General features: G+C 41.8%; 2 protein-coding genes across 3 annotated transcripts in view; one reads left to right on the top strand and one right to left on the bottom strand.

The window, feature by feature from the left end:
- The window catches only part of LOC149429963 (putative tubulin polyglutamylase TTLL2), a 2,820-nt gene extending 2,237 nt beyond the window's left edge, over nucleotides 1-583 (bottom strand). Inside the window, exon 1 of the mRNA XM_089666307.1 lies at nucleotides 1-583. This exon is cut by the window's left edge and continues 2,237 nt beyond it. Coding sequence (XP_089522433.1) covers nucleotides 1-568 — 568 coding nt within the window. The 5' untranslated portion in view covers nucleotides 569-583.
- A 56,256-nt stretch (nucleotides 584-56,839) lies between these two features.
- Nucleotides 56,840-134,214, top strand: LOC149429962 (spastin-like). Of its 2 annotated transcripts, XM_089666309.1 has the most exons (17): nucleotides 56,840-57,351; nucleotides 67,854-67,937; nucleotides 76,688-76,771; nucleotides 95,201-95,296; nucleotides 102,866-103,038; nucleotides 103,160-103,293; nucleotides 103,427-103,520; nucleotides 112,393-112,467; nucleotides 112,546-112,617; nucleotides 119,804-119,879; nucleotides 121,898-121,989; nucleotides 123,914-123,993; nucleotides 125,229-125,271; nucleotides 128,188-128,267; nucleotides 130,097-130,167; nucleotides 130,674-130,714; nucleotides 132,276-134,214. In XM_089666309.1, the coding sequence occupies exons 1-17, from the start codon at nucleotides 56,964-56,966 to the stop codon at nucleotides 132,396-132,398; spliced, it is 1,806 nt and encodes a 601-aa protein (XP_089522435.1). In that variant the 5' UTR covers nucleotides 56,840-56,963; the 3' UTR covers nucleotides 132,399-134,214. The 2 variants fall into 2 exon arrangements, with proteins under 2 accessions (XP_089522435.1, XP_089522436.1); XM_089666310.1 differs by lacking the exon at nucleotides 95,201-95,296.
- Nucleotides 134,215-144,179: the final 9,965 nt, after the last annotated feature.

Here is a 144,179-nt window from a genome sequence, read left to right as displayed (position 1 = left end):
AACAGGTCACACAAACATAAATCCTTAGGTCGAATTTGTAGCCAGAGATTAGCAGAGGGTTTGTGATATATTTCTGTACAATTACAGTACAGTCATATGCTAAGTCCTTGATGTCTTGAAAAACAAATATCCCTCTCCCCCTAGACATGTCAGTAGGTTTGCAGATCCAATAGCTTGCCTTTTTACTATGCCTTTCTTTTGAATATTCAGCTAAGAACTTTGTATAGTCATTGGGTAAAATAAAGGCCATAGGACTGAACTGATAATAGGAAGACCCATAGATTCCTTTCATGCGTTTTAAATGTCTTGCCAAACAATCCTTCTTTATCATTTGTGCTGTCCCTGGATGATGGTTAAGCCGTTGCCATGGTTTTATGTTGTTATGATCAGAAGTACGGAATGCTGAGGTTCTCCAGTGTAAGTTCCACTCTGCTTCACCTTGCTGCTCTTCATCAAATTCATCCCAACCACGTTCTAGCAACACTTCACGTACAACTTTGGGAGTACTCTCATGGAGACGAAATATCAGAGTTTCCGATATGTTGCTATCATCATCTTCACTTGCCATAGTACTGAAGAAGGATACATAACCTACATAACGTTTGTTAACTGCAAAAGAATACAGACATATTTTAAATTATGTCAAGTACCAAGTTAAAAAAAATCATCGACAATTAATATTAGGTATAAAAAAGTTTCATAGCCTCTCCAATTTGTCTTTGTGATGCTATAGGCAGTGAAATGGTAAAGATAATGAATACTCATATCTGCTTTCACTACCACTAAGCATCTATATATATATATTGTACAGGACTCCAGGTTTGGGTCCTCTTTGGCAGGTATATTTTTCCCACTATTTGGGTTGTGGTGCCTTTAAGGGGGACAATTTGAAGGCAATATTGCTGTTTTCTCCAGACTTTTCAAAAGAATTTGTTGTCCAAAGAGATGCATTGTTAGGACCTGGTTCACCTGTTGGTGGCACTGTGCTTCCCAGAGTGTGAGTTTTCAGTTTCAGTGTCCACCAGTAGATGTCTCCTAAAATTCAGCAGTCTCAAGTAATGAGTCTCCACCTAGTGCTGGTCTGTCTTGGAAACAATAAAGACTACTTTCTTTTACTCTATATTATTTTTTTTATATTAATAATTGAATTGAACAAATAATGGCAATCAGAAAAGCAAATCAGAATGTGAAAATTGGATCGGTCCCTTATATTGCCTTTCAATGTAGTACCTCCAGTTTAACTGATGGTTAATTTAGTGTCACCGTTACATTGGCAATCAGTGTAGTGCCCCTGAGATGCACCCTGCTGCTGCCTTCACAGATGTTCAAAAATTTCCAAAACTCCGATCTCTCCCAAGTGGTTATTACATAATTGCACAGATTATTGCACCCTTAACTATGCACCTATACCCATAGACGGGAGATGACAGCCACTCTAGCCATTTTTTTATCCTGAGGTAAGGTGGTCCAGGAAGGTGTTGTTCTTCCCTGTTAGAGCAAAGAGTAACATGCTTTATAGAAGTTTTTTTTGCCTTCCTGTGGATCAACTGTGGGCATAGGTTTCTGCATGTGGAGGTTTTCAATGTATTTATTTTACCTTATGTTGGTTGAACTTGGTGGACTGGTGTCTTACATAGGTAACTACCTATGTAGTTATTTACTTGTTTACTCCTCTCTATTCCAAAGCGCAGAGTATTGTTTTTTTTGGGCAGCTAGCCAAAAGACAAGCCTCATTGCAGTCAGACTGTGTCTACATATTGAAACTTGGGTATGAAACTCAGAGGTGCGCACCTTACATCAACTTTATCCCAAAGGCAGAGGGGCATAGAATGACTGCAATGGATAGCACAGTTGGTATCAAATTGGAGATAAGATGTGGGTCATCAGCGCACTGAAATGCTTGTCCAAAGCAGTTTTAATAATCATATACAGTATATCCATAATAAATAAATAAATAAATATCCAGAGTATACAAAACAGAAAGGGGTAACACCCCATATGCACATAGGTCATCTTGCAAAGATACAGCCCGAAGCATAGACAGTAGGATACTACAAAGAAAAACTTTCAAAAGACTCTACATTAGCCCTTAGGTCGTATAATGAGTGTACCTCAGAGTCTAAACTGACTGCAGTGATGAGTGCCCGGGTTTGTCCGTTTTAACAGAGCGTATATGGGAGAGGGAGAAGAGTAGGGTGAACTCAGATAGAGCAAGCTGAAAAAGAAAGGAGAAGAAAAAAAAAGGAGGGGGGGGGGACCAGAGGAGGGAGGGATGTCCCATTCAAAAAGGAGGTAAGGTGAGTCAATCATGGGAGGTGGATACAAAGAGGATTTCCCCCTCCTCTGAAAATGTAAAGATATTCTAGAGAAGCCAGGTTTTCGAGTAGGTTTCACGTCTGTTTTACGCTGTTAGTATTAGGTCCTCCATCTTGTTAACCTCCTCTACCCTCGATAGCCAGAGTGAGATGGAAGGGGGTCGTGTATTCCTCCTCCGTAGGGCGATACAAGATCTGGCAGAATTAAACAAGTGACATAGATGCGATTTGCCATACATTTTGTTCAGGTATATCCGAGACATGTAAGAGGAATAGGGCTGGGTCCTCAGGGAGGACATGATCAGTGAACTTCTGGGAGATACGATGTACCTCTTTCCAGAATGGTTCCAATTTTGGGCACGTCCAAAAAATGTGTAATAAAGAGCCCTCACCATCTTGGCATCTCCAACATTGGCTTGAGAGCGTGGGGCAGTATTTATACAGTATCGACAGTGTACGGGACCATCTGGTAAGGATTTTGAAGTTCATTTCCTGTATTTGTGTACAGATGGATGATTTGATAGCAAAACGGATAATCCGTCATTGTTTGGCTGAAGAGAAGGATCTATTTAACTCCAGTTCCCATTTCCACATAAAGGGGGGAGAGTAGTCCTCTGGTAGAGTAATTAATTGAGCGTACATTTGAGAAAGGGAATGAGGCAGAGGGCCATCTCCCGTACAACGGCGTTTAAAGGGGTTCAACTGACGTTGAAACCTTTCCGGAGGAGGGAGTGCCATCAAAATATGTCATAACTGCAAGGCACTCCAAAAGTTCAGACGATAGCAACCCGTCACGGAGGTAAGCATTGAAATTGACGGTCACTGTGTGGAGTTCAAAAAATGGGATGCTTGGTAGCATTGGGAGCCCAATAGGGTATAAAGCAAGCCCCCTGGCAATCCAGGAGAAAAGCATGGGTTCCCTATAATTGGGAAGAGGGGATAGTAAGCAGACAATAGAGGGGTGGCATGGCACAACTGAGCACAAATAGTTAATGTAGGCCCCAGAGTCAGATGCCTCTTGAGAGTGAATGGGAGGTCCCTAAAACACCATACCTCCCGGCGTAAGGGGATATTACATTGAGAGTGTTCTATCTGTGGCCACACTTTTTAATGTCAATATGTCTATACCAGTCTACACATCTGGAAGAGGTTAGACACATGTATCAAGTTGAGGACCTTAGTGGTATTGTCGCGAGCTTCCCGTGTTGGTATAAAGCCCACTTGGTCAAGATGAATCAGGTCAGACAAGTGTCATTGAATGTGGGTTGCCAAGATTTTCATGAAGGGTTTCAGGTCCACATTTAATAGAGAAATGGGATGGTAGCTACCACAGCATGAAGGGTCTTTCCCTTCTTTGGGGATGACAGAAATGTGAACTCTTAGCGAATCGGTAGGAAAGGCTGCTTTATGCCCCAAGGTATTGAACAGTTGTACCATGTGTGGTCCTAAGAGGGGGAGGAAAAGTTGGTAGTATCTGAGCGTGTAGCCACCTGGGCCCTGTGCTTTTCCTGATTTCATAGTGACAATAGCCACTTGCAGTTCTTCCAGGGTATCGGTGCGGATAATTTGGGGAGACCTGAGGAGGAAACATATTCCTCATTGGTACCCGGGGGGACCGATTTATTGGACAGATTATATAAGTTGTGGTAAAACTCACAAAAAGGGGCTGCAATCCGAGGGGGTAGGTATACTTTCCTACCGTCACGGCCTACAAGATGTGGAATATAGGATTGAGCGCGTTGGTCCTGTAGAGCCCTAGCTAACAGGCGACTGCATTTATCTCCTGACTCGTAATAGCATTTCCTGTAGGATTGCAACGCCGCTTTGGCCTTATATTGGAGAAGAGATGTGATTTGTCGGTGTAGACTTAGAAGATCCTTTTCCACAGATGCAGTAGGTAGTAGTTTATGTTGAACCTCTAACGAGTGTATATCCATAAGCAATCTAGAAAGTTCAGCTTTGTGATTGCGTTTAAGTCTCGAGCAATGCTTGATAAGAATCCCCCTAATCACCATTTTATGAGCCTCCCAGACTATTCCGGGGTCACTCTCCGAAGTGGAATTCATTTGAAAATAGAATTGGATCTCTTTGGTTATATCCTCCACTACTGATTTGTCTTGAAGAAGACCCTCATTGAGTCTCCAATGCTCCATATGGGGGGGAGCGTGTTTTGCCACAGATTTTCTCAATGTGGTCCGACCACATAATATGCCCGATTTCTATTGCTACAACCTCTGACAGCAAACGATGGGGAACCAAAAAAAGATCATTACGGGAATACGCCTTAAGCGGAAACAAATAAAAGGTGTAGTCTCTTTCATCAGGATGAAACAACTGCCAAGCATCTGTAAGCTGAAATTGATGAAGAGTCTGCAAATCACATTTGCGACCGCTAGAGACAATAGAAGAGCCCCCCATCAAAGTTTCCACTTTTGGGTCCAAGGGCAGGTTAAAGTCTCCTCCAAGGAGGAGAGTGCTCTCAGTGAAAGTCATGAGCGCATCGATAGTAGTGCAGAGAAACTGGTCTTGTCGGCTGTTAGGAGCATAGACCATGGCCAAAGTCATCTAAATTCTGCCAGTTGTGCCTTTGAGGAAAAAAATGATCAGCCCTTCACATCCGCTCTGGACTCGAGAAGTAACCAAGGCAGTCTTTTAGAGATAAAGATGGAGACACCCCTGGATTTAGACATCTGATTGAAAGCATGATAAACGGATGGATAAAATCTTTTTCTGAGAGTCGGGCTTTCCTCTCCTTGAAATGGGTTTCCTGAATAAATGCAATGTCTGTATGAGAGCATTTTAGATCTCGAAGCAGCATCCTATGCTTCTCAGGGACTTTGAGTCCTCTTGCGTTCAGGGTGGTAATACTGACCACATCCATCCCGCCATCTGGGGGAAAAAAGAGGAAGAGACAAAAAAAAAGGGGGGTAAGGTAGTTGTAAGAAAAGAAAAGGTCAAGAAAGTAAAGGTAAAATATGAAAAACTTAGAGAATATGAAAGGAAATAAGAAGGAGCAAATTAAAAAGAAGAAAAGACCTCTCTCAGATGTTAGTGGTTGGGGAAGTTGGAGGACCTCCACTACCCCGCCTAAACAAAGAAAAGTAGTACAAGAAGGAACTCAGGTATACAACTTACCACCTAAGTGAGCGCAGGCCTAAGTGGGGAAGTGGCTCAGTGGGGTCAGCAAGGGATTGCACCCCTCCCTCCAGCAATACATACAGTCACTAATATGGAAAGATTTGTGCAGACAGAGCCCGTTTATGAATAAGTAATGTTTACCAAATAACCAGGCATAGTCAGATAAAGGTTAGCAGGGAGTCTCCAAAATACAAAAAAAAATGCAAAAATGTAAACCATAAGTACGTACTAGATTCATCTACTTCCAGAACCATACGGGTTTCCCACCCTTCTCCATCAGACTAAACGCAGGCCCCCAGTAAACCGGGCTTCCGCCATTCAACTCTGATGGTGGCAGGATCCCCCGGGCCTTCGCCAGAAGACAAAAGTGTCCCCCCCCCCAGGTGACAAGGCATCAGCCCACAGCCTGGGAGAGTCCACCACTCCCGATCAGACATGCCTCCATAACCTCAACACTAGAGTTAAGTAACCATAATACAGTGCTCTAATAAAGTAGATAACGTTATCCTAAATGAAGTGAAAGAACATACTGATATGAAAAGCACTCGAGGCAAAGCCCATGAGGCAGCCTCTCCTCTAGGTTTACCTGACCAGATCACCAGTACAACTGACATTTCACTACAACACCTCATTTAGCCTGAGGAAAAATAATGAGGCCATAAGACCTCCGAAAATGTGAGTTATCATTAAACTGATGCATAGTGCAATACCGTAAAGGCACGGTCTCTGAAAAATTAAGGCTCAGAATCTTCCTGTAGGCACAGTAAGGTAGCATAGTCTCCTGGAACATAGGAGGTGAGAGGTCCAAACTCACCAGAGTCTCAAGGTGTAGATGGTGTCTACCATGATATAGATTGCCCTTGTCTGGAGTGGAATCCAAGGAAGGATGATCCACCCACATATTCACTACAAAGGTGTGTGAGGAAGAAATTATATCCAGTGAATAGTAGGCTCTGGAGATCAGGGTATAGTCTACCAGAAAAATTGAGGGTTCTAGTCCTCTAATAAAAAAAAATATAAAAGGTGGTTCATAGGGCCATCAACCCCTCAAGCTGGAGCATACTCTTTGCATATTAGTTGCAGTTAGTGATATACCTGTGGTCAACTACACTGTGTGGAAGAGCAGATCAGGATTCGCTTGTGGGATAAGGTTGCTGGAGCTGTGATCACAGTCTAGGCCTAGCCGGTCGGGAAGGTAGGCCCAGGGATGTGGTGGGAAGATCAGCTCTCTGGGTGCAGGATGGTAATGGATGGCCAGTCTGGTATCAAAATGGGAGGGATCTCCAAAAAAGCAAACAGATCCAGACAATCTGCTGGTCAATGTAAAATGAAAGAAGAATCACCTTTCCTGAATGCCAGAGAGAAGGGGAACCCCCAACGGTATGAATGATTCAGGTGTTGCAATGCTCTGCATTGCAGGGTTGTTTTTAAGACAGGTCTGGATATATCTGGACGGTTGCTCCATCAAAGTCGACTGTCCCCATGATCCAAGCTTTCCGCAATATTGATTCTTTATGTGCGAACTGATTTAAGCGCCAAATGATGTCCCGTGGTCTGTTGGGGTGCGCCGACTTGGTGCCCAGAGCTCTATGCACCCTGTCAAGCTCAAGCTGTTCTGTTGGGGCTGCATCAAGCACTCGGTGAAATATGGTGTTGACTGTATCTCGCAGATCCTCCAGTCCAGTGGCCTCAGGAAGGCCACAGAGCCATAAGTTATTATGTCGGCTCCAGTCCTCCAGGTCCTCCAATCGCAGCTGTAGGGTCACTGCATAGTCCACTTGGTGGACCTGTTCCCGCTCCACCGCAGTGATTCCGTACTCCATAGCCCCCCTTGAGACTTCCTCCTGGGAAAGATGAGCAAATAGTTGCTGCACATCAGTGCGGATTACCTGGAGATCTCGTTTATGTGTTTCAGTCATGCAGAGGAGTAGGGCTTCGATATCGGCCCTGGTAGGGAGGGCCCGTAGGAGTGCTTTAATATTCGCATCTTCTTGCAGGTAAGTGGGCTCCGTTGAGGGGAGAGCGGGGTCAGGAGGATGAAAGGCCAGGACCTCAGGGAGCTCCGAGAAAGAGTAAACAGATGGAGCAGCGGACATCGCCGACTCCAGCGGGATGCCATTTTCGGCCACGCCACTACGAGGGTCCCCCATGGTAGGTCTGGGACTGGCAGTTGAAGTTCCCAGGAAGAGATGTTGAATGACCGACCGAGCCGAAGTCCCACAAGAATTCTTAGTCTTTTTGCATTTTGTGGAGCTTATATTGAGGCTGAAAAGCTGCAAAATGTGGGTGTAGGGCTGGAGGGAGACGGGAGCTCTAGAGAAGTACGTCCTTACGCTGCCATATCTAATCCACACCTCCCTCTATTGCCAATTTTATTCAAGTTAAATTTCATGTAGTGAAGCCCTAAATCCATGGGCCTTATACAAAGGTTTTTTTTCTACTTTTATTTTGTAAGCTCACTTTCTAGGTTAGTAGTACACAGAGGAGCCAAAACAAGTGAAGGAAATATGAAAATGTCAAGAAAAGATTGGGGAATAACTGCTCTCATAGGTCATAGGCAACACCTACCATAACAACAGCCTGTCTGTGACAGCCCCTTCCTTTGTACCCTGCCGTGTCCAAGCATTGCTCGTGCCATATTGCACTGGAGGGAGAGAAAACTTTGGTTGTGGGTATAAAGGTTGGTGCTTGCTGGACAATAGAGAGCTTAAAATGAACCTGTTCCCAAGTATTAGCATATTCTGAACAAGCATTAAAAGCATCTTCACACAAGCCTGGAAGAGGTTACTGAGTAGTGACCCATGATGGCTAGAGTTGGTAAGCTAGTTCTCCAGCCCTGGAGTCCACGTACAGCTTTGCAGGCCCAAAAGTCCACCTACTCTACCGATTCCACACATTAGATATGGATTTTTAGTAAAAGTGGGGTATAAAAAAAATCCAAATATTTGGTTTCAGTTCTAAAATTGTAGAAAACAAACTTACATAACTATCCATCAGTTAGGTGTCCATGTGTTGTATAGCAAGCAGTGACACATTCGCTTTCTAGTAGGCCTAATGGTTCCCCCCAATGAGATCATTTAAAGGGCATCATCTTTTGTATAAGGTAACTGATTCCCTCCACATTCCAAAGGAGAGCCCACATGGGACCTACTCAAAGCTACATGATCCACAAGCTGCTGCCACTTCTAGATTTAATGCAGGATGATCATGATATCACGGCTATGTCAAAATAGCTGCCCAAATTTCACAGGATTTCAATGCCAATAACAGACGCTGGCCTGGCCAAAATGACAGTGGACAGTCTTTAATAAGCCTTTAAAAATATGGTAGCTGGGAGCTCAGTGCAGAGGGACAGGTCTGTTCTCTGCAGGGGTCCCCTAGTGTACAGAGCAGTCACATGACCATTCTATCACTCTGTAACATGGGCAACTGCATGGAGAAGAAGTCTTGCTCCGCATTGCATGGCAGCACAGCCCAGGGAGGCGGGCAGAAGAAAAGAACTGGCTCCTGCCATATACAAGCCCATATTAATTACTGCTGCTACAGGAAGAGAATTTAATCTTGTACTTTCTATAAAGATCATAGGCTTGGCAGGCTGCCAGTGATCCAATGTTAAAAAAATACCAGGTGTTTCTAAACAGTTAGAAATTGACTGAAACCCTAAGTCAGTCTCTGTTTTGATTTTTGATGATGAATTACTTCACAGTACATCCAGCTAGAGAGGTCAGTAATGGCTTGTTTCGAAGCTCTAGATTTTTTTGTTAAGAATATGTAAAATATTTAAAGCCTCATAGGTGGGGCATAAGTGTACTTTACTAATATGGAGGCATTCCCCTAAAGATATCAAGAGATGGAGCGAGGTAGTATCCACTGTCAACTCCATGAATGGTCTATCGATTCCCAGAGACCCTCTTATCTTCATACTGGGTATGACTGATAATATGGCACACTCCCGCTATGTTAAGCTGTTTATATTCTATTTGGAATTTGATACTAGCAGACATTGGTAAAATGGAAAGTCAGCCACCCATTGTGGCAGAATGGAAGTTGGCCATTAATGCAGTTATCCCAATATATAAGTTAACGTATACTAGCAGCTAGTATACGTTATTATGTTATCTGGTTTAATTGGATAGATGCTGAAGAAATTACTGTCTGATGCCAGATCACTTACCTGAATATTTTTAGTGTTTCTAGGGCCACAGTCCAAAATGGGGCAAGTCTCCATATGTTGACTTGTGTGCATAACTGGCTACTGCTTTGTTTTCTCCCCCCATCCCTCTTTTCTTCTGCTACCTCCAAGCTCCCTCCCCTTCTCTTCTTTCCCTTCCCTTTCCCCTACTCCCGACCCCTCTTGAATGAGATACATGTAATATGATTAAAAATGCAACTCATACTACAGTATTATATCTAATGTACTGGATATGTGGACTGTTTTTACCGCACTACCTGTCAAAGTTTACTCAATGTATTCTGTGCTGCTTGGCCTGTTTTCTGTGCATGACCCCAATAAAGATTTTTACTGACAAAGCTATCCAGAAATAGTCAAATAGTGAGGGCATAAACTAATTTAATATTGTACTGTATGTCTAGAAAACAAATGTTTACACAGATTTATTTAGTAAATAGGTTACATGCATACATAGTGTTCTGTCCTTTGTTCCATTGAACTTTGTGCTTTTTATTGTTGTTGAGTTTCCATAAGCAAATAATATACTCCTAGCAATGAATTGCATTTCTCTACAATAAGTGCTGTATGTTTACTTTCCTAAATAAATTATGCTGTGTAAATAGTTATCACTAAGAACAAGACTAATTATAAATGTTGGTAAGAAACTTTCTTTGCTACATACTAGTACCATGACAGCTGCTGTCGCAAATAAACATATAAATGTAATTTAAAAAGCAGCATCTTACCTAGTCATGCTAAACTACGTCAGAGTACAGTTATCTTCATTGTTTCCTAAACAGGAAAGGTGAGTGCATTCCTGAAAACCCAGGTTATCAAGGTGAAGCTACAAACAGAGAAAGCAAACAGTATCAGACATAATAACTCCACTAAATAACATTTCAAAATAGATAGCTTTTTAAAGAAACATTTTCAATAAAAAATATAGATCACAATACAAAATATACAAAGTTATTTCAAGTTTTAATTGAAATCTTTCTCTATTAAGAATTTGTAAAAGAAGGGTGCAACCTACAATATCATAGAGAGGTTATCCATGTACATAGTGAAAGTATGTAAAGATACAGCAACCTACCTGCAGGAGGCTAAAAGTAGAATAATCTGATTAAGTTCTAATTAGGAAGGTAACAACATGGAAGGATCAACAAAGACCAAAAAGGTAAATCATGCCAACCTCTTTACATGGAGGAAAAGGAGTGGATAAGGTTTGGGGGGGGGGGGGGGGTATACAGTATATCAAGTTTTAAAAAGAAAGTATTCTGTATTTTTAATGAATGAAGGGCCCAGACATTTTTTTTCACAAGCCCAGTGCTATTAATCTAATGCCTCATACACACAATGAGAATATTTCATGAAAAAAAACACTTTGGGAGGGATTAAATCGAGAGAGCAGGACCATGCATGCTTGGAAACGAAAGAATACAATACACAACCTCACTTCCGAAGTGATATTCTGTCGTACTAAAATTTTCTTAACTTAAGCAACCTATTCATTTTTTCTATGAGACCAGGTTGCAAAAAAAAAAATGGATGACCATTGGTCCGATATACTCATCATGTGTACCAGGCATTAGGGAGTAATGTATATACTGACAGTTGATTAATTCACTAGGTTCATAAGGTAGCCGGTTAAAGAATCTCTCAGAAGCATAAATGCATAAGGGAGCCCTAAATAACCATAGTGGGGGTCAGAAGCAGGGGCAGACTGACCATTCGAGCACTCGGGCACTGCCTGAGGGCCCGGGGTCAGTAAGGGGCCCCATGAAATGCCCCTGGTACCTTTTTTATAGGCTTTTTTGAGTGTGGGCAAGGACACAGGGGCCCCATGATCCCTATTGCCCGGGGGCCCCATGAGTTGTCAGTCCGCCCCTGGTCAGAAGAGCATACCCTGCTGTCGGAAAGAGCACCTAAGGTATGTATTGACCGCTTTGATTTTATACCCTAGGAAAAGTCCGGCCTAGAATTGGGCTAAGGATAACTGTACCTATTTTCAATTAACATTTAATTGACTCCCCTTCCAAGTCCACATCTGTCCATTAACCTGGCAGATCCCTGGAAACTCTCTCTGCCAATCTCAAAGGCTTTTGCACATGTGGAAAAAATGCCTTTCATTCTTATGACCAAACCATATACTGTCTCTCTATGGAAATTAAGGGGATTTGTCCATGCATAAGCAAAAGATTTATGGACCAGCCAGGAGAGTTTCAAGCCATGGCTGTGCATTTCTTGTGAGACACAGAAACAGCATCTACTAACTGTTCCATATCTACCATCCCTCTCTGCCATCTCTCTCTGCCAATCCCTCCACTGGCTTCCTATTGCCCAGTGAATAAAATCCAAAACATTAACAATAACATATAAAGCCATTTCTAACTCTGCCCCAAATTACATCACCACTCTTGTCTCCAAATATCACCCAAACCATCCTCTCCACTCCTCCCACAACCTGCTGCTCTCTAGCTCCCTTGTCTCTTTCTCCCATGCTCGTCTCCAGGACTTCTCCAGAGTTTCCCTCATCCCCTGGAACTCGCTACCCCAATCTATCCAGCTATCTCCTACTCTGCCCACTTTTAGGTGATCTCTGAAAACCTATCTCTTCAGGGAAGCCTTTCCTGCCTTCAGGTAATAACAGAATATTCTATTCCTCCTATCAATTCATCCCCCACAGTTATTACCTTTTGTACCACCAGCCCCTCCCTCTTAGATTGTAAGCTCCAAGGAGCAGGGCCCTCCTAACCCTCTTGTATTGAACTGTATCATTGCTGTATTGTCTCCCTTTATATTGTAAAGCGCTGTGCATACATAAATCCTGTATAATAATAATCATAGACATGTGAATAAAAGACCTTGTTGGTGTGGTTTGGGAATTTAAAAGTATAACTGTTTATATAACATTATAATATATTTCCATATGCTATATGGTTCCTTATACTTGTTGAAATTTGTATAAGTTTTAGTGTATAATCAGCTATACTGTAGCTATGTTTTTTTGTCTCGGCTACACTCATCCTCCTTATTTAACATCTGTTAATACAATGAATTGAGTGACTCAGACTTTGAGAAGAGCAGTAAAGCAGAACCGCCATGTACAATTTCAAAGCAAGAAGCAGATTCTGGGTATGGAATTTACTTTAAAAATTATTCAACTTGTAAAAATCCGAATAGCAGAGCAACATTGAGCTTCTACAGGCAAAACACAAAACTGTAAAAGTGTTTTTTAAGCCTAGTGTGCATGGACCCAAAAAGACTTTGGCCTCATGCACACAGGACTTTTAAAAACGCTCCTCTTGGAAGCAGTGTTTTGGCAGAAAAAAAAGCCTGCCACTTATCAAAGTGTCTAATGCTTTAATAATTTGTTCTGGCCATTGAAATGAATTGACACTCAAACGCTAAATGCGCCTAAAAGAGAACATAATGGTGCAATACGTTTTTTTCATTTATCTCTTTAATAAAAAAGGTATAAGGAAACTCACAAACAAGGTGTCCAACAGACACCAGCTTCAATCGCAAAAAAAGGTGAGATACAATTACCGCTCACCGCGGATCTCTCCCATACAGCACAGAACAGCAAGGCTCTCTAACGTCCACAACAAGTGGGCGTGGCCTACTACTTGGACACTAATTTATGTTTGGACACTATAATTATTTATTTAAAACACTAAATGTTTTTTTGGATGATGATATACACCTTTGTATAAGTTTGTTATTAGCGCATACCTTTTAATTAGGATAAATATGTTTATGACCAAGATATGCTGTAAGTTTTTAGATATCAAACTGTTTTAATGAAATATGCATTCATAAATGAGCAGCTTTAGCACCTTTATGTAGTTCAGAAAAGACCTACAGTATAGTACTGTTTCCTGCAATGCACAGATGTATTGCAGACTGGACTACCATACCCCCCCCCCCCCCCATCACCACCACCACCAATGGGGGCACAGACAAACCGACATATTTAACAAAAGTAATACGTTCTACCCATTTCACTATAAGCATAGTAAGAAAAGAAAAGGTAGGAAATATTCTATCAAGCAGTTTTACAAAGTGGATTATTGGGTTATGTTTGGCAATTGGTACCACCTGCTGAATGCAATGGCAGGGATAATTTTTGGGCTGTTCAAGATGTCCATCACTGGGTTCTCACTGGAGTCTTCACAACCCAATGCCAGGCACAGCTCTTTTTTTATTGTTAATCTTTATATTAACACTATTTAGTTTACTTCTTCAGAAGCACTCCAAGCTCTGCTTAACTATCCTGATATATGCACCAGGGAGCCACACTTCTGGCTCTCCACTTCATCATAACAGTGTCCATGAGCGACACCATTTCTAGTGTTGTGTTTTTGCCTCCCTCACATTGCTGCACCTTTCTCGAAGCACACCACATTGATGATCTGTTCTTGCAATCATTCCTTTGGACTTTACTCTCTGGTGGGGTATGTATGAATGAATGCATGCAGAATGCATGTTTGGGAGTTATGTCATCAGTAGGCACTCAGTGGCCAAAGAAACAGAGCACAGGTTCCAGCAGAAGTCCAGAAGCAGATTTGGTTCAGCTTTAATGCAAAAACTACTGTAATTTAAGTACCTAAATTTGACTTAATTTCCGCCATATTTTCTTTGAGTTCAGTATCTCTCAAACTGGGAGAAGGGGGGTCAGTACTAGGTGCCAGTCAGATGTGCAGATTGCAAATGTGCTGACCAGTCACAACAGAGAAGAAAGCATAGTGAGCAGAAGGATGGACTTATTGGTCTGCTGCTCCTCATTTACTAGACAATTATCAGGCTGGTGGTAAAGAAATGACACCACTATATTCCTAAAGTGAAACAGAAGAAGTGGTGTCATCTTCCATGTGAGATGGGGCTGTGTATATTCAAAGACTAAGTAGACAAAAATGCAAACTATTTGGCAGGTTAAAATTTCATTATATGTATTTCAAATGTGTATTAGATGTTCGCCTTGGGTTCATTTTTAAATTGCCTTGAGCAGTACTGGGACAGGCTGGTTCAGCACCCAGGCCAAGGATGAGGAACTGCGCCCCTACCCCACTCCTAATGCATGCTGTAGAGTGGGGTGTACCAACCTGTGCCAATTTTGACCCTTTGCTCCAGCTGGAGTGTGCACTGCACATGCATGGCCAAAGGATTGCTTTCTAGCAACTAGAAGATATTTGCAAATGCATAGTGTTTTTTTTCCATTGTGGGCAGAGTGAGCACATTGGAGCACAGTATGACAGCAGGAGCTGTCAGAGCAGCCTGGTGGTTACTAGCCAGTGATCTGGAGCCGTGGGCAACTTCCCCACCTGCCCACCCTTTGTCCCGGCTCTGGCCTTGAATGTGCTCTAGAGCTCATGCAGTCAAGTCTGTAAATTTAACTGAACTGTACCATGTCACTAACTGCTCACTTGCAAGTTAATAGCTTGCAAATATGTGTTCTTTAAAAGTGATTGCTTGACAGAGCAGCATTGCACAGGTAAAACTCGAAAAATTTGAATATCGTGCAAAAGTTCATTTATTTCATTAATGCAACTTAAAAGGTGAATCTAATATATGAGATAGACTCATTACATGCAAAGCAAGATAGTTCAAGCCGTGATTTGTCATAATTGTGATGATTATGGCTTACAGCTCAAGAAAACCCCAAATCCACAATTTCAGAAAATTAGAATATTACATGCAATCAATAAAACAAGGATTGTACATAGAACAATATTGGACCTCTGAAAAGTATAAGCATGCATATGTACTCAGTACTTGGTTTGGGCCCCTTTTGCAGCATTTACTGCCTCAATGCGGTGTGGCATGGAAGCTATCAGCCTGTGGCACTTCTGAGGTGTTATGGAAGACCAGGATGCTTCAATAGCGGCCTTCAGCTCTTCTGCATTCTTCGGTCTCATGTCTCTCATCTTTCTCTTCGCAATGCCCCATAGATTCTCTATGGGGTTCAGGTCAGGCAAGTTTGCTGGCCAATCAAGCACAGTAATCCCACGGTCATTGAACCAGGTTTTGGTGCTTTTGGCAGTGTTGGCAGGTGCCAAGTCCTGCTGGAAAATGAAGTCAGCATCCCCATAAAGCTCGTCTGTGGAAGGAAGCATGAAGTGCTCCAAAATATCCTGGTAGACGGCTGCGTTGACCCTGGACTTAATGAAGCACAGTGGACCAACACCAGCAGATGACATCTCCCCAGAGCAACACAGAGTGTGGAAGCTTCACACTGGACTTCAAGCATCTTGCAGTTTGTGCCTCTCCATTCTTCCTCCATACTCTGGGTCCTTGGTTTCCAAATGAGATGCAAAAGTTGCTCTCATCAGAAAAGAGGACTTTGGACCACTGAGCAACAGACCAGGTCTGTTTTTCTTTAGCCCAGGTAAGATGCTTCTGACGTTGTTTGTTGTTCAAGAGTGGCTTGACAAGAGGAATATGACATTTGAAGCCCATGTCCAAGATCCGTCTGTGTGTGGTGGCTCTTGATGCACTGACTCCAGCCTCAGTCCACTCCTTGTGAAAGTCCCCAACACTTTTGAATGGCCTTTTCCTGACAATCCTCTCCAGGCTGCAGTCATCTCTGCTGCTTGTGCACCTTTTTCTTCTACACTTTAACCTTCCACATAACTTTCTATTAATGTGCTTTGATACAACACTTTGGGAACATCAAACTTCTTTTGCAATTACCTTTTGAGGCTTTCCCTCCTTATGGAGGGCGTCAATGATGGTTTTCTGCACAACTGTCAGGTCAGCAGTTTTTCCCATGATTGTGATTCCTACTGAACCAGACTGAGAGACCATTTAAAGGCTCAGGAACCCTTTGCAGGTGTTATTGCTTAATTAGCTGATTAGAGTGGGACACTTTGAGCCTAGAATATTGCACCTTTTCACAATATTCTAATTTTCTGAGATTGTGGATTTGGGGTTTTCATGAGCTGTAAGCCATAATCATCACAATAATGACAAATCACGGCTTGAACTATCTTGCTTTGCATGTAATGAGTCTATCTCATATATTAGTTTCACCTTTTAAGTTGCATTACTGAAATAAATGAATTTTTGCATGATATTCTAATTTTTCGAGTTTCACCTGTAGTACAAAAGTGCCCAAACTCTATTCATTCAACTTTTATCTGGTCTGGAAGGTGTTAAACTAGAATGGGTAATTTAAGCTGGGTGCTTGTAGAGAACCTTTCCCAAGCATGTGACAAATGCTGAAAGTGTTCTTCCGGGCCCATTTAAGATAAAGCTTTGCAAACAATGAATTAAAGGATCAGTCCACTCAAAAGTAATATCATAGCTGCAAGTTGAGCTCAGTGGGCTGTGCCAGCCTTTGGCTTCTCATATATCCAGCATCTCTAAACTATTATTGGTGCTTCCCAATGCACTCGTTATAGAATTAAATACCAGGAAGAATGAGAACTCCTCATAATGGGCCCAGACCAGGAAAACAAACACATATCTCATCAACATAGTCCACAAGAGTTAAGCTTGATTTTTAGAACAAATGTTTGTATAAATATTCAAATTCATTGTATGTTCGATGACTGGATGAATGTCACTTTAAACTACTTCAGAATTTAATTTTTTTAGTATTAGATTTTGGAATTAATGTAATTTTCCGAACAAAAACCATATACACTGTTAGAAAATCATTAATTTGGGAACATTTTCTATCCTGTTCCTTCTCATCACGGTGGATATAAACGAACTTCAATTTTACCCCACTAATGATCATAAAATTGAACAAACATTCTAAAAATATTTTTTTTTTTTATCAAAGAGGTTGTCAGGTAGTTTAATTCTGCTACATCTACCAAAAAATTAAATATAGTTGACACTTTTAATTCCAGGCATCATTCCTAATCTTAAATGTCTGCTTTTTCAATTTATTTTACATTAAAGCGGAGTTGCACCCAAAAGGGGAAGTTCCGCTTTAAAGATTGGTCCCCCGCTCCCCATTAAGGATTGGCAACTTTGGGGAGCGGGTACCCGAATATGACAGGTACCCGCTCCTACTTCTGCTGCGATCCCCTAGGTAATCAGAAGCAGAAGTTCTCCTACCCTCCCTCCCCGAAGTCTTGTGGGACACGTGACAGGTCCCAGAAGAGGACGGGGCCATTCAGGAAACGTAGAACTACTCACGCATGCGCAATGGGCACCTGGCTGTGAAGCCACAAGCTGTCACAGCTGGGTGCCCACACTGAAGGTGCCGGTGCCTACAATACAGGATGGCCCGGTGAAATGGGCCGGGGGCAACGCAGGATCGTGGGACAGGTGAGTGGCTGTTTTTAAAAGTCAGCAGGTACAGTTTTTGTAGTTGCTGACTTTTATTATTTTACAGAGTGAGTGGAACTCCTCTTTAACCACTTAACGCCAGGCGACGTACTGGTATGCCATCCGACTTTTCAGTGGTTATAGCGGGATGATGCCAGCAGCTGCTTTTTTGCTTTCTTTTAAAAGCAATACTAGTGGCTAAATAGACATTGGATTGCTTTTACAAGCAGTGGGAGGAGGAGTATTTAGTCACTTCTGGTTTTACCGGCTGTAAACAAAGCATTATTGGTTTGTAAAAAGCATCATCATCTTGGTATGATCGTAAGCTTTTAAAGGCAGGGGAGACATCAGGAGACCCAGAGGAGACCCCAGATATCTCAGTAAAGAGGAATGTCACTGCCTATTGCTATCGTAAGGATGTTTACATTCCTTATGATAACAATAAAAGTGATTAAAAAAAAGGTACAATGTAAAAAAAAAAAAGAAAAAAGAAGTCAGATCAAAAGCAATAATTCTAGCACCAGTACAAAAAACGGCCACTGCCCTGGTCTATAACTGGCTTTTACAGCAAGGAACACATGGACGGGCAACGCATGTCAAAAAGAAAAGAACCAGACCTCCTGTGTAAATCTAAAGTAGTATCTTGCAAAGGCTTTTAAAGAATCATCTATATATAATATCATTTACGTAGTTTGTTGCCATTCCAGGGGTGTGTACAATTTTAAAGTGTGACATATTTGGTGTCTATTTACTTGGCATAACATCATCTTTTATACAATACCAAACAAGTGGGTATTTAATTGTGTTTTTGTGCATTAAAATTCATCAAAGGTTATTTTTTTCCAACAAAATTGCATTTGAAAAACCACTGTGCAAATACCGTGTGCAATAATAATTGCAGCATTCACCATTTTATTCTCTAGGGTCTCTGCTTTACAAAACTATATAATTTTTAGGGGGTTCTAAGTAATTTTCTAGCAATTTTATATGTAGGATTGAAGTGTCAGAATAGGCCTGGTCTTCAAGTGATTAATTATAAATAGAATTCAAGTGTAAGTCTGGTTAAAAAAAAACAAAACATATTAAAGCAGACCCCTACTTACTACTATGCATGACATTTGTACAACTGTATGCATGTTTTCAGGAAAAAATTCACCAAAATTAATTTCAGTATACACGAAACAAAATATAATTCCAGTTTTTTTTGTAAAATATAAGATGAAGTTGCATGGAGTATAGATTCCAAGCATGTCAAGTCTTAAATTTGTGTGTGCCTGTGAAATGATGAAAAACTACGGTTCCTAAAATTGGCCATAGACAATGCTTTAAAGGCCTTTACAGATTATCAGTTTAGATAGACTCCAGTTTTGTTGAGAAAAAGAACAATCCCATCTGGATGATCATTGTACATAAACCCTTTAGGAGCATCTCACCAAAAATGTTTGTTGCAGAGGATGCCTAAAATCTGACTGTTATATTAGTGCAGACTTCTGGGAAAATCAGTGAGCCAATCATACAAATAGGAAATTATTCATGCTGCCCCCAGGCAATAGGGGATCATGGTGCCCCTGTGTCCTTGCCCATACCCAAAAAAGTCTATGAAAAAGCCAATGAAAGGTACCAGGGGCATCTCATGGGGCCCCCTACTGACCCTGTGTGAGGGACCGCCGAGCGGCACCACTAGCACTCCACTGGTCAGGCGTGCCCAGAGCGCGGAGTCTAAGCCCCAGGGTACTTGTTCACCAGGGCCCCTGATGGTGGGGATGGACTTGTAGTACCCCGAGACCAGGTCGCCTCTACTGAGCACACCTGTCAGTGGTAGGGGTGTTCGCCAGGGGCTCCAACCAGGGAGAGCCAGATGTGAGGAGGTCGGATGACCCCGATGGGATGGATGGATGGATGGCTGAGCAAGTGCGTAGTCAGACAGGCCGAGTCGGTAACGTAGAGGACGGTAGGGTACAAGGGAGCAGGCAGAGAATCGTCGGGTCACACGCCAGGTCAGCAACAGGAGGTCAGATCTAATGAGGGGCATCCAGGGAGAGAGGTCAGGCAAGCAAGGGTCTGGGCAGGAGAAATCAGCAGGTCAAGAAACAATCCGGGTCAATAAACTTACTAGGCACAGGTACAGAATCACAGGAAGCAGGTAAGACCAGAAGGCAACGAAATGACAGCTCAGGGACCTTTAAATATCCCGCCCTGCGCTGCCATTGGTGCCCAGCGCGCGGCCGCGGCTTCTACTGCGCATGCGCGAACTCGATTGCCGCGGCCGGCCCGGACCTAGTGCCCGTGTACAGGGCGGAGCAGTGCGCCTGCGCCGGGACCATCGCGGCAGGGATCGAGGAGATCCCTGACATTGCCCCCCCCCTACGGGCAACCTCCGGATGCCCACCCGATCTCTCCACCACGGGTGATCACAAAGAAACCTCCGGACAAGTCTAGGTGCATGGACATTATGGGCTGGTTCCCACGAATTGTCCTCAGGGCCGTAGCCCTTCCACTTGATGAGAAATTGGGTCTGGCCCCCCCTTCGTCGGCACTTCAGGATTGCCTCCACCTCGAATTCTTCTTCCTCTTCAACCGTTACGGCCTTCGGGGGCCTGGATTCCCGTTCCGGGAAGGCATCAGGGACTACTGGTTTCAACAGGGACACGTGGAAGACAGGGTGGATCTTGAGTGTCTCAGGGAGAACAAGTTCATAGGCCACTTCATTGACCATCCGTTTGATGCAAAAAGGGCCTATAAATTTAGGTCCCAACTTCTTTGACGGGCAGAGCATCTTCAAGTTTGACGTAGCCAGCCAAACCTTCTCTCCGGGCTGCAACACCAGGTCCCCTCTTCGCTTCCTATTAAAAGCCCTCTTGTAGTCTTCTTGGGCTTGACGGATGGCTTCCTGTAGTTTTTTATTGTTCGAAGTGAAGAAGGTCAGTGCATCCTGTGTCGCTGGAATCGGGCATTCCGGGACTAAGTCCGGGAGGAAGACAGGATGAAACCCATAGTTGGAGAAGAACGGGGACTGCCCAGTTGCTGAATGGCAAGCGTTGTTGTACGTGAATTCCACCAAAAGGAGAAGTGGCACCCAGTCGTCCTGAGAGAATGATGTGTAGCATCGCAGGTATTGCTCCAGGGTCTGATTGGTCCTTTCGGTCTGACCATTGGTCTGAGGGTGAAATGCCGAGGAAAGGGACAGCTTGATATCCAGGGCTTTGCACAACGCCCTCCAAAACCGCGAGGTAAACTGCACCCCTCGGTCCGAGACGATGTCTTCGGGAACCCCATGCAGTCTAACGATCTCTCGAATAAAGACTTGCGCCGTCTCGGCTGCTGATGGAGTCTTCCGTAAAGGAATGAAATGGGCCATCTTGGATAAGCGGTCCACGACCACGAGAATTGCTGTGTGGTCCAGTGAAGGTGGAAGCTCGACTAAGAAGTCCATAGAGATTTTCTGCCAGGGTCGTTCAGGGATGGGTAATGGACGTAGCAGGCCCCACGCCTTATTTCTTGAAGGCTTGTTCCGCTGGCAGATGGCACAGGAGCCCACGTAATTCTTACAATCCTTGGCCATGTCCGGCCACCAGAAGGAACGTCGGAGAAGTTCCAGGGTCTTGACCGGCCCAAAATGTCCTGCCATTGGGTGGTCATGGCAATGTCCCAAGACTAAGGTTCGGGCATCCTCCGGCACCACAATCCGGTCCTCCCTCCATAGGAGTCCCTCCTTGTTCTGGAGGGGTGCCCCATTGGAGGTAGACATCGCTGTGGACGCTCTCAGGATCTCGGAGCGAAGGTTCGTCTGGAGGGCCAAGAAATTTCCTGCAGGAAGAATAGTGTCGGGTACTGGGATCTCCTTGGTGTCCTCGTACATGCGCGACAACGCGTCAGGCTTCGTGTTTTTCGAGCCGGGCCTGTATGTGATGTGGAACTGGAACCTCGAGAAAAACAATGCCCATCTTGCTTGTCGTGGGCGCAGACGTTTGGCCGTCCTCAGATATTCCAGGTTCTTGTGGTCCGTGAATATCAGGATGGGATGGGAGGCACCTTCCAGCAGGTACCTCCATTCTTCTAATGCGGTTTTGATAGCCAGTAGTTCGCGATCCCCAATGTCGTAGTTCCTCTCCGCAGGGGTAAGTTTCCGTGAGAAGAATGCTACTGGGTGAAGTAATTCCTTGGCGCCCTTCCGCTGGGAAAGGATGGAGCCAACCGCGTTTTCTGACGCATCTACTTCTAAGATGTAGGGCAGGGAGGCGTCGGGATGACCCAGAATGGGTGCCGAGGTAAATAACTTTTTTAGTGCTTCAAAAGCTTCCTGTGCCTCTGGCGTCCATCTGAATCGCGTCCCAAGCTTGGTTAACTGAGTGATGGGGGAGACCAGACCCGAGAAGTTCTTGATGAACTTCCGGTAGAAGTTTGCGAACCCAATAAAACGTTGGACGCTTTTCCTGTCCGTGGGTTCAGGCCAATCTAGGATCGCAGAGACCTTCTGAGGGTCCATTGCGACCCCCGTGGTGGAGATAATCAGACCCAGAAATGTAACGCTAGCCTGTTCAAAGCAGCATTTCTCTGCTTTAGCGTACAACCCGTGCTGCCGCAACCGCCCCAACACCTTTGTTACATGTACCCTGTGCTCCCCCAGGGAGGATGAGAAAATCAAAATGTCGTCTAAGTAGACGATGACAAAGATGTCCAGGAAGTCCCTAAAGATGTCGTTTACAAAGTGCTGGAAGGTGGCTGGCGCATTGCACAACCCGAAAGGCATGACCAGGTATTCGAAATGGCCGAAACGGGTGCGGAAGGCCGTCTTCCACTCATCCCCCTCCCTTATGCGAACCAAATTGTAGGCTCCCCTTAAGTCCAGCTTGGTAAATACTACTGCAGCTTTTAAGCTCTGGAATAATTCAGGTACCAGTGGTAATGGGTAACGATTTTTAATTGTGACCCTATTCAGCTCCCGATAGTCAATACATGGCCTCAAAGTCTTGTCCTTCTTTTCTACAAAGAAGATCCCTGCACCTGCTGGGGAAGTGGAGGGATGGATGAATCCCTTTCGGAGGCTGTCCTCAATGTAGTCCTTCAGGGCCCCTAATTCTAGCTCAGAAAGGGGAAAAATTCGCCCGAACGGAATTTCAGAACCGGGTAACAGATCAATAGGACAGTCATATGGGCGGTGGGGGGGTAGAGCATCTGCTCCCCGTTCACTGAACACATCAAGAAACTTATGATAGGCTGCAGGAATCACTTGTTTTAGACTGTCATCCCCTTCAGAGCACAGGAGGACCTGGGGGACCTCCGGGCCCGAAGTTCGACACAGTTCCCGACAGTATGGGGAAGGGAACGAGACAACCCCAGTCTCCCAGTCAATTTGGGGGTTATGGGCCCGCAACCAAGGGAGCCCCAGAATGACTGGGAAAAGGGGTGATGCAATAGCATCCAGGCGGAGGAGTTCCCGGTGCTGACCGGCAATGGAAGTCACAATGGAAGGGGTCTCCTGGTTAACCACCCCTGACTTTATCCGGAAACCATCAGCCAAAAAGATGTGAAACCCCTTCTCCTTTGGGCGGAGGGGGGTACCCTGCTGGTGAGCAAAATTGATATCCACAAAACAGCTGCATGCCCCTGAATCAACTATGGCCGTCACCTCCACGGTCCTTTCTGAAAGCTGAAAGGAGAGGGGAACAATTAAGTACTGGGACGGATTCATATTGCCAACAGATAAAGAGTATGAGGTGAACTTACTCAGTTTCTGCGGGCAGGAACGCACCATGTGACCAGCTTCGCCGCAGTACAGACACAGATTCTGGGAGCGTCTGCTCTGGCGTTCCTCAGGCGATAGTTTAGGCCGTGCCAGGCCTAGCTGCATGGGTTCGGGAGCATCTTCAGACGGCAGGTTCTGGATGTTTGGCCTAGTATGTTGACCGGATCCCTGGAATGACCCCCAGGTATTTCTGCGACCCTGACCAGACCTCTCCAATCTGCGCTCCCGTAGCCTACGGTCAATTTTAATGGTGAGTGCAATCAAGTCCTCTAATGTCTCGGGCACCTCCACCCGGGCGAGCTTGTCTTTCAGAGCCTCAGAAAGGCCCATACGGAACTGGTGCAAAAGTGCGAACTCGTTCCAACGAGTGTCACCCATCCACGCCTAAAGTCAGAGGCGTATTCCTCAGCCTTGTCGGAGTGCGTATAATGTGGCCTCGGCCGAGGCCGCCCGTTGTGGGTCATCGTATAAGATGGCCATAGCGTTAAAGAAGCTGTCGACCGTAACCAGGTGAGGATCATTGTTACCCCTTAGTCGGTGGGCCCAGTCTTGGGGTTCACCCTGCAACAGGGAGACAACAAACCCCACTTTCACCGATTCTGTCAGAAAGGTCCGTGGCTGCAGTTCAAAATAGAGCAGACAGGAGTCACGGAATGACCGAAAGCGTGTGCGATCCCCGTGGAAGCGCTCGGGTAAGGGTACTCGGGGTTCCTCCATAGGGAGTGATGTGGAAGGCCCAGGGGCCGGCTCGTGGGCTGCTGCGACCGGGGCCTGTGAAACAGGAACAGATATGGTGCAGGCCTGAAACCGATTCTCGATCTGCAGACATCTGTCCTGTAATGTGTTTACTGCTTGCGTCAGGGTAGCCAGGTGCCTGCAAACCTCGTCCAACGGGGAGAGCCCTCCTCGAGGCTCAGTCATGGCCTTCTGGTACTGTGAGGGACCGCCGAGCGGCACCACTAGCACTCCACTGGTCAGGCGTGCCCAGAGCGCGGAGTCTAAGCCCCAGGGTACTTGTTCACCAGGGCCCCTGATGGTGGGGATGGACTTGTAGTACCCTGAGACCAGGTCGCCTCTACTGAGCACACCTGTCAGTGGTAGGGGTGTTCGCCAGGGGCTCCAACCAGGGAGAGCCAGATGTGAGGAGGTCGGGTGACCCCGATGGGATGGATGGATGGCTGAGCAAGTGCGTAGTCAGACAGGCCGAGTCGGTAACGTAGAGGACGGTAGAGTACAAGGGAGCAGGCAGAGAATCGTCGGGTCACACGCCAGGTCAGCAACAGGAGGTCAGATCTAATGAGGGGCATCCAGGGAGAGAGGTCAGGCAAGCAAGGGTCTGGGCAGGAGAAATCAGCAGGTCAAGAAACAATCCGGGTCAATAAACTTACTAGGCACAGGTACAGAATCACAGGAAGCAGGTAAGACCAGAAGGCAACGAAATGACAGCTCAGGGACCTTTAAATATCCCACCCTGCGCTGCCATTGGTGCCCAGCGGGTGGCCGCGGCTTCTACTGTGCATGCGCGAACTCGAACGCCGCGGCCGGCCCGGACCTAGTGCCCGTGTACAGGGCGGAGCAGTGCGCCTGCGCCGGGACCATCGCGGCAGGGATCGAGGAGATCCCTGACACCCTGGGCCCTCGGGCAGTGCCCTAGTGCTCGAATGGCTTGTCCGCCCCTGACTGGGGGTGTTCCATACACCAATTGTGTACAGAGTGCCTTCAGATTGTCACATCGCACGGAATTTTATAGAAAATGATAGCGCTGCAGATTGAAAAGGAAATATAATTTTATTAACAATATCAATATTTAATACATTACAATACAGTATAGCATGTGTTGCAATTGTATATTCTACCTTTTTCTTATATGTGATATTATTTTTCCCCAGAAAAGTGGAATTACCCTTTAACCATGAACTATGACCTTTAAAAGGAATACTCTCACTGTAACATTTGTGTCAATACCTCACTTGTTGTATAGTCTCTGTTTACATAAACATGCGTGCCCTATGCATACATTTCCATTTGCATGTTTGAGTGGGCTAACAGTGTTTGAGTGGGCCAACAGGGATGGTTTGAATTTGTTATTTTATTATAGTTTACATTTTTAATTTAACTTTATTGCTATCACACTGGGGATAACAAGTCACCTATGTGTTAGCATGGGCAGCTGACAAGTCCTCAAAGAAACATCATTATCCTAATGTCTCCCCTGCAGCTAACCAAACAAAGATTGTGCTGAATTAGCTGCTTACCCACTTACAGTAGCCAGGGAATGACAGCTCCAAACCCGGAAGTGATGAAATGCTTGTCACTTACAGGTTTATTCATTCAGAGGTTGGGGAAGGAAAGTTCCTCGATCTCCTCCTGTTTGGCATCCTGAGGCAGTTTACTACAGAGGTATGGGAGAGTTCGGGAACCATCGTGATGGGTGGAGGTGGGGAGCACCAGTAGGGGAGAGAAGGCACCTGCTCAGTACTATAAAAGTGATTGGGTGGTTCTATACCTGCCCAGATCATTTTTAAATAACAGAGGATTGCTGGTTGTAAAAAAACAATATCAGGATCACTGCTGCAGTAGCAGTCATGAGTTTATTTAACCTCTTTGAATACCTAAGGACATTTATAAACATGCCTTGGTATTCAGGCAGTTTTTTTTTGTTTTATCACATATAAAAAAATAAAGAAAAGTAAAACAATCAATACAGATCATACCTACCCTTTTACATAAACATCAGTAGAAAACATATAATTTGACTGACATGTTACAGATGAAATGTCCTGGATGTTAACATAACACAAATGACTATAAAAAAGGATTATTGAGGAGAAGTGGAAAATTAAACAGAAAACATAAATATTCAAGCCAGTCAACTATATTTTTTCACTTAGGCTAGGTTCACACCTATGCGTTTTGCACTGTGTTTTCAGATTTGCAGAAACACACTACAGTCCATTTACCATGAATTCCTATGAGTCACGTTCACATTTGTGTGTTTTCAACCAGTGTGTTTTTTGAAAAGGGTCAGGGACGTTTTTGCCCGCAGCAGATTGCATTTTTGGTTCCATATAGAGTTTAACTACTTGCCTTCCTGAGAATTTACCCCCCTTCCTGACCAAGCCATTTTTTGTGTTACAGCACTGCGTTACTCTAACTGATAATTGCGCGGTACTGCAATGCTGCACCCAAAGTAAATTTACGTTCTATTTTCCCACAAATAGAGCTTTCTTTTGGTGGTATTTGATTGCCTGTGCGGTTTTAATTTTTTGCGCAATAAACAAAAGAAGAATGACAGTTTTGAGAAAAAAACAATATTTTTTACTTTTTACTATTAAACATGTCCAGTAAAAAAATGTAAAAAATCTAATTTTGTCATAAATTTAGGCCAAAATGTATTCTGTTACATCTTTGCTAAAAAAAATCCCAATACGTGTAAATCAATTGGTTTACGTGAAAGTTATAGTGTTTACAAATGGCAGTATATACAATGGGATTTTTTTAAATTTTTACTAGCAATGGTGGCGATCAGCGACTTATAGCGGGACTGCAGGACTGTGGCAGGCATTCTGACACTAGGGGAACTGACTTGCTGTCACTGACAGCCCCAGTGACACCAATACAGTGATCAGTGCTAATAAAAAGCACTGACACTGTACTAATAACACTGGGCAGGAAGGGGTTAACATGTGGGGAGATCAAAGGGTTAACTGTGTGCTGTTTTTCTAGGGGCTGTGTGTTTGAGCAAAGCCATGTGCACGAACTGACAGGGAGGAATACTGTTTTGTTTACAAACAGTTCTCCCCCCTGTCAGAGATGCTTGGCAAACACGGGCCAGGACCTAGTGATTAATTGCCGCGGCCGTGCGCACCCCCTACCCAGAAATGCAAAATCACATATATATGTGATTTTGTGCACCCCTACTGCCCTGCAGCAGTATATCTGCTATAGGGCAGCAGTAGTGTGATTAATGGAAATGCATCAAATAAGCACGTACATCCGTTTTTGGTGCATTTTTGGTCAGTTTCCTGCTTGACAACAGACAGCTCCATCTAGCAACAATAAAAGCAAAACACATACAAAACACATTAAAAACGCATTAAAGTGTATCAAAAATGTGTTTGAAAACCACAAACTGCTCCGTAAAATGCACCGGAAAGACTCATCAACCGCTACTTGCATAAGTGTGGACTTAGCCTTACAGGATATGCCTACATTAACGAGAGAGAAATCTTTACTTTTTCACTTGTGTGTGTAGATTTCAGTTGGGTACTGAGCTCTTTAACAAAAGCTGACTGACAGACAGACAGCTAAATATATGTAAATGATACTAGAACTATACCTTCTGGTTGGATATAATAATACAAAATATTTATATTTTTATATTTACCTGGCTAAAGAAGAAACATATAAATTGTAGTTTGTAATTTTTACCCATAATAAAGAAAAGAGCATATTATTAATATTATTATACAGGATTTATATAGTTTGCTCAGCGCTTTACAATATAAAGAGAGACAATACAGCAACGATACAGTTCAATACAAAAGGGAAAGGAGGGTCCTGCTCCTTGGAGCTTACAATCTAGTATATACCTTCTTATATACCCTAGCATTAACCTAACGCACACCTCTGCTTTGCAATGGACAGCAAAGCAACATTTGTTTTAATGCATCCCTCCTAAGCAGTACATACCTTTCCTTCACACCCAGCTCTGTTCAGCTGGGTGTGAAGGAAACAAAAGCTACAAACTAAGGCAGCCATAGATTTCCGATTTTCTTGCTGAATTATCGGCCGATAAAAAAATTGGCCGATATTCGTACCGTTAGTTTTTCTTAATTTTCATGGGACAATTTGTTAGATCGGACGATTTTCGCAGTAATTTATGGTCAAATCGGCCATTCTTCTGGCCAATTTGACAATAAATTGACTATGAAGAAAAAGAAGAAATAGAAGAAATAGATTTTACAGGAGAAGAAGAAATAGAATATGAAGAAGAAGAATAGAAGAAAAGAGGAGAAGATGAAATAGATTTTGCAGCAGAAGATGGAGAAGAAAAAAAGTTGCAACATTGTATGCATTTTGGATACAGATGTTTCTATTCAAGTACAAATAGATACAATGTTGTTACTATTCTTCTTCTTCTGCATAATCTATTTCTTCTGTCAAATATAATAGCGGGTCTCTATGCAGGGACACCGCTATTATATTAATTGACGGCCGTAGACGGGACTAAAACCCGCCCACTTTTTTTATTAATTAGTGGCAACGTTGGCCATCTGAATGACCGATTTATGACTTTTAAAAAAAAAACATCCGATTGTCCCCACGACTATGGCCTGCTTTACTGTATAATCTTCTTCAGATCTACCAACAACCATGTACTGCAAGGGCCTGCCTGAATGGATGCAAACTGATTGGATAGCTTAGGTAGGTCCTTATATTACATAGTTTTGGTAGATCCAAGGTTGATTTGTATAGAGATTGTACAGTCAAACTGTAATGTGTATGATGAGCCTAAAGCTGGCCATACATGGTTAGTTCTTTTAATCTGGCCAGAAGGTTGAATGAAAAAAAAATACAGATTCTTATATCTATACAAATGAGGTGAGTAGAGGAATCCACCCCATTTGAACATTGTATTCTGACTATACAGTGATCAGTGGCTGCAGTCGCTGATCGATGGAAACATTTCTGTAAAGTAGGGGAGCCCACACATTGGATTAAATTCACCTGGTCCTTTTGTTGCTTATGAAATATTAAAATAAAAAAGAACTATTTTTCAACATCATTTTTAAAATTGTGTAATCAAATACAGCATATACAGTATGCATCAAGAATATGTTTTTAAGATTAAAAAAATAGGTTGGAGAATCACCTTGATTATTGTGCTTCCATCAGCAAGGAGGTCTTGTCCCTTTTCACAGCACTGGTGGATCAACTGTGTGTGAGCAGCAATTCTTTAAATTCTCCCTGACACCCTGTGCAGTACCGCCCTCCTGTGAAACTTCAGAAAGGTTGCTATGAGACAGTGTCACAGTCACTGCAAATGACAAAGGGCTTTTCAAGTGAAAGAAACTGTTCAAGAGGAAAGGGATTACGAGTGTGACAAATGATTGAATTGCAAACTACAGTTAATGGGTTCTTTATTGCCTTGTAAGCTGGTCATACATGATTCATTTTTTTTTTACATTCAACCAGTGGGTCGAACGAAAAAAAAAGAGCTGACTCCCCCATCGACACATTCGAGTGTGGGAATCACTCCCGCTTTGCTATTGTATTCTGCCAGTGGGGAGCTTTACCCGCTGGTAGAATACAATGACCAGTGGGGAGCTTTACCCGCTGGTAGAATACAATGACCAGTGCTGCTGGCTATAGCCAGGCGCTTGGCAATTCCATTGCACAGAGCAGGTAACTACAGTATATTATGTTTGTTATTTAAAAGTGTAGTTGAATAAACTGAGTTGAGTGTAGGTGGGCTGTGTGTGGGTTGAGTGTATGTTGAGTTGGGTGTGGGTTTAATGACTGACCATGGTATAGCTGAATGACAGCTACAGTGTGGTCATCCAGTTCTGGGAGGGCGTCATATGATGTCCTCCCAGAACCGCGCGCCTGCTGTGGCCCATCTGTGATTGCTGTGTCCTTCGGACACAGCTGATCACTTGTCACGGTAAAGGGCCAATCACAGCAGCCCTTTACCACATGATCAGCTGTGTCCAATTACAGCTGATCATGATGTAAACACACTGGCGGTCATCGGCAGTACTTTCCTCATGCTGTTACAGCATGAGGAAAGTACTGCCGATAACCGGCAAATGTTAAAGGAGACATTTACACTGATAGTCAGGGCACTGATTTTCATTGACCTGATTATCAGTGCAGCCCCAACAGTGCCCATCAGTGCTGCCAATTAATGCCAATCAGGGTCCATCAGTACTGACAATCAGGGGTTTATTTACTAAAGCTGAAGAGTGGAAAATCAGGCTCATTTCTGCAAAGAAACCAATCAGCTTCCAGGTTTTATTGCCAAAGCTTAATTAAACAAGCTGAGGTTAGAAGCTGATTGGTTTCTAAGCAAAAGTGAGCCTGATTTTGCATTTGCCAGCTTTAGTAAGTAAACCCCTCAGGGTCCATCAGTAATGACAATCAGTGCCCAGCAGTGCTGCCAATCCGTGCCCTGCAGTGCTGCCAATCTTATTTAGCAAAGAATAAAACACCCAGTGGTGAATAAATATCACCAAAGAAAGCTCTATTTGTGTGAAAAAAATGATACAAATGTAATATGTGTACAGTATTGCATGACCGCGCAATTATTATTATTATACAGGACTTATATAGCGCTGACAGTTTGCTCAGCGCTTTACATTATGGAGGGAGACAGTACCGTAACAATACAGTTCAATACAAGAGGGATTAGAGGGCCCTGCTCCTTGGAGCTTACAATCTAGGAGGGAGGGGATAGTGGTATAAAAGGTAGTAAATAACTGTGGGGGATGGAGTGGTTGGAAGAGTAGAGGATTCCAGTATTAGCTGGGGGCGGGGTAGGCTTCCCTGAAGAGATGGGTTTTCAGAGTGTGCCTAAAAGTGAGCAGAGTAGGCAATAGTCTGATAGATTGGGGTAGGGAGTTCTAGAGGATGGGAGAAGCCCTGGAGAAATCCTGGAGACGAGCATGGGAGGAGGAGAGAAGGGAGCTAGAGAGTAGGAGGTCTTGCGAGGAGCGGAGAGTACGGTTTGGGTGGTATTTAGAGACAAGGTCGGTGATGTAATTAGGGGCAGTGTTATGAATGGCTTTATACGTCAGTGTTAGTGTTTTGAATTTTATCCGTTGGGCAATTGTAAGCCAGTGGAGGGATTGGCAGAGAGGGGTGGCAGATACAGAACGGTTAGTAAGGTGGATGAGTCTGGCAGCAGCATTCATGATGAACTGAAGTGGGGATAGCCTGTGATGAGGTAGGCCAACGAGGAGGGAGTTACAGTAGTTGAGGCGTGCTATAATAAAGGAGTGAATGAGTTGCTTGGTGGTTTCCAAGGTTAGGAACGGTCGTATCTTGTAGATGTTGCGGAGGTGAAGTCTACACGAGTTTGTCAGCGATTGGCCCTGGGGCTGAAAGGACAGATTGGAGTCTAGGATTACACCTAGTACCCTGGCATGAGGGGTGGGACTGATGATAGTGTTGTTGATCTTGATGGAGAGGTCGGGGTGGGGGGGCACGGGCTGGGGGGAATACTAGGAGCTCAATTTTGTCAGTTTTGTCATTCAAAGTGCGACAGCGCTGAAAGCTGAAAGTTGGCCAGGGCAGGAAGGGGGTAAAAGTGCCCAGTAGGCAAGTGGTTAAAGCATAGCTCCATTCAAAAACAAGATAAACATGAATATCCCCTTACAGATTTTAAACTAACCTCAGCAGTACTTCTTTTCTGCCAAGAGAAACCCTCAATCCGATGTCCAGCATAACTGAAATCAATTCTTATGAGCCCAGACTTTCCTGGACCCAACTCAGCCTGTGACTGGACATTGAAAGCAGAAGCAGCACAATGATGATCTCGTCCCTCTGTCAATCTGCTTTCTCTTATCAGCATGTACCTTGTAATCACATTGTTTTTTTGTGCTACTTTTCCCTCTCACACTTTAGCTCTGCTATGCAGGAACTAAAAGTGGATGATACCAGGTCAAATTAACCACTTGCCCTCCAGAGGATTTACCCCCCTTCCTAACCAGGTCATTTTTTGCGATATGGCGCTACGTTACTTTAACTGACAATTGCGCGGTCATGCAACACTGCACCCAAATGAAATTTATGTCCTTTTTCCCATAAATGGAGCTTTCTTTAGGTGGTATTTGTTCACCTCTGTGTTTTTTATTTTTTTTGCGCTTTAAACAAAAAAAAACAATTGTTGCCTTTTTGCTATTAAACATGTCTAGTAAAAAATTTTTAAAAAATCTAATTTTGTCACAAATTTAGGCCAAAATGTATTCTGCTACATATCTTTGCTAAAAAAAAAAAAAAAAACCCAATACGTGTAAATTATTTGGTTTACGTGAAAGTTATAGCTTCTACAAATGGCAGTATATATACTGGAATTTTTGTTAAATTATCTATACTAGTAGTGGGACTGTGGCGGGCATTCTGACCTTGGGGGGGGGGGGGACTGACTGTCACTGACATCCCCATCGGCGGTGGGGTAGGGTGTGCGCCCCTTACCCGGAAATGCAAAATCACACACACATATATATATATAAATATATATATATATATATACACACACACGTGATTTTGTACAGCCATGCCACCCTGCAGCAGTATTTCTGCTATAGGACAGCAGGCAAGCGGTTAAAGCACTTACACTACTTGCATTAAAAAAATAAATTTTATGATGTAATATTCATTGCAAACGTCCAAATCAGAGAGTCCATCACTAAGCCCTGTATGGGCACAGAGACAGAGTCTCTTTAACCTCCCTGGCGGTATGATTATTTCAGATTTTTGGTGCTGAAAGCGGTACCATTTTTTGCATGGAAATATGTATTTTTTTTATTGTAGGCCTGTAATTTAGGAATAACTCACTGAAATCTGTCCGAACAAGAGTCTAGTAAACATTCCGGGTATGATAAAACTTGAAACACAAAATCATAAATTATAATTTAATAAATACTCATAAAAAATAATAATATAATAATAATACATTTAATTCAATAATATAATCAAACCAAAAACACTGAAATTTGAAATATAGCGCCATGTTCGCACATCACTGAGCAAAGTCGCAGAATCGTTTTCAGTGTCTGATGACAAATTTCCCCACGAATCATTATCACTCAATTCTGCAGGTGATTCTGATTTAGTATCGCTGTTCTCTAGCTGGTCTAAAACCGCTTTTGACATAAAGGGACGCTTTTTGGACGCCATGGACTTTTCTAAGTTTCCAGGCAGAAAGAACAGTCAAAATGCAGGCAGGGGACAGAACAAAGCAGTTGGGACAAAATGTATGTGAAATGTTTTGAAACAGCAATGTTTTACTATGTAATATTAATTTTTAAAAAAATGACATTTTTTAAAAAAATTTTAAATTTGCCGCCGGTTCCGGCACCCGTACGTCCCGACGTCACAGGGACCGTAACACGGAAGCCGGATGCTGGCATCGGCCGGAGGAGATGGCCGGGGACGCTGCAGGGGATGCATCGTGGGAGCGAAGGACAAGGTAAGTGCTGCAGGGACTCCCTATGCAGCGCCGCATGGTAAGCCCGAGTGTAGCTCGGGGTTACCGCTTTTGGTACTGAAACTCTACCCCGAGCTACACTTGGGAATACCGCTACGGAGGTTAATGTGCCACAAAATCTATATATTAAAACTATTGTAGGTAGGTACCTAAATGTTCATTGTATTTTTTACCAAAGGGTTAATGTTTGATGACTCGGGGGTTAATGGTGTGCATGTGTCACTTCCTGTTGCGAAGGGATAAATGCATGAGGAGGTGGAGCCTCATGTCTTGTGGGAGTCGGGAGTGATACCAAACTCCAGGAGATGTAGTTGCTGTACCCAGAGTAGGGTGACCACATGCGGGACCCTGATATGGTTTATCAAATTATTGGAAAACAAATACAACAAAAAATATGAGCACCACAGCCACAGCACTTTAAAAAGGGGACAGTGGATGATGTCAAGTTGCTCTACATGTTGCATTGTGTTACGTTGCTATGGAAACAACTCAAAGACTAAATGTCCATGCATCTTTATTCAGTAAAAAGGTCTGATTACATTTCTGGTCTAATTTTTGTGAAGAGACAGTGCTCCTTCAGTGATAGGAACTGGAGAACAATGTATAAACCTTCAAGTTACCCTCTGGGTGGTTTAGACTGTAAAATAATAGGAAGGAGGAGAAGCCAATTCGGGAGAGGGAGCGGTGATGGCTGGTGACGGAGGTTCCATAAGTATGGTGGTTGGACACATGGGGCACCCTGCCAAGTATTTGGGTTCCTTTTTTAGGGCCTGTTGTGGAACAAACCAGTCCTAGGAACCTGGCCTGGAACCACTGTGTGTGAGGCCTTGCGGAGTATGTGCTGTGGCCTGCCTCCTAGCCTCCAGGTTGAAGTTGGTAAAATATAATGTGTGTAACGAGCTGGTGGAGGGAATCACACTACATTTCTCTTGAATGACAATCAGAAAAATGATGCTACTAAGCACTTTGGCTAGACAGATCAGAGGCGGCTCTAGGGTTTGTGAGGCCTTAGGCAGAACTTAGATATGAGGCCTCGCTCACGCTAATAATGGGAAAAGTAATGCAAGCAATAAAAATTAACTGGGGGGTCGGTAAGGTAACTATTGGCAGTTCAGGAGTGGGACTAACAATTTAGGTGGGCTGTAACCCGTAACTCTTTCCTCTGTGTTAGGCCGGGGGGGCTGGAGAGGTGGATGGACTCTGAAAAAAGTCAGTTATAGGTTTGCAGCATCTCATGGCTGACAGAGCTAATACTGTACATACCAACCGCAGGCCGAGACACGATGCCAACCACCACACTGTTGTGACTCCACTAACCTCTCATCTGCTGCACTGATAATGCTGTCCTGTGGAGCGCCACTCCTTAGCACTGATAATACTGTCCCATGGAACGGAGGGGTAACGAATGTGGATGCAACGTCACTCCTCATTGGCTGGCTGGTGGAGCTCCAGAAGAGGTGAGTGTGACAGGGCACTTATCGCTGCTTGAGTACAGAAGCGTTAAGGTCTCCTGTCCCTCAAAACTGGGGTATTGAGTTAGGCCAGTGTTTCTCAACCTTTTCACCTTTGAGGAACCCCTGGCACATTATGTAAGAACAGGGCACATTAGGTGGGAGCAGGGCACAATACATGGAGGCAGGGCACATTATGTGGGAACAGGGCACATTACACAAGAACAAGGCACATTACATGGAGGTAGGGCACATTACATGAGAACAAGACACATTATGTGGCAGCAGGGCACATTACATGGAGGCGGGGCACATTACATGGGACAAAACACAAGGTACATTACATGGGACAGGGTACATGGGGCAGGGTACACTACATGGGACAGCGCACATTACATGGGACAGGGCACATTGCATGGGACAGACCACAGGGCACATTACATGGGACAGAGCACATTACATGGGACAGAGCACAGGGCACATTACATGGGACAGAGCACATTACATGGGACAAAGCACAGGGCACATTACATGGGAGAGAGCACATTACATCCCTCCCTCCTAGATTGTAAGCTCCAAGGAGCACGGCCCACCTATCCTTCTTGTATTGAACTGTATTGTTGCTGTATTGTCTCCCGTTATATTGTAAAGAACTGAGCAAACTGTTGGCGCTATATAAATCCTAAATAATAATAATAATAATTACATGGGACACAGCAAAGGGCAGATAGCATGAGGCAGGGCACATTACATGGGACAAAGCACAGGGCACATTACATGGGAGAGAGCACATTACATGGGACACAGCAAAGGGGACATAGCACAGGGCAGGGCACATTACATGGGACAAGGCACAGAGCACATTATTTGGGACAGGACGCATCACATGGGACAGAGCACATTACATGGGATGGAGCACAGGGCACATTACATGGGACAGAGCACATTACTGGGACGGAGCACAGGGCACATTGCATGGGACAGAGCCTATTACATGGGACGGAGCACAGGGCATATTGCATGGGACAGAGCACATTACATGGGATGGAGCACAGGGTACATTACATGGGACAGGGCACATTACATGGGACGGAGCACAGGGCACATTGCATGAGGCAGAGCACATTACATGGGACAGAGCACAGGGCACATTACATGGGACAGAGGACATTACATGGGACAGAGCACAGGGCACATTACATGGGACAGAGGACAGGGCACATTACATGGGACTGAGCACATTACATGGAACGGAGCACAGGGCACATTACATGGGACTGAGCACATTACATGGGATGGAGCACAGGACACATTGCATGGGACAGAGCACAGGGCACATTACATGGGACAGAGCACAGGGCACATTACATGGGACAGAGCACAGGGCACATTACATGGGATGGAGCACAGGGCACATTACATGGGACAGAGCACAGGGCACATTACATGGGACAGAGCACAGGGCACATTACATGGGACAGAGCACATTACATGGGACGGAGCACATTACATGGCACAGGGCACATTGCATGGGACAGGGCACATTGCATGGGACAGGGCATATTACATGAGACAGGGCACATTATGTGGGACAGAGCACAGGGCACATTGCATGAGACAGAGCACATTACATGGGACAGAGCACAGGGCACATTACATGGGACAGAGGACATTACATGGGACAGAGCACAGGGCATATTACATGGGACAGAGGACAGGGCACATTACATGGGACTGAGCACATTACATGGGACGGAGCACAGGGCACATTGCATGGGACTGAGCACATTACATGGGATGGAGCACAGGGCACATTACATGGGACAGAGAACAGGGCACATTACATGGGACTGAGCACATTACATGGGACGGAGCACAGGGCACATTGCATGGGACTGAGCACATTACATGGGATGGAGCACAGGGCACATTGCATGGGACAGAGCACAGGGCACATTACATGGGACAGAGGACAGGGCACATTACATGGGACTGAGCACATTACATGGGACGGAGCACAGGGCACATTTCATGGGACTGAGCACATTGCATGGGACAGAGCACAGGGCACATTACATGGGACAGAGCACAGGGCACATTACATGGGACAGAGCACAGGGCACATTACATGGGACAGAGCACATTACATGGGACGGAGCACATTACATGGCACAGGGCACATTGCATGGGACAGGGCATATTACATGAGACAGGGCACATTATATGGGACGGAGCACAGGGCACATTGCATGAGACAGAGCACATTACATGGGACAGAGCACAGGGCACATTACATGGGACAGAGGACATTACATGGGACAGAGCACAGGGCATATTACATGGGACAGAGGACAGGGCACATTACATGGGACTGAGCACATTACATGGGACGGAGCACAGGGCACATTGCATGGGACTGAGCACATTACATGGGATGGAGCACAGGGCACATTACATGGGACAGAGGACAGGGCACATTAAATGGGACTGAGTACATTACATGGGACGGAGCACAGGGCACATTGCATGGGACTGAGCACATTACATGGGATGGAGCACAGGGCACATTACATGGGACAGAGGACAGGGCACATTACATGGGACTGAGTACATTACATGGGACGGAGCACAGGGCACATTGCATGGGACTGAGCACATTACATGGGATGGAGCACAGGGCACATTACATGGGACAGAGGACAGGGCACATTACATGGGACTGAGTACATTACATGGGACGGAGCACAGGGCACATTGCATGGGACTGAGCACATTATATGGGATGGAGCACAGGGCACATTGCATGGGACAGAGCACAGGGCACATTACATGGGACAGAGGACAGGGCACATTACATGGGACTGAGCACACTACATGGGACGGAGCACAGGGCACATTTCATGGGACTGAGCACATTACATGGGATGGAGCACAGGGCACATTGCATGTGACAGAGCACAGGGCACATTACACGGGACAGAGCACATTACACGGGATGGAGCACATTACATGGCACAGGGCACATTGCATGGGACAGGGCATATTACATGGGACAGGGCACATTGCATGGGACAGGGCATATTACATGGGACAGGGCACATTGCATGGGACAGGGCACATTACATGGGACAATGTTGGGCACAGTTTTGGGGGCACAGCTGGGCACACTACTGTACTGTTTTCCTTCTTCAACCTGCCTTCAAGAGGTGGCTTTCAACAGTCCTCCAGTGGCGTGCTGTTCTCTGCTGGCCCCTCTCCTATCCTGTCCATCCCGGATGATGTCACATACAAGCACCTGGGATGGACAGGAGGGTCCGGTAGGGAACAGCACGCTACAGCCAATAGTATGCCATCTACTTCCCAGCGCATGTGTCCATGCAATCTACCTGTCAGCTGCCTGCAACTGGCAGTTAGAAACCCCGGCTGAGAAACACTGCACTAGGCAAATTAGGCTGCCGTGAGGCCCCTGTGTGAGTGAGGCCTTAGGCAACCACCTAATTTTCCTAATTAAAGAGCCGCCTCTGAGACAAAAGTACAAAGTGTTACAGCAGGTTATTACTAACTGAGCTTACAATACATCCAAAGAAAACACTGATTACCCAAATGATGCACAAATAATAATACAGTATTCCTCAAATTGAGCTCCACCTGTCAGGCTTCATCGGATTAGAAAAAGCTGAAAGTAATGCAGGCCATAGACGGGTCGAAAATCGGCCGATTTTTCGGCCGAAAATAAAATTGGCCGATTTTCGGATCGTTAGTGGGCGATTTGGTCGGCCGTTTTTCGGTATTTTGGCCGTTTTTGTTTTTCGGTAAAGTTGGAAAAAAATCGGCCGATTTTGCCGATCGGCCGATTTTCGCGGCAATTAGTGGGCAAATCGGCCAATTTTTTACCGATAAAAAATCTGCGCATGAGCAGTGACCTGCAAGAGGAAGACAAAAAGAAGAAAAAGAAGAAGAGGAAGACGATGAAGAAGAGGATAAAGAAGAAGAAGAGGAAGAAGAAGAGGATGAAGAAGAAGAGGATGAGGATGATGATGATGAAGAAGAAGAGGATGAGGATGAAGAAGAGGATGATGATGATGAAGAAGAAGAGGATGAGGATGAAGAAGAGGATGAGGATGAAGAAGAAGAAGAAGAAGAGGAGGATGAGGATGATGATGATGAAGAAGAAGAATAGGATGAGGATGCAGAAGAAGAAGAAGAAGAGGATGAGGATGAAGAAGAAGAAGAAGAGGATGAGGATGAAGAAGAAGAAGAAGAAGAAGAGGATGAGGATGAAGAAGAAGAAGAAGAAGAAGAAGAAGAGGATGAGGATGAAGAAGAAGAAGAAGAAGAAGAAGAAGTAGGATGAAAATAAGAAGAATTCCAGTCCAGCATAAAGTGTCTCTGCAGAGAGCTCCGCTATTTCTGACAGTTCTCTGACAGTTCCTTGACATTTACAGTGGTTGAAATAACAAATAGATACATTGTTGCAACTTCTATAAATGTCAAGGAACTGTCAGAGAACTGTCAAAGAAATAGCAGAGCTCTCTGCAGGGACACTTTTTGCCAGCTCTAGACGGGTAGAAAATCGGCCGATTTTTTTTACCATTGATGGTAACGTCGGCCACTTGAACAACCAATTTTTCGTTTTTTTAAAAGAAAAATCTGCAGTTTTTCTCCCCATCTATGGCCTGCATTATTCTGTATACCAGTTTTTCTCAACCTTTTCTGAGTCAAGGCAGCCTTTAAAATGATGGACAATCCCGCGGCACCCCTTCAAATTATGGACAGTCTTGAGACACCCCATTCTAAAATGGGGTGTCTCAAGACTGTCCATAATTTTAACCCCTTCCCGCCGGCGCCTCCCAGCCCTTTAAGAGTTTCAGAAGCCGGGAGGTGTGGCAGGCGGGGTGTGGTTTAAGGATCATGTGACTGCCGTGACGCGTCGTCACGGCAGTCACGTGATTGGGAACGGTCCCGATCAAAAGAGCAGACTGGGACCTTTCCGTGAGTACCGGACATGTGTGCTGGGAGCGTGCAGGGCACGCGCTCTCAGTACATATATTTTTTCTTACAGGAACGCAAATGTGTGGCCGCTCGGCGTCTAGGCTCAGACACCGGGAGGCCGCACATTTGTGTGCGGCTGGCGTAAATGGGTTAAAAAGGGCACCCCATTCTAATTTATGAAAAACTATTCTAATAGTTTTATATAACGCAGCAACATCCACACATGTAGGACACCCAACACTACAGGTGATTTATTCTTCCTAAGCAAATACACTTTTGCACCTTGATACTGACTAGTATTCCCATGTTTCTCTTCTCTCTCAGTTTTTCGCCACCACTGAGCCAATGTGACCCCAGCACTGATGGAGAGGGGCGGGGGAGGGTCAAACTAGGATGCTGTGCAGGCAGCTGACATCCACCTTATCAATTGATGATGTCATTGGTTGTCAGGATGCCGGCGGCTAGAAGGTTTTAATGGTGCACAATGAAAACCTGTGGTTTTGTGTAACTAAAAGGCAGGCGTGTTCCTCCCGCTGGCTTATTTACAAGTGTGGGGCACTTTTTGGACATTTTGCCAAGACACCCCTGAAGAAACCTCAAGGCACCCTGGTTGAGAAAGGCTGCTGTATACCATCTGGATTCCTGTTTTTCCTTTGCACTTCTTTTGTCCCCCTCTCACCATTAAAGATTGGCACCTTTGGGGAGCAGGTACCCGAATATCACAGGTACCCACTCCCACTGCGATCGCCTAAGCGATTGGAAGCGGATGTTGTCCTCCTTCCCCGTAGTCTTCTGGGACACGTGACAGGTCCCAGAAGACTACGGGCTCATTCAGAAAGCGCAGCGCTTCTCGTGAATGTGCAGTGGGCACCCGGCTGTGAAGCCACAAACTGTCACAGCCGGGTGACCACACTGAAGATGCCAGCACCAGGGAGAGAAGACGGCTGGTGAAACCAGCGGTGGTGAGGACACTGCTGAACCAGGGACAGGTATGTGGCTGTATTTTAAAAGTCAGCAGCTACAGTTTTTGTAGCTGCTGACTTTTATTTATTTTTTTTCAGGTGGAACTCCACTTTAATGATTGGAACAGGTACAGTAGTTCTAAAATATGGATTATCTGTGGATAGTCTTTGTTGCCATCTAGTGGAAGTTTTTGAACTGCATTAGATATACTGAATAGTCATGTGAACCTTTTCATTTTTTACACCTTTTATCCAAAATAACAATACCCATTCAAAGACATATTTATGAAACTGACCCATTAAGACCCCGGTTGCACTGGGAGCGACTTGGCATGCAATTTGCATGCCATGCAACTTGCAAATTGCATGCCAAGTCGCACCTTATTGTCTGCAATTACAGCGGTCATATAGGTGCGGTTCCAACTGCACCAATTTCTAAAGTAGCGCATGAAAAATTGCTTGAAAATTGCACCTCAAATTGCAATGACATTCTGACTTTGAAATCATGCGACTTACAGTGAAGTCGCAGGATTTCAAAGTCAGGATCGATGTGACCGGGCTGTTAAGGTATTTCAAAATCTTGGCATTTATCAATTATGAAAGAAATGTGAGGGGCATTCAAGTCAAATCGGGACTTTTAATTTTACAGGTATAAAAAGGGATGCTAGCGTAGCGGTAGATGGCATTTATCAATTATGAAAGAAATGTGAGGGGCATTAAAGTCAAATCGGGACTTTTAATTTTACAGGTATAAAAAGGCATGCTAGCGTGGCGGTATTACACGCAGTAGAAAGTGTCAAGAAGTTTGTGCTATTACTGATAGGCGGCGCACATGTCGGTGGCCAGTCGAGAGACCATTAATCAAGATGGCAGACAACAGTGTTAGTACGTGCATGGAACAGCGTGTGGTGATGAATTTTCTTGTGAACGAAGGCGTAAAACCTGCAGATTTCTACAGAAGACTTCAGGCACAGTACGGTGATGAGACGCACAGCCACAGTAAGACATTTGAATGGTGTAAACATTTCAAAGATTGCTGTACATCCATCAGTGACGATCCCGCCGTGGTGGTTCCCAGCCCACAACAGTCATTCCTTTGAACCTTCAATGAGTGGAACGCCTGATCCTGGATAATTGATGGATAACCTTTTGTGAAATTGCACAAGATACAAATCTTTCTGTAAGAACAGTGAACACAATGATGACGAAGTGAAGCAGGCTGTCCTAGGATGATTCAGGCGTACTGACAAATCTTTCTACACCAAAGCTTTCCAGGCACTAGTTAAATGCTGGGATAAGTGTATAAATGTAGCAGGGAAGTATGTTGAAAAATAAATGCAGTTTCCACTCCTTGAAATGTGTTCTTTTATTATATAAGCTCAAAAGGCCCGGTTTGACTTGAACTCCCCTAATAAAAATCACTTTCAAAAGTTCAAAAGTAGTACTAAAGTTTAAAGGAGGCTGACGTTACAGAGCCAGTCCAGGCTAATGTTGGGATTCTCCCATGTGCCGCACTTCTCTTTTAAACATTTTTTACTTTAATGCATTCTGTGCATCAAGGTAAAAAAACACCCCACTATCTGTCCTATCCCTCCTTGTCCCTAAACACTTATCTGGCTCCATGTCACCTCCCCATCAAGGTGCATCAAGGTAAAAAACACCCCATTATCTGGCCTATCCCTCCTTGTCCATAAACACTTATCTGGCTCCATGTCACCTCCCCATCAAGGTGCATCAAGGTAAAAAACACCCCACTATCTGTCCTATCCCTCCTTGTCCCTAAACACTTATCTGGCTCCAGGTCACCTCCCCTCAAGGTGCATCAAGGTAAAAAACACCCCACTATCTGTCCTATCCCTCCTTGTCCCTAAACACTTATCTGGCTTCATGTCACCTCCCCATCAAGGTGCATCAAGGTAAAAAACACCCCATTATCTGTCCTATCCCTCCTTGTCCCTAAACACTTATCTGGCTCCATGTCACCTCCCCATCAAGGTATAAAACACCCCATTATCTGTCCTATCCCTCCTTGTCCATAAACACTTATCTGGCTCCATGTCACCTCCCCATCAAGGTAAAAAACACCCCATTATCTGTCCTATCCCTCCTTGTCCATAAACACTTATCTGGCTCCATGTCACCTCCCCGTCAAGGTGCATCAAGGTAAAAAACACCCCATTATCTGTCCTATCCCTCCTTGTCCATAAACACTTATCTGGCTCCATGTCACCTCCCCATCAAGGTATAAAACACCCCATTGTCTGTCCTATCCCTCCTTGTCCATAAACACTTATCTGGCTCCATGTCACCTCCCCATCAAGGTAAAAAACACCCCATTATCTGTCCTATCCCTCCTTGTCCCTAAACACATATCTGGCTCCATGTCACCTCCCCAGTGCTATCTCCGGGCTACAGCATCACTTTCCTCACAGAAGAAACTAAGGACAGTGGAGCCATAGGCGTCTGCAGCCATTAGTGAAACTCCTGTGAGGAGAGAGTGGGGGCATGGCTTACAGGTGTTGTGTGTGTCAACGGACACACACCTCTTGGCACGGGACCAAACGGGAGTGCTCATGCATGGGTGCCTCCATAGAAGCTGGCTTCCTACGGGAAGCACTTTAAGGGGAGAAGGAACCAAAGAGGAAAGCATCATTCCTGTGCAATGATGTCACATTGCTTTCAACGTCATTCAGCCAACATATTTATTTCAATGAATACAAGGATTTCTCTGATTAGACGAGGTGGTGATAATGTTGTTATCCACCCCTCCTCTCTGCCTTGTCCAGTCAGAGAACATCTTGTATCCATTGAAAAACATACCAGATGTTTGCTGAATGTTGTAAGTACGGGAGTAAGCGACACCCTGTGTTCACTGTGCAAGCGGCAATTCTTTCGAGCAGCACCATGAACAGGACGGTGCTGACTGTATGTAGCACAAACTACTACAGAGAATTTCGGCATCCCCAGTGGCCCTCTGAAACATAATTAACTTTCCAAATGAAAAGATTTCAGATAAAGCACAAGAGTGCATCTTTTCATTTCATCTTTGTTAGTAATTCCAATAAACTGCACCTTATATGCAAACTCTCTTATCCAGGATATTGTTAACTGCTTGTCAAACAGTTCAAAAGCATACAAAGCTTTTGAACTATTTGACAATGGGGAATTTGATGTTCATTTATGCCAAAGGTGTATGCTTTTAAAAATACCAGACTTATACCACTTTCAAGGCAAATTTGAAGTCGTTGCTGAGAAAATTAGTGGGTGTCACTTTGACAAATTGTTGGTGTGATTGATGTAGACAAGATGGCTGTAGTTGAATGATATAATAAATATATATTGCATAGGTCTATACAGAGCCTTAGCACAAAAAAAAATGCAGATTTTAAAGCCTTTTCTCATTTTTTTTTACACCTCTGAATATAGCTCTTTTTCAGCCAATGTGTCCAATCACATTGTGGAGTTTAGATTCATACTTTAGAGCAGGGGTCTCCAAATTTTCTAAACAAAGGGCCAGTTCACTGTCCTTCAGGCTTAAGAAGTGCCAGACTATTGGGAGTAGAAAAGGTCATGACTTACGTGGAATAAACAATGTCCCATCTTTGGTGTCAGTGGGAGGAATTGTGACCCGTCATTGGGAGTTATTCTGCCCCGTCATTGGTGTCGGGGGTGGTAATTATGCCCTATTGTTGCTATCAGTAGAGAAAAATAGTGCCCCAAGGGCCAAATAAAAGTAAGCAAAGGGCTGCATCTGGCCCTCAGGCTGAAGTTTGGAGACCACTGCTTTAGGCCAGCCATACATAGGTCGATTTTCGAACAATTTTTCGTTCAAAAATCGTACCTAAGAATAATCAGCAGATTTTTGCTCTGTTAGTGGGGCATTGGCACTGGATGATTTTTGTGGTTCCTCCCCATTTCATTTATCGGGCATGTTGGAAAATTTGTGAAAAACAACAGATTTTCGAAATCATTGGTGGCACCATCGGATTACAGAACGAACGATGTTTTCGATTTTCGATTGAAAAATCGTTCGTAATTCGACCCATGTATGGCCTGCTTTAGAGCAATGTTCTAGGGCATAAAAAATATGCTCCATACATGAATTCAAAGAGGAGCTTGTTCGCACAATTTATGCAGAGAAACAGGCACTAATGCATGTGAATGTGCATAAATTAATTTCAGTGACTAGAATAAATGAATACTCTGGCTAGTAGAATCCGTTTACGCCAACGCAAACACCTGTAAGCATGCATAAATGTTTGCAATTATGTGCCAAAAATGAGCATTTTTTATGCATGCTTTTTCTTTCAGCTCCTAGTAGATAGATCTAGCGTACAGAGTAATTTAATATGCTCATGTGTATGTAGAATAAGACACACCTCAACTTCTAAAATATCTGACAATGTTGCGCACAGTGGACACAGGAACATTAAGATCTCTGGAGATGAACTTGTAAACTTGAGATTGAGATTGTCCATGCTTCTCCACAATTTTTGTTCTCAAATCCTCAGACAATTCATTGCTGTTCCATGTGGCACACAGAGACACACAACAGAACGTTTGGGTCAATTTTTCATCATTTTAACTGTCGATATGATCTCTTTATTGTCAGTGCCTGTTAATTGATACAGGTGAGTTTAATTACAAATTACAGGAGCATCACAAACTTGGAATGCAATTATTTCTTACAATTTTCTGAAGGTGCCAATAATTTTGTCCAGTCAATTTTTGGGGTTTTGCATGGAAAGTGTCCGATTTGACTTTTTGTTTCTCCACTTTTTTGTGTCATACCAATACAAACAAAAGAAATAAACATGAGAATGTCTAAACATTTGTAATTACAACAATTTTCTGGGCGAAGTGGTGCATTATCTGACAGAAATGCAGGGTGCCAATATTTTTAGCCATGACTGTAGTGTGTAAATACAGATTTAAAGGCTATGGTCACTTTTTAAATAAAACTGACCATGCAGACAGAGGGCCCCAGTAGGTTAAAAAACAATGTGCTGGTGCCATATCTGTAGACCATCAGCGGTACTCCCAAAGCCTGGCCAAATAACTCCCATTGTAAGCAGCCAGCTCCATCCTCTAGCATCCTCCACACAGGGCATCATACTTTTGAGTGTGTGCTTCCTTGCCTTTCTCATCTACTCTAAATTTTTTCCTTGTTATGACTACCATGTCTGTCCCCTGTTAGCTTGTAAATGTTTTGGCATTAATGATGAGGCAATATTTACCCCTTTGACTTTAATGATGGGGCACAATTCCCCCAACTGACATCATCAATGGGGCACAATTTCTATCACAGACACCAATAATGCCTAAATGTAGCATTTACAAAAATATCTAGTCTGTGTTTGCAACTAGTTTATAGATGCAGTACATGCATTTGTGTGCAGCAGTGTATTTACCGAAAAGCAAACAAGGCTTTGCCAGGGGTGGCAATTTTCAGGGGGGCAGCTATCACAAGACAGTGGCTTCCCCAACAAGCACATCCAAGCTCCCTGCTGCCCCTCCTGCAGGTTTCCCACTTCTGCCTCTGTACACCGGGCTGATTCACCTGTCCTCAGCAGATGCAAGCCCTCCACTCGCTTGGCGTTGAGGAGGACCTGGCTGCCCCAGCCGTCACATCCTTCATGCCAAGGTACCAGTCTCTGCCCTGTCCTCTCCCTCCCAGAGCCACCCTCTTCACCACTGCTGAACACAGACTGGAATTCCCTTGTGATCGTGGGGGTGGTGTCAGTGGGTGGCAGATGGTAGTGGTTGCAGCCAGAGGGGAAGGGGCAGGGTGGCCGGGGAATTATTTTTTTAGTTTTGCTTAGGGCAGTACAAGCCATTGTCTGTGTGGAAGTGTGTGGAAGCAGCAGCTTCTCTGCAGCAGTCTGGCACACTTCCCACTGAGTCACAGCTAGGCAATCAGAAAGGGAATGTGATAATGACTCCCATTTCATTATATTTGCTATACACTGCTCAAAAAAATTAAATGAACACTTTATAACCAGAGTATAGCATCAAGACATTTAAACCCCTGGGATATTGATCTGGTCAGTTGAGTAGCAGAGGGGGTTGATAATCAGTTTCAGCTGCTTTGGTGTTAATGAAATTAACAACAGGTGCACTAGATGGGCAACAATGAGATGACCCCCAAAACAGGAATGGTTTTAAAGGTGGAGGCCACTGACATTTTTTTCCCTACTCATCTTTTCTGATAGTTTTTTTATGAGTATTGCATTTGGCTAGGGTCTGTGTCACTACTTGTAGCATGAGGCAATACCTTGACCCTACAGAGGTTGCACAGGAAGTCCAAATCATCCAGGATGGCACATCAATATATCTCAAGAGCATGGAGGAGTTTCCAGGAGACAGGCAGCTACTTTAGGAGAGCTGGGCAGGGCCTTAGAAGGTTCTTAACCCATCAGCAAGACCCGTATCTGCTCCTTTGTGCAAGGAGGAACAGGATGAGCACTTCCAGAGCCCTACAAAATTACCTCCAGCAGGCCAATCAGAAACAGACTTCATGAGGGTGACCTGAGGGCCCGACGTCCTCTAGTGGGCCCAGCACCATAGAGCTCGATTGGCATTAGCCACTGAACACCAGAATTGGCAGGTCTGCCACTGGTGCACTGTGCTTTTCATAGATGAGAGCAGGTTCACCCTGAGCACATGTGACACATGTGAAAGGGTCTGGAGAAGCCGTGGAGAATGTTATTCTACCCGTAACATTGTTCAGCATGAAAATTTTGGTGGTGGGTCAGTTATGGTCTGGGGAGACATATCCATGGAGGGACGCACAGACCTCTACAATCTAGACAATGGCACCCTTACTGCCATTAGGTATGGGGATTAAATCCTTGGACCCATTGTCAGACCCTATGCTGGTGCAGTGGGTCCTGGGTTCCTCCTGGTGCAGTTACTGACGAATGAAGGAATTGATACCATTGAATGGCCCCCAAGCTTGCCTGACCTAAATCCAATAGAACGCCTTTGGGATATCATGTTTCTTTCCATCCGACGTCACCAGGTTGCACCTCAGATTGTTTAGGAGCTTAGTGATGCCCTGGTCCAGATCTGGGAGGAAATACCCCAGGACACCATCCATTGTCTCATTAGGACAATGCCCCAACGTTGTCAGGCATGCATACAAGCACGTGGGGGCCATACAAACTACTTAGTACCATTTTGAGTTGCTGCAATGAAATTTCAGCAAAATGGACTAGCCTGCTGCATCATTTTTTCACTTTGATTTTCGGGGTGTCTTTAAATTCAGTCCTTTGTAGGTTGATAATTTTCTTTTCCATCAAATGATGGGGCATCCTTACATTCCTTACACATTACCCGATCCATATCTGTATAGATATAAAGCATGATATTTTTCCCCTTTGAGATCCGATGTGTTTTCAAAGTGTTCCTTTAATTATTTTGAGCAGTGTATAATAAAAAGCATCCAACAAAGAGAGTTGGACCTTCTCCACAGCAGATGTGCAGACTCAAGTCATGATTTCCAAAATATGTGTAGACTCATGGCATAATGTGCAGTGTCATTCGTTTAGATTTAGACTGGCTATATAAACCCTCAGTAGTTGATAATGCATCCATTCCACACAAAGGCATCTCACAAAAAACATGCTGCATTTTATTGTTTTTAGTGACACCCCAAAGCAAAATACAGCCCAGCGAATTACAGTAGAGCATAATGCAACTGCAAAGGATAATACAACACCATGCATTATTGTGTGCTGCTTAACAAAAAAAAAGGTCATGTCTGTTTCTCAGTGTAGTAACCCATGTTAAAAAAAAAAAAAACTAGCCCCCCCTGCAGACTTATGTCATAATATGCTGGTATGCACCATACTACCACATTGTGGAAGACTTACCTAAAAAATGGAAAAGTCCACCAAGGATGTCGGGACTTGTAGTTCATTGTTCAACTCTGTGAATGAGTGATACGGCAGCATGGGCGGAGCACGCTGATTTAGAAAACTAACAGCTAGTACGGGGAACTTTTCCCCATACTGCTGTCATGGGGGGGTGAGGGAGTGGAATCGAGCAACAGTTGCAGCAGTGGGAATCAGGTGGAACATGTAACATATTCCTAAAAGTGAACTTATCCTTTAAGGTACACTGCCAGCCCATTCAAAGTGAATGGCCTCCCTAAATCAGCACTTCTCATTGTAGAAGAGAGAAGAATATGCACTCACAGCAAATATTTTATCAGAACCAACTGGTCAAACCGCCAGCCAATTAATTGGGATATACAGTATAAAATGGATATATTTAAATACATGGGTACAATTATTTGCAGCGCTAAAAATAACCACAAATAAGAAACATTAAATAATAAACAACACCTGTGACAAGTGTATAATCAATGAAAAAGAATGTAAACAGTCCTGAAATATTCAAATATTTAAGAAAAATCTTCTCTTCCGTATCACATCTTCAGAAATTTTCCACATATGTTGCCTTGAATTGTGCTGAACCTCCACCTTAACCGGCTCAGCGCTGCCCTATAGCAGAAATACTGCTACAGGACGGCACGGGTGCGCAAAATCACGTATATATGATTTTCCAGTTCCGGGTAGAGGGTGCGCGCATGCCCTACCCGCGCCGCCATTCGCGACCTTGGCTGTCAATAACCGGGTCCCAGCCTGTGATTACTCGCCGGCACCCGATGATTGCATAGCAGAGCCATACAAAGCAGTGTGCTTTTAGTGGAAAGCACTCACACAGCATACTGTGAAGCACACAGTTAACCCTTTGATCGCCCCAGATGTTAACCCCTTCCTGCCCAGTGCCATTACTACAGTGTCAATGCTTTTTATTAGCACTGATCACTGTATTGGTGTCACTGGGGATGTCCGTGATACCAAGGCAGTTCCCCCCAGTGTCAGAAAGTCCTGCTATAAGTTGCTGATCGCTGCCATTACTATAAAAAAAAAATCCCAGTATATATATTGCCATTTCTAAACACTATAACTTTCACGTAAACCAATTGATTTACACGTATTGGGATTTGTTTAGCAAAGACATGTCACAAAATACATTTTGGCCTAAATTTAATTTTTTAATTTTTTTTTTACTGGACATGTTTAATAGCAAAATGTCAAAAATCTGATAACCATAAGTTAATGATCACTAAACACATGAATAAACAAATATTTAGATGGAGGATAAAGGAAAAGACAAGACTTCCACCACAGTGTAAAACGTGAGCAAGTTCAGTTGATCCATGTAATTTTCCTTTAAGCAGTCCAATGCACCACCTTTGTGATCCTGCAGTGATTAACACCCCATCAAAATGAACACTCACCATATACCGGTGAGTAACCAGCAGTGAAAAATAATCCTCCTTAGTGATGAGTAATGTTGAAGGTCTGGCAGTGGAATATTCCTCCTCAATATCAGAAACCAAGATCACCATCCACCAGGTAAAAACGCTGATCATTCTCTTTCTTGACTCCACACCACCAATAATCAATCTCAATAATCCAATTCCATATATGGATAAAAGCATGAAAAAAGCCACATAGTGTGATTCCGTTTAAACACATTGAAAGGCCCCCTAAAATTGCACTCACATTGGATAAATATAAAATAAGCACAATATATACAGTGAAAGAAATAAGTATTTGATCCGCTGCTGATTTTGAATGTTTGCCCACTCACAAAGAAATGATCAGTCTAAAAATCGAATGGTAGGTGTATTGTAACACTGAGAGACAGAATAGCAACAAAAATTCAAAAGAAATGCATGTCTAACAAATTATGCACTGATTTGCATGTTCATGAGGGAAATAAGTATTTGATCCCCTTCACAAAACATGACTTTTGCAGGCCATAGACGGGTCAAAAATCGTCCGTTTTTAAAAAAAACAACGAAAAATCAGTCGTTCGATCGGCCAACGTTACCACCAATGGTAAAAAAAATCGGCAGATTTTCGTCTTGTCTATGGCCGGCATTTAACCCCATAATTACTTCTGTTCCTTGCAGAGACGGGAGCACACAGGGGAGCAATACATAAGAAGAATAAAAGAAGAAGAATTCCAGTCCGCTATTATATTTTATATGAAAAGTCTGGCGGTAGAAACAAATGTATCCATTTGTATCCATTTTGGATACAGATGTTTTTATTCAGATACAAATTAATACATTTGTTGCAACCGCAAGACTTTTTCATATAAAATATAATAGCGGACTGGAATTCTTATTTTGATTCTTCTTCTTTCAGGTCACGGTTCAGATTTTTTTATCGGTAAAGCGATCGGCAGATTTACCCATCATTGCCAGGAAAATCGGCCGATCGTCAAAATCGGCCGCAAATTTTCCAACATGCCTGATAAAAAAATGTGCAAAAACCCCAAAAAACGGCCGACCAATTAACCCACTAACGGTGCAAAAATCGGCCGATTTTTTTTTTTTCGGCTGAAAAATCAGCCAATTTTCAACCTGTCTATGGCCAGCATTAGTACTTAGTGGCAAATCCCTTGTTGGCAATCAGAGGTCAGATGATTCCTAAACCACTCCTTTGTTGCATTGGCCGTGTGTTTTGGCTCATTGCCATGCTTGAACACCCATCCACGACCCATTGTCAATGCCCTGGCTGAGGGAAGAAGGTTCTCACCCAAGATTTGACGGTACATTGCCCCGTCCATCGTCCCTTTGATGTGTTGCAGTTGTCCTGTCCTCTGAGCAGAAAAACACCCCAAAGCAGAATGTTTCCACCACCATGTCTGACAGTTGGAATGGTGTTCTTGGGGTCATAGGCAGCATTCCTCCTCCTCCAAACACAGAGAGTTGAGTTGATGCCAAAGACCTCAATTTTGGTCTCATCTGACCACAACACTTTCAACCAGTCCTCCTCTGCATCATTCAGATGTTCAGTGGCAATTGTCAGAGGAGCCTGGACATGTGCTTTCTTAAGCAGAGGGACCTTGCGGGCACTGCAGGATTTCAATCCTTGTCAGCGTAGTGTGTTACCAATAGTTTTCTTGGTGACTGTGGTCCCAGCTGCCTAGTGATCATTGACTAGATCCTCATGTGTAGTTCTGGGATGATTCCTCACTGTTCTCATGATCATTGACACTCCACGAGGTGAGATCCTGCATGGTGCACCAGACCTAGGGAGACTGACAGTTGTTTTGTGTTTCTTCCATTTGCAAATGATTGCACCAACTGTTGTCACCTTCTCACCAAGCTGCTTGGCGATAGTTTGGTAGCCCAGTCCAGCCTTGTGTAGGTCTACAATTTTGTCCCTGACATCCTTGGACAGCTCTTTGGTCTTAGCCATGGTGGAAAGTTTGGAATCTGATTGTTTGATTGCTCTGTGGACAGGTGTCTTTTGTACAGGTAACAAAATGAGATTAGCAGAACTCCCTTTAAGAGACTGCTTCTAATCTCAGCTTGTTATCTGTATGAAAGAAACCTGATAGCCAGAAATCCTGCTGAATGATAGGGGATCAAATACTTATTTCCCTCATGAACATGCAAATCAATGCATAATTTGTTAGACATGCATTTCTTTTGAATTTTTTGTTGCTATTCTGTCTCTCAGTGTTACAATACACCTACCATTCGATTTTTAGACTGATCATTTCTTTGTGAGTGGGCAAACATTCAAAATCAGCGGGGGATCAAATACTTATTTCCTTCACTGTATGTACACTCTAGGCATTGTAAAACCGCTTCAGCGGTGAGTGACAGTCTCACCACACGCTTCCCCACATAGAACTTCCGCAATAGCAGTCATGTGATTGCACCACATGGTCCCGTGAGCGTGCCGACATCACGGATGGGCACGTCGTGACGCGTTTTGTCATTCTGACTTCCTCTGAGGGTGTGGCCATACGTGAGAACGAGCGGTCTTATAAAAGGTTGCTCGGTACATCATTGGTTGAACGATCAAACTACTTGCTGCCATCTAATGGGTAAAATCTATAATGCTCTCTGCACTGATACTTTTAACTTTATAACCAGATTAGTGACATATTCCCTCATAATTAATCCTAGCATAGCAACAATTAAACTAAATCAAATCTATCAATAAACTTAATTAAGTGTTCTTGCATGGCAAGACCACTTACTGTTATCTCACATATATATTCTTATTATTATAGCCAAATTTACCACCCTAACTCCTCCCACAGTTTTTACACTACATAGACAGTAATATACTGAAACGTGCGGATTGTTCCCGATTGGTGTGCTATTACTTTTTGGAACGTTTCGCCGAATGGTTCAGGAAATATCGGCGTTTTTGCAGTGAAATTGGTCCCATAGGAATGAATGGCGGAATGTTCAAAACTAGAGTGGGAGCTGACAAAAGCTAGAGTGTGAGCTGAAAAATTAGGACATGATTTCTAAACTGCCATCACTCCCTCATTTTCAAGCCCACCTACACAAATCTTATTTCTAAACGTTCAGCTATTCCTGCTGCCACTAAAAATGTCCACGGCTAAGCTATAGTCCTGATAATTTTCACAATATGACCATTTGTTTGCAACTCACGCCGCCCTTTGACATTCATTGAAACTCCACTCTAGCCGCCTCAAATTTAAAGGGCAATTTCTAAACTGCGATTGTGCCTTCATTTGTAATATTTCAGAGACATACTATGCATCAAAATGTAGGTCTGGGTCTTGTGATTCTCACAATATAAATCTCTTCTGCGTAGGATTTATAATTTTTAAACTACAACTGTTTGAAGATGGCAACCGCCAGTGAAGTGAGCAAGTTGGAGCAGTTTGTTTTTAACCGCTCCTCTGCCCTTTCTGTAGAGTGAGTTGCCATAGGAACCCAGGTGTGTGAGCAGGCAGCAGAGTGACAAAAGCTAGAGTGTGAGTTGTAGACTACTGGTGGAGGCAAGAACACTTCACACAATTTCCCCAGAAATTGGAACTTTTCTAGTTAATAAAATAAATACACCAAATAAATTATCAATAATGACAATAATATTAAGACATAAAAAATAAACAAGAAAAATTAATAATAATAAATCATAACAGGTTTCCTTAAGTATTCACCTTTATTTAATTGCGGGTATTTACGTTTTTTTTTTAATATATATATATATATATATATAGTATAAAAAATGTTTTTTTTTCAAAATTGTTGGTCTTTTTTTTTATAGCGCAAAAAATAAAAACCACACAGGTGATCAAATACCACCGAAAGAAAGCTCAATTAGTGGGAAAAAAAGGACGTAAATTTAATTTGGGTGCAGCGTTGCATGACTGTGCAATTGTCTGCTAAAGTAACGCAGCGCCATAACACAAAAAATGGCCTGGTCAAGAAAGGGGGTAAATCCTCAGGAGGGCAAGTGGTTAAAAAATCCATCCAAAAGGTATCACTTACATGTTTAGCCGCCAGTCTCAGGCGAGAGTGGCGGCAGGACCTCTGGCGTATCAATAAAACCTCTCTGCAGATGTTTAGCGTGAGCGTTCATCATCAGGGACAGTCAAAAGATTGTAACAACCTCACTTAACCACTTCACGTCCGACCCATGTACATAAACAGCTGGACGGGAGCAGTGCAGGAGTGGGTGGCCATTTATAAACATCCTCCTGCTTCCCTGCCTGTGCGCTCCCTGGGAGCTAGCGGCACCGCGATCCGGTGCCCGCTGTGTCTGGAGGACACAGCAGAACACAGATCGCTGTACGGGAACTCTGTGTGAGGTCCTGATCACATGAATAGTAGTAATTAAGCTGTCACTTCCTGACATCATTGCTTACTACTAGTGAAATCTATGAATGATCAGAGGCCACATGGTACAAGGCTATTCACAACAGCCTAGTACCATGTGACAAGCTGTGACCAATCACAGCTCTCACAGTATTTCTCAATGGCTGCAAGAATGCAGCTAGAGAGAAGGAGAAATGATTGCTTTTACAGCCTTTATGAGTATAAAAGCAATCAGTGTAAAAAACAAAATCTTCATCACCCCCCACAAGTAGTACAGTGTCACTATGGTGACACTGTACTGCTAGGGTGAAAGTATGTTAAAAAAAAAACCCCAAAAAAAAACCATATATATAAAAAAAATAAAAATGTAAAAAACAATTTTGAAAAATTATAATTTTTGGTTATAAACTATTTTTTTTTTTTTTACTACAAAGATAACCGAATAAATTTTGGCCAAGATTTATGAAGAAAGATTATTTATTTACAAACTTTTACAAGAAAAACTTTTTTTCTAAATTTTTGGACTTTTTCATTTATATAGCAAAAAAAATAAAAATCCCAGTGGTGAATAAATACCACCAAAATAAAGTTTTATCTGTCTCAAAACAAATGCTAAAAAAATTCATATGGGTACAGTTTTGCATGACCGCGCAATTGTCAAAGTGTGATAGCACTGAAAGCTGAAAATTGGTCTGGGCAGGAAGGGGGTGAAAGTGTTAAATAGTATGTCCACAATTAAGAATGATGTTCCGATGTCACTCTGGGAATCTCCGCCATCTTAGTGAAGTCATTGCTGGGAACGTGGAATACACCGACCATGTTAACATCCGAAGTTGGCGCCGTCTTAGTGATGTCATTTCTGGGGACGTGGAACGCACCGAGTTAACTTCTGATGTGGGCACCATCTTAGTGATGTCATTTCTGGGGACGTGGAACACACCACGTTAACATCCTGTGTCGGCGCCATCTTAGTGATGTCATTTCTGGGGATGTGGAACGCACCACGTTAACTTCCGGATGTCATTCCTGGGGACGTGGAACGCACCGCATTAACTTCCTGTGTCGGCGCCATCTTAATGATGTCATTGCTGGGGACATGGAATGCACCGCTTTAACTTCCGGTGTCGGCGCCATCTTAGTGACGTCATTTCTGGGGATGTGGAACGCACCGTGTTAATTTCCGAGTGTCATTTCTGGGGACGTGGATTGCACCATGTTAACTTCCTGTGTCAGCACCATCTTAGTGACCTCATTTCTGGGGACGTGGAACGCACCGCGTTAACTTCCGGTGTCGTCTTAGTGACATCATTTCTGGGGACAAGGATTGCACTGCATTAACTTCCGGTGTCGGCACCATCTTAGTGACGTAATTTCTGGGGACGTGGAACGCACCGTGTTAACTTCCGGTGTCGTCGTCGTCTTAGTGACGTCATTTCTGGGGACGTGGAACGCACCATGTTAACTTCCGGTATCGGATCCATCTTAACGGCGTCATATCTGGTCCAGCGCTATTATAAAGAAGACCAAATAACTCCCAGAGTTCTTCATCTTTTGAGGCAGTTGCAGGCATCATCCCGGTATAACCACTTGAAGTCTGGCCAAGTCGGGATCTCTCCAGAGCCTGCTCGGGCTCAGTGACATCACCCATTATTGCTGATTAGGGTCACAGGAGTGCAGAACTAAGTGCATTACTGTGACCCGCAGAATTATAGCCAAGAGTTCTGGCCGTACTTCTCCTTTAATGGGCGGAGGAAGGACTGCTCATCGCTGCAACCATCGCTGCCTCCTGGTAGGAGCCTGGAAGCAGTAACATTGTGAGAGGGCGTGTCCACATGAGTAAATCCTGAATAGAGGACTAGCCACGTGACGTGAAAACACTGGAAATCTCGCGGTGCTAGCGGGAGTATCTGTCAAGCTGTGGCAGACTAGGCGGGGCCTGAGCGCTGTCAGGTGCAGTGGGCGGGGCAGTCGGGCACCGTGCCCGGTGTTATGGAGGCGGCTGTGGGCACTGTGAATGAATTCTCCGGGAGGAAAAGGGAAAAAGAAGAAGCCGGCGACCCCAACGGCAGATACAGGTCCCGAGCCCCCAGCTCGCTCGGAGACGTCGCTGCATAAGCGGAACGTGTACGTGTTCTCGTACCCCGTGCTCGCCGCTTTCTCTCTACTTCGTTTCATCGCCTTCCAGCTCGGCTTGCTGTTCGCCTGGTGCTGCGAGCGGCTCTCCCGCAGGGTTATGGCAGACAAGAAGAACGCCGCGGCCCTCAGTGAGCAGGGCGCTCCCTCTGTCAGGACGGCCGCTGCTCAGGACAGGCCGGGCAATGAGCCCGAGGTGGTGCGGGGCTTTCACCAGCAGGCCTTCCACTACATCTCCATGGCGCTGCGCATCGATGAGCAGGAGAAAGGTAGGCAATGTGCTGCTGTATGTAGTCCAATGTCTGTGTACAGTACAGTGACAATGGATGGGCCTGACGTCATGTGTGTCTGATGACAGGCATCTGGGAAGGTGTATATGGGGCTTCCAAATAGACAATCAGGCTGACCGTTCCATGCCTGTACACAGGGCTTCCAAATGAACAATAGGGCTGACCATGCCATGCCTGACCAGGTTTATGGAGGGCTTCCAAATGAACAATAGGGCTGACCGTGCCATGCCTGACCAGGTGTACGGAGGGCTTCCAAAGGAACAGTTGTGCTGACCATGCCATGCCTGACCAGGTGTACGGAGGGCTTCCAAATGAACAATAGGGCTGACTGTGCCATGCCTGACCAGGTGTACGGAGGGCTTCCAAAGGAACAGTTGTGCTGACCGTGCCATGCCTGACCAGGTGTACGGATTGCTTCCAAAGGAACAGTTGGGCTGACCGTGCCATGCCTGATCAGGTGTACGGAGGGCTTCCAAAGGAACAGTTGTGCTGACCGTGCCATGCCTGACCAGGTGTACGGAGGGCTTCCATGCTTCCATATTAATAATAGGGCTGACCGTGCCATACCTGATCAGGTTTACACAGGGTTTCCAAATGAACAGTTGGACTGACCGTGCCGTGCCTGTACGCAGGGCTTCCAAATGAACAGTTGGACTGACCGTGCCGTGCCTGTACTCAGGGCTTCCAAATGAACAGTTGGACTGACCGTGCCGTGCCTGTACTCAGGGCTTCCAAATGAACAGTTGGACTGACCGTGCCGTGCCTGTACGCAGGGCTTCCAAATGGACAGTTGGACTGACCGTGCCGTGCCTGTACGCAGGGCTTCCAAATGGACAGTAGGGCTGACCGTGCCGTGCCTGTACGCAGGGCTTCCAAATGGACAGTAGGGCTGACCGTGCCGTGCCTGTACGCAGGGCTTTCAAATGGACAGTAGGGCTGACCGTGCCGTGCCTGTACGCAGGGCTTCCAAATGGACAGTAGGGCTGACCGTGCCGTGCCTGTACGCAGGGCTTCCAAATGGACAGTAGGGCTGACCGTGCCGTGCCTGTACGCAGGGCTTCCAAATGGACAGTAGGGCTGACCGTGCCGTGCCTGTACGCAGGGCTTCCAGCTGGACAGTAGGGTTGACCGCGCCGTGCCTGTACGCAGGGCTTCCAGCTGGACAGTAGGGTTGACCGCGCCGTGCCTGTACGCAGGGCTTCCAGCTGGACAGTAGGGCTGACCGTGCCGTGCCTGTACGCAGGGCTTCCAGCTGGACAGTAGGGCTGACCGTGCCATGCCTGTACGCAGGGCTTCCAGCTGGACAGTTGGGCTGACTGCGCTATGCTTGAACACCGTTCAATGCCTGTACTGTGCATGAACTTAACAATAGGGCTGACCATACCATACCATACCTGACCAGGTTTACACGGTGCTTCCAATCAACAATTTGGCTGACCAGGTTTACATAGGGCCTCCAAATGAGCAATTGGGCTGACCAAGTGTACACAGTGCTTCCAAGTAAACAACTGGACTGTACACCAGGTCAGGCATAGCACAATCAGCCCAATTGTTAACTCGCACTGCTACCGACACTTTCATCTTCACCCGGTCTTCCTTCCAGGTTTGTGTTCTCTGGGAGTTTGAATAGCTTGGCCACGATGATATCACTCCCGTAAATGCACGCCAGAGTCACCATTGTGGTACGGCACTCTGCAATCCTGGCACACTCTGTGCTGTAAATGCAGAGTGTACTGCACATGCGCCACTGATGTTATTGGCATGAGCCAATGGCAATATCTACTAAAAAGCGCAGATTTAGGAACTTTCCAAAGTACTTACAGAAAAGACTTCTTATAATCTTAACTGTGGATTGAAGTTTAAAAGAAGAGTTAAATACCACTTTAAATGATAAGCTCACCTTTGTGAACATGTTACACCATGTGTATAGAACATGTGTATAGAAAACCTTCAGCTCAATGAAACCTCCTGAATAGATGTCCAGCAAGAAATGCAGCGCAACAATAAAATATAAATCGTGATAATCAATCTGCTGTGCTCGTGAGGATCAATATATTCTACTCAAGATATCTTCCAATGCATACATATAGACTCCTATAAAGACTGCACATAACCAGTGCTATAAATAGGGCACACAAATACAAACTAAAAATAAATAATCCTTAATAGTGATGTATTCCCTTTAAATCCTAAATACCATCACGTGGACCTGTGTGGTACACTTCCTGTGTATTGTGATACAAATACACCAACAAAAAGTTTTATATATACACTGCCTGTAACCTCTTTCAGCATGACAGTTTTGATGGTGGGTCAGTGATGGTCTGGGGAGGCATATACATGGAGGGACGCACAGACCTCTACAAGCTAGACAATGGCACCCTGACTGCCATTAGGTATCGGGATAAAATCCTTGGACTTATTGTCAGACCCTACGCTGGTGCAGTGGGTCCTGGGTTCCTCCTGGTGCATGACAATGCCCGGCCTAATGTGGCGAGAGTATGCAGGCCGTTCTGTGAATGAGAGAACTATAAGTACCATCATCCATTGTGGCTGGGAGTTTTTAGTTCGCTGATGAGAGCTCTGGTAGTTCTTTCTTCTTCCTATGATCTCCCTGCCATTCAGTAACTGCCTGCCCGTATCAGAGGTTCGGGCAGACAGCTACACAGACACTCTGCAGGTGCCTGACAATGCACCCGCGAGTGTTGATCGTGGGCACAATGCTTTACAGGCTCCCACAAAAATAAATAGATGCACTTTTTTTTTTAACCTGCAAATTGTAAACGCAAAGCGCATCAAAAGCGAAATACATGCTTTTCTGCAGCATTTCCATTGAAGTCTATAGAACCAAAAATGCAATGTTCGTGCAAAAACAAAAGACGCACCGTTGAAAATGCAGAGATGTGAACCTGTTCCATAGGAAATCCCTAGGTTCACACCTAAGAGGTTTCCGCAGCGTGTTGCAGAAATGCACTACAGTCCATTAACATGATTTCCTATGGGACAAGTTCACACCTCAGTGTTTTCACCCGGTGCATTTTTTGGAAAGGGGTCAGGGACTTTTTTGAATGCAAAAAGCTGTGTTTTTGGTTCGATAGACTTCAATGGAAATGCTGCAGAAAAGCATGTACTGCGTTTTTTGCTGTGTTTTGCATTTTAAATCTGCCTAGCAAAAAGAGAAAAATGTAACCCCCCCCGCAAACCGCTTTCTGAAGAGTGATCATCATTCAGACTGCACTTTAGAAAACATTTGACGGGTGTCGATGAGTTGGGTTTTTTTTTTTGTTTAGCAAAAAATAAAAACCCCAGTGGTGATTAACCTCTTTACGCCAGCAGAACGCAAATGTGCGGCCTCCCGGCGTCTGGGCCTAGACACCGAGCGGCCGCACCTTTGCGTTTATTAAAAAAGAACATGTTATTTACGAATGAAAATCCTTTGAAAATAATGCCTCGGTTTACAAATTTTTTTTCGCAATACGAAGAAAGTTTCCGCAGGATGCATTGTGCCTGGGAGGTTTATAGAGCCGACCCCCGTGCCTTTTACAGTGCACTTTATAAAGAGTTTTGAACAGATAAGACTTTTTTCAGACCTTCAGAACGGATTAATTGGTTTTCAATGCATTTACAAATTTTTTTTTTTTTTTTTTTGCAATATGAAGCCAATTTCCTCAGGATGAATTGCGCCTGGAAGGTTTAAACACTGGCCCCATGCAAGCTGGAGTCTGGAGCCATTCTGGAAATTTTTTTTTAACATGTTCCTGTACAGTATTTATGCCTTTAAAGTGCACTTTATAAAGAGTTTTTAACAGATAAAAGATATATATATTTTTTTCTAACTTTTTTTCTGATCTCCAGAACGGATTAATTGGTTTTCATTGCATTCCTATGGGAAACCGCGTTTCGGTTTACAAATTTTTTGCAATACGAAACGTCCCGGAGAACGCATTAAATTTGTAAACTAAGGTATGCCTGTATTACATTATTTGTGGCTACATACTGCTTTAATTTTGCAGGGGTTGCAAATGAGAAAAAAAAAAGTAGCTCATTAAAAAATTAACACAATGAAGTAGTATTTTTTTCATTATTAAAATAAAGCACGTAAAGTAAAAAGTCAGAACTGGTGACAGGGTACCTAGGCATTTTTCCTCAGTGGGCAGAATTCTAGTATACTTGTAACTATCTTCATAAAATAAAGCAATGTATAAACTGCTCCCTTTCATACAGTGGTACAATCAGCTGGTGTCAATGCTACAGATGATTGAAAAGTGGTAAGTGCTTTCAAGGGCTTTGAGTTTGACATGTGTAGTCATGTCCTATACAAATAAGTGGATGCTTTTTCCACTTGTAGGGAAGCTTCTTGGGGTGGAAGAAGTGGTCTCCTGACATGCTTCATGTGGCTTATTTTGTGTGCTTGAAAGTATGCAAAAACGTAATTGGGAAATGTTAACACTGTGCTGATTAGACAGGTGGACATTGCAGTATGTAGTTTGACAGATATATATAAACACAACTGTCCTTTTTTTTTTTTTTTTGCAGAGTAGGCCTGCAGATGGCCATTTGCTTTTCAGCTTGTTTGCTTATCAGTACCATCCAGGCATAAAGTTTGTGCTGATTCAAATGATTAGTGGATAACTAAGGTCTGTCAAGCAGATTTATGTGGTCTATGAAGACAGACCAGCTGTTTTAACAGCTCCCTATATTTGCCAAGTTGGTCAACATTGTTCTAGTAATAGAAATTCAATATTTTACAGCTATAGCATTATCTCCCTTTTTATTATGCAGTTTCCAAAAAAAAAAAAAAAAAGCTATTTGCTGCAAGTTACTGAATACTCTGGAGTGGGGTTTTTTGGTGTGCTGCAACAAAAGGACAAAAATCTGCCTGTACACAGGGATGTTGAATTTGTATCGCCCTCCCCCCACGGATGAACTTCCCTCCGCTCACCAAGTCTTCCGTCCTCCGCTTGCCCATCTGCAGGCCTGGGACTGGCTCAGTGAGCGCCGGTGGCTAGAGGGGAGGGGGAAAGTGAACATGTTCACTCTCCTTGTCCTGACCCAGAAGAGACGTTTGACGTCACTTCCAGGTCCCTGTTCACATATTTCCCAGCCATTGAGGTGGGGAAAGAATGTAATGCAGTGTGATGTACAAAGCATTACATACGTCTTTTAGACCCTGGATGTCTCATTAAAAGAGAACCTGTCACCAAAAAATCATCACATAGAGGACTTTTTGTCTCCTATGTGATGAAAAAAAAGTTAAGAAAAAATTTTTTTTCTTCATCGTAAAAAATCAGTTGCACCCAAGCACATAACATCCCCTCAAAAAAAAAATTGCGGCCCCCTCATGTACGCACATACAAAAGTAAAAGCATGCGCCAGGGTGCCTATGCGTCATATGAAAATGTTCATTGTGATACACATTACATATCGCTGCGCACGCCATAATGAGAGCAGTAATTCTAGCACCTCCTAAGTGCTCTTCCTTAACACTATACTGATGACCTATAAGGGGCTTTGCCCGCCATATAGTAATATGAGGGACGCAGTGCGGTTCTCTCGTTATGGAAAGACGTCATATGACGTCCTCCCATTCTCAGCGTGGATGCGCGGCTCCGTGAGCGTGCAGCGCGGCGATTGGCGGTGCGCTGTGTCCCTCGGACACAGCGGATCACCGATCTATGGAAAGAGCCGAAGATGTCGGCTCGGTCATGTGATCAGCTGTGTCCAATCACAGCTGATCACATGTAAACAGGGAAATGCCGGTTATCGGCATTACTCTCCTCACTAGCTGTCACGCTGACAGCTCGAGAGGGGAGGAGAGCCGGTAATCGGCATTCCTCGGAGGGGACATCTAAACAGATCATCAGAGCACTGATGATCTGTGTAGCCCCAGCAGCACCACCTGTCAGTGTCCATCAGTTCCAACTCTGTGCTCATCCATGCCACCTGCCAGTGCCCATCTGAGCTGCCTTTCAGTGTCACCCATTCGTGCCGCCTATCAGTGCCATGTATGAGTGCTGCCTTTCAGTGCCCATCAGTGCCCATCACTGCAGCCTTTTTAGCGCACATCAGTGAAGGAGAAAAATCACTTATTTACAAAATTTTATAACAAAAACTAAGAAACTTTTTTTTTTTTTTTCAAAATTTTCAGTGGTTTTTGGTTTAAGAAAAAATAAAAAACCCAGAGGTGATTAAATACCACCAAAATAAAGCTCTATCTGTCACAAAAAAATGATAAAAATTTCATATGGGAACAGTGTTGCATGACCACGCAATTGTCATTCAAAGTGCAACGGCGCTGAAAGCTGGAAATTGGCCTGGGCAGGAAGGGGGTATAAGTGCCCTGTAGGCTAGTGCTTAAAAGGGTCGCCTATTAAAATATAGGGTACTGAAGTTTGTCACCATTTAATGAGTACACACAAAGTTAAGGTTTGACATGTTACATATCCATTTACTCGGTGGAACCTTTTATATTTTACCAAAGATAGGGTAAATTATTGCTTTTTCCTCCCTTTTCTTCCTTTCTTCCCTTTTTTTTTTTTTTTTTTTTTCTCTTTTCTTCCCTTTTTTTTTTTCTCTTCCCTTTTTTTTTTTTCTCTTCCCTTTTTTTTTTTTCTCTTCCCTTTTTTTTTTTTCTCTTCCCTTTTTTTTTTTTTCTCTTCCCTTTTTTTTTTTTTCTCTTCCCTTTTTTTTTTTTCTCTTCCCTTTTTTTTTTTTTTTCACCCTGAAATTAACTTAAATGTAAAATATAGGGTACTGAAGTTTGTCACCATTTAATGAGTACACACAAAGTTAAGGTTTGACATGTTACATATCTATTTACTCGGTGGAACCTTTTATATTTTACCAAAAATAGGGTAAATTATTGCTTTTTCCTCCCTTTTCTTCCTTTCTTCCCTTTTTTTCTCTTCCCTTTTTTTTCTCTTCCCTTTTTTTTTTTTTTTTTTTTTCACCCTGAAATTAATTTAAATGTAATTTTTACTGAAATTTTGTGTTTCCTAGACCTTTGCGGTAATATTGTGAGACATAAAAAAAAATTGGAACTACCATATTTTATTCTCTTGGGTCTTTGCTTTCAGAAAATAGATAATGTTTGGGGGTTTTGTGTAATCGTCAAGCCTAAAATTATATTTTAAACATTGAAAAATGGCTCTGGCAGCAAAAGTGATAAAGGGTAAGCCCAACACTCCCCTTATCCTGACAGTCAATCGGTGCTCATTACACTACAAGGTCTCTCCCCTCCCTGTTAGTCCCCGGGTGCAGTGCTGGAGAGAGGCAGGGAGGGAAGGAGGAGATATGCAGTGCAATGTTAAAAAAAAAATTCAACCTTTTAAGTCACCATAGAGCCCCCTTTGATTTTTAAAAGTCCCAGACATTCCTAAACGCACCTCAGATTTTAAATACAGTTTTGGTTAAAACTTATTATTTTTTTCTTTTTTTAATTTTCACACCCCTGTGTACAGTATGATCTGTGTTCTCTCTTAAGGTGATTCTAAAGGCTCAGTTATTATGTTTGGAAAATAACAAACATGTTCTACTTACCTGCTCAGTGCAGTGGTTTTGCACAGAGCAGCTCTGACCCCCCTCTTCACAGGTCATCTGCCAACACTCCTGGCTTGATGGTGAAGGGGAACTGTGATGGTACAGAAGGGGGGGGGCTCTGATGGTAAAAGGGAACTCTGATGGTACAGGGGGACTGGTAGAGAAAGACATGGGATGGGGAGATGGGACTTGAGAAGGAGAAAGACATGGGATGGAGGAGGTGGTTTTTACATTGCTTTTTTAATATTTTTAAATATGTTATTGTTAATATTCAGCATAAAACATTTCACAGTGTAATATCATGAAATAATTTATGAGGGCAAATTTAGGGGTGGGGAAGGGGAAGGGTTGAGTGGCGCAACTGGTGGCGAGTAACTCTTAAGGCCTGGCTAGTAGCTAAGGACTTGAAATTTTAAGCCCTGTTCTAAGCTATGATATCACAAAGTTTGTAATTTCTGTCACACCAATGGAAGGTGATAATGGGTCAGCTTCTCAGGCTGGGGAAAGAGTGTTCCACTTTCTCCCAGTTCAGGGAGCATGGTCACTCGAGGATACCCAGCTCTCTTTATCATCCTGGAGCTCAGAGCATCGCTGGATCTCCCTTCTGCAGGGGAACCTGCCCAGGGTGAAATCAGACAATGTCACAGCTGTGGCTTACGTCAATCACCAGGGGGGTACCAGGAGTCAGGCAACCCTAAAGGAAGTAAGTCTGTTCATCTCATGGGCAGAGAAACTATTCTTGCTATCTGCTGTTCACATCCTAGGAGTGGACAGTTGGAAGGTGGATTTACCACATCCTGCACCACGTGGACTGTGGTAATCCGTCATATGGGGGACTCTAGATGGGGATATCCTCAGGTTTCAACAAGTTTCATTTGGTTTGTGATGCAACTTTGTAAAGCAGCAGGTTGTAGGAATCATTGCAATCACACCTCTACACTATTGTTGCTGAGGCTCCATTTGCATCTGCGCATAGCGTTTTTCAGCGTTGTTAGCTGTGATATTACTGAGATTTTTGCGTGTTTTCATACAGCGTTTTTAGCTGTTTTTGAGGTTTGGCGTTTTTTTTTATTAGCCAATAGAGAAAAATATCATCTATTGCATCATTTGTTGCTAGGTTGGGGTATTTTATTTATTATTTCTTATTTATTTACAGTATTTTATTTATTTTCTTTTTATTTATTTTTTTTATTAGGGTGATAATATTAAAAAATGAATAAATGTAAAATAAATACACAAATACATTAAAATAATCATAAGTAAATACTTGTAATAATAATTAACCCATAACCTTAACCCCCTAAAACCTAAAAAAAGTTATAAAAATAATTTATTTTTATTATTATAATTATTGTATTGTTCGGGTGTTAAATTAATTTAATTTTTAAAGGTTAGGTTTTTTCAACATTTATTTCATTTGAGCAGAAAATCGTACAAAATGCGCATTAAAACTCTAAAAAAAAATGTGCTAATTGCATGTTTATATTTTCTATGGGAATAAAAATGCGTAAAAAAAAAATGTGCAGATCTGCCCAATTTGAGCTACAAAACTTTTTTTGAGCTTCAGGCGTTCTGCTTCAGGCAATTTGGAGTGAAGATGTGAACCATCTCTATAGAGTAATATTGATTTTTTTTCTCAGGTTTGAATGGGGCCTAAGTATCTTTCTGAAATGATGTGCAGTATCAAGCTGCAAACACATTTACCTGTTCGACATTGTGCTTTTTCATAGATTATTACTAAAAAAAAGGATTTCCATAAGAATATAACACATGCATGAAAAGTTTACAGTGGAACCCAAACTGGCTTTTAGTGCTGGCTCTGCCTCAACCAGTGTGAGTGCTGCTTTGCTAGGGATTCTAGGAAACGAATACAAAGGGTGCCTTTATATATTTGCTTGGAATTCTGTCTCAAAGGGTTAAGGAAACTCTAAGGCTCCATGTACACGGGACACTTCTGAATGATGGATACTGACTGCTGGAAAACGTAGGTTAAAAAAAAATCTGTTTAGTTGCATTTGCATACCTCACTTATGCATATTTGAGTGTTTGCGTTTAGAAGCGTTTTTTAAAGATAATCCTCAGGAGACCTTCCAAAATGCCCAGAATGCACTGAAAAACAGTAAAATAATTATTTGACATATTGAAAGAGAGAGCAGTATTTCTTTTTCTTTTTCTGTGCAGAAATTATTTCAGCAGTGTCTAACATATTTTCTTTCATGCTAAACCTCAAAGTATGGTGTACCAGGTCCATTTGAGTACCAGAAAAAAGCTTTGCATGCATTTTTCATGATGAAAAAAGGCTCTGGACAGCATTAGCTGCATTTACAAGCATTTGGCATTTGAAACGCTGATGAAATCTACTCCTGAACGCAAGTTTGGTGCATTTAAAAAAAACTACTGTAAACTCAACTACCCGTAAACGACTGTGTACATGGACACATAGGAATACATTAGTTATATATAACCGTTGCAGTGTACATGCGCCTAAAAATGAACTCCTGTTTTTGCTTCCTTTTTGCTCAGATAAATATACCATTGAATGTTTTATGTCTGTTTGATGAGTGTAAAATCCCTGTTAATTCTGCCACAAACCTAGTAAGCTTGTAACCTCCTCCCTGCGTTGCTTAAAATCCCCAAATAGGATTTAGCTCTCCCAGTTCAGTCTGTTATGGAGATAAGGGAAGGGTGAAGTGTTCTGTAGGCCAATCCCAGGAGCCAACAACCAAAGGTGACCACCCTGCTTCTGCATAGATAGTGAGCAACACCCTGGACATGAAGTGTGTTAAGAGAAAGAAGCGTAAAAAAGGGGAAACAAAGGCAACAATTCTGTACCTGGGAATATGAATAATAGGAGTCAATCTGTGTGTTCATTAATGCTATACATTTCAATTATTATAATAATATTTATTTTTAATATATATTTTTTTTTTTCTTTTTTTTAGATCAAAAGGATAAAGCTGTGGAATGGTACAAGAAAGGAATTCAGGAGTTGGAGAAGGGAATTGCAGTACCAGTCACAGGGCAAGGTAATTAATTGTATGTTGTGTATATATTTAAATGCTGAACTTTTTTGTTTTGGTATTTCTTAAGCATTTGTATAAAAGAGATAAGACCAGTGTAAATGTTCTAATCAATGCTTGGTTTAAGAATCTCGTTATGTTATCATGTATGAACTGGAAGATGCAATATACACTATACACTGGCCACTTTATTAGGTACACTTGTTCAATTGCTTGGTAACAAAATGCTAATCAGCCAATCCATGGATTTAGGCATCTAGACGTGGTGAATTTGACTTTGTGAATTTCAAGTTGAGCCTCAGAATGGGGAAGAACAGGGATTTGGGTGACTGAACATGATATGGTTGCTTTTGCCAGACAGGCAGGTCATCTGTTTAAAAAAAAAAATGCTGGTCTAGTGGGATTTTCACGCACAACCATCTCTAGGGTTTACAGAGAATGGTCTGAAAAAGAGAAAATATCCAGTGAGCTGCAGTTGTGTGGACGAAAAATGCCTTGTTAATGTCAAAAGTCAGTGGAGACCGGGCAGACTGGTTGCTCTGATATTCAGATGGTACTGACCATTATCCTTCAGTTATAAGGATAAAAATGGGTAGAGGGAAGGGTACTGTACTCCTAGAAACAGATTTTACAGGTAATGTAAAAATTTTACAGGTGGGCATCACAGCAAACAAACTGCCAACAAGGCCACAAATAAAAAAGGCAACATCAGCAGAGCCTTGAACATCCACGTGGTAAAACTTGTCAAACATGTGAACAGGAGTCCACATAGCAGCCTTACAAATATGCGAAACTGTTTGTAGGGCTGAGACAACTAATCAACATAATCCATTATAATAGACTGTAAAAATAGTTGCCCATTATTTTCATGATCACGAAGTTGGTCAGCAGATTAGTTGGCCTGTCAGTATACTCAGTGCAGCACACATACAGCTCAGTACACCATCCATACATGTCAGTAAGTGTCTGAGAACTTGTGAATGTGTGAGGAGCAACGCCTTACGGGGCAAGTAGTCCTGGGTAGGAGAAGGAAGTAAGTGATTCTAAAGGCAGAAGTTTCCTCCTCTTCCCTCCCCTCCTCCCTCTCCTCCTTCCTCCCTCGCTTTTAGGTGGTTGTGCTAGTTGCACGGGCCTTCTAGTATATGCTTCCATGTGATTCCAGTTACAGTGGACATGGAGGGGTTGCATGTCATTTCTCTCTCCTTTTTTTTTTTTTTTTTTTTTTTGTTCGTATCCTAGTTGTTGGACCTTTCCTATTATCACCTTCTTGGTGTTCCTTAAGTTTCCTTCTCTACCAGAAAAGAATCCGCTATCCCCATGGATGCAGAGGCTCTAGTGAATCCGTCCCTTACTCACATTTGGTCACGCTCTGAGTCGTCCCCTGCCTCACTGGTCCCCCTGAAAGAACAGCAGTATGGCTGGTGTGTGGGTATACTGGCATCCAGACACCATGGTGGGAGGGCAAGCAGATATTGGATGAAGCAGTAGGTGGACCTAGGTACACCAGATTTCATCCTGTTGGCAACATTACACCATTCAGTCTAATTCTGCCTTGATAATTGCCATGTTTCTGACAGATGGCTCTAAGGTAGGTTGGTTGGAGTTTTTTGCTTATAGCTCTCCCATCTACTATACCCATACTGTAGGAAGGCACAGTGGGCAGCTGTAATGGTGATGTGCAATATTGGAAGTAGAACTACTATTATGACATTCAGCTCCTGACGATTAGGTAAATGTTTGAGCACTAGTACAAACCTTTTGGTCGTACGAACTTTTGGCTTCAACTTGTGATGGGAGCAAACCTTGAGCTCATCCCTACTCAGGTACCCTTGTACCTACAGAATTGTGTTGCTTTGAAGTTCTAAAACTTTTTCCTAGTGTCTAAAAGTGATGCCTTTCCCTGGAATGAAACCCGTTTGACAGGGGTGAATAAGCTCAGTGATTTAACCTACTTAAGTAAAGTGACAACACCTTTTTGTTCCTGGAGTCACATAGGCCTATTTTCCTGTTGTAGTTAGATACCAGGATTATAGCAGAGACTTCTCGTAGGGTGTGGATAACAGAATAATGGCCGCTTGTCTCATGGAAGGGGGTTGGTGGCAGCATAGAAGATTCAAGGGCTGCGTTACAAATGTGGAGAATGGGAACCGGACAGTTCTGGAATTCTATATCAAATTAATTTGGAATATATCTGGTCTAGGAGCCTTGGCTTTAGCAAACTGGGTGAGAGCCCCCTGAATTTTGTTTTAATGTTGGGGGTGCATCTAGCATTTTAACCTGTGCGACTGAGCTTGAGGAGATCAGTTTGGTGCATATAGGCCCCCAGTTTGGCTGTTGTGTATGTGGAGGTGAAAAACTTTTGGGTTAGTAATAATCTGACCATCTGTAGAGGCCAGTGAGATATGACCTTGGGTGGTTTGAATTGTAATGTGCTAGGCAGGCTAACAGTTTAACACAACAGTCACCAAGTTTTTTTTTTTTTTTTTTTCCTTTTTTTTTTTTTTTGTAGTTTTGGCGTAATGGGGGGTGTTACTAAAACTGGACTGTGCAAAATCTGGTGCAGCTGTGCATAGAAACCAATTAGCTTCCAGGTTTTATTGTCAAAGCTTAATTGAGCAAGCTGAAGTTAGAAGCTGATTGGCTACCATGCACAGCTGCACCCGATTCTGAGTGCTCCCGTTTTACTAAATCTCCCCAAATGCATCTGTTGTACTATTCTTGCTTGTAATTTTAAGTCTGTAGCATGGGCTTGCGAAGAGTGAGCCATAAAAGCTGCTGCCATCTCCTCTAATTTAAATTTAGCCCTATTCCCTTCCTCCAAGGAGAACCGTCTTGATAAAGATATGCAGGCCATAGACTGGGAGAAAACCGGTGTTTTTTTTTTTTTTTTTTTTTTTTTTTTTGAAAAACGAAAAATCGATCAATCAGCCGACATTACCACTATTGGTAAAAAAAAAGGTCGGCTGATTTTCGTCCCGTCTACAGCCGGCAATTATATAGAATATATGCAGAAGAAGCAGAAATAGAATATGAAGAAGAAATAGAATACAAAGCAAAAGAAGAAATAGATACAATGTTGCAACTTTTTCTTCTTCTGCATATTCTATTTGTATCCATTTCGGATACAGATGTTTCTATTCGGATACAAATATACAATGTTGCTATACTTTTAAATGTCAAATATAATATCGGACTGATTCTTCTTCTTCTTTTTTTTTTTTTTTTTTTTTTTTTCTGCTTCTTCATATTCTATTTCTTCTCATTTTATTATATTTTTTTCCTTTTCTTCTTTTCCTTCTTCTTTCATGTCACTGCTCATCCGCATTTTTAAATATTGGAAAAAGATCTGCAAATTTTTCCATCATTGCCGTGAAAATCGGCAGAATGACAAATTTGGCCAATTTATCTTCCAGCAGGACTGATAATCTAAAAGGTCATAAATCACAAAAAACGTTTTTGTTTTTTTTTTTTCTTTGGCCGATTTTCGGTCATTTTTCATCTCATCTATGGCCCGCATTAGAGCAGCTCCAGTCTCCTGTGTAAAAATTAAGTCAGCAAAAACTGTAGCTGTTGACTTTTAATAAACAGCTACTCACCTGTCCCACGATCAAGCGGTGTGCTCACCCCAGCGTTTTTTTTTGTTTTTTTTTCTGCTTTAATAGGGGTATCAAGTTTAGCTTTACATGAGTTTTAAAGGTTTTGCAAACCGAGAATATCAGAGGTGCTTAAGAGATATTTGTTATCTGGGATGAAAATTATCTATTCCTGCAGGATGGTTGGTTTGTCGGGCAGTAAGCATAGCAAAAATGTATTAAGACTCCAATCAGGAGAAATGAGTTTATGTGACAATTGAATATTCATCCAGCAGTGGGAGTGATTTGAGATGGATATCTATCTATCTTACTAGTAGGTTACCAACCCAAAAATGAATGCAAAGTAGAAACTGGTCATTTAAAGTGGCCTATTGGTAATAAATCAAAACAGTAATGTCTTAGGTTACACAGTCCACATGTTTCGTGGTCAGAAAACGCTTCTTCAGGACCTCCGTATTTCTGTATAACATATTGTACATATACGTTTTCTATTGGTTAACAACAAAGAGTGGACAAGGAACAATCACACAAAGGGGGGCCATCACATCTATCCAGGCTGTGGGGAGGCCAATTGAAAAGCAATCAAGAGGGGAGGACATATTCTATGCAGCCTCAAACCAGATGGGAGGACATATTCTATGCAGCCTCAAACCAGTTTTCAAGTGCCATCAGACGATCACATAACAAATACACTACTCAAAAAATTAAAAGAACACTTTGAAAACACCTCAGATCTCGATGGGGAAAAGATCATGCTGGATATCTATACTGATATGGACTGGGTAATGTGTTAGGAACACAAGGATGCCCCATTGTTTCATGGAAATGAAAATTATCAACCTACAGAGGACTGAATTTAAAGACACCCCGAAAATCAAAGTGAAACAATGATGCAGCAGGCTAGTCCATTTTGCTGAAATTTCAGTGCAGCAACTCAAAATGGTACTCGGTAGTTTGTATGGCCCCCACGTGCTTGTATGCATGCCTGACAATGTCGGGGTATGCTCCTAATGAGACTGATGGTGTCCTGGGGTATTTCATCCCAAATATGGAACAGGGCATCACTGAGCGCCTGGACAGTCTGAGGTGCAACCTGTTGTCGGGGCCATTCAATGGTATCAATTCCTTCATTCTCCAGGAACTGCCTGCATCCTCTCTCCACATGAGGCCAGGCATTGTCATGCACCAGGAAGAACCCAGGATCCACTGCACCAGCGTAGGGTCTGAAAATGGGTCCAAGGATTTCATCCCGATACCTAATGGCAGTCAGGTTGCCATTTTCTAGCCTGTAGAGGTCTGTGCGTCTCTCCATGGATATGCTTCCCCAGACCATCACTGACCCACCATCAAAACTGTCATGCTGAATGATGTTACAGGCAGCATAACTTTCTCCATGGCATCTCCATACCCTTTCACATCTGTCACATGTGCTCAGGGTAGGGTGAACCTACTCTCATCTGTGAAAAGCACAGGATGCCAGTTGCAGACCTGCAAATTCTGGTGTTCAATGGCAAACGCAGTGAGTACAGGGCCCACTAGAGGACGTCTGGCCCTCAGGCCACCCTTATGAAGTCTGTTTCTGATTGTTTGCTCAGAGACATTTACACCAGTGGCCTCCTGAAGGTCATTTTGTAGGGCTCTGGCAGTACTCATCCTGTTCTTCCTTGCATAAAGGAACAGATACTGGTCCTGCTGATGGGTTAGGGACCTTCTACATCCCTGTCCAGCTCTCCTAGAGTAACTGCCTGTCTCCTGGAATCTCCTCCATGTAGCAAGCGTACAAACAGAGATGGATGCGGTTCAACCATTTTGCTCCAACCCTCCATTTTGTTAAGAATTCTCCCTCCCTCTCTAAGAGTCACAGCGACATTTGGCCTGTGTGTGTGTGTTAAAAGTGTCACAGGCCGGAGCCCAGCAGGGAGCCAGGAAGTGCCTTGCTGTCCAAAGAACCTGTGCAATTTAACACCTCGTAAAAAGATAACACAGCCTTCCCAGCAGTTCAAAAACATTGAACCAGATAATCTTTTTAAAAAACCATTTTTTCCCTATGTCTCATATCTTGGAATATGAGAGACTTACATAAAAACCAGGCATATCGTCAGATTGGCCAAGAGGAGGCGAACAGTTTGATAGGTCACTCTCCGTGGTTGGAATATATAGGAAAGCAGAAAAGTAGATCTCGTGAACCATTCAGTGTAGAATTTCATATCTAGTCAATGCTCAGACGTGTCTGCATAATAATCTACCCACGGGTGGAGTGCCACTTGTTCAGATGAAAAGTTATGAGCTAAAATATGAACTATAAGAGATTTTGGCTCTAGTTTAGGTCTACGCCCAGACTTTCCTGCCCTAGATGGGGGTATTGGTCCTTGACTTCAGAGACACCCCCTGCCTGTGTATGTGTTACATATTTTTTCTGTAAATATTTTTATTGCACCCTTTTTAAACTTTTAGTAATAAATCAATAAATCTTTCCTTCTGAAAGTGTTAAACTGTTTCTATAGCTCCTAATTGCAATTTACTAATTCCTTCCTCTAAAAAGAGCGCTACTGTGTTTGTTTAACCCTCTGTATAACCGGCCTGCGGTGACCGTGTGTACAGACTATTATCTCAACCATTATAGTGTTATAGCTGATATTGCCGAGTTTCCTTTTTCTCTGTACAAAAAGGTGGTGGCAGTGTGAAGGGTTAATTGCATAATTACCTAACCCAGTAACAATCGCTCAGGCTGCCGGTACATAGATTGTGGTCCAATTCGCTGGAAAATCGTTGTGCAGGGTGCAGCTGGCTGTGGCATTGTTACACACGTGACACTGCGGTTTTAGATTGGCTAGTCCTTCGGTCATGAGTTTGGTGAGAAGGGCTGGGGCCTGACGCCGTGTTCATCACATATTGGTGACGGTGATCGTGGGATCGCCACATATTGGTGGCAGCGATCTTGCGTCCGTCACACTCCATGCTTTTGAGACTGTGCTGGGAGTCACTGTAAACCTTCAAGCAGTGGCAGGTATTGATGTGCCATCCTGGAGGAGTTGGACTGCCTGTGCAACCTCTGTAGGGTCCAGGTATTGCCTCATGCTACCGGTAGTGACACTGACCCTAGTCAAATGCAAAACTAGTGAAAAACAGTCACAAAAGATGAGGAGGAAAAAAAATGGCAGTGGCCTCCACCTGTAAAACCATTCCTGTTTTGGGGCTCATCTCATTGTGGCCCATCTAGCGCACCTGTTGATGATTTTAATAACACCAAATCAACTGAAACTGATTAACAACCTCCTCTGCTACTTAACTGAGCAGATCAATATCCCAGGAGTTTGACTTGATGCTATACGCTGATTAAAAAGTGTTCCTTTAATTTTTTTTGAGCAATGTATAATGGGAGATAAATATTTTCTGAATTAATATGACATACGCAAGGGTATCCTCAATCACCATGAAAAAAAATCACAAGATGATAGATGTAATAAAAGGAAGTCTTTTTATAAAGTGTTCCAGGTAGGTTTCAAGCTGTTGTTTTGAACTATGTTCCAGACAGATGTGACACGGCCTTTCCTTCCGTATCCACACAAACTGAGCAGCATTAGTTAGATCCACGTCAGATACTCCATATCCTTGATTTTAGGCAGTCAGGATGCACTGACAATCAAATCAATTTCAGACACGAAATTATATGTGGCTGGAAAAAAAAACAGCAACAGATTATCTTGATACTTATATCACCAGGCTTCCACCATAGAAAATGTATTTTCTGTCTGGCAAATCTAGTGGGCATGGCAGTAGACTCCCACTCTGAGGGGTAAGTCTGTCCATATGACTATGCCGAATTTTATATTAAAATCACCCAAGCAAATAGATGCGTATCGCGCCACGAAGTTCAGACCTTCCTGCAGTATTGTAAAGTTAAAAGTGGGCGGAATATAAAATGCTGTTAACGGTATAGATTGGTTATAAAGTCTTTCAAGTGCTCTATTTTATAATGACTATGATAAGCGAGCGCTTCATGTAATTTAAGCAGCTAGCATAGGGATAAACCCTTAAGTCCTTTAAAATGTCAATAATGTAAAATGCAGCGCTAAAATAATGATATAAAATCGTATGAATAAAAGTGACTGGTGATACGGTCAAGCGCTAATTAGTGACAATGGTGTATCAAAATTATGATGGATATAGTGACATATAAACGTATAACATAAACGTGATCAGTCCAATGAACAATAATGATATAGAAAAGAGTGTAATAATATTCCGGTGTCTTGGGATAAGGGTCGTCCTCACACGTAATGCATAGAAATAAGGTGCTCGTGACTTCCGTGGTAAGGAAAATGAGGTATTACTGCACTCACCGGACGCACAATATTAATGCGCATGTAATGTAATATCCGGAAAGGCACTGGTAGTCATCAAGGAACTGGTAGAGATGAGGGGCTCCACTGGTACACCACGCACACAGGAAAGAACTCCAGACCTCTCAGCTAGGAACCTCACAGCATACAGGGACTGCTCCTTTTGCTTTACTTACACCAGGTATCCACAGTGTCAGGAACGGTAGGTATCCACCTTGAATGGCTCAAAAATTCAGCCACCAAACAAGAATTGCTGGTATAGTGTAGTATATTTATTGAGCCATTGATCAATCAAGGTATAAAGTGCACAGCAGTAAATGTATCTCAAAGCATTAATTTCCAAAGCATCTGGATAGTACTAGAACCGAGGTAGCTAACATGCGGCCTCGGCGGTCAGTGACGTCAGCGCGGCAGGCTCCTACTGACGCGTTTTCGTGCGAAAGCACGTTGTCAAACGTTAGGGAGGAGCACCTTATTTCCATGCATTACGTGTGAGGACGACCCTTATCCCAAGACACCAGAATATTATTACACTATTTGCTTTATCATTATTGTTCATTTGGACTTGTCACGTTTATGTTATACGTTTTATATGTCACTATATCTGTCATAATTTTGACAATACATCATATCACTATTTAGCGCTCCATTTAGCGCTTGACCTTATCACCAGTCACTTTTATTTATACAATTTTATATCATTATTTTAGCGCTGCATTTTACATTATTGAAGTGCTCTATTTTACATGGTGGGAACCCAATCCTATTTTAATTGCTCATTAACCTGATGGTTTGATGTATGTTCGTTTTCTGCATGCAGGTGAACAATATGACAGAGCACGACGTCTACAAACTAAAATGACAACAAATCTACTAATGGCAAAGGATCGGTTACAGTTATTAGGTAAGATTTTGTTTGTTTTGCTTATATAAATTGTTTAATTTAAGAAAACTCCTGAACCCCTAATCAAAACTTTTTTTTTTTTTTTTTACCTTTTTTCTGTCTCTAAAGACAAGGTGACTTTTTAGTATGAAAATTTAAGCTGTCCTTTTTACTAGACAACAAATGCCCTAGTAAACCATTCCTGAGAGAAATATGTTGGCTGTCGTTGCTGACCCCATTTTGAAAATCATAGTTGCCTGACTAGTGCTAATCATTGGAAATAAAGTTTGAAGTAGGAACACCTTGTCTGAATACCGGTTTGAGTTAAGTGATTCAAAAAGGGTTGAAGGTAGAGGATCTGTCAAGCAGCTAGCATTTTCATTAAAGGACTGGCAGGCTTCAGTTTCTTTCAGTCAAGTTTTCATTTTATTCAAAGATCGTAAGAACTGTTCTGTGTTTGCCCCATGATTAATTTCTTAATTTCCTCTTCTTCGTATGTATTGCAATGACAACCAATACATGCTGTGAAAGACTGGCCACTCAGAGCTCCAAGTGTGTGTGTGTGTGTGTGTGTGTGTGTGTGTGTGTGTGTGTGTTTGTTTTTTGTTGTCCTTTACCTTGTTAGGTTATGTCTGACATTACTTTGAAATGATAGAAGTAGTTACTACTTTAGATACATATTTTAGAATACTACAGCCAGTTTAGACAGGAGCCAATTAACCTATCAGCATGTCTTATGTTTGTTTTATCTTTTAATTTCCTATTGTTTCTAGTGCTACAAATACTAATATAAAATAGTCTGAACGCATCTCCATTGATTTTTTTTTTTTTTTTGGCTCACTACATTTTCCCCAAAGGGGCCATAAATGAGTCAGATTTTTATGTTCAGCAGGTTGAATGAGAAAAATTGACTCAATTTCCCCATCCACACATGCAATGTGGATGCAAGAATCCTCTCCTCTGTGTCTTTTTGTATTCCGACAGTAGGGACTGTAGCACTGATCAAGTGGAAATTTTCGAACAGGGTGGTTAAACAGAAGTCAGTTGATTCAATCACCGTAGCCAGAAGGTGGATCAAAATTCAGCCAGTCCCTGCTGAACTGGCTGACTTTCAATCCATTTATGGCCAGCTTTAGCTAATGGGAGTCTATGCATTTAGATTACTTAACTTTGTTGTACAAGTGTTGTCCTGCTATTTTTAGTTATTTAAATTTATTCTCACCTCTTCTGCTGACGAGTTTTGATCATGCATTTCACCAATAAGTGATATGTTTAGTTAAAATCACAGTGGCTAAATGGTTAGCACGTCTGCCTGGCAGTACTAGGGTCATTCCCAACCACGGCACCACCTGCCTGGAGTTTGCACCCTGTGCCGGCGTGGGTTTCCTCCCACACTCCAAAGACATGCTGGTAGGTTAATTGGATCCTGTCTAAATTGGCCCTAGTATGTGTATGTATGAATGGGAGTTAGGGACCTTAGATTGTATGCCCCTTGAGAGTTAGGGACTGATGTGAATGTAAAATACAGTATATATGTAAAAGCTGCGTAAATTGATGGCGCTATATAAGTACCTGAAATAAATATCATAAAACCATACATAATAAAAAAAAAACAAACCCTGCAATATATGGGGGTGCTGAGAAGTCATGAGCATAAATGTACAGTATAAAATAAAAGAAACATTGTGCTCATATGTAAACATGCAATTTTCTAGCTGCCTACTCTGGTTTAGCTATAGGATGATGGGAAGAAATTTGCTTTCAAAAACAGCAATCAATGTGACTAGATTAGAATGGGACTATAAATATAGAGGATGATCAGATTAATAAACCTGCCTCCCTTCAATCCCCCAATCTGACATGTTGATTCTACTTTTATAGTATGCCTTAAAGAATGTGCTGTTTAGTATTAAATGTATTATGATGAAAAATGCTGTTTTCACTTCAAATCTTTTGTGGTCTTCCAAAAGCTCAAATATCAGAAATGCTTTTTTATGGTTTTTTTTTTTTTTTTTTTTTTTTTTTTTTTTTTTACATCAAATTTTAGAAAATGACAGGCTGGCTGGATTTGCTGAACAGTGTGCATGATGTTTGCTACTTTTGCACTGTACAAATGCCTTGCTTATTCTAATAACACACACAAGGAATCTATCTTGGAAGCCTTAAAATTAGTGTTAATGCTCTGTGTTTTCTTGATCACTGAAAAAAATATAGTTTTGTCTAAAAAACAGTTTCACCTTTAAAACATTTGGCTTATCAGATCTTATTTTTTGGAGCTGCTTTGTGATGTTTCTATAATGTGAAAAGTAAAGACTGGTAGTCCTCCATTCTAAACCTAAAGTGCACTATTATCTAGGGCCTTCTGTGTAGTGGTAAGTAGTCCCACTCTTAGGCTGGATTCATGCTTAAGCGTAGCCTCTTTGAGCATTTTTTGCAAATGTTTTTTTTTTTTTTGCTCTGTTTCACACGTTTTTCATGTATTGTTTCTTAAGCATTTTGAATTTTTTTTTTTATTTTTTTTAAGCCTTTCCATCAGTTTTTTATTTATTTGTTAGGGTAAGGTGTTAGATTTGAGGTTAGGGGTTGGGTTTAGGGTTAATGGTTAATATTGTCTTATTATCATTTTTATTTATTTTGTTAGGGTGATAAATGTAAATACACAAAAATAATCAAATCATAAATGAATAAAATATAATAATAAATCATAATTAACCTCTAACCTTAACCCTCTAAGTAAAAAAAAATAAATGAAATAACCCTAACAAAAATAAAATCAATAATAATATGAGGAATTATTACATTATTATTATTTGGTTAGGCTGTTTATTACATAATTATGATTTTTATTTCTGTTTATTCATTTATTATTATTTTATTATTTTTACGAGCTTTTTATTTGAGTAGAAAAATACCCCAAAAACACTTGTTTCCCTTCATTTCTATGGAATTTAAAAATGTTCGAATCTTCCCGATTTGAGCAACAAAAAAAGCACCAGTACTTGTTTGCGCTTCGGGTGTTTGGCTTCAGGTGACCCATCTCCATTGAGTATAATTAATTTCTTTTGAGCTACAAATCATTCTGGTATGAATGGGGCCTAGTACTCCCTTTTCTTTGTTTTGTGAAGCACATCAATGCTTTGGTCTATGTTGCTTGAGATGCGAGTGAGTTACTCCACAGAAGTATCTGAATTAAGAGCTCACATTTTTGGTTTAAAGTGAAAAGCTCCTTTTAGGGCCCGTGTCAATAGGCATTTGTTCACTTCTCTGGGACTGGAGAACTAGCTTGAAGCAGACAGGAGGTCAACTGCAGGTCAGATGTACCTGTCATTGAATTCTGAATGATCTTAGAATTGACGCAAGCCCAAAGCACTAAAGGAGCCCTCAGTAGCATGCAATAGGATCATTTCACAAATCTTAATTTGAAGGGAAAATAAAAAAAATATATCTATAAAAAAGTCTACACACCCCTGTTAAAATGTCAGGTTTCTGTGATGTAAAAATTGAGACAGATAAATAATTTCAGAACTTTTTCCACCTTTTTAATGTGACCTGTAAACTGTATATCTCAATTGAAAAACAAACTGAAATCTTACATGCAACCACATTATTTTGTGTTTTTTTTTTTTTTTTGTTTACTCCCCCCTAAGTGTGCACACCCTCCTGTAACTGGGAATGTAGCGGTGTTCAGAATTAAGCACTCACATTCAAAATCATGTTAAATAGGAGTCAGTACACACCTGCCATCATTTTAAAGTGCCTCTGATTTAACCCCAAATAAAGTTCAGCTGTTCTAGTAGGTCTTTCCTGACACTTTCTTACTCGCATCCTACAGCAAAAGCCATTGTCCGCAGAGCGCTTCAAAAGCATTAGAGGGATCTCATTGTTAAGTATCAGTCATTAGAAGGGTACAAAAGAACTTCCAAGGCATTAGCTATACCATGGAACACAGTGAAGACAGTCATCAAGTGGAGAAAATATGGCGCAACAGTGACATTACCAAGAACTGGACGTCCCTCCAAAATTGATGAAAAGACGAGAAGAAAACTGGTCTGAGAGGCTGCCAAGAGGCCTACAGCATCATTACAGAAGCAGCAGGCATATCTGGCAAGTACTGGTTGTTTGGTACATGTGACAACAATCTCCCATATTCTTCATATGTCTGGGCTATGGGGTAGAATTGCAAGACAGAAGCGTTTTCTTACGAAGAAAAACATCCAAGCCCAGCTAAATTTTGCAAAAACACATCTGAAGTCTCCAAAAAGCATGTGGGAAAATGTGTTCTGGTCTGATGAAACCAAGTTTGACCTTTTTGGCCATAATGCCAAAAGATATGTTTGGTACAAAAACAACACTGCACATCACCAAAAGAACACCATACACACAGTGAAGCATGGTGGTGTCAGCATCATGTTTTGGGGATGTTTTTCTTCAGCTGGAACTGGGGCCTTAGTCAAGGTAGAGGGAATTATAAACCTTTCCAAATACCAGTCAATATTGGCACAAAACCTTCAGGCTTCTGCTAGAAAGCTGAACATGAAGAGGAACTTCACCTTTCAGCATGACAACAACCCAAAGCCTACATCCAAATCAACAAAAGAATGGCTTCACCAGAAGAAGATTAAAGTTTTGGAATGGCCCAGACCTAAATCCAATTGAAAATCTGTGGGGTGATCTGAAGAGGGCTGTGCACAGGATATGCCCTCGCAATCTGACAGATTTGCAAGGAAGAGTGGGCAAGTATTGCCACGTCAAGATGTGCCATATTGATAGACTCATACCAAACAATTTTATTATTTTAGTTTTTTTTTACTTCCCTCCACCTAAATTATTTCAGTTTGTTGTATAGTTTAAAGGTGGAAAATGTTCTGAAATGATTTATCTTTTGTCATTTTATTTTTTACATCACAGAAACCTGATATTTTAGGGGTGGATGGACTCTTTATAAACCGTGTGTGTGTGTGTGTATGATCGTGTGTGTGTATGTATATGTGTATATATATGTGTGTGTGTGTGTGTGTATATATATGTGTATGTGTATATATGTATGTGTATATATGTATGTGTATATATGTATGTGTGTATATATATATATATATATATATATATATATATATATATATATATATATATATATATATATACATATATATATACACACACACTGATACACTGATGGAAATAAGTATTTGATCCCCTGCTGAATGTTTGCCCACTCACAAAGCAATGATCAGTCTAAAAATCGAATGGTAGGTGTAACACTTGGAGACAGAATAGCAACAAAAGAAATGCATGTCTAACAAATTATGCACTGATTTGCATGTTCATGAGGGAAATAAGTATTTGATCCTCGATCTTTCAGCAGGATTTCTGGCTTCCAGGTGTCTTTCATACAGGTAACAAGGTAAGATTAGAAGCAGTCTCTTAAAGGGAGTGCTGTTAATCTCATTTTGTTACCTGTATGAAAGACACCTATCCACAGGAGCAATCAAACAATCAGATTCCGAATTCTCCACCATGGCAAAGAGCTGTCCAAGGATGTCAGGGACAAGATTGTAGACCTACACAAGGCTGGACTGGGCTACCAAACTATTGCCAAGCAGCTTGGTGAGAAGGTGACAACAGTTGGTGCAATCATTCGCAAATGGAAGAAACACAAAACAACTGTCAGTCTCCCTAGGTCTGGTGCACCATGCAAGATCTCACCTTGTGGAGTGTCAATGATCATGAGAACAGTGAGGAATCATCCCAGAACTACATGTGAGGATCTTGTCAATGATCTCCAGGCAGCTGGGACCACAGTCACCAAGAAAACAATTGGTAACACACTACGCCGACAAGGATTGAAATCCTGCAGTGCCCGCAAGGTCCCTCTGCTCAAGAAAGCACATGTCCAGGCCAGCCTGAAGTTTTCTACTGAACATCTGAATGATGCAGAGGAGGACTGGTTGAAAGTGTTGTGGTTAGATGAGACCAAAATCAAGCTCTTCGGCATCAACTCAACTTGCCATGTTTGAAGGAGAAGGAATGCTGCCTATGACCCCAAGAACACCCTCCCAACTGTCAAACATGGTGGTGGAAACATTCTGCTTTGGGGATGTTTTTCTTCAAAGGGGACAGGACAACTGCACCGCATCAAAGGGACGATGGACAGGCAATGTACCTTCAAATCTTGGGTGAGAAGCTTCTTCCCTAAGCCAGGGCATTGAAAATCTGTGGAGGGAGCTGAAAGTTCGAGTTGGAAAACGTCAGCCACCAAACCTTAGTGACTTGTAGAGGATCTGCCAAGTGGAGTGGGCCAAAATTCCTCCCGAGATGTGTGCAAACCTGGTAACCAACTACAGGAAACCTCTGACCTCTGTGATTGCCAACAAGGGATTTGCCACCAAGTACTAAGTCATGTTTTGTGAAAGGGATCAAATACTTCCCTCATGAACATGCAAATCAGTGCATAATTTGTTTAGACATGCATTTCTTTAGAATTTTTTTGTTGTTATCCTGTCTTAGTGTTACAATACACCTACCATTCGATTTTTAGATCTTTTATTGTCGTGCTGAAAGATGACGATCCCCTTCATGTTTAGCTTTCTAGCAGAGGCCTGAAAGTTTTGTGCTAATATTGACTGGTATTTGGAACTGTTCATAATTCCCTCTTCCTTGAGTAAGGCCCCAGTTCCAGCTGAAGAAAAACCGCTCCAAAGCATGATGCTGCCACCACCATGCTTCACTGTGGGTATGGTGTTTTTTTTTTTGTGATGTGCAGTGTTGTTTTTGCACCAAACATATCTTTTGGAGTTTATGGCCAAAAAGTTCAACTTTGGTTTCATGAGATCATAACACAATTTACCACATGCTTTTGGAAGACTTTAGATGTGTTTTTGCAAAATTTAGTCAGGCTTGGATGTTTTTCTTCGTAAGAAAAGGCTTCCGTCTTGCCACTCTACCCCATAGCCCAGACATATGAAGAATTTGGGAGATTGTTGTCACATGTACCACACAGCCAGTACTTGCCAGATATTCCTGCAGCTCCTTTTAATGTTGCTGTAGGCCTCTTGGCAGCCTTACACACCAGTTTTCTTCTTGTTCTTTCATCAATTTTGGAGGGATGTCCAGTTCTTGATAATATCACTGTTACACCATACTTTCCCCACTTGATGATGACTATCTTCACTGTGTTCCATGGTATACCTTATGCCTTGGAAATTCTTTTATACCCTTCTCCTGACTGATGCCTTTTAACAATGAGATTCCTCTGATGCTTTGGAAGCTCTCTGCGGACCATGGCTCTTGCTGTAGGATGCGACCTAAGAAAATGTCAGGAAAGACCTACTAAGAACAGCTGAACTTTATTTGTGGTTAATCAGAGGCACTTTGAATGATGGCAGGTGTGTACTGACTCCTATTTAACTTGTTTTTGAATGTGATTGCTTAATTCTAAACACATCTACATCCCCAGTTATAAGAGGGTGTGTACACTTATGCAACCACAATATTTTAGTTTTCTATGTTTACACCCCCCCCCCCCCCCCCAAAAAAAAAAGATTTCAGTTTGTTTTTCAATTGAGTTGTACAGTTTATCGGTCACGTTATAGGTTGGCAAAGTTAAAAGTTCTGAAATGATTTATCTTTGTCTAATTGTTTTACATCACAGAAACCTGACATTTTAACAGGGGTGTGTAGACTTTTTATATCCACTGTATGCTATAAAATATGAATAGGAATTTTAATATTAAAGAACTTCCAGTGAATCTTACAGTGGCATACACATCATGAGAGCTAACTTTTTTTTTTTTTTTTTTTTTTTTTACACATCAGTTTTTAATAAAAAAAAAAAAAAAAGTTTGCCTGGAGTTTTGCTTTAAATAATTTTAAATAAAAATCAGCTAGCCTCTTTATATTTGCTTCCAATTCCCCTATCTAAAATCGCTAATTTTAAAAGCAAAAAAAACACCCAAAACCTTTTTGTAATTTCAAGCACAGTAGATGGAAACATTTGATTGTGTCTACAAAACAATTGCTTGTTTTTAAAAGTTTCAGGCTTTTCGTTACAGATACCATCTACATCAAACTGATGATAGAGATACATATGCTTTTGTAGTTCACAGCTCCCTAAACATTACTTTGAAACACTTCTAAATAGAAAAAGTGGGGGTGTGCTAGACATGGCGTGGAAGATTAATGTGCAGAAAACTATAGGTAATATACTGAATTAATTGTATGGCATTCCTTAGGTGAGGTCTGTATCCAGGTCCAGCAGTCTCTTCTTAAAGGATGTCTATGGTCACAACATACTCTTTCGTAAACAACAACAGAACTGTAATAATGCAAGCAATCGTTATTTTTGACAATCCAGTATAAGCTTTATTTGAAAAATCTCTTATGTTGTGAGTTCTTGCCTGTCTGCAGGCCATCTCTTTCCACAACTTCCTAGATTCCCTGCATGCTTTGCAACTTCTTTGCTCTTTACTTTCAATTGCCCCATGATACCTTGCTGCCTGCAATCAGTGATTCCTGTACTGGCTTTGCCTCCTCAAACTCCTTCTTTCAGCACCTCAGAGACAGCAGTGCCCACTCATGGGCATAGTGATTACGTGTCACAGAATTCAAGGAAGTAAATGTATGATGATCTTCATAAAGTAAGTTTACAAATTTCAAGATTGTTCAGAATAATAGGAGTAGGCTAGAAATAATTTGTGTAATTGAATATTGATTTAAAATTTTGACTTTAGATACGCTGAAAAAAGAAAAGTCAATTTTTTAGATCATGTTTCTGTTTCCACCCTTATTTAGGGTGCAACAGGAAACATGGTAACATTCCCCCACACTCAAACTGCTACCCACTTACCTGAGTCCTGGGTGCTTCTACCTGGAGCACCCTGCTTTTTGTTTTTTTGTTTTTTTTAATTTAGGACAGCTGTTTGTTGCTCTGCCTGTTCAATTATGCTATTGATTCACAGATCTTTTCACTGCAGAGGGATTCCTAAATCTCAGTGGAATACAAGTGCGGTGATGTCACCACAGTTTTAGTCCATTGTTTACTTCCTTAAGCTTGGTAACAAAAGGACCGCACCTCTGTATGAACCTGGGACATGGGGCAATAGTTTACAGTAGCCCGTCCAATACACACACTATTCACTCAGTTTTATAGTGCGTTGCAAGCTTTTAATTGGTTGTAAACCTCCAGACCTGAAAAGAGAACAAAGCACATCCCTATATAGTGTGTACTAGCCTGAATCCAAAGCATCAATTAAGGTTTTTCTCTGTTGTCTACATGAGTCACGGATAAAACTCACATGTACGGTGGGAATTGTAGCTTTGTTTTCACAGCTAAATGACAAAGTAGTTCTTCAGTGGTTTGGGACAGGTTTAGATCAGGATCGGGTCAGGATTTTATCCTGTTCACATCTGATGACATCTGGGATTCAGAAGCATTCCTATAGAGATCAGTGAGCCTGAATTTTCACGTGAGCTGGACCGCACTGCTCAGAAAACTGACGGGACTCTTTTTCAAGTCTGTACTCTGATTGTACCGCATAACAGGTGCAATAGAAACCAATGTTATTTCACGTGTTATGTGAATTTTATGTGGTTAAAAATGCATCCAATTCACATATGTGGACCGGCTCTAAGCTGACACCTCAGCCTCCCGGGAGACAGCCAACTTTCCCCCAGCAAAAGGCAGGTGACTCAGCTTTGTGTTATTCTCCAGGAGTCTGATGGCGAAGGTGTCCCTTCCCTTCAGTCAGCTTTCAGATTTCACACCGCTCTGTGCTGTATCACTGCAGTGTGTAACATCAGATCCCTGCTCTCTGCTTTCTGCTGCTCAGAAATGCTGTGTAAAATGTGTGTTTTGGGAGAGTGTGCAGAAGACAGGGCTACAGATAAACGGGTACAAATTATAAAGGGGGATTTTGAAAGCAAAAGACAATCGGCACAGTCCCTATTAAAGCAAAGTACCATAAACTATCTGTGATATGAAACCTAATGTACACAAGCAAATCATCATGCTCACAAATCTGTGAATTCTTAGTTGCTGCCCAGCACTGTTAGGCGTTTTCACTCTACCCCTCTAAGATATGACACAAATAATAATGCAGTGCAACTATAAGCTCTCTTAAGTAAACAAGTCCCAAATGATGAAACCAAAAAAGTCCTTAAATTTGTATGTGGGAGCAAGTTGGAGTATCGTCCTAGAGGGGCAAAAGTGCGTTTTGACCTTGATTATTCATTAAATTCCAATCCAGGAGGTGTGTGCATATGGTTCATTGGGTGATGCATGTGACACGTGGGTGATCCTTTGAAGAAGACTGTGATATGTAAATCTTGCTGGTGGTTGGCATACATATTTAAGGACTTTTTTTGTCATATGGGGCTTATTTAATCAAGAGACACTGTTTTAGTTGTGCTGCATCATTATTTGTGTCATGTAGGAGTATTTGCTTCACTTCTGTGTATTACCTTAGGCTTGTCACTGCACCGGGTATATGTAAGGATTTAAAACCACTTTAATACAACAAAAATTTTAAATGCACTTTTTTTTTCTTTCATTAATGTACGCTGTATTTTTGTTTGAGTGTGGTGTTTTTTTTTTGTTTTTTTTTTGTTTGCACAGGATGTTATACTATAGATAATTCTGAACATCTTGTAATAGGCTCCTGAGAGCCATCTGAAAAGGAAACTTGTGAGCCGGTGGTTGAGCGTTCAATACTGTGAGGTGATGTGTTATTGCTTGGTAGTATGTTATGTAGCGTATCAGTTATCGTACAGCAGTATAGCTTAAAGGCCCCTTTTTAGACTGGGCAGATCGGCGAATGGATACGTTTGCTCAGCAGGGGATCTCTCTGCTGATCCCCGCTGAGCAAGAGTATGACAGGTCTGTGTCTGCTCCGTTCCTACATAGCGGACACAGACACAGCCTGCTTTTTCCTATGGGGCAGTCAGATGGAAAGAGGACTGCCTGTCCGTTTCCGCCCAACTGTCATCCGATCTGCCGGATGGATGCGGAACAGATCCCAGTCTGTCTGTTTTTGGTGTACAGGACTGGATGCCAGAAGCGGACACCTGAAGGTCCTTAGTAGTCTATGGATGATCCGATCGGATCCGCCTGAAAAACTGACAGGTGGACTCAATTGGACCATTAGTGTGAAAGATACATGTAGATAAATGCAAGTGTAAACACACATTAACATCTAGTAGTACAAAAATAGTAATAACTGAGATGAATCTTTTGCATTGTATGACTGAACTTTTAAAATATTTATTTTGTTTTAGATGTTTTCTTTATTACTGATCAATTTAACCATTTTAAAAGAAAACTTGCATTCGGTAGGATTGCTGGACTTTCATGTTTACACCACGGTAACTTTATGACCATGCCAATTTAAAGTGAATCTAAAAGCTTACTTTTTTTTTTTTTAAATAATCCTGTCTATACTTCCTGCAGTGTGCAATGGTTTTGCACAGAGCAGCTAGGATCCTCCTCTGCTCAGGTACCCCCTCTGGTGCTCCTGGCCCCTCCCTTCCGTTGGGTGCCCACACCGCAAGCGGCTAGCTATGGGGGCACCTGAGCATGCGCACTCCCCAGCCCATGCTCCATGTGTCCATTCACACACGGAGCTGCAGCTCGGCCCCGGCCCCTCTTTCTTCTCATAGGCTGTGATTGACAGCAGCGGGAGCCAATGGCTCCCACTGTCCTCTTAGCCAATGAGGAGAGGGGGTCTCCGGATAGCCAAGACTCCAGTGTACATCACTGGATTGAGAGGGGTCTTTTACATAAGTATTGGGGAGGCTGGGGGAGATGCTGCAGAGAGGTTTTTTTACCTTCATGCATAGAATGCATGAAGGTATAAAACCTCGAGTTTGTACAACCATTTTAATATTGGCAAGACTGCATTTTGACCCCATTTGCTGGCGCAATTTTCTTCTGTGTAGAACGATTGCTGCATATGTACATATGATGATCACATGAGATCATTGTGCCAGAGAGTATTATAGATCTATTTAATCTAATTTTATCATGTTATTCTGTTATGGATGCAAGAGGCACAAAGTATGGCTCCTGTCTGTGTCAAATAGACGTCCTTATTTTGGAACTCTGTGTTTTTAAATATGTGGGCCTATGTCAAGAACAGTGATGCATCTGCAAACACAGTTGTGCTCAAAAGTTACCCTGGCAGAAATCGTGAAATTTTGACATTTGATGTTGAAAATATGATTGATCGTGCCAAACAAATTATTTTAAAGTGGTTGTAAAAAAAGAAAATGCTACTGTTCCTTTTTAAGGCATGATATACAATCAGGTCCATAAATATTGGGACATCGGCACAATTCTAACATTTTTGGCTCTATACACCACCACAATGGATTTGAAATGAAACGAACAAGATGTGCTTTAACTGCAGACTGTCAGCTTTAATTTGAGGGTATTTACATCCAAATCAGGTGAACGGTGTAGGGATTACAACAGTTTGCATACATGCCTCCCACTTGTTAAGGGACCAAAAGTAATGGGACAGAATAATAATCATAAATCAAACTTTCACTTTTTAATACTTGGTTGCAAATCCTTTGCAGTCAATTACAGCCTGAAGTCTGGAACGCATAGACATCACCAGACACTGGGTTTCATCCCTGGTGATGCTCTGCCAGGCCTCTACTGCAACGGTCTTCAGTTCCTGTTGTTCTTGGGGCATTTCCCCTTCAGTTTTGTCTTCAGCAAGTGAAATGCATGCTCAATCGGATTCAGGTCAGGTGATTGACTTGGCCATTGCATAACATTCCACTTCTTTCCCTTAAAAAACTCTTTGGTTGCTTTTGCAGTATGCTTTGGGTCATTGTCCATCTGCACTGTAAAGCGGCGTCCAATGAGTTCTGAAGCATTTGGCTGAATATGAGCAGATATTGCCCGAAACACTTCAGAATTCATCCTGCTGCTTTTGTCAGCAGTCACATAATCAATAAATACAAGAGAACCAGTTCCATTGGCAGCCATACATGCCCACACCATGACACTACCACCACCATGCATCACTGATGAGGTGGTATGCTTAGGATCACGAGCAGTTCCTTTTCTTCTCCATACTCTTCTCTTCCCATCACTCTGGTACAAGTTGATCTTGATCTCCTCTGTCCATAGGATGTTGTTCCAGAACTGTGAAGGCTTTTTTAGATGTCGTTTGGCAAACTCTAATCTGGCCTTCCTGTTTTTGAGGCTCACCAATGGTTTACATCTTGTGGTGAACCCTCTGTATTCACTCTGGAGAAGTCTTCTCTTGATTGTTGACTTTGACACACATACACCTACCTCCTGGAGAGTGTTCTTGATCTGGCCAACTATTGTGAAGGGTGTTTTCTTCACCAGGGAAAGAATTCTTCGGTCATCCACCACAGTTGTTTTCTGTGGTCTTCCGGGTCTTTTGGTGTTGCTGAGCCCACTGGTGCGTTCCTTCTTTTTAAGAATGCTCCAAACCGTTGTTTTGGCCACGCCTAATGTTTTTGCTATCTCTCTGATGGGGTTGTTTTGTTTTTTCAGCCTAATGATGGCTTGCTTCACTGATAGTGACAGCTCTTTGGATCTCATCTTGAGAGTTGACAGCAACAGATTCCAAATGCAAATGGCACACTTGAAATGAACTCTGGACCTTTTATCTGCTCATTGTAATTGGGATAATGAGGGAATAACACACACCTGGCCGTGGAACAGCTGAGAAGCCAATTGTCCCATTACTTTTGGTCCCTTAACAAGTGGGAGGCACATATGCAAACTGTTGTAATTCCTACACCGTTCACCTGATTTGGATGCAAATACCCTCAAATTAAAGCTGACAGTCTGCAGTTAAAGCACATCTTGTTTGTTTCATTTCAAATCCATTGTGGTGGTGTATAGAGCCAAAAATGTTAGAATTGTGCCGATGTCCCAATATTTATGGACCTGACTATATAGCATAGTTCTTTTGCAGTGTAATTTGTCTCTTTCCATGTTGTACAATACCTGGTTGATCCTGCCTGTTCTTGTGTTTCCCTCTGCAAACTGACCACACTAATCATAGCTGCAAATCCATGATAGTGTCATAGGTATACGTTCCTCTGTCATCCTGCTGTGTCTTCAGCATGATTACATCTCCCTCTTTCTTCCTCCCTGTCATTTCTGTAGTCTGTGGTGTGAAGCCGATCTCCTGCTTACCCCACCCCTCTTGCCTTCATTGAGTTCCTATTCTCTTGTAGCTGTTCCTCCCCTCCTCTTTGTTAAAGGGAATCTAAGCTCCTCCCACGGTACTTGCTTAGATTGGGAGGGAGACCTCGTGATTGCACAACAGTACTGTGTAAAAAGGTACTTTAGACATTTCATTTACAAAAAAAAAAAAAACACACACACACACACACACTGAACTTAACATGAACCAAAAATAGATAGGTTCAAAGGATTTATTAGATGTGACTTTGCAACCACTTTAAGGATAGTGATCATATGAACCAATTTATTCTCATAGTTGTTTGGCTTCTTTTTAAATCATAACAGAAATCACCCAAATGGGTGAATATGCCAGTCAGTACTGTTCAATCACTTATTAAGAAGTGGAAAATTCAGGGATCTCTTGACACTAAGCCAAGGTCAGGTAGACGTATTTGGACAGCCGCAGGTGCTTTGCCTGTGTAAATGCAATGCTGTGGGAGTCTATTAATTTCTTTTGATCACTCCATGGGGCTGAATGAGGGATGTATGTGGCTTTCTGAAGTAGTTACAATAGCTAATCTATAAATGTTTACAATTCATAAAATAACAGGATAAACCTCACTTAAAATAAAGTATGGTTTCCCTTTATGCTGTTAGTACTTGGCATAGGGCAGTCTGCCTACTATTTAGAGAAATATTGACTTCTACAGTGGGTTAGTTTGTAAATGAAAAAACAGATATTTGGAAGTCTTTGATGGGATGGTAGATATGTGATGACTGCATGTCCTCATTCAGTAGACATAGTCTTAAGACCCCTTCTAGTTCCCCCAAAAAATGTCCATCATTGTGTAAGTTCTGGGAAAAACTAGAACAAGCTACTTAGTGCACTCAGGCATAAAATAAACACATAATTTGTTTTTGCCTCTATTTGCCCTTTATTACATGGTATTGTGCCCTTCATAATACTTAAACGTGGTCTCTGCATTGACTATCATGTCTGTCTGATTCTTGTTGAAACACAAGTAAATCTGCTGTTGTAATGTGAATCAATGGACGTCAAGTCAACCCTAAAGTTGGCTATACTCTAGTAGAATTTCGTTCAAAGTTTTTAATTTTAAAAAAGTTCATTCCACTTTCCAATCATTACTGGGGTGAAATCAATATTAGTTTTTGACCACAGTGACAAGAAAATTTTTAAGGCACAATATTAAAAAATGTTCTTGAACAAATTTCTGTCAGTTGTGAATGTTAAAAGCAAGTACTTTTAATTGACATTTGTCATTGAATGTACAGAATTTACGTATGAATATTTGCACAAACATTAATTTTGAAAATGTACTAGTGTATAGCCAGCTTTATTTTTGACAGCTAAAATCTACAGTTTGCATATTTTCATTTTGATATAGAAATAAAAAAATAGAATTAATAGAAACTTCTATTCTTGTCCACCTCCGGAAAGGAAAAGTATAGTTTTACTGCTGTTTTTATAACGTGAAACTCCAGTTTTGTTGAGTTGAAAATGCAAAAACCTCTCAAAATGCATTGCAAGGATGTTTCGTAACCTTATTACAGATTCTAGTGTCTTATACTTTCCTGTTGCGTTTGTTTAAACACTAGTAATGCGTGCTAAGATTGTCTTCCTACTAAGCTCATATGCTTAATGTATGGATTTATCAATAAGCCCTAAAAGGAAGCTCCAGGAAATATAATTTAAAAGTACACCTTTAAAGAGAAATGCAGAATTTAAAAAAAAGCACATGTACTCCTCTATATGGACGCAGCATTGATGCTGCAGCTGTCCCCTGCCAGCTCTACACTGAGAACTGAATGATCAAAGACCTCTGATCGCAGAGGGTGGTGGCGGTCAGTCACCGGCTCTCTGCTGTACCCCTCCAGTGCTCACTGGAGCCCTGTGCTGTGCAGGGGTGGGAACAGCCAGCTCAGACTCTCAGTGGTGCGTGAAGAGGCCAAGCCAGTTGCTGCTCAGGTATCTGGCCAGATCAGACTTTAAAGTCCAGATCCCTGCAGAGCCTGGACTGGCACTGTGACATCAGCTTGACAGCAGACTAAAGCCAGCTTTCAGCTAAATTTGGGTCACAAGTGTGCAGAAATAAGTGCACCTTTGACCCACGTAAAAGGGCTTTTGCCATTCTTCTCCTTCTTCTTTTTTTTTTTTTTTAGCCTACGTTTTTAAGGTATTTTTTTTTTCCCCCTACACCACAAGGGACTGTACATACATTTAATGAGAATTGTCCCTTATGTTGGCTGTCCTAGTTGGAATCTGTCGTCCCCTGCCTCCCCATACCACAGCAGCCTTAATCTTCCTGTTCTGGGGGAGTTAGTATGTGCACTGGACCTGTCATGTGCAGTCATCAAGAATGCTGGCTATGCCCCACCCTTTCCACCCCCTCCTCCATTCATAGGATGATGGGAGAGGGTATGAATCGTCTGCCACCTCCATTCACTGGTTGCATTACATTAATGGAAGCTATAGTACAACTTCTATAAATGGAGATGGATGGGCATAATCGGCACTCTGGATTTTTTCTCATGAAATGTATGAATGTGCTAATTTAAAAAAAAAAAAAAATACCTAAAGTTGGGCTTTTAAGTAAGCATAATGTCATAATTGCTTGTACTTCTGTGGTGGTCTTTTTTTGAGAGATGCTGGAGCTGTAAAGCTGTGAACCTGTAGATAATGTCAGGGTGATGCAGGGTGGAAAACAGTGGGCAATATGTGAAATTGTTCACAGCTTTCCCCTATACAGAATTTTGGAAGTGCTCAACTGTAAATGCATCCTGGTTTTAAACTTCAGAATTCCAGTGCAGATGTGGGTAACACGAGGATTAGTGGGTTTTCACACATTACTGTGGAGCCATCTTAAAGTGTCACTAAACCCAGGACCCTGCATTCACTATATCTGATCTCCCACAGTACACAGAATATGAAAATTTAATTATTTGAGTAAATATAAACTGCTAAATACCTTTTCTCATCAGTAGTATGAAGCTGTCTTGTGTCTTTTATCAGTGTCTAGCAGAGCACTGGTTAAACCTTGTAGCTTTCATTCTCCCCTGATTGTCCTATGAGACTGCAGGACCCCGATCCTCTTTTTGAACAGCACTAATTGGTTATGGGCCGATCACATGCACCCTCCCAAAGAAAAAAAAAAATCTAGCAATACACACCTAACTGAGCATGTGCAGACTTGCTCCAAAGACTCTGTTCTATTAGCAGATGGATTGGGGACAGTAGAAGGGGAGGATCAGAGAAGACAGGATCAAACATCCTTTTTACACCATGCAGAGGATTAACCCCTTAGGTTCCACAGCGAGTATAACAAGCATGCTTTACTGCATATACAGACTGATTTTACTGTTGTGGGTTAGTAACACTTTAAGGAAGCCCATACATTTAGTCACCTTTTTTTTTCGTACAACTAGGGTTGAATGAAAAACTGACCTTCTCCCTTCCACACATTCGAGGTCGACGGGGTAATCCTTCCACTAAGTTCTTGTATTCTGACAGCGGGGAGACTTTTTGCCATCAGAATACACTGATCAGCATTGCAGGCTATAGCCTGCTGCATTGATCGAGTGGGGAAAATCCGACAGGGTGGTTGTACACAAGTCTATTGGTAGATGCATGGTTTGAAATTCAACTGGTCCCTGCTGAACCGACCAAATTTGATCCATGTTTCGCAACCTTAGAAGCTCCCAACATGCACATACGTACACCATACTAGGCTGGATGTACATATGTAAGCTCTTATTATGCAATACATATTGGGTATCCTCACACCAGAGGTAGGAGGATCATTCTTGGGTTTAAGTAATGAGCTGGACCTCCTACTGTCCTTTCTAATTGTGTCTCCTGGATTCCTCCTTTAAATTCCCTAAACATGCTGATAGATAATACTGTACCTTAATGGAAGTTGCAGGAACTGCTGTAATTTGACTTGAAACCCTGTGTAGACCTGTGGGAAAAGCAGTGAGATATTTGCAAGAGCAAATGCATGATAATTGCGGTTTCTCCCATCCGTAAACTAAGTATTATTGTTTATAGAAAGGGATATTTAATACATTAAGGTAGCTTGTGTGGCAATTTTCAGATTATTTTTTTTTTTCTTTTACAAAACTGGAGTTTTTCATTTTAAGCTAACATGTTCTCAAGGTGAAATCTGTGTAGCAGTTTATTGTCTGTCTTTTTTTTTTTTTTTTGTTTTTCCATCATTTTATTTTTGTTCATTTTATTTCCTCCATTTCCTCTGTTTGCGTAGCAAAGCTGCAAGCAGATATACAAGGTCAGAACAAGCAAATGGAAGTGTGTAATGACCATACTAACCTGCCTTTACGCAATGGACTTCTGAAGCCAGGTGGGTTTAGTTTCACTGATGTATTGTTTTGCTTGCACTTGTATTTTTTAGGAAACCACTTCCAAATCTGAGTATGGTATTAATTTTCATATATAGCGTTAAAGTAGTATTATTGTCAAAAGCGACACTGACACATATGCTGCAGTCTGTCAGTAGCATTAACACATCACTTTTTGTTTTTGATTTTCTGAGTCCTACTAGAACATATTTCAATGACCTGTTGATCCTGCCAGTAGATATGTTGACTTTCTACTTCCTGCAACAGACTGATGATGTTCTCTGTTCTACAATGAAATCACTGCAGTGTTGCCAAACTGTGGAGAGTGTAGAATTTTAGGTGGAATTTAACAAAAGCAACACATAAGCATTTATTGCAGCATCATTTTTTTCACTGAAGAGCAAATATTAAAACCATATAAAAAAAAGAATCACCTTTCTAAGAATCCATTACTATACCCGTTTGTCTCTGCCCCTGTAACTGTCACATTTGGTGGACAGCTTGACCTGCATGTAAAGGTGGACAAAAATGTAACCTTTCTTGTGTTTCTTTTGGCTTGTTCATCTGAGCATTCTCCTAAAACGGGAATGGCCACCCTAAAGACCAGTGGAAATAATTCAGCTAAAACCAGTTGGGTGGCCTGCAGGGTCTGCAGTTGCCCATTAGGCATTAGAATGTAGGGTCATATAACAGGATCTGGAAAAGATTGTCCAATATCTGTAAGGTATCTTGAACATCCAATAGCTTGTTTTTTTTTTTCTACATCGACATAGGTCGACTTTAATCAACAGTTTGACATGAAAGTAAGCCTGTTTGTTTTTTGAGTGTATACAGATATTTATATTTGGTGTGTTTACTTCTGAATATCCCTACTCCAACATTAAGAAGCTTATGGCTTCCCAATAACCTTCTGGACCTTTGTTTAAGATTGTGTCCACTTTGTTAAAATAACTTTTTTGCAAAATAAGCCTTCTGAATCAGTTGCGAACACTACTCGTGAAAAATTTGAGAGTAATTGTTTTACATCTATAGGGTAATAAACCCTCTATTGCCTCTGTGTCCTTTTTTTCCTTTTGCTAGAAGTGGTGACTTAAGAAAACCTTCTTGTAGGAGACGTTTCGGATTTACTTACACTTAGAATAATTGTATGCTTGGCTATTAATTGTACATTATGGATTACCTATCACAATCCATAATTGCTCTAGCACAATTTGATTCGATGGGTAGTGTCAGAAAGTGTAAAATGTTAAAGTAGTAAGTTCAGCTTCAGCACTAAAAATCTTAATTCCTTCAAATATCATGATTAACATATTTACAGTCCTAATGCACATAATCATTTTTTGGTAAAATTTGCTTATGTCTGTATTCTGGTATCCCTCATATTCTTAGTTTATGTAAGAAAATGCATTCAAAGCTTTTCTTCCTGCTTCCTTCTGGCAATATCATGTGAGACTGTAGTTTGCTGAGCTAATAGGAAACTGCAAGTCCCACGAATCATTGCATTCTCTGTGTTCCTGTATGGGGAGGCACTGGTCAAGCACATGAACAAGCTTTTCACTCTTCTCCGCTCAGCTATCTTCTCCCAATTGTGATCTCAACAATGAAGTGACTGGGGGTAGGGAGCTTGAGAAGACACACGTTCTGTCTCACATAATAGAATACAAATGGTGAGTTGCAAAGTCTGAAAGTAATCTTCTGCTATGTAGGACATTCACTGTTGGGCACGTTTTGCAAATTAAATGAGAATAAATCAGTCGTAATAGTAACAAAAACATTGTACAAGGGGTTAGTAACATTCTGTATATGTATCTTTCTCTTTTGAGAGAAAAAGAACAAGAGAGATCAAGCAAAAATACATGTGCATATAGTATGTCTACATGTCTTGAAAACTGCTCCTGTTTCTTCTTGCTGAAGGCTATCATTTTGCTGAATCCCACAACCGCTGAGCAGTAGTAAATCTTTAGGCTGTCAGCAGATGGGCCGCTACATTTTTGGCACAGTGCCGAAAATTAGAGAGCAACTAAACATGTGCAGAGCAGGGTAAGACCGCTTATTACCGAATTTTTAAGCAGTATAAGTGCTTATTTTTATCAAATACATTTTTGTTAGTGTAACATTTTAGAAGCGTTACAAATGTTTAGTGCAAATATCAAAATTACAGTAACTTCAGTAAATTTCTCCAAGAGGAAATGGAAAGCTGTAATACAAATCCAGTCTGTACATCCAAACAGGTTATACTGGGCCTCAGGAGCACCAGAAGAGAGAGGCATTTTTTTTTTTCCTTCCATTTTGTGTAGAGCAAGGAAGGGTTATAACCCCTGTCAGATTTTTTTTTTTTTTGTTCTTTTCACCATCTGTGTCACATTGCGGAGATTTCCCTTCACTTCCTGTCCCATTACCAAACAGGAACTGAAAGGAAATCCCTATAGCTTAAGGGAATTCCTTGGGGGCCCCCAGGTCACCAGAACTAGTGTCCCCATTAGAAGATTCCCCTCTGTTACTTTTCTGGAATTGAAAATTTGGGGTTTTCCTTTACTTTCCCTTTCAATGATGGTAAACAGGACAAGTTGAGAGGGTGAATCTCCTTAGCGGGGACACAGGCAGCAAAGAAAAAAAACTGACAGGTGTTCTAATCCATCTCCACTCTATCCAAAAGTAAAAACAGGTTTTGTCTTTAGGTATACTTTCATGTGTTTGTTATACCTGCAGAAGGGGCCAGTCTGTAGTGATCTAACAGAACTTAATTTTCTTTTCCACTTTAAAGTCAATGCACTCAAAAACAAAAATCTATATATTCATTAATTGTCTTGTGGTCTAGCTGCTCACTATTTAACAAATGTATGAATTAAAAGTTGAAACATTTATCAGCACTATTCCTACGACTGACAAATGTGAAAGTTCCAACTCAGGGAAGCTGGTGATCAGGATCCTAACAACCAGTGATCCTAACAACCAGTGATCCTAACAACCAGTGATCCTAACAACCAGTGATCCTTCAGCTTTTAGCTGGAGATTGCTGGCTGACAGGCAAATGTAAACTAAAGAGGCCGAACACTCTTTAAAAGAAAAAAAAAAAACAGCGTGGTGGGGACCCAGTGCCAAAAACCAAAATTTAAAATAATGGCCTGAGGTCCCCAAGCGTAAGTTACAACCTCCCCTCCTCATACCAGGCCACATGCCACCGTAAACATGGGGCAGGGGTACCCCCCCCTAGCAAAGTATCTTGTCCCCTTGTTGATGGGAACAAGGGCCTCTTTGCAACCCTGGCTTGGTGGTTGTGGGGGTCTGCAGAGCAGGGGGTTTATTGGAATCGTATCAGAAGCCCCTTTTCACAATACAATAGTACCCTTGCTCATTAACAAAAAAGTTGTAACCCTAGAAATAGACACCCAGATGTTTGACAAGCCCTTTAATAAAAAATTAAAAATTCCCAAAAAATGTTGCTTGTTATAAATTCATTGTTAGTCACATCATGCAGTGATGCAGATCCAAGTCAGCAGATTCAAGCCTGGCGACCATTGACCTGTCAACAGAAAAAAAAAAAAACATTCCTTTTTCCTTTGCTTGTCACCTGTCGAATGGAAAGTTTGGCTGGTGACAACTGTTGTATACAAGGTGGTGGGGGTCTTCTGGTGATGTCATTGACCATATATGGTAAGTGACATCACTGAGATCCTGCACCTTTTTGCTTAAGGACATCAGTGACTTCAGTAGTTAAGAGAAACTACCACTGAAGTCGCTGGCCCCATGCCCAGGGATTCCCAATCATGTAAGTAAGGCTGGTGACGGTGATGTCACTGATTAAGGATTCTGCACCACAGGCACTGACAATGTCTTTAATAACCATTGAAGTCACTGGCCCCATTGACTTACATGGCCAGGAATCCCTGGCTTGATGGATTGAGATCTGGAGAATTTGGAGGCCAAGTCAACACCTTGAGCTTGTCAATGTGTTCCTCAGACCATTGCACGAAGCGGTGTACTTGGTCAGCAACAACGTTTAGGTAGGTGGCACATGTTAAGTAACATCCATATGAATGTCAGGTTTACGGACAGGAGAAATGTGCCTGAAAATTTACAGACAGTTTTTAAAAAACAGACAGTTGGCAACACAGGGCTGGGGGTGTACACATGCAACACGTGGCTGTGGCAGAAATTATATCCTCTGTTGCTTTCTGTGGGCACAGTGCCTGCTGAACGCAACCTAGCCAAGTGAATAGGGGTGCTCTGCAAGCACACCACAACTGCTTGCAATGCATGCAGTTACGGTGTGTTAGGGTTCTAGGGGTTAAAGCAGGTGGTGAGGAGGTGATAAAGCACCTCTTCGCTGCCTGTCACTTGCTCTCTGAAGAATGATCTGAACGCAAATTGCCCATCAGAGACCAAAGCACATGTGAACCAGCCCCTAAAGGGATGCTGGGGCTGGGCAGGAAGCATTTAAAACTGAAGCATCACAAACTTTTTAGGAATAACCCCTTCAGGTTGCCCAACTAACACATTGTCAGCCATCCCCCAATAGTACTTCAGTTGTCCCTAAGTGTTAATTGTACATGAAATCAACTGGCCAAGTTAGTGAAGCTCCTGGAAGAAGAGAAACGGGGAGGGAGACAGATAGGGGAGAGAAGTTGGGGGGAGAGTTTAGTTGCTGCTCGCTCACCTTAGGCTGGTAACTGGAGGCTCAGGCAGCAGCAGAAACCATGCAGCCATGATGTAGCTGCTGTACTACAAATTTCCCGCCCACACATCCCCTTTCTCATTCAAACACTGGCTGCACTCCAGTGATAGGACTGTTAGCGGATGGACACAGGAGGTATAGGAGTGGGAGCAGATCGATCTGTCTCTCCTCCGTGCGATTGCCTTGATGACTGCAGCCAGCTAACCCAAAATCTATAGATCACGTCTCCTGATGGTTGGGTGGCAATGTCTGTGAGGCAGGGGTTGCTTGGGGGGCAGGGTTTGCAACCAAAGTGTGGGGGGTGCCATTATAGCTTGCCTGCAGAAAGGTACTGGAGGGGGTAGAGACAAGACCAGTCACCATGCACAAGGTGAGAGAGCAGCAGTGATCAGTCTTTATTACAGCATGCTTCTATACAGAGACAAAGTTTCGCACTGGATTACTACATGAATCTGGAAATCACATGATGTTTTTCGGCAAAAACACATTCAGTTTTGACTCAAATTATTGCACCATTCTACTGGAATTTTTTATTCTTTGGAAGTTTTGGCATTTTTTGGAGAACTATTTTACACAATTTATGTATAATAGGTTATAATTTTTATTTTTGGGTTGTGAATTACATAAATTCTGTGCCTAATCTTCTTTGCACGTTTTAATTATATGGTTTATACTTAATTTTGTTTGACGCACACTTCACATATAGACTAGCTGTTCTTCTTTTCTGTGCCAGTTTTTTTGCCCAAAGTTTCCTTTTGGGCATCTATTCACCTAGGGCAGGGGTCTCCAAACTTTCTAAAGAAAGAAAGTTTACTGTTCTTCAGACTTTAGTGAGCCGGACTGTGCCCAGTGGGAGTAAACAAATGGTGTCAATGGAGAATAATGTCCCATTTTTGTTGTCAGTGGAAAGAATAATGCCTCATCGTTGGTGGCACTGGAAGGAAAAGTGTCCCAATATTGGTGTCGGTGACAGGAAATATATCTCATTGTTTGTGTCAGTGGCTGGAGTAATGCCTTAAGGGCCTTATAAAAGCAAGCAAAGGCTGCAGTTGGGAGAAACTGTAACGGTAGACAGCTTATTGAAGCAGAGTACCATTGTTTGCATAAGACATATATTTGTATTCCATCACTTTTCTAAATATATTTTATAGCTAGTATATTTCTGCGCTGAAATTGTTGTTTCACTAAAGATGGTTTTATTTTGCCATTTTATTTTTTAAATCGTATATTAAACTAATAGTCTTTATCTGATTTATGATTTCTATCTCTCTACTTTTCCATCTTCCTTTTTGAAACACTGTTCAGCCATTTACTACTTGTAGCATTGATTGTAGCTAATGATGAGGTAATTCGTATACAAATTGGGCCAATTGCTATTTTTATTTATTTTTAGGTGAACCATTGTATTTCACAAGTAGGTGGATTTTCACATGTGGGTCTTGCTAAGCCATGGCATGGAGAACATTTCTGTGTTATTGCACAGGCACATATCACCTAGAAATTCCTATTAAACAGTAATTCACATTTCCCAGTATTGTCTGATAAATGCTGCCAGCAGTTAGAGATGCCAATGAATGCGTGAAAAGTTTTTTTCTTCGATATTGTGAATGTTTTCCTTAGGTTTCACTTAAACAAAAGCAAAATGGGGTAAAGTACAGTCAAAGATCGTTTGGCTGTACTTCTCCTGTGGATGACAGGAGTGCAGTTTGTTCTTCACTCCCGTGACATGTTTTCAGCTGTCAGCTGACATCACTCAGTCGCCCCAGGCTGGGTAAAGATCTTGACTTTAAGGTCAGGATTCACCACCCAGATGTCTAGACCAGCACCTGGCTCAGCCTCTCAGCGTTTTTCACCGATGGCCTGACCCAACCGCTCCTGTCCCCTCCACAGCCCAACACGGGGGTGCAGATCAGACAGCAATTGACTGTCACCAGCTTTCTGCACACGGAGCACTGAGCGCTCAGCGGTGTTTGAGCCGGCGGGGGGACAAATGCAACATCAGACTGATGCTGCCTCCACCTAGGCAAGTATGATTTTGTGAAAAAGAAAACTTTTCTTCTTTTTAAGCAAAATATGTTTTTAAATTAGACTGCAGCAACTAAATTTAAATAAATGCGCTAAAGTAATCTGGGCAAAAATAAGTTTTCAGTTAAAGGTCTGTACGGCAAAAAACTGTGCAATGCAGGCATTTAAAAATGTACTATTGTTAGAAGTTTTTTTTCAGAAATCATACTTACTAGGTGGATACAGAAGTCTGATGTTGTATCTGTCCCCCGCCAGCTCTAAGACTGAGAACTGAGTGACCAGAAACTGCTGATCACTCAGTTCTCAGTGCTCTGTCAGAGAGCTGGTGACTGTCAGTCACTGCTCTTTGCTCTGATCCCACCTCTCCAGTGCTTGCTAGAGATCTGGAGGCTGTGGAGGGGGTGGGAGCAGCTGGCTCCGAGAGCCTGAACAAGGTACCGCTCCAGACATCTGGGTGGATCCCGACTTTAAAGTCGGGATCTTTAGCCAGCATGGATCGGCTGAGTGACGTGGCAGCTAAAGTCCGATGTCTGAAAATGGGTCACAGGAGTACAAAATGAACTGTATACCCGTGCTCCACAGGAGAAGTACAACCAAATGAGCTTTGACTGTGCTTCTCCTTTTTAATAGAGCGTAATCAGCCATGCAGCAATGCTGAACATTCAAGTCAGCATTACAGCAAGCAATAAATATTCAGTTGTACAGGAATAATGAAACGCGTAGATCATAAAAATGTGAATAATACAAAAATGAACAGAACCACAAATACACAGAGATATATAAAACATGGGCTTCAAGTTTGATGTATTTTGTTGTGTACAATTGTGTATTACCACTATTTAACATTGTTGCTTACATTTTCTCATTTTAGAAAGGGGTGCAGTTCCAAAAAAGAAAGATGCAGTCTCCGTTGCAAGTAATTCTCTTCCACGTGCAAAAGCCACATCCAAAGCTGTATCTCCAGTAGTTTCCCATTCACCTAGGATACCCAACAGTTCCAGTTCCTCCTCCTCACATAGACCAGGCTCTCAAACAGCTAGCAGGGTAAACTCTTACATTTTCCAGTTTTGATATGCACTTCATTTTTTTTTTCCCTGCTGTATGTGCGCATATTTATTGTAATCGTTACTTTAATGTATGGTTTGGTTTCTTTAATTCTTTTAAGGGTGCAGGAGTAAAAAGTACTAGACCAAATAAGCCAACAACACCTACTACTGGACTCAGGAAAAAAGATATGAAGAATTTAAAAAACGTAGATAGCAACCTTGCAAATCTTATTTTGAATGAAATTGTAGACAGGTATGTGTGTTGCCTTGCATACTTTATATGTCTGGACTGTGGTGTGGGTTTTTTTTTTTTTTTTTTTAATAAGCCGTTGCTAACATTTTTGTATGTGTTGTGTGTATTTTTTTTCTTTTTCTTTTTTCCGCAGTGGCCCATCTGTCAAGTTTGCGGACGTAGCTGGACAAGATTTAGCAAAACAAGCATTGCAAGAAATGGTGATACTCCCTTCTATTCGCCCAGAAGTATGTGCTCTATAATAAGAATGCTACATCTCTGCATTGGTTGTATTTGTGTACCTGCTATAACTTTAAGCATGCATTTTCTTGAAATCCTACATGGCTGAAATAAAAGGGCACTCCAGTTTGTACTCCTTTAATTTGATTTTTGCTGCTTTCAAATCCATTTCTTTGAGTACAGTAGATGACTCGGGACCTTTTTGTCCTTTTTGTTCTTATGCCCTTGCTATTGCTTGCTACAAAACTGAGGCTTGCTGGAGGTCAGAAGGATTACATGGGTGATGTCCCAGCAGATTTTGAACAGTGTACAACCACCTGATGTTAGGCTGCGTATAACCCAGTTATAAGGCTAAGAAATCGGAGTCCCATACTGTACTCCAGGAAACAGAATTTACTAGTAAATCAAAATTCAAAAATTTTAATTTTTTTTTTTTTTAAACTTTAGCTGTCACATGACCACAGACCTTCCTATAATACCCCTTCCTCTGCAGGCGGTGGGCAGAGACTTTCATAGTCAACATACAGTTCTGATAAGGAAAGCAAGGAGTAGGGAACGAGCGGTTTTAAAATGGGCACAGTTAAAACGTTTCACAAAAAGCCTACGCATGTGCATTTGAGAGAGCATCCAGCATGCCAATTTATTATGTAAGCTCAATGAGATGGGAAAGCTCTCGGGTGCCGACAGCATTAATGTATTCATTTCACTGCTGGTGCATAATAACATTGTTGGCCAAACACTAGAAGTCATATGATGAACAGGTACCTGCAGTGTAATAGCAAAGTACTATGGGCCTGAGGATTATAAAAATATTGTTGGTAACAGTAATCAGTGAAATTAATTTTTCCTTGCAGTTTCACTTTCAGTGCTTACTTAAGCGGAGCGTCACCCAAAAGGGGAAGTTCCTCTTTAAGGACTTGATCCCCATTCCCCGTTAGGGATTGACATCTTTGGGGAACGGGGGGAGCGGGTAACTGATTTTTACAAGTGCCCACTTCCGCTCTGACCACCTAGGAGATCGGAAGAGGAAGTTCTCCTTTTTGACCTCTGCAGAAATTCATTTCTCTATAATATACCCCTTCCCTCTTTGCTCATCATATTCTTATTTACTGTTAGCCCAGTTTCTCCTCCCCTCCCTGCATAACCTTGTGTATTATTTGCTGGGGAAAGGAAGGAGAATACTATCAAGTATCACTTGAGTGACCGCTCTTGGACTATTTGTTATGGTGACTCTATACATTTGTATCTTTGTGCCATTGACCCAGAACAAGTGTTCACATAAGGACCACTGATTTTTCTTTATCATCCATTGAGGGACACAGGAATTCTTATTCTGTGTGGTTGTACTGCCTGACTACAGGAGAAGAACAAAAAAAAATGCTGTTGGTCAGCACAGAGTAACTCTATCCACAACAATTATATATTTGTTTTGCTAGTGTCCTAAGGAGAGTGGATGTGTTTTTTTGAGTGCTCTGTTTTTTTTCTGTTTGTTTTTTTATAGCAGAAAGATCTTTCAGGAAAAAAAAAATCTCCAGTTTACTGAAAGATTCATGCCAGATAAATTACAGTGGCAAAAATAATTATTCCCCTGCAGATTTGTACCCAGTACAGTTTTTACCCACTTACAAAGAAATGAAGGGTCTATAATTTTTATTGTAGGTGTATTTTAAATGATAGAGGCAGAATATCAGCCAAAATCCAGAAAAAAAACATGATACAAATGTAATTGAGTTGCAGTTCAGTGAGTAAAATAAGTATTTGATCCCCCAGCATAACATGACTTAGTACTTGTGGGAGAAACCCTTGTTGGCAAGCACAGAGGTAAGACTTTTGGTCCACTTTACAGATCTTCTCTAAATCCTTAAGGTTTTGTGACCACCAAGACCTTAATGCAGGGCTCGACAAATCCTGGGCAGCAGGTCGCCAAAGTGACCAGAAATTGCATCCCGGCACCAAGGTGATGTTGCAGCCTTGTGGCATTTCGGCAGGTCCTGTCTCTGCTCATTGCACACTGACTTACACAGCTACAGCGGTTCTGTGTGATTCTACTGGTCAGATTGCTATGCCTGTCAGATCTCCGCTATGGACATGCTGCACGGATCCTGTCCCTACTGGACTCCTTTTAAAGTGAGACTGGCCCTTTGGTCCTGCTTCCTTCTGTACACCCCACTGGAAGTTTTTCTGCACAGGATCTTTCCCATAGACTTTGGTTCCGTGAGTTTTTTTTCTCTCTTTTTTTTTTTACCTAGGTTCCTTCTTTGACAGAACTGTGAGCGTCAAGTTATTTTACGTATTGCTGTCCCTTGTAAGCCCTGTGTGAATAAACACTAGTCCCAATTTAATAAAACACAATAATGTGCACCTAAGACATGCTGCGTGAGAGGAATTTATAAGGAGGGGGGACACTGTGTGAGAGGACTCCTGTATCAGCATCACCCCCTTAGACACCTCCCATTATATCAGAGTCACCTTATATCAGCACCCTCCTTAGAGACCCCCCCCCATTAGATCATTGTCCCTTTATATTAGCACCCCCACCCCCTTAAAGACCCCTATTAGATCAGAGTCCCTTTATATTAGCATCCCAACATTAGATTAGAGTCCCTTCATATTAGCACATCCTTAGAGGCCCCCCATTTGGCCATCCCTGTCACTGAAAACAAACCCTAGCTGGCTCCTAGATTCAAAGCAAATTTGTCGAGCCCTGCCTTAATGTGCTTCTTTTTGAGCCACTCATTTGTTGCCTTGGCAGTATGTTTTGGGTCATTGTCATGCTGGAAGACCCATCTTCAGTGTTCTGGTGGAGGGAAGAAGGTTCTCCTTCAAGATTTTACAATATACATGGCCCTGTCCATTGGCCCATCAATGCGGCAAAGTTTGGGCTGTACCTTTTAGTAGAGAAACTGCCCCAAAGCATAATGTTTCCACCTCTGTGTTTGACTGTATGGATGGTGTACTTAGGGTAATAGTTTTTCTTCCTCCAAACACAGTGAGTTGTGCTAATGCCAAAGAGCTCAATTTGGTCTCACCTGGGCACAGCACTTTCTCCCGATCTTTCTCTGAATCATTTAGATGTTTATTGGCAAACTTCAGACGGGCCTATACATGTGGGCACACTTACAAAATCGCCAGGTGATCAAATCACTATTTTCCCCACTGTAAATCCTGGATATTTCTACAGTCAGAGTGTAGTTTTCCCCAGTTTTATACTGCTGTTCTCTTTGCAACAGCCCTGAAGTTTTGGAAGTTTCTACTTTCCTCTAAAGCAACCGGTGAATTCAGGTCAGATATGGGAAACCCTGGCAAGCTCTCCAGTTAAAGTAGAACTATAGGCAAAACTTTTTTTTTTCATTTTGCATATAGTAATGTCAGTTGTGTGTTGTTTTTTTTTTTTTTTTTTTTGTTTGCCATCTGTGTCCCATTGCAGAGATTTTCCTTCACTCCCTGTGTTTATAGCCAAACAGGAAGTGAGCGTAAATCCCTGCAAATGAAAGGAATTCCTTGGGGACCCCCCAGGTCACCAAACTAGTGTCTTCACTGGAAGATTTCCCGCTCTATTACTTTTCTGGGAACAACCCGAAACATGGGGTTTTCTTTTACTTTCACTTTCAATGGTAATGGTAAATGGGACAAATCGAGTGGTTGAGTCTCCTGAATAGGGGCACCGATAACTATAAAAATTGACAAGTGTTCTAATCCCTCTCCACTCTATCCAAAACTAAAAACTCAGTTTTGCCTTTAGTTATACTTTAACTAAGCAGCACAGGTTTCCAGTTTATACTGTTGCTCCCTCTGTGTTAGGCCTGCAGTTGGCTGCGACTGCTGCTTTTGTATTACAGTTCATACCAGGGCTTCTCTATTTACTTCATACTTCAAGCCAGTATGTCTGAGGATTCCTTATGGATAAATCGGTCCACAGATGAGGTAGTTTTCACCTGACCTTTTCTCTGGAGAGTGGCTGTAAATAAACTGAGGCAGGATTTGCGAAATATACTGTCATTAGCAGGGCACTGTATAAAAGTAAATGTATTCTTTCCTATACTGTGTAGTTTTTTTGGGGGTTTTTTTAACCGCTTTAGCGGCGCCCTATAGCAGAAATACTGCTACAGGGCGGCAGGGGTGCGCAAAATCACGCGTGTGTATATATACATGATTTTGCATTTCTGGGTAGGGGGCACACACCCATGTACCCATGTCGCCATTCGCTGCCTCAGCTGTCAATCACTGGTGATCGCCGAGTAATGCCAATGGGGGGAGTGAATTGTGTGTAAACACAGTTCTCTGCCCTGTCCGCTCCAGCACACTGCTTTGTATGGCTCTGCATAGCAGAGCCATACAAAGCAGTGTGCTTAGAGTGGAAAGTACAGACACAGCCCCATAGTGAAATGCACACAGTTAACCCTTTGATCACCCCAGATGTTAACCCCTCCCTGCCCAGTGCCATTAGTACAGTGTCAGCATTTTTTTTCATTAGCACTGATCACTGTATTGATGTCAGTGACACCAAGTCAATTCACCCCCAGTGTCAGAATGCCTGCCGCAGTCCCGCTAGAAGTTGCTGATCGCCGCCATTACTAGTGGAAAAAAAAATTCCAGTATATATACCGCCTTTTGTAGACACTACAACTTTCAAGTAAACCAATTAATTTACATGTATTGGGATTTTTTTTCTAGCAAAGACAGATAGCAAAATACATTTTGCCATAAATTTATGATGAAATTTAATTTTTAACTTTTTTTTTTTACTGGACATGTTTAATAGCAAAAAGTCAATAATATAGTTTGTTTGTTTTTTCTCAAAATTGTCGGTCTTTTTTTATTTATAGCGTAAAAAGTAAAAAACACACAGGCAATCAAATACCACCAGAAGAAAGCACTATATGTGGGGGGGCGGGAAAAAGGACATAAATTTATGTCACAATCGACAAAGTAACGCAGTGCCGTAACGCAAAAAATGGTCTGGTCAGGAAGGGGGGTAGATCCTTTGGAGGGCAAGTGGTTAAGGAAACTTGCAGCATTTGTACTTTTTCCATTGATGTCACTAATATGCCTAGCTTCTCCAGTTACCAGGGGCTGTAGATTTATAAGGGCACTGAGTTTGTCTGTGGTAACCTATGCTTGCTAATACTTTGTAATTTGCAAGTCATGTAAGCACGGAGCTTTCCCTGTTAATTATTTTTTTTTCCTGTCTCCTGATATAATTTTCTTCGGAAAAGTGCTCACATGTACATGTGCTGTGGCTGAACATTGGTGCCCTGGGGGCATGCTGTCACTGGAGCACACGTAAACAGAGGCCTTGTAGCTGTTAGGTTCTTTACTCTCTAAGGATATATACTAAGCTTGAACCATTGGGAGGAGTTATTATATTACAGCAACAGTACTGTTTTTTCCATTTATTGCTATTTCCTATGGGCAGATATTATATTATTGTCTTTGGTAATTTTATATATAGGCAACTACTATCCTAAAGCCTAGTACACATGATCAGAAAATCATATGAAAAATACCACTTTTGAAACGATTGTACAATAATCTGATCATTTAGTCCACCGCTTTCGTTCGAAATTATTTGAAAGGAAAAGCACAAAAATATTTCTTGTTCGATTCCAAATCCTACAATTTTTGATTTACTCAGTACAGTTTTCATCAGGAAATGCAATACAACACATTACATTACTTCAGAATATTCTGCCGTACAAGAATTTTTGTAACTTTAGTAACCTCTTCATTTTCAAAGTGCTAGCTTTACTTTATCCCTACTGTATTCTTATGGAACCCTCATTGTGGGATACGTGGACAACCTCTGTCAAGGGAACTGTCGGCACAGGTTTCTGTCAAAGTTGCCTTCACCGTTCAATGTTGCAGCAGTTCTGGTGGATTGTGAACTTTCAGGAATCATCGCTGGAACCGACTCATTGTTTGACCTGTGCACAGGGCTAGACACAGATACTCAAGTTTTTTTCCACAGGAGAAACAAAGTTTTTCTGTGTAGGATTAGAGCTTTCTAGGCTGGGAGTAACTTGCCCATCTGCCTTTTTCATGAGTCATGGGCCTGGTAGTAGCCTCCTTTTTGAACCCATTCCATTTGTACAGTTTTACTCCAGATCTTACACCACATAGCAAAAATGCTTTAGCAATGAAGTTGTATTAGGCATATACAGTGCTCAGCATAAATGAGTACACCCCTTTAGAAAAGTAAGGTTTTAATACATCTCTCAATGAACACCAGAACAATTTCCAAATTTTTGACAAAACTGAGTTTTATAGAACATTTGTTTAGCTCATTACATGAAAGTAAGTTTTTAATAATATAACTTTGAGTAAAACGGAATATTTTTTAATCTAGTTAGTTGATGCAAAAATGAATACACCCCACAACAAAAACTACTACATTTAGTTTTTTATATGACCTCCATGATTGATTTTGTAAGGACAGCACCAAGTCTTCTAGGCATGGAATGAATAAGTTGGCGACATAGTGCAACAACGATCTTTTTCTGTTCAAGAATGACCTCTTTTAGAGAATGGATGCTGGATGAAGAGTGATGCTCAACTTGTCCCTTAAGAATTCCCCATAGGTGTTTGGGTTCACATCAGGAGACATACTTTCACCCTATTCTTCTTCAGAAATGCAACCGTGGCCTTAGATATGTGTTTTGGATCATTGTCATGTTGGAAAAGTGCACGCCGACCAAGGGCCCAGAGTGATGTAGCATTTTCTTCTCTTTCAATATAGAGCAGTACATCTGTGAATTCATGATACCATCAATGAAATGCAGCTCCCCGACACCTGCAGCACTCATGCAGCCCCACAGAAGGACACTGCCACCATGTTTCACTGGAGGCACCATGCATTTTTCTTTGTACTCCTCACCTTTGCAACGCCATACAGTTTTTTTTTTTTTTTTTTTTTGTTTTGTTTTTTTTAAGCCCATCAGTTCCAAAAACCTTTATCTTGGTCTCATCTCCCTAGAGTACTGAGTCCCAGTAGTCGTCTACTTTTTCAGCTTGGCCCTAGCAAATTCTAGGTGGGCTTTTTGTGAATGGGCTTTTGGGAAAGGCTTCCTTTGTGGATGACACCCATGCATACCATTCTTCTGCAGTGTTACGCCGTATTGTGTCACGGGAATAAGCCACCCCAGTTTGGCTTTCTACTTCTTTAGCTAACTGCAGTGAACTTGCATGGCGATTTTCTTCAGCCCTTATCAGAAAACACTCCTGTTGAGGTGTTAACTTCTGTGGACAGCCTGGATGTCTCTGTGAGATGGTTGCAGTTCCATCTTTGTTAAATTTTTGTATCACTTTTGCTACATTATTCTGACAAGTAAAGCTTTACTGATCTTATTGTAGCCTTCACCTTTCTTGTGTAAATAAGTTATTTTCTTTCTCAGGCCTTGTGACATTTCTCTTCCATGTGGTGCCATTACTGACAGCATGAAATGGGAAGGGGTTTTCTTTTAAGTAACACCCTTTTTGTAATCAACGGTCTGCTGAATACCTGCGTAATGAATAATTAGACTCGCCTGTAGTTGAATTCTTCATTAGGATTTTGTTGTCTAAAATGTAGCTTTGCTCCTAAGACTTTCATTGTGGTGTATTCATTTGGCCTGCATTTGTGGGAGTATTTTGCAGTATAGTGTCCCATAGAAAATGTTGATTCTGAAAGGAACGTAAAGGTTTTCTAACAGATCTGTTGGGGTGTACTTATTTATGCTGAGCACTGTACATACAATAGGTACAAGTATCCAAGTATGTCATATCTTATTAATTATAATACAGCATAGGTATAGACTCTACTGTTGAATCACACCAACAAAAATGCATGTGTGTGTGTAAAATCTATCTATCTATCTATCTATCTATCTATCTATCTATCTATCTATCCACAACACTTAAAAAAAAATAGCAGCTGATGTTCAGAAATATATTCGGGAGTTCAGTATACAGAATAGAGTTATACAAAGGATAGCAGAGTCAGACCATGGTGAAAATAGAGAGGAGGAAAAACCAAAATTTTGGGGATGCAAGAACCCCCTTTTTGTCAAGCACCTCTTTCCTAATTTTCTATTCCAGCACATGTTCCTTATACATAATGGCTGCTACTAGCTACTTTCCCTAAACCAGCTGTATGTGACATGTGTGGTTCCTGTTTCCAACAGTGACATCACTTCTGGTCCCACCCTGCTGCTAAGAGTTGTCAACCACAGCATAGCTGGACCATGTCCCAAGCAGTTTCTGATAGGGCGGGGTGAAACCAAGTTTGTCTAAGCACAGCAAAAAATAAGAAAATGCATGTTTATATGGTACAAATAAAGCTTAGCAAGAACTCTGATTGGGAAGTTTCAGGGGCCAGCTTCCAAAAGTCCATACATTCCAGTTGTCCAATCTCTGCACAACCCAACAGGTTTATATAGCATATAATGTAGAACAACCTGTGCAATGCTAACAATTGACAACTATACAGGACAGCCAAAGCAAAACGTAACAAGTCAAGTCAAATGTCCATTGAGAGTGAATGCCTTGGCTAGGCTGATACCCCAAAGGGAATTATATTGGATTTATAAACTAGCCACGTTATACCCTAAAGTGTATGAATAAAGAATGTGACCTTACAGTATTTCTTTGATCTGGTCAGGAACCAACTTATGTTGGCCATACACTGTACAATCAAATTGGACGTTCTCATTTTAATTCAACAGATACTATGTATTCCCCATTAAATGTATATAAATTGGACACCTTACATTTTTCCATATGGGGTTATTTTCTTGTGAAAAGATGGGTTTCGCTGTTAAACATTACCTAACAGTAATAAACAATTGTTTAGTTAAAAGTAAAAGTTTATTTTTAAATAATGTTTGTGTCCTATTTTGCTTCTAGCTTTTCACTGGACTCAGAGCTCCTGCTCGAGGGTTATTGCTGTTTGGCCCTCCTGGAAATGGAAAGACTATGCTGGTGAGAAATCCTTTCTACTGTGTTTTTCTCCTTGATTAACTTTACATTACCTTGATGTGGTTTTTTATTTTATTTCAGGCAAAAGCAGTGGCCGCTGAATCAAATGCAACTTTTTTTAATATAAGTGCAGCAAGTCTCACTTCAAAATATGCAAGTATCTGTGTTTTTTTACTTTTTGTTATTGAGCATTGTTAACATAAGAAAATGCACCCGCCACACATCTCAGCCACAGCGTAATCACAGGTGCGGGAACTGCAGGTAAACCGCATGGTCAAAACGAGGTGAAGATATAAGTGAAAATAAAAATCCGTTTTCTCTGGAGTTAGCTCTCTTGGATCAGTGGGTGTCCCCTCTTTGGAAATTGGAAACACTTCCTGCACCCTTGTGCACTTTTTTTTATTTTTGAGCACACATTGCTTTTTTTTTTTTTTTTTTTTTTCTTTTTTTGGAAAAGACTGATTTTTATTTTCATCGTTTTTTCACCTGTACATTTATTGCCTTGATTAGTGTTTGACCCATGTACCATGTGATAGTTATACACAATCACAGCGCTTGGTAACATGTGATGGCTGTGGGCCAATCACAGCATGCAATAATCACATCTGTAAAGTATGTAACCCATTCATGATGGTTAAAAACATTGCAGTTACAATGATCATCACTGCAACCACAATCTCAGTGTTAAAAAGAAAAAATCCCTGATCACTATTGTAAATCACTTTTTCTGTCACTTTTTTTAAATAGCATTTTTTTTCTTCCTTTTTCCTTGTCTTCCTTCAGTCTGCTAATTAAGGGGAGGGGTTAATTGTTCACAGGTGATACAGGTACTATATAACTTGCTGTAGAGCTCACTCTGAGCTTGCCTGTATTTTGCTTGATGGACCTTTTGACCAAGTGGAAATTTGATAAGTGGAGTTAAACTGGAATTGAAAACAAATTATAGCAGGAGCCTACTAACCTGTAAGTCACAACTAATATTTTCTGTTAATATTGTATCTGGGATAATGTGTGCTAGCAGGGTTGAAGGTTTGGTGCAGTGCACAGTGTGCCGCATGTATGCAACAATGGAGCAACAGCTCCAGAATGGATATGAGCAGGTTGCCCTTCTGGAAACTCGCATTAAAGATCTGGAGGAGCAAGTTGCAACACTGGGCAGAACCAACAACCTTGAAAGAGGTCTCCTCTCTGAGCTGATAGCTAATCAGATTGATGTGGAGGGCGGAGGGGCTAATCAGGATTATCAGGTAGGAAGATGGGTTGCTGTAACGAGAGGGAGTGGTAGGGGCTCACATAAAAGGAAGGCCAGCCCTGGGTTTGTGCACCCTAACAGATTTTGCCAAGTTGGGTGAAGATGTGGGGTAGCAAGCTCAGGGGTGGCAGCCTTGGATGATACTGCTATCCCTAACATCTGGGAGGGGTGGTGAGGGTAGTGCAGGAAGGCCTAGACAGCTGGTGGTAGTAGGGGATTCTGTAATCAGACTGGTTTGCTGTCTCCCTGGTGCAAGGGTTCGGTATGTGGTGGACTGGGTTGATAAATTACTGGGAGGGGCTGGGTATGACCCCAACTGTCTAGGTCCATGTTGGAACCAATGACAGAATACATGGAAGGTGGAGGCTCCTTATGAATCAATTTTAAACAACTAGGCTGCAAGTTGAAGGGAAGGACCTCCAAGGTGATATTCTCTGAAATATTACCTGTGCCATGCACAACTCAGGAAAGACAGGCGGAGATTGGAGAACTCAATGCATGGCTAAAGACCTGGTGTAAGAGGGAAGGATTTGGGTTTCTAGAGCACTGGGCTGACTTTTCATTGGGGTGCAGCCTATATGCTAGTGATGGTTTGCACCTAAATGGAAGGGGGTCCGCTGTGCTAGGGGAGAGGTTTATGGGAAGGCTGGAGGAGTATTTAACCGCTTGCCTACAGGGCACTTATACCCCCTTCCTGCCCAGGCCAATTTCCAGCTCTCAGCGCTGTCACACTTTGAATGACAATTGCACGGTCATGCAACACTGTACCCATATGAAATTTTTATCATTTTTTTTGTGACAGATAGAGCTTTATTTTGGTGGTATTTAATCACCTCTGGGTTTTTTATTTTTTCTTAAACCAAAAACCTCTGAAAATTTTGGAAAAAAATGTTTTTTCTTCGTTTTTGTTGTAAAATTTTGTAAATAAGTGATTTTTTTTTTTCCTTCACTGATGTGCGCTAATGAGGCTGCAGTGATGGGCACTGATAGGCTGCACTGATGAGGCACTGGTAGGTGGCACTGATGGGCATTGACAGGCATCACTGATGGGCACTGAAAGGCAGCACTGATATATGGCACTGACTGGCACTGATAGGTGGCACTGATGCAGCACTGATTGGCACTGATGGGTGACATTGAAAGACAGCTCAGATGGGCACTGATATGTGGCATTGAAGTGCACTGGTAGGCACTGATATGTGGCATTGATCTGGCACGTGGCACTGGTCAGTACTGGCAGCTGGCACTGATGGACAGTGATAGGTGGCACTTCTGGGGCCACACTGATCATCAGGGCACACTGATCATCAGTGCCCTGATGATCAGTGTACATGTCCCCTCCGCGGAATGCCGATTACCGTCTCTCCTCTCCTCTCCTCTTGAGCTGTCGGCGTGACAGCTCATGAGGAGAGAATGCCGATAACCGGCATTTCCCTGTTTACATGTGATCAGCTGTGATTGGACACAGCTGATCACATGACCGAGCGGACATCTTTCAGCTCTTTCCGTAGATCGGTGATCCGCTGTGTCCGAGGGACACAGCACACCGCCGATTGCCACACTCCCTGAGCCGCGCATGCGCGGTGAGAATGGGAGGACGTCATATGACGTCCTCCCAGAACGAGAGAACCACCTTGCGCCTGTCATTGGACTATATGGTGGGCGGGAGGTGGTTAAAGTAGGACCGAGGGGGGAGGGAGAATTGGATTATAACGGGGTAGTTATATCAGACAGGGGTCAGTACTTATTGGTGGGTGAAATGGGGGGAGGGCTATGGCAGATAAGAAGGTTCCCATGTTACAAACAACCAGTGGAATCGGTACCATTTGTATGAAAATAAAAAATATGAAAAATACGTGTGAACAAGGTGTCAATGAATGAAAGTGTTTGTTCACCAATGCCAGAAATTTGCCAAGCAAAATGGGTGAATTGGAAGCTTTGGTGCATAAACAGAACTATGACTTAATTGGTATTGCTGAATCTTGACTTCATTCTTCACATGACTGGGCCGGTAATATTCCTGGCTATGTTCTCTTTTGGAGAGACAGGGTAAATAGGAAAGGTGGTGGTGTCTGTCTCTGTCAGAAGTGATCTCTGAGTGTGAAAGAGGACCTAGTTGATGGAGAGTGTGATGAGGCTGAATCATTATGGGTGGAACTGCACATGGGGTGCATACTACAAAGGTAATCATTGGCATTTGTTATAGGCCTCCCAGTGTTAATGAGGAGGTGGAGACTCAGCTCCTTGCACAGATCAAGCTGTCACAGCCGTGCCCACATTGAAGATGCCAGCACATGGAACACCAGACGGCTGGTGAAATGGGCTGCGGGGAGGACTCCGTGGGATCATTGGACAGGTGAGTGGCTGTTTTTTTAAAAGTCAACAGCTACAGTTTTTGTAGCTGCTGAATTTTATTTTTTCACAGTACAACTGGAACTCCGCTTTAAATATTAGTAAGCCACAATATTAAGGAAATATGTAATATGCAATTTCCCTATTACTCCACCCCCTGACTCACAATATCATACAATAATGCCTCCAACTATACATAAAATGTAACATATCAACATTGGAAAGAAAGCACTTCGTTATAGTAAACAAGAGTTCTACATCTTGTCCATAATGGGCATGGTATTGACATAGCTCCAGATGATCCACATTGGCTCACAATTGATATGATCCATAAATATTTAGACAGAGCTCAATTCTTTAAGGACCTGTGGTCCAGATGCTTTATTCACCTTTATTCTGTCATTTCAAATCCATTATTTCTAATTTTACCACTGGATTGGCGTAAGGGGTAAAAATATTTACCAAGTAATTATAGACCTGTTAGTTTATCATCTATAGTTGGGAAGATACTGGAGAGTTTAATAAAAGACCATATAGATGAGTTCTATGTGGAATCAAAATATTTGAAGCAACAGACAGCATGGATTCATGAAAGACAGAAGTGGTCAAACAAATCTGATTTCTTGTTATGACGGGGTGAGCAAAACCTTGGGCAGAGGGGTGGCGGTGGACGTGGTATACTTGGATTTTGCAAAAGCATTTGACACAGTTCCCCACACACGGCTGAAGTGTAAGGTAAAGTCTACAGCCTTGGAAAAATGCGCATGTAAATGGATAGAAAACTGGCTGAGAGATCATATTCAGAGAGTAGTGGTTAATGATGCATACTTTGAATGGTTTAGTGTTGTCAGTGGTGTACCCCAAGGTTCAGTGTTGGGACCCTTACTTTTTAATATATTTCTAAACGATATAGGGTCTGGGATTAAAAATCCCATTTCAGTCTTTGCAGATGACACCAAGTTGTGCAGTGGAATAACGTCCTTACAGGATGTCTCCAACTTACAAGCCGACCTCAATGCACTGTTTAATTGGGCAACTACAGTGGGGAAAAAAAGTATTTAGTCAGCCACCAATTGTGCAAGTTCTCCCACTTAAAAAGATGAGAGATGCCTGTAATTGGCATCATAGGTAGACCTCAACTATGAGAGACAAAATGAGAAAAAAAATCCAGACAATCACATTGGCTGATTTGGAAAGAATTTATTTGCAAATTATGGTGGAAAATAAGTATTTGGTCACCTACAAACAAGCAAGATTTCTGGCTCTCACAGGCCTGTACCTTCTTCTTTAAGAGGCTCCTCTGTCCTGCACTCATTACCTGTATCAATGGCACCTGTTTGAGGTTGTGGACAGGTGTCTTTTATACTGATAACAAGTTCAAACAGTCACACTCCAAACTCCACTATGGTGAAGACAAAAGAGCTGTCGAAGGACACCAGAAACAAAATTGTAGACCTGAACCAGGCTGGGAAGACTGAATCTGTAATAGGCAAGCAGCTTGGTGTGAACAAATCAACTGTGGGAGCAATAATTAGAAAATGGAAGACATACAAGACCACTGATATTCTCCCTCGATCTGGGGCTCCACGCAAGATCTCACCCCGTGGGGTCAAAATGATCACAAGAATGGTGAGCAAAAATCCCAGGAGCACATGGGGGGGGGCCTATTGAATGACCTGCAGAGAGCTGGGACCAACGTAACAAAAGCTACCATCAGTAACACACTACGCCGCCAGGGACTCAGATCCTGCAGCGCCAGACGTGTCCTCCTGCTTAAGCCAGTACATGTCCGGGACCGTCTAAAGTTTGCTAGAGAGCATTTGGATGATTTAGAAGAGGATTGGAAGAATGTCATATGGTCAGATGAAACCAAAATAGAACTGTTTGGTAGAAACACAACTCGTCGTGTTTGGAGGAGAGAGAATGCTGAGTTGCATCCAAAGAACACCATACCTACTGTGAAGCATGGGGGTGGCAACATCATGCTTTGGGGCTGTTTCTACGCAAAGGGACCAGGACAACTGATCCATGTACAGGACAGAATGAATGGGGCCATGTATCGTGAGATTTTGAGTGCAAACCTCCTTCCATCAGCAAGGGCATTGAAGATGAAACGTGGCTGGGTCTTCCAACATGACAATGATCCCAAACATACCGCCAAGGCAACGGAGTGGCTTCGTAAGAAGCATTTCAAGGTCCTGGAGTGGCCTAGCCAGTCTCCAGATCTCAACCCCATAGAAAACCTTTGGAGGGAGTTGAAAGTCCGTGCTGCCCAGCAACAGCCCCAAAACATCACTGATCTAGAGGAGATCTGCATGGAGGAATGGGCCAACATACTAGCAACAGTGTGTGCCAACCTTGTGAAGACTTACAGGAAACGTTTGACCTCTGTCATTGCCAACAAAGAATATATATAGAAAGTATTGAGATGAACTTTTGATATTGACCAAATACTTATTTTCCACCATAATTTGCAAATAAATTCTTTCCAAATCCGCCAATGTGATTGTCTGGATATTTTTTCTCATTTTGTCTCTCATAGTTGAGGTCTACCTATGATGCCAATTACAGGCCTCTCTCATCTTTTTAAGTGGGAGAACGTACACAATTGGTGGCTGACTAAATACTTTTTGCCCCACTGTATGTGGCAAATGAGGTTTAATGTTGATAAATGTAAGGTTATGCACTTGGGGGCTAAGAATATGCATGCATCGTACATACTAGGGGGGTACAACTGGGGGAATCAATGGTGGAGAAGGATCTGGGAGTTCTGGTAGATCACAAGCTTAATAATGGCATGTAATGCCAAGCTGCCGTTTCTAAAGCAAGCAAAATCCTCTCTTGTATTAAGAGGTATAGACTCCAGAGAGTGAGAGAGATCATTAGTAAAACCTCATCTGAAATATGCAGTTCGGTTTTGGGCACCAATTCACAAAGAGAGAACATTGTGGAACTGGAGAAAGTGCAGAGAAGGGCAACCAAACTGATAAGAGGTATGGAGGTGGTCAGCTATGAGCAAAGATTAGAGGAACTGAATGTATTCTCTCTTGAGAAGATTAAGGGGGGATATGATCAACATGTATAAATACATCAGTGGTTCATATAGTGAACTTGGTGTAGATCTTCACCCTGAGGTCATCACAGAGGACAAGGGGACACTCTTTACTTCTGGAGGAAAATAAATTTAATCGCCAAACGCGGAAAGGTTTCTTCACAGTGAGAGCTGTGAAAATGTGGGATAGACTGGATCAACTGTGGGTGTAAGATTATAACTTTTTTTTTTTTTTGTTATATGTTTGTTTGAACTGGATGGACTTTGTTTTTTTGGGGTTTTTTTTTCAGCCAGACTAACTATGTAACACCAGGAAAGACTTAAGACTTTGTACTATATACATTATGTATTTGAATGCCTGCTTGGGAGTGTGTGTAGTATGTGTAATATTCATGTAGTAATAAAACAAAAAAATTGATAACCTGTATGACCTACTTTTTTTTTTAATTACAATTAATACACATCCAGATTAAAAAAATTGGTACATCTTAAACAAAAAAAAAATGCATGTAAATATTGCAGTTGCTTGTTTATTTTTGTTTTTCACAGAGTCAAATAGATAACGAAGGATACAACCTGCTTTTTAGTGTGTTTTTTCTTTAAATTAATACTGTATTAGTGCCTAGCTAGTTGGCCTTGTTATCTGTAGTATTTTTATAAATATATATATTTTTTGTTTCCAGGTAGGAGAAGGGGAAAAATTAGTGCGGGCACTTTTTTCGGTGGCAAGGGAACTCCAGCCATCTATTATTTTTATTGGTAAGTAGTTCCAATTTTCAATTTCGCATCAACTGCTTTTTAATAATTTCAGCATCTGTTTTCACCCCAGAAAGGGAATTTTTTTAGCAAAGCCACAAATTAAAGTAAATAATGTTAGCTCTTTGTGTACGTATTCTTTGCAGCTTACACACATAATTTATTCCTTTCCCACATATTTTTCTTTCAGAGAAAAAAATCTGTTATTGATTTGATAAATTTTTTAATTTTTTTTTTTTTCGTGTCTGCTGTTCTTATCTCATTTATTAGCGAGACAGACCACATTCCCTGATACGCTACACAGCTGCATAGTATATGTAATCAAACTATTGAACCAAAAGCGTCAAATATGAAAAACTTAGTAATACACTAAAGGTATTTCAGACATCCTAATAAATATAAGTTACAAAAAACCTCTTTAAAGTCAACATTTGCGAAAAATACAGAATGTGCACCTACAAAAAATAAATGTACATTCCAGCGGAATGGTAAAGCTTTAAATTAGACGTAAACTCTTCCAAAAAACACTTGATTTTGTAGAGCACTTTAATTGAAACATTATTAGTGGTTTTTTTTTTTTTTTTTTTCTTCTTGAGTCTGCCTGACTGTTTTAAAAGGCACTGAGATAACAGCTTTTAGTCCCAGGGCGATTTTAAAATAGTGGGTATTGCCGGGTCCCAGTGGGGGTAAGCACAGGAACCACAGTGCGTTTAGAATCTAAAACTATCCGCTCCTGGGCTTCTGATGCTTTCACAGAAGCATTTTTTTTAAACTTTTTTAAGAAAAAGAATGCAGATCCAATAAGCTGCATTGCATTGAGTTCTAGTCATCCAGCAGGGAAGAATTTTGTGGTTGAGCAAGATGGAGATTGTCACTTCACCTCCCTGCCCCTCCTCCTCCTCGTCCACCTAGTCCAGGGGTAGGCAACCTGAGAGCCGCAGGACTACAAGTTCCATCATGCTTCTGCAAGTCATAGCTGTAACTGTCAGTTTTGTAATTCTTGCAATGCCTCATGGGAAATGTAGTTCCACAACAGCTAGAGAGCCGCAGGTTGCCTACCCCTGATAGTCCAATTATAGAATGTTTTGCATTCATTCGGAAAATGTAAAGCATTCTCTGATTGGCACTGGTGCTGAGCTGCCAGACACCTGTGTTTACAATGCAGCAGGTAGATGCTTGGCACAGGACCAAGAAGTGGTGATCACTGGAATGAGTAGTGTCTGCTTCACTGATTTCCAGTTTTCAGGGGCATCAGTTAGGTATGCTGCATATATAGTTCCATTGGTCCAAGCCAGAACAGTGTAACTATGTATAAAATATCCATACCTGGATTTGCTTTCTAAAAAAAGAAAAGGGGGGGAAAAAGTATATTAAATAAATGTTAAAAATATAAATAATAAAAATATGTATACAGTGTAAAATGTGGACCATGCTTTAGCTTTACTATGCTGCTGTGTTTACATAAAAGGCTCACTAAAGTGATCTAATTTTAATGAGCAGACATTGTTGATTATATAAATTTACAAACCCTCAGAAATGTACCCCAAAATATAAACACTGTGGTGGGAAAAACTACAGGAATATATGATGTACAAAAGCAAGTTCTATATTGTATTGGTTATATACTGATAAGAAAAATCAGGATAAAATTATGGAATTTATAGTATAGTTGTCAGTAATGTTTCTCTTACTATTATGCCAGTACTTCCTGAAATTCTCTAACCTTCAGGGCGTGGCTAGTGTAAGTTATGTCCCTTCCCTCACTTTATGGCAATTGGTACCTGAGCATAATTTCCTGGGAATGTTTATAGGCTCTGGTGGAACTTTACTGAAAGTTGTTTCTTTGGCCTCGTCTTGGTACAGTGTACTGGAGGATGTGCTTTCAGTTTACAAAAGTGATTTTCCTTTTTTTGTTTTGTTTTTTTTTTTGTTTTTGTTTTTTTTGTTTTTTTTAAACTCAAACTTAACATCTAGTAAATCCTGTTATAATTCTACTACTTGAATCCTGTTTCCCCGTGCAGATGAGGTTGATAGCCTTTTATGTGAAAGAAGAGAAGGAGAACATGATGCTAGCAGGCGATTGAAAACAGAATTTTTGATTGAGTTTGATGGAGTAAGTGTTTCCTTATACCCCACTAATATGGGATTAATTAGTATTTTTCAAAGCCTATTTGTTCTCCTTAAAGAAGGCTAATGTTCTAAATTGTTGGGACAAGTTCTAGTAGAGCTATAGTGCAGGGAAAGTCAATAGCTCTTGCTATAATGTGTGAGTATGCATAGATACGCTGATCAGCCATACCTCCTATGACCACCCACCGAATATTGAATAGGTCCCCCTTTTGCCACCAAATCGGCCCTGAATGTGCGAGGCATGGACACTACTAGACCACTGCTGTGGTGTCTGGCATCAAGTTTTCAGTAGTAGATCTTTTACTTCCTCTAAGTTACAAGTTGTGGCCTCCATGGATCACACTTTTTTGCAGCACATTCCACAAATGCTCAATTTGGATTGAGATCTGGAGAATTTGGAGGCCAAGTCAACACCTCAAACTTGTGTTCCTCAAACCATTCTTGAACCACTTTTGCAGTGTGGCACAGCGCATTATGTTGCTGAAAGAGGCCACTACCATCCGGGAATATTGTTCCACAAATGGGTGTACTTGTGAGCAACTATGTTTAGGTAGGTGATACGTGTCAAGTAACATCCACATGAATGGTAGAACCCAAGGTTACCCTGCGGAGCACTGCCCAAAGCATCACACGGTTTCTGCCGGCTTGCCTTCTTCCCGCTCTGCATTCTGGTGCCATCTCTTTCTTAGGCAAGCAAAACACATGCACCTGACCATCCACATGATGTAAAACAAAACATGATTCATCAGACCCAGACACTTTCCCTTGCTCCATTTCTGATGCTCACATGTCCATTAGTCTCGTACAGAAAGAGTACATGTAGTAGTCTCATACAGAAATCTAAGCCTATACCCTGTTTCCCCGAAAATAAGACCTACCCCAAAAATAAGACCTAGTACTATTTTTGTGAATTACTAAAGTATAAGACCTACCCCAAAAATAAAACCTAGTTGTGATCAGGGCTTTTTTATTCTGTTCCGCCACCTCCAGCACTGGCCCTGTGCACACAAATGTCTACTGTCTCTTGCAAACACAGAAGCCGAACTTCTGTGTTTATAAGTGACAGTTCCTCTTGTAAGTGACAGCACCATCCGCTCCCACAGAATCTCCCTGCCTCTGTGGGACAGGGAAGGAATAGATATCGGCGGGCGCAGTGTGTTTAGGTGCGGGGCATCTTGTCCTGCAGCCTAATGCATGGAAGCCGATGTCCCAGGGGTGATCGCCGGCCAGTGGGGAAGAGGCGGAGCAGTGAATGAGTGTGCTTGGTGCACAGTGTGGGAAGATAGGACCCGAAACGGGAGCTACTACAAAGAAGGGCCGGCTGCTTACGGTTGTGTTTTGCAAAGATAGCTAACCATATGAGGGTAGTGGAGGGGGAATGTGCAGAGGTGAGCTGCAGTCAGGTGTTGCAGAGGTAAATTGACAGGTGACTTTAAGACAGCGTACATAGGTGAACTGCGGCTGGGGGGGTGCAGAGGTGAGCTGAGTTGCAACCCACCTTTGCACTTCCCAGCCACAGCTCATCTCTGCACCCCCTGGCCACAACTCACCTCTACATCCCCTGTCCACAACTCCTCTCTGCACCCTGTCTGAAACTCACCTGTCAATTCACCTCTGCAACACCTGACTGCAGCTCACAACTGTCATTAACCAGCCCTCTATAGCAACCGTCATCCAAAACTAACTGCAGCTCATCTCTGCACCCCCTGTACACACCTGTACATTACAAAAATAAGACCTACCCTGACAATAAGACCTAGTGCGTTTTTTGTTTTTTTTTTTGTTTTTTAGCCAAAAAAAAATAGGACAGTGTCTTATTTTCGGGGAAACACGGTAGGTGCTACTGCTGCCTCGATAAATCATTATACAGCTCTTCATTGGTATCCCTTTTTGTTAACCTAATTTAGGTACAGTCTGGAGGGGATGATCGAGTCCTCGTCATGGGGGCTACTAATAGACCTCAAGAGCTGGATGAAGCAGTTCTCAGGTACCAAGTGAACATTTTCATTTTTTACTTTAACATACAGTATATGTGAACCCGTACCTGTTGGAACAACCCATTCAGCGTAAAATAGAAATCAGTGGCAAAATGTGCATATAATAAAATAATATAGTTTTTTTCATTTCTTTTTTTTCTTCTTCTCCTTCCTTCTTCCCTGTCCTCAGCTGCATATCGGGCTTGCCGAGGTGGGGGCGGAGTAACAGTAGTACACTTACCAGTGATTGGCTGTGCAGGGTGGGTGGTGTCAGCAGAAGTCTGATCATTGGAGGACAGGAGGGCTATTTTCCTAGTGCTGCCAAAAAAATGACCATGCTGAGATGGATGTTCTGTCATGGCTGGCGTGGTCTGTTTTAAATAGGAAAGCAGAGGATCACCAGGGATTTCACACAAAGGAAACAATGCAAAGTGAACATGATACTTTTTCAAACAAATACATTGTTACACATTTCATATACCTGATATGTGTATGTTCTACAAACACTTTAATGTGGCCATATAGGGAAACCTAATCCAAACATTTGTCAAAGTTGTTTTATACATATATTTGGTAGTTTCCCAACTACCATTATTTCTATTATAAATACAGAAAAGAACATGTGGTTCATAGATTATCGGTAGGTTGCCTCGATAAATGCTTGCTGTGTTTGATGGAATTACATTCTTCCTATGGACTGGAAGAAAGTGAAAGTCACTTCCCCACATAAAGTATTACATTTTACATGCTAATCTAATTTTGGCCTAAGTGTATGAAGAAATTAGATTTTTTTTTTTTATTATTTATAATTGGATATGTTTTCTAGCAAAGTAAAAAATTATTGTTTTTAAAAAAAAAAAAATGTTGGTGTTTTTTCATTTATAGCGCCAAAAAAAAAAAAAGAAATCCCCAGAGGTGGTCAGTTACCACCAAAAGAGAACTCTATTTGTGGGGGGGGGGGGGGGGGGGGGGAAATTACATTTCATTTATGTACAGCGTTGCATGACCGCGCAATTGTCAGTTAAAGTTACGCAGTGCCGTATATCAAAAAATGGCCTGATCATGAAGGTGGGTAAATCTTCGGAGGTCAAGTTAATGGGCCAATGGCTTACCTTGAATGAACAATAAAGATGTTTTAAACACCATGTCTGCTGAAAGACTGTTGTTTGCAAAAGATGAAAGAGCTCACCCTAATGTACTGCTGTCTTATCTTCCGTTTCCTAACGCTAAATTGTTTTTTCCACAGACGATTCACAAAAAGGGTTTATGTCTCATTGCCAAATGAAGAGGTATGTTTTTTAGTGTGTGTGTTTTTTTTTTTTTTTTTAAATGTGTTAAAAAGAAGAGGTTGACATCATACGATTAGGAAGTAACTGATGGGCTGTGAGTCCAGTGTATAAAAGTATATTGGCTGAATGTATTTACACACTTATCTGGTAGACCTACATATCTGTTAAACCTCTTCAGTGCACCCTACACCCTCCTAACACCTAGGATTCTATGTGTAAAAATTTAAATAGTGTCTCACAGAAGTGAGTCCACCCCTCACATTTGTGTAAATATTTTATTCTATCTTTTCATGTGACAACACTGAAGAAATGACAGTTTGCTACAATGTAAAGTAGTAAGTGTACAGCCTGTATAACAGTGTAAATTTGCTGTCCCCTCAAAATAACTCAACACACAGCCATTAATGTCTAAACCGCTGGCAACAAACGTGAGTACACCCCTAAGTGAAAATGTCCACATTGGGCCCGATTAGTCATTTTCCCTCCCCGATGTCATGTGGCTCCTTAGCGATACAGGGTCTCAGGTGTGAATGGAGAGCAAGTGTGTTAAATTTGGTGTTCTTGCTCTCATTCTCTCATACTGGTCCCTGGAAGTTCAACATGGCACCTCATGGCAAAGAGCTCTCTGAGGATCTGAAAAAAAGAATTGTTGCTCTACATAAAGATGGCCTAGGCTATAAGAAGATTGCCAAGACCCTGAAACGGAGCTGCAGCACGGTGGCCAAGACCATACTGCAGTTTAACAGAACAGATTCCACTCAGAACAGGCCTCGCCATGGTCGACCAAAGAAGTCGAGTGCACGTGCTCAGCATCCTATCCAGAGGTTGTCTTTGGGAAATAGATGTATGAGTGCTGCCAGCATTGCTGCAGAGGTTGAAGGGATTGGGGGTCAGCCTGTCAGTGCTCAGACCATATGCTACACACTGCATCAAATTGCTCTGCATGGCTGTCATCCCAGAAGGAAGCCTCTTCTAAAGATGATGCACAAGAAAGCCCGTAAACAGTTTGCTGAAGACAAGCAGACTAAGGACATGGATTACTAGAACCATGTCCTGTGGTCTGATGACACCAAGATAAACGTATTTGGTTCAGATGGTGTCAAGCATGTGTGGCGGCAACCAGTTGAGTACAAAGACAAGTGTCTTGCCTACAGTCAAGCATGGTGGTGGAAGTGTCATGGTCTGGGCTGCATGAGTGCTGCCGGCACTGGGGAGCTACAGTTCATTGAGGGAACCATGAATGCCAACATGTACTGTGACATACTGAAGCAGAGCATGATCCCCTCCCTTCGGAGACTGGGCCGCAGGGCAGTATTCCAACATAACGACCTAAAACACAACTCCAAGATGACCACTGCCTTGCTAAAGAAGCCGAGGGTAAAGGTGATGGATTGGCCAAGCGTGTCTCCAGACCTAAACCCTATTGAGCATCTGTGGGGCATCCTCAAATGGAAGGTGGAGGAGCGCAAGGTCTCTAACATCCACCAGCTCCGTGATGTCATTATGGAGGAGTGGAAGAGGACTCCAATGGCAACCTGTGAAGCTCTGGTGAACTCCATGCCCAAGAGGGTTAATGCAATGCTGGAAAATAATGGTGGCCACACAAAATATTGACACTTTGGGCCCAATTTGGACATATTCACTTAGGGGTGTACTCACATTTGTTGCCAGTGGTTTAGACATTAATGGCTGTGTTGAGTTATTTTGAGGGGACAGCAAATTTACATGTTATACAAGCTGTACACTCACTATTTTACATTGTAGCAAAGTGTCATTTCTTCAGTGTTGTCACATGAAAAGATAGAATAAAATATTTACAAAAATGTGAGGGGTGTACTCACTCCTGTGAGATACTGTATATCCTCCCATTATGTCAGCTGGGCAGTAATATATTCAGTAATTTCTTTCTTTTTTTTTTTTTTAATTTTGTCCGCAATAAGAAAAAACAGTGCTTATAACAGTAAAAGCATAATAAACATATTTCAACAGTATCAAAGGCCATTCAAGAAGTGTGGCTTTTATCATTGTACTTGAAATTGTATTGTGTAACATCTTACACAGAAATTTATTTTGGCTTCTTTAGGCATTCCAAAAACCATACTGATTTTAATAAAGGCAAACTGAACATATGAAGAGGTTTTGTAAAACTTTTAGTTGCTACATGATAGAGAACAGTAATATACAATGTATGCTTTTGAAAGCGGCACCATTGTATCGCAATGCTTCCAGCTCCACAACCTATTTTAAAGCACAGAATGTTGTGTTAAAGCAGTAGTAAAGTCTGCTTTAATGTCTTCTTTTTTGTAGGGGCCCCCAAGGTGGGTTATGCCATAATGTGCTAGTATGCACAGCATATTTGCACATTATGACAGACTTGCATGTCAACACGAGCCCTCCAGCGTTGTGCAGTGATCGATCAGCGGGTCCCCTAGGTGCTTCCATTTTAGCCCGTTCTTCTTTCCAGGTTTCGTGCCTTTGGTTACTTGAGGCTACTGTGATGTCGCTCATGCACATGGGAGTCACATTGCAGCGGCACAGATCAGACTCATCATTGTTCCCTGAGCTGTACATGATGGCTGACAGGCAGGAGGAAGCATTCGTTTTTCTTAAAAAGAGCATTTTCTGTTTTTAAAGGCAAATTCCATTCTGCCAGTTACTTACGTGCAGGCAATAATTGTGAAAAAAGATAAATCCTTTTATTGCTTCATCAGGAGGAGTAGTCACTTGTGTCAATACATTTTGTATGTACCAGGAGCAGTTGACATGCAATAGGAATGTGTAGAGAGAGCTCCATTTTAAATATTGTGTATACAAGCTCAAAGGAAGAAATTACACACGCATTGTATTTGGTATGGCATGTCTGTGCCAAAAATATGAATCTTTTAAAATGGTCTGAACTATCTCTTTCCTAAACAGACAAGGCTTCTGCTTTTAAAAAACCTTTTAAGCAAGCAAGGGAACCCACTGACACAAAAAGAACTGACTCAGCTGGCCAGGTAGGTGCAGTGAGTTTTGATTAAATGCCAATGTACTCAATAAATTGCAAAGTCAGAAAGGAAAAATGTTATAGATTATCTATCTATGCACATACAGTTGCAAGAAAAAGTATGTGAACCCCTTGGGATTACGTGGAGTTTTGCATGAATTGGGCATAAAATGTGCTCTGAAAGTCATCTAAGTCACAACAATAGAAGAACACAGTCTGCTGAACATAATACTACACAAACATTAGATGTTGCCATGGTTTAATTGCACATAACATGTAAACATTCACAGTGCAGGGAGGAAAAAGTATGTGAACTTTTGAACTTAATAACTGGTTGACCTTCCTTTGGCAGCAATAACCTCAACCAAACGTTTCCTGTAGTTGCAGATCAGACCTGCACAACAATCTGGAGTCATTTTGGACCACTCCTCTTCACAAAACTGTTTCAGTGTAGCAATATTCTTGGGATATGTGGTGTGAATCGCTCTCTTAAGGTCATGCCACAGCATTTCAATTGGGTTGAGGTCAGGACTCTGACTGGGCCACTCCAGAAGGCGTATTCTGTGCTGTTGCAGCCATTGTTTTGTTGATATACTTGTATGCTTTGGGTCATTGTCCTGTTGCATCACCCATCCTCTGCGGAGCTTCAGTTGGCGGACAGATGGTCGTACGTTTTCCTGCAAAATGTCATGATAAACTCTGGAATTCATTTTCCCATCAATGACAACAATCCGTCCAGGCCCTGAGGCAGCAAAGCAGCCCCAAACCATGATGCTCCCTCCGCCATGTTTTACAGTGGGGATGAGGTTTTGATGTTGGTGTGCTGTGCCTTTTTTTCTCCACACATAGTGTTGTGTGTTCTTCCCAAACAACTTAATCTTGGTTTCATCTGTCCACAGTATATTTTGCCAGTAGTGCTGTGGAACATCCAGGTGCTCTTTTGCAAACTTCAACCGTGCTGCAATATTCTTTTTGGACAGCAATGGCTTCCTCCGTGGTGTCCTCCCATGTACTCCATTCTTGTTTAATGTTTTCCTTATTGTAGATGTATCAACAAAAATGTTAGCATGCGCCAGAAATTTCTGTAGGTCTTTAGCTGACACTCTGGAATTCTTCTTTACCTCATGCAGCATTCTGCGCTGTGCTCTTGCAGTAATTTTTACAGGACGACCACGCCTAGGGAGAGTAGCAACAGTGCTAAACTTTCTCCATTTGTAGACAGTCTGTCTTACCGTGGACACATGAACATCAAGGCTTTTGAAGATACTTTTGTAACCCTTTCCAGCTTCATGCAAGTCAACAATTCTTAATCATAGGTCTTCTGAGAGCTCTTTTCTGCGAGGCATGGTTCACATCAGACAGTGCTTCTTGAAACCAGTAAACCCAAAACAGGTTTGTGTTTTTTAAGGGCAGGACAGCTGTCAGCAACACATCCAATATCATCACATTGATTGGAGTCAAGGTTGGCTCACTCCTGGCTCCAATTAGCTCTGGGAGAAGTCATTAAGCTGGGGCCTCACATACTTTTTCCTCCCTGCACTGTGAATGTTTACATGTTATGTGCAATTAAACCATGGCAACATCTAACGTTTGTGTAGTATTATGTTCAGCAGACTGTGTTCTTCTATTGTTGTGACTTAGATGACGTTCAGAGGACATTTTATGCCCAATTCATGCAAAACTCCACGTAATCCCAAGGGGTTCACATACTTTTTCTTGCAAGTGTGTGTGTGTGTGTGTGTGTGTGTGTGTGTGTGTGTGTGTGTGTGTGTGTGTGTGTGTGTGTGTATGTATGTATATGTTTAATTTATTGTGTCATTTTTTTTTTTTTTTTATTAGGCAGACTGAAGGATACTCTGGCAGTGATATAACTGCACTGGCTAAAGATGCTGCACTTGGACCTATAAGAGGTATGAACCTAAGCAGTTTGGCTTTTACAAGGCTAACATGATATTGTACATATTAGCTTTGTTTTTGGCTGTAATTCTTTTTTTTTTTTTTTTCTTTTTAGATTTAAAGTAAGATTGTTATTGAATGTTCTGGAAATGTTGATGTACAAATGTTATCAAATTGTGTGGGATGGGAATGAGTCCCACTTAGGGGGCTTGGGGTGTTGTTGGTGTTACAAGAGTTAGATGTTTAGGATTTCTCTTGGCACCAAATTCACACAAACTGTACAATAGTTGATGTATAAATAAATGTTGATGGTATATTGTACTTTGTATCTTCATTATGGTTGTGATGTCTTTTCAAATTTGCTATGACAAAAAATCTGAGCACTTATTTTTATATTTGACTTTTTAATAGGTTTTATTTCATGTAGTGCATTTTATAGAGACATGGTTTCTTGGGTATGGAATGTGATGACCTGTAGATAAATGTGTGTTTATTTTTTTGTTTTTTTATTCTGTTACAGAACTGAAACCAGAGCAAGTGAAAAATATGTCAGCCAGTGAGGTGAGTGTGTTGCCGTTGAACAAGTTGGCCAAATTTTTATTTTTTTTTTCTAGTTCTGTATAGTGGGCACATTTGCCTATCTATCAGGTTTATATTGCAGCCCTGGTCTCCCCACTGCCTTTTTTAAAAACTTGAATTAAAGTGGTTGTAAAGGCTGAAGGTTTTTTACCTTCATGCATTCTAATTTTTTAGAAAATTTAAAACTAGAGAAAGCATCTGATCACACCGATGTTGGTGAGATTAGATAATGTAAGGGCAGAGGAGTCTGATAGTGCCTGCTGTACCATTTTACTTGTTTATTTTAAAAACTATCCTGTTCTCTATGCATTGCTTCCTTTGTGTGAAATACCTGATGATCCTGCCAGTCCCCTTGCTTTTCCTATTCCAAACTGACCACACTAGGCACAGAACACATCCATCATAGTGTGGTCCATTTCTGGTTGTGCTGGAGAAGAGTCTGCCTGTCCTCCAATGATCAGAATTGCCCCTGTTTTCCATGTTCTACAAGGTGGATGTTCAGATCTCAGCTAATGCGAGCTTTGACCTCAGGGTGCTTCAAGTTGTTATCTGAGTATTTTGCTCAGGTTCTTTAAATGGTTGTGTGTTTGTGGACCTGTTGGCAATCTGTGTTGCTATGTTCCCCATCCCTCAGTTTTATTGCTTCGGTACATCCCATGGTTTATGAATAGCTATCCTGTACTGCACGATTTAAGCTGATAGGAAATTCCCTTTCTTGGAATACAGTACAGGACATAAGTCACTTCCTTTTTGTTACCTGATCAACCCTTAGGACACTTTCACACTGATCCGCCACAAAAAAGCATATGCATTTTTACTGCTTTTTGCCATGCTTGCATTATTTAAAGGACATGTGACTCACAAACTGCACCAAAAACGCATCTGGGTTGCGTTTTTGAGACCTTTTCCATTTATTTCAATGGGGAAATGCGTGTTTGTTTTTTTAATTTTTTATTTAGTGATCTGACATAGGTACAATAAAAACGTAAAATTCACAAAATTAATTTTTTTTCCTTAGCTGAACAAGCATGCTCCAAAAATGCTGCAAGCAGGATTTTTTACACCGCAGCAGAAGCGCAGCACCCCAGTGTGACAACTTACATAGACCTGCATAGGGAGCTTTTCTTGCACTTCTTTTTTTTTTTTGTTATGCTTCAAAAACTCCTCAGTGTGAAAGGGCCCTTATTGCTTGCTGAAAGAAAAAACTGTAGCTTCATGGAGTGGGTGAGATTATTTGGTTATGCTCTAGGGGTTGCAAACTCCAATCTCCTGAAGGTAGCAGCATATAACCCAGGGTCTATGATAACTAGTCTTGTGTCTTGTACTCTAAGGCATTTTATAGGCAAGTCAGAATACCTATTTTGAAATATTTTTGCATGGGGACACAGGAAGGGTATGGTCCCTGATTGTTCCCAGTTCTGGGATTTCCCTAAATCACAAATGAAAACAGACTGACTGTACATATGTCCCCAAGTGATTGTCTTGTAAATAAATGTGAAAAGGAATCAGTGTGTTTTTTTTTTTTCTTTCCCTCTTCTTTCAGATGCGTAATATAAAATATTCAGACTTCCTGACCTCATTAAAGAAAATAAAGTGCAGTGTTAGTTCTTCTACCCTGGAATCATACATTCGGTGGAATAAAGAATTTGGTGACACCACAGTTTGAAAGACAACACTCTTCTTGTCAAAGGGTCTTCAAACCAGCTTACTAAATGGCAAATGTGATCCTGGAAGCCTTTGGAGGGATTTCATTAAAAAAAAAAACTGGAACCTAAACAATTTTAAAAAATGAAGCTCACCTGTGTGCACTAAATCTGTAGAAACCTAATAGGGATGTGAAAACGCTAATTCTTTTTTAAATAGCGTATTAACAGGATGTTTTCCTATATACTTTGGTTTTACTTATACGGGGCTCGCTGTTATCCAAGTCTGCTGAAAGATTGTCCTTACCAGATCAGCACTGACTTCACTGGATGGGGTAGTGGCAACCTTCATTTTATGCTGTGTTCATGAGCTCAAAAGGAATACTGGCTGTAGGAAGATCTGTGCCTTGAGTACACGTTCCAGTTTGGTTTTTTTGTGCCTGTCTTTTTAATAACTTAATACTTCCATATTTCTTTGGTATTCACCAACTGTGACTGTTTGTAAATGTGTATTCATTATGGAAAAAAAAAGGCTAAAGAAGATATTTGCTTTGCCAAAGTGGCAGTCATTTACTTAGTGTGCCAAAGAACACATTGTGGTGGCACAGAAAATGAAAGTGAACAAAAGCACATGAATACATGGTGAAGCAGCTGGCTTGTTTTGTTTATATGTTCAGTCCTGTAGCTCTCCTCACATGTGAACTGTCTAGCCGGTTGCAGTTTGTCAGATGATATCTTAGTTTATTTCTAGCATCTTGAAAAATGCATGATTTATTTACAAAGTATTTTGACAATTATGCTAAATGAATTTTTTCCAAATAACTTTTCAAAAACATGACTGTAATATTGTTTCCTCATTGAATTTGTTCTGCCATTTTTGAAATATATAAATGGTTCAAAAAATTTTAGAAATCATACTTGATATTCTGCTGCTTTGTTGTGTTGCATCATAGGGAGGATAAATAAATATTTGCCCTTACTTGGAAGATATGGGATGATGGGAAATGCAGAATGTGCCTCCTGGTGGCAATACAAGAATTGGGGAAATTAAAAAAAATGTCTACACCCTTTCCTTTATGTTTAAATCTCCTTTTATTCATGGTTCAGGAATGTAGGATGGACATAGTCCCTTTCCCCTTATGTAACAAGGAAAAAATATTGTGGTTTTTTTTTTTTTTTTTTTTTTTCATAAACCGATGGTCATAGTGGTATAGAAACAACTTTTGCATTATGAAAGTGTAAAAAGTTATTTTTTTTTCTATGCATTTGATTCCTAAAAGGCCATCCAGGAATTCATGTGGAAGCTTATTTAATTGTTCTAGTGGAGAGTTCTGTTGGCCATGAAGTTGCACACTTTCTCTGTTCAAAGTTATAAGACTAAACAGGAAAATGGTACTTTTGTTTCTGATCAATGCAATGAAAAACAAATACATAACATAAAAACAAATTACTTGGCCCACATGACCTTGGTGTTTTGTTCTGGTCTTAGAGCTATGTTGGCTCAGATTTCTTTAGGCTATGGTATCTTTATCATTTATCCTGATGTTGTCCTTTGTAGATCAAATAAGTCATTTTTTTCAAGGTGCAGAACCCCATTTTAAGATATCTTTTATCTTTAAATCATGACTAAATACAATTACCTTTTTTATTTTTCCTTTGGAAGGATATAATTTTCTTTATGGTTTACATTAATGTGTGAAATATATAGTAGCATTGTCTCAAGGGTTTGGAATATGAATAGAACAGTGTGGAAGAGCCTGTTGCGTTTGTTTTGCTTCTTGAAATTGATACACTGAACTTTGTTCTAAAATGAAATTAAAGTTGTGTTTTATACAGAAATCCAGTTTGTTGAAATATTTGGACTTTTGTGTTGATGTGCTTCTAGTGTTGTAAAGATAAACTGTGGATTGACAGGGCTGTTAACAAGGATTGTTACATTTTACATGTGTGAATTTGGAACCGAAAACTGAGTGTACTGGATAGTGCAGATTAAAAAAACAAAACAAAAAAAAAACATGTATTTACATTAACCAGTTTAAGACCAGCACATTGTAGCTTTACTGCTACAGGGCAACCGCTCTGTGCAGAATGCTGTATATAAACGTGATTGTGAATTTCTTGGTAGGGGGTGTGTGCACCAATCCTGGCTGTGCTGTGATACATTACAGCACATGCCAATCACCCAGTGATCGGTTCTTGGACTCATAGAACACAGCCAGGGGCAGACTGACAACTGATGGGGCCCCCGGGCAATAGGGGATCATTGGGCCCGTGTCCTTGCCCAAACTCAAAAAAGCCTATGAAAAAGGTACCAGGGGCATCTTATGGGGCCCCCTACTGACCCCGGGCAGTGCCCGAGTTTCCATATGGTCAGTCCGCCCCTGAACACAGCTCTGTCAGTGTAAACAGCGCAGAGCTGTGTTCAGTGACAGGCGATCTAGTTGATTTTTCATTCCCTGCTAAGCAGGGCAATGAAAACCACTAGATCCACAGTGAAAGCAGCACACAGTACACACACAAACATGTTCGGTACATATTTAACCCCTTGATTGCTGTAGATGTTAACCCCTTCCTGCCCAGTGTCATTAGTACAGTGGCAGTGCATATTAGCACTGATCACTGTAATAATGGCATTGGTGATGTTGGTGGCAGTCAGTTCCCCACAGCATCAGTCAGTGTCAGATTGACTGCCACAGTGTCGCAGTCCTGTTATAAGTCGCTGATCTCCGCCATTACTAGTATGTATAAATAAATACAAATTCCAGTATATATCCCAGTTTGTAGATGCTGAAACGTTCACACAAACGTATCAATATACACTTATTGGGATTTTATTTTTCACCAGACATGTAGCAGAATACACTTTGGCCAAAATATTCTTGAGAGATTTGATTTTTTTTTTTTTTTTTTATGAGATGTTTTATAGCAGAAAGTAAAAATATATATATTTTTTTTTCAAAATTTGTCATTCTTTTTTTCTTTTATATAATAAAAAATAAAAATCCCAGAGGTGATTAAATACCACCAAACGAAAGCTCTGTTTGTGTGAAAAGAAAAGATATACATTTTGTTTGGGTACAGCATAGCAAAAAATGGCCTGGTTGGGGCAAGTCTTCCGGAGGTCAAGTGGTTAAAGGTACTTGATTAGATCATATTACCAACAAAACCCAACAAGTGGAATGTCAAGTCACACCAATATTTGCTGGGTGGGTAGCCAGCAAAAAGAGATGCAAGCAGTAATGGATTCTCTGAGGTGGTCTCTGCAGTACTTCAAACAAAGAAAACTACAAGGTTGTCCCAACAGCTGGTACAAAGAGGGGACTGAAGTTGTAAGCTGCTTAGTAAAAGCACCTCTCCTATGTTGACATGCCCCTTCATGGGGGTTGAAGAAGGGAGGTACTAGGGCCTGTTAAAATAGCCTTGGGATGACTGTGTAGTAGCTCTTAAATTGCTCCATATCGTCAGGGACTGGAGTGAGGAATTGCTTAGAATGTAGTGGGTAAACAGATCGGGCCCAACTGGAAAATTACATCCAAGTCCTGGACTGGTGTAAAATGTGCAAACAAAGAGCTGGCAAAAGTTCAGTGGCTTTTTGAAAGCAAGCAGCAAAACCGCACAATAAGGCGGAGGAATCTCCCCAAATACCAGCACCTATTACAGCAGGGGAGAGAATTACTGTGCAAATAAATATACAAGAAATAAATTGATTAAAAACACATGCTGGAGGAAAAGGACTGGAAAAATGAGTAGGAGCATATTTTTGATATTTGTGGGACTTACAACGGAGAGATATTCTGTACTGTGCCTTATATGCTACATAGGAAACACTCATTCACAAATATTAAGGGGAGAGGTTTCCAGATTAAATTATTCATCAATTCTCTTTCCTCACATACAGTTTGTCTAGTATGAGTATGCGCAGACTCCTTTATGTAGATCGCATAATTTGGCAAACATAAGGAAAGATTGCTAATAAGAAAAAAATACCAATAGCTTTCCATGCCATTTCTTCAAAACACAGTGGGCATCCGAATTAACCATATTTAGGACTGAAAGTATGAATGCCAATCTAAGGTGAATGTTTAAACTCCTGTGTGCGAGCAAAAGTTTTGGCTTTTTCAAATGAACGTATCACCTGATCGCCGCCATTATTAGTATAAAAGAAAAAAAATCCCAGTATCTTTCCCACCATTTGTAGACGCTATAACTTTAACGTAAACCAATTAATTTACACGTATTGGGATTTTTTTTTTTTTTTAGCAAAGACATGTTGCCGAATACATTTTGGCCGAAATGTATGATGAAATTTGATTTTTAAATTTTTTTACTGGACATGTTGTATAGCAAAAAGTCCAAAATATTTTTTTTCTCAATTTTTTTTTTTTTTTTAATAGCACAAAAAATAAACGCACAGGCGATCAAATACCACCAAAAGAAAGCTCAATTCATGGGGGAAAAAAAGTAAATTTAATTTGGGTGCAGTGTTGCATGACTGCGCATTTGTCAGTTAAAGTAACGCAGGAACGTGACGCAAACCGCTTCTGTAACCGCTTCCTGACCGCCCTATAGCAGAAATACTAAAATACTACTACAGGGCGACGCACACACGCACACACACACTGCCCTGTAGCTTCAGATTGCCTTTCAGTACACAAGTCATCACATTTAACCCCTTGACTGCCAGGAAGACGCTCATGCACAATAAACCTCCATTGCTAGTATAGTGTCTGAACGGATCAATATCTTTGATCAGCACTATACCAGCGTTCACATTAGTATGTAGCGTCCCCAAAAACGCAGCGTTAGAGGGATCAGCCCCGGGCACCTGCGTTTAGCCCCTACGCTTACCCCCCCTTCTCCCCCAGAAAGTGCAGTGTCAGTAGGTCCCTGTCACTTGATACATTGCTCACAAAATTGCAGTGTTTGCAGAATCAGGCCTGATCTCTGTTAGCACTTGCCGGTAAATTTTGATGACTCTCGTATGCAGCAGAGTGCCAGTACTAGTGCCGCTCTACCTTTTGGTGAACTGGCGAGCACCAGCTGTCTAGTACATCCTGGTCTTTCAGATATCTCTTAGATTGTAAGCTCCCAGAATCAGGGCCCTCCTAACCCTCTTGTATTGAACTGTAGTTGCTGCATTGTCTCCTGTTATACTGTAAAGCGCTGAGCAAACTGTTGGCGCCATATAAATCCTGTATAATAATACCAGCACTGCAGTATGACTTGGTGATGTGGCGAGTCCCATAAGTCCAGTATAAGCCGGTGCAGTGGCGAGCACAAGTATTGTCCCTCAGCCACCAAGAATTCGCACACAGGCCTGTAGAGCTCCTGGTATCCTTCCGGATGTGCTTGCAAATCCCGATTGACAGCCCACAAATTCTGCAGCACCCGTACTTTCCCCATTCACTGCCCAACCCGGAATTCAGGTGGAAATAGCAAATTTAACTACTCCCCTTGATTTTTGGAGCTGTTTTTCACGGAATATCTGTATGCATTGATTGTGGATCAAAGCAATTTTATATGCACAATTTATCGCCACCAACCCAAATTCAAACCTTGCCAGACGAGTTGTATGGAAACTCATTACGGTTTCCGAATTTACCTTTTTCTTTTGGGGCTAACCGTCAACATGGGCATTACTAAAAGAAATGAATTGCGGTTGTATTGGTCCGCAGACCCGATTCATCATATGCCCGTGTTCTCTGCTGCCATGGCCAGGCATAGATATGAGAGTATAATGTGTTTTATGCATTTCAACGACAATACACTCTGTCATCCTCGGGGTGACCCTGAATTTGACCGGCTCCACAAAATTCAGTCCCTCGCAAATCACCTTAACCAAAAATTTGCAGATGTTATACTCCCCAGCAAAAAATCTGTGTTGCTGAGTCCCTCATTAATTTTTCTGGCCGCCTTGCATTCAAACAATTTTTCCCCAGCAAGCGTGCCAGATATGGGGTCAAGATGTAGAAGACCTGTGAGAGGACAACAGGCTATACATAAAAGTTTTGGATTTACGAGGGAAAAGATAGTCATGTGGAGCCCCCCGGATGCCCAGACTACATGGGGAGCAGTGACAAGATAGTTTGGGACTTGGCGTCATCCTTTTTCCATATGAGGTACAAGTTATACGTGGACAATTTTTATTCAAGCATGCCACTATTTGCCACATGTGCAAGTTCCAAGATTGTACAAATGTCTAAAGTGTGACCTAATGTGTGCCCACCATTAGAAGTGGGTGGATGCAGGTAGGAATATTCTAATGGTGGGCATACCACACATTTTCTGGCAGAGATTCCCTCTCCTTTCATTCAGTCCACAGGCTGCATACAAAAAAAAAAAAAGAACATAGTGTATATATACCCAACAAGGACCAGCGACATACTGGTACATCACTGGACTTTGGTTATACCAGGATGATGCCTACAGCTACAGGCATCATCCTGGTATCATTTTTTTCAGCCAGCGATCAACTTTCATGTAGAAGCAATCCTAGTGGCTGCAGGATTGCTTTTACAAGCAGCAGAAGATGATGCCCCCCTCCGCCTTCCACGGCCTTCTCGGGCAGTCCCGTGCCATCGGGGGAACCTGAGAATGCAGGCGGTGTTTCTGCCAGCTGACCTTTCTGCCAGCTGACCACCATAGAGCTGATTGGAGACCAGAATGGTGCCAATCATCTCTATAGTCTAAGAAATCAGAAGCTACGAGCATTTTATCACTTCAGTTTCGCAGGATATAAACAGCGCCATTTGTAAATTGGGAAAGCATCTGATCACACCGATTTTGGTTTGATTAGATAATGTAAGGACAGAGGAGATATCCAGAGTCTGATAGACCCCAGATTTCTCAAAAAAGAATATATGACAATGCCCATTGAAGTTATAGGGGATATTTGCATTCCCTGTGATAGCATTAAAAGTGATCAAAAAAAAAAAAAAAAAGTACAGTGTAAAAATAATAAATTCAAAATAACTTAAAAAAAAAAAACCTCGCCCCTCCCATGCGCGCACACCTGTGTGTGCGAGCGTTGACCCTGTGCCGATATGTAAACAGCGGTTGCACCATGCATGTGAGGTATCGCCGTGAATTCAGATCAAGGGCAGTAATTCTAACACTAGACCTCCTCTGTAAATCTAAAATGGTAGCTTTTAAAGGCTTACCTATGGATATTAAAAATGTACGCAGTTTGTCGCCATTGCATGGGGCATGCGCAGTTTTAAAGCATGTCATGTTTGGTATCTATTTACTCGGCTTACCATCATCTTTTATATCCTACCAAATAATTGGCCAATATATTGTGTTTTTGTGCATTAAAAGTAAAAAAAAGTGTGTGTGTTTTTTTTTTTTTTTTTAATTTGTTTTAAAAAATCGCTGCGTAAGTACTATGTGCCATAAAAAATTGTAGTACCCACCATTTTATTCACTAGGGTGTCTTCTTTAAAAAAAAAAAAAAAAAAAAAAAAAATGTTTGGGGGTTTAAATTAATTTCCTAGCAAAAAATACAGATTTTTTTCATGTGAACAAAAAGTGTCAGAAAAGGCTTGATCTTCAGGTGGTTAGAAGAGTGAGTGATGTGCGGCATAAACTTCTAATACTGGGCATAAAACTCCCCCACCCCCCAAACGATCCCTTTTTGGAACGTAGACACCCCAAACTATTTGCTGAGAGGCATGTTGAATCAATATAAGAATTTTATTTTTTTTACCACAAGTTTTTAGAAAATGACAATTATTTTTTTTTGCACAAAATTGTCACTTAAATGATTTATTGCTCACACATGCCATGGGTATATGTGGAATTACTCCTCAAAATACATTCTGCTACTTCTCCTGAGTATGGGGGTACCACACGTGAGAAATGTTTTGGCAGTCTAGCCAAGTACAGGACCCCAAAATCCAATAAGCACCTTCAGGCTTTTAAAGGGCTTTATTTCCTCATTACACTTCCAGACTACCTGTCACAGTTTCGGAGGCCCTGAAATGTTGTCAGGATAGCACCTAACCCCCCCCCCAAATAACCACTTTTTGGAAAGTAGACACCCCAAGGAATTTGAGAAGCATGGTAAGTATTTTGCAGATCTCATTTGTTGCCACAAGTTTTTGGAAAATGAAGAAAAAAAACCAAAAACCTTTTTTCTATTCTTTTTTTGTTTTTATGTTTCTGCAAAATGCTCACCGTGCCTCTTCTTTTTTTTAAATTCCTTGGGGTGTCTACTTTCCAAAAAGGGGTCATTTGAGGGGGGGGGGGGTTGGTGCTATCCTGGCATGTCAGGGCCATCGAAACTGTGATCGGTATTGAGGAAGTGAAATGAGGAAGTTGCGCACCTTCATGCTTTCAAAGTGGTCATTGAATTTCAGGCTCCTGTATGTGGCTAGGCTCCCAAAAAGTCTCACACATGTGGTATCCCCATACTCTGTAGAAGTAGCAGAATCTATGTTGGGGTATATTTCCACATATACCCATGGCTTGTGCGAGAAATAAATCATTTAAATGACAACTTTGTGTAAACGAAAAAAAATGTTTTTGTCATTTTCCAGAAACTTGTGGAAAAAAAATAAATCTTCCATGGACTCAATATGCTTCTCAGCAGATAGCTTAGGGTGTCTACTTTCCAAAAAGGGGTTATTTGAGGGTGTTTGTAGTATCCTGGTATTTTAGCACCTCAAGAAATGTGATGAGCAGTCAAAGTAAAAGCTGTGTAAATTCCATTATCTATACCATAGTTTGTAGACGCTATAACTTTCACACAAAGCAATAAATATATACTTTCTGGGATTTTTTTTTTAACCAAAAACATTAGCAAAATACATTTTGGGCTAAATTTATGACAAAATTTTAGTTTTTTTGGATATTTTTTATGACCGAAATGAGAAAATACTGTGTTTTTTTTCTTGAAAAATTTTTTTGTTTATAGCGCCAAAAATAAGTGCACAGGTGATCAAATACCACCAAAAGAAAGCTCTATTTGTGTGAAAACAAGGACATAAATCTCATTTATGTACCGTATTGCATGATCGCGCAATTGCCTGTTAAACTAGCGCAGTGCTGTATAGCAAACAAAATGGCGTAAATTGCAGTATCTATACCATAGTTTGTAGACGCTATAACTTTCACACAAAGCAATCAATATACACTTATTGGGATTTTTTTTTACCAAAAACATGTAGCAGAATACATTTTGGCCTAAATTTATAACTAACTTTGAGTTTACTATATATTTTTTATAGCTGAAAGTAAAAAATAGTTTCTTAAAACTTTTCGGTCTTTTTTTGTTTATAGCTTGAAAAATAAAAAGCGCACAGATGATCAAATACCACCGAAAGCTCTATTTGTGTGAAAAAAGGACATTATTATATTATTATTATACAGTATTTATAAAGCGCCAATAGTTCGCTCAGCGCTGTACATTACAAAGGCGGACAGAACATGTGACAAAACAATACCAATACAATGCAAAACATGAGGGGATTGAGGCCCCTACTCTTTCACATAAATTTTGTTTGGGTGCAGCATTGCATGACCGCGCAATTATCAGTTGAAATAGTGCAGCGCCGAGTAGCAAAAAGAGGCCTGGTCAGGAAGGGGGGTAAATCCTCAGGAGGGCAAGGGGTTAAGGAATGTCTGGGGCTTTTAAAAACAAAAGGGGCTTTATGGTGACTTAAACATTTTAATATTTTTAACATTGCACTTTTTATCTCCTCCTCCCCTCCCTACCTGTCTCCAGCACCACACTTGGGGACTAGCAGGGAGGAGAGAGACCTTGCAGTGTAATGAGCACCAACTGGGTGCTCATCAGGAAAAGAGAGTGTCGGGCTTATCCTTTATCCCTTTCACTGCCAGAGCTGTGTTTGCGTTTTTTGCACAAGTTTGAAAAAAAAAAAAAAAATCATTTTAGGCCTTAAGATTACACAAAATCTCCAAACATTATATATTTTCTGAAATCAGAGACCCTAGAGAATAAAGTAGTGGTAGTTCCAATTTTTTATGTCACAAGATATTATCACAAATACACTTAAGTTAATTTTAGGGCACAAAAGGCAATAAATCCAATTTTTTTTTGTGAAATAAAAAGATTAGGGTGCATCGAGTAAATAGATATCCTACATGTCAAACCTTAAATTTGCGTGCGCTGGTGAAATGGCAGCAAACTTTAGTACCCTATATTTTCTATAAGTGACGCACTTAAAGCTCCTTTTAGGCTATCAGTTTAGTGTTATGAAGGAGATCTGGTGCTAGAATTATTGCTCTAATTCTGGAATGCTGTGTAACGTGTATCATAATTGTCATTTTCATGCATAAGTGCCCCAGCGTGTACTTGTGTACATATGTGGGGGCCTAAAAAAATATTTTGGGTGGGGGGTTATGTGCTTGGGTGTAACTTTTTAATTGTTTTAAAAATACAAAAAATGTTTTACTTAACTTTTTTTTGTTTTTCAACACATAGGGGACAAAAGTCCCCTATGTGATGATTTTCTGGTAACAGGTTCTTTTTATTGAGACATCCAGGGTCTAAAAGACCCTGACAGTGTCCCTTTGTACTACACTGGATGTAGTGCAGTTCACATCGCACTGCATTACATTTTTTCTCTGCCTCGATGGATGGAAAATCTGTCAACAGGGACCCGGAAGTGATGTCACATCACTTCTGGGTCAAGACAAGAAGGGGAGCGAAACTGATGTGTCCACTCTCTTCCCCTATATCCGCCGGCACCCAGTGAACTGGTCCCGGGCCCAGCAGATGGGTAAGCAGAGCCTGGGAGACATAGCGGGCAGGGGGATGGAGGCTGGCACCATAGTGGGCTCTGTGGAAGCAATCGGACGGCAGCGCAGCCACCTGAAAGCTTCCACCTGACAGATGAGCCCTGCTGCTTGCCCTCAGCAGGGCTAAAGGTTTAAAAAAAAAATGACCTGCTCAGTGACTGGAACTACATGTCCTAGGCGCTTATAAATTGAACATCCCCGTGTTGTAAATGTCATTGTGCTGCCAATTTATAGACATTCCATAGTAAATCATATAAAACATCTTTATAGGTGTAAAGGTGCCAGAAGCAAGATATACCTGTATTAAAATCCCAATAGCTTCTAGAGAGCAGGGCCCTTGAACCCCTCGTGTATTGTCTCATGGTCTGTCCCCCACTATAATGTACAGCGCTGAGCAAACCTTTTTGGCGCTATATAAATACTGTATAATATACAGTGGATATAAAAAATCTACACATCCTTGTTAAAATGTCAGGTTTTTATGATGTAAAAAAAAAGACAAAGATAAATCCTTTCAGAACTTTTCCATTTTTTTTAATGTAACCTATAAACTGTACAACTCAGTTGAACAAACTGAAATCTTTTAGGTGCAGATAAGTAGAAAAAACTAAAAAATGGTTGCATAAGTGTGCACACCCTTTAAACTAATACTTTGTTGAAGCACCTTTTTGTGAGGGCATATCCTGTGCACAGCCCTCTTCAGATCACCCACTGATGTTCGATTGGATTCAGATCTGGCCTCTGGCATGGCCATTCCAAAACCTTCATCTTCTGCTGGTGAAGCCATTCTTTTGTTGATTTGGATGTAGGCTTTTGGTCATTGTCATGCTGAAAGATTAATTTCCTTTTCCTGTTCAGCTTTCTAGCAAAAGCCTGAAGGTTTTGTGCCAAAATTGACTGGTATTTGGAACTGTTCATAATTCCCTCTACCTTGACTAAGGCCCCAGTTTCAGTTGAAGAAAAACAGCCCAAAGCATGATGCTGCCACCACCATGCTTCACTGTGGGTATGGTGTTCTTTTGGTGATGTGCAGTGTTGTTTTT

This window comes from Staurois parvus, unplaced genomic scaffold (assembly GCF_062004578.1).
Source record: "Staurois parvus isolate SC_StPar_1 unplaced genomic scaffold, SC_StPar_1.0 ptg002678l, whole genome shotgun sequence".
NCBI classification, from domain to species: domain Eukaryota; kingdom Metazoa; phylum Chordata; class Amphibia; order Anura; family Ranidae; genus Staurois; species Staurois parvus.
The sequence above is the reverse complement of the archived record's forward strand: the minus strand, read 5'-3'. Positions and strand labels throughout refer to the sequence as shown.

What these genes read in the sequence shown, in the direction of transcription:
- LOC149429962 (XM_089666309.1), top strand. Translation starts at nt 56,964, where the DNA reads ATGAATTCTCCGGGAGGAAAAGGGAAAAAGAAGAAGCCGGCGACCCCA. An exon ending in CAAGTCTCACTTCAAAATAT is followed by an intron (nt 112,618 to 119,803) that starts GCAAGTATCTGT and finishes TTTTGTTTCCAG; the next exon opens with GTAGGAGAAGGGGAAAAATT. An exon ending in TGCACTTGGACCTATAAGAG is followed by an intron (nt 130,168 to 130,673) that starts GTATGAACCTAA and finishes ATTCTGTTACAG; the next exon opens with AACTGAAACCAGAGCAAGTG.